This window comes from Strongylocentrotus purpuratus, unplaced genomic scaffold, assembly GCF_000002235.5.
Source record: "Strongylocentrotus purpuratus isolate Spur 01 unplaced genomic scaffold, Spur_5.0 spur5_scaffold_2, whole genome shotgun sequence".
Taxonomy (NCBI): Eukaryota; Metazoa; Echinodermata; class Echinoidea; order Camarodonta; family Strongylocentrotidae; genus Strongylocentrotus; species Strongylocentrotus purpuratus.
In genome coordinates, this window is record NW_022145605.1 from 34,469,201 (window position 1) to 34,591,158 (window position 121,958).

At 36.5% G+C, this 121,958-nt stretch overlaps 5 protein-coding genes across 5 annotated transcripts; 2 read left to right on the forward strand and 3 right to left on the reverse strand.

Moving 5' to 3' along the window:
* Nucleotides 1-8,931: 8,931 nt before the first annotated feature.
* Nucleotides 8,932-24,932, reverse strand: LOC100888055. The gene is made up of 16 exons (XM_030992276.1): nt 24,696-24,932; nt 22,265-22,403; nt 21,480-21,678; nt 21,007-21,077; nt 20,334-20,468; nt 19,130-19,407; nt 18,530-18,635; nt 17,936-18,004; nt 16,947-17,086; nt 16,022-16,090; nt 15,104-15,182; nt 14,438-14,540; nt 13,648-13,801; nt 12,509-12,592; nt 11,887-11,983; nt 8,932-10,753 (listed from the first exon to the last, which is right to left on the reverse strand). Exons 1-16 carry the CDS (start codon nt 24,768-24,770, stop codon nt 10,722-10,724), a joined length of 1,830 nt encoding a protein of 609 aa, XP_030848136.1. The 5' UTR covers nt 24,771-24,932; the 3' UTR covers nt 8,932-10,721.
* A 254-nt stretch (nt 24,933-25,186) lies between these two features.
* On the forward strand, nt 25,187-41,225 carry LOC575710 (beta-1,3-glucosyltransferase). The gene is made up of 14 exons (XM_030992277.1): nt 25,187-25,324; nt 27,085-27,137; nt 28,536-28,661; nt 29,405-29,487; nt 30,815-30,923; nt 31,868-32,004; nt 33,108-33,171; nt 33,864-34,064; nt 35,112-35,181; nt 35,705-35,818; nt 36,936-37,038; nt 37,585-37,707; nt 39,618-39,762; nt 40,754-41,225. The coding sequence occupies exons 1-14, from the start codon at nt 25,285-25,287 to the stop codon at nt 40,904-40,906; spliced, it is 1,521 nt and encodes a 506-aa protein (XP_030848137.1). The 5' UTR covers nt 25,187-25,284; the 3' UTR covers nt 40,907-41,225.
* Nucleotides 41,226-43,720: 2,495 nt separating this feature from the next.
* On the reverse strand, nt 43,721-64,938 carry LOC586687 (histone-lysine N-methyltransferase SETD1B-A). Its single transcript, XM_030992278.1, has 16 exons — nt 64,639-64,938; nt 63,714-63,869; nt 62,718-62,819; nt 61,263-61,533; nt 58,518-60,973; nt 57,182-58,054; nt 56,316-56,465; nt 55,539-55,668; nt 54,248-54,658; nt 53,503-53,641; nt 52,725-53,064; nt 51,635-52,115; nt 49,937-50,121; nt 49,259-49,384; nt 47,763-48,020; nt 43,721-47,108 (listed from the first exon to the last, which is right to left on the reverse strand). The coding sequence occupies exons 2-16, from the start codon at nt 63,852-63,854 to the stop codon at nt 46,935-46,937; spliced, it is 6,237 nt and encodes a 2,078-aa protein (XP_030848138.1). The 5' UTR covers nt 63,855-63,869; nt 64,639-64,938; the 3' UTR covers nt 43,721-46,934.
* Nucleotides 64,939-65,210: 272 nt separating this feature from the next.
* LOC764650 (dentin sialophosphoprotein) lies at nt 65,211-83,270 on the forward strand. The gene is made up of 14 exons (XM_030992279.1): nt 65,211-65,250; nt 66,335-66,429; nt 67,689-67,812; nt 68,382-68,521; nt 69,150-69,361; nt 69,908-70,011; nt 70,762-70,812; nt 72,230-72,314; nt 72,690-72,775; nt 75,171-75,323; nt 75,887-76,013; nt 76,693-76,851; nt 77,939-78,055; nt 78,912-83,270. The coding sequence occupies exons 2-14, from the start codon at nt 66,336-66,338 to the stop codon at nt 81,732-81,734; spliced, it is 4,275 nt and encodes a 1,424-aa protein (XP_030848139.1). The 5' UTR covers nt 65,211-65,250; nt 66,335; the 3' UTR covers nt 81,735-83,270.
* A 7,183-nt stretch (nt 83,271-90,453) lies between these two features.
* Nucleotides 90,454-116,247, reverse strand: LOC594665 (NADPH--cytochrome P450 reductase). The gene is made up of 15 exons (XM_030992281.1): nt 116,050-116,247; nt 114,209-114,408; nt 110,087-110,147; nt 108,608-108,736; nt 107,616-107,765; nt 106,559-106,683; nt 105,949-106,038; nt 100,781-100,879; nt 99,511-99,627; nt 98,150-98,268; nt 96,586-96,767; nt 95,691-95,840; nt 94,193-94,466; nt 93,277-93,505; nt 90,454-91,714 (listed from the first exon to the last, which is right to left on the reverse strand). The coding sequence occupies exons 2-15, from the start codon at nt 114,391-114,393 to the stop codon at nt 91,570-91,572; spliced, it is 2,055 nt and encodes a 684-aa protein (XP_030848141.1). The 5' UTR covers nt 114,394-114,408; nt 116,050-116,247; the 3' UTR covers nt 90,454-91,569.
* Between the last annotated feature and the right edge of the window lie 5,711 nt (nt 116,248-121,958).

The following is a 121,958-nucleotide window of genomic DNA, read 5'->3' on the forward strand; positions in this document are numbered from 1 at the left end:
AACGAGCTGTCAATTAATGTTTAAATTAATCGTTCCTGCACAAAGAATGAAAGCCATCCCTGCTAAAGCTCTCATGGGTATGGGTTTAAAAGAAGCCTTAAAGTTGTTCTACTTGCAAGTACCAGATTTCATAGTGTACTGTAGCCTCTATTCCATCATGTGGATACTGTGAGTTCGTTAAGACTGGTTTTAGTGTACCGTTAAATCAGAAACTTGCAAAATGTAGATGATCTTGTCAAAAGTTTCATGCCGCAAGATCATCAAATCACAACCAACATATCACTGAATTTTGCGATTCATAAAAATTTGTATCGTTCCCTATAAATTGCTGCCATATACAAAATCGCAAAAGTCTTGAGTCGCACAAGTTTCTGGTTTTTACACTATTATGTCGTATCTGTTAACTTAGTGTTATTACACCTGCAAGGGCTTCTCCTATCTTAACATAGGCATATTATCATCAGTCTTGAGTTTCACAGTGATTCACAAGCAGTTTCTGAAGAAATCGAATGCTACCCTACAGCACCATCCTCCTGTTATCTCTTTCTAAGTTATCACTTTACCATTGCAATACCGTAAGGCTCTTATTACCATAGCTAACTTTTATTCAAGTGGTGTCCAGCAGGTATAGATAACAACAGGTGGGAGGCCCATGACCATTTGAATAATGTATTCCTCACTCCCTTGTTCAGGAGCACTTGTACTTACAGTTTGTTCCATCGGCACCAAATTAACAGATGGAAGAAAGAGAATTTTGTATTCTGATGCATATCAGTAACATGACGCTTCTGAAATATCAAGATGGTTTGGGCACTTTCTTTCCCTTTAATTTGGTAAATTGCAATATATTCTTTTCTAGGCGTGTTCATATTCCTGTCTGAATATCAGATGAGTATTTTGTAATCAAATCTTGTTGATTTAATTGGTACATTTAATTTCTATTCAATAGCAAACCCCAGTTTATGGTATTCTCCATCCCGTACTGTTTTCTTACTTTCAAACTAGTATTTATCTTTCGTTCCATTGCTTTCATCAACTCTGTTCTTTTGAAGATGTAGTCATGCTTCTTGTGCCTTGTAAAGGCAGGTAGAAATCATACAACTTGCTTGAAAAAATTGTGTGGCTTATCTGGAAATAAAACTCCTACATTTTTGTATGTGAAATATCAATGACTGCATTATGACATATATGAATTAGCTTCACTGTGTGATAATTACAACTCAAGCAAAGCTGTTTTATCAATGAAATGTCTCTACTTCAACCATTTGATGTAATTTAGAAGAAAAAAAAAGTGATATCATTTCTGGTCACTGGTTTATGAAACCATTTGTATAATGTGTACTGAATAAAATAAATAAACAAAAAAGGGAGAAGGAACTTAAAAGTTGTAAAGTTTAAGTCTTGAAAATCTTTGATCCACATGCAGCATTGTGTGAGATAATTGTCGAATTAAAAGCAGCATTTATGCTCATGATAAATAGTCCAGTATTGGTTCTCTAACCATACTGTACATTTACCGGTATCCCCCCCCCCCCTTGATTTTGTTTTGTTACTTCATGTGAAGTTTTCTTTTAAAATTAATTATATTTTGGGTTTTAATTGGCTATTATAGTGATGTCAATCTTACAGTAAAAGTCAATGTTTAGAGAAGGATTACAAACTTGGTAGAGAGAATTACATTTTTGTTTTACTACGCCAACAGATTTCATATTTATTTATAAAGTTTGGGCATTTGTAGCTATGTCTTGAGAATTGACGGTATTGACAACTGAGATTGCAATGTCTTTTTCAACTCTATGGCCGCATTCTACTGATTTTACCTGATCCTGGTTCTAAGATTTACTATGGAAGAAAAAAAACCTTAGACATCGGTCTAATTACCTTCATTAAACTCAACTTTAAACAAAGGTTTAAGCCAATCGTTGGATTTAGTTAAGTAGAACGTGAGCCCATTTGTTTGAGCTATTGCATTATAATGGTTGACATAGTATTCTCATAGCTGTAACCCATTAACTATTACCCCTTATCCCAGGGGGTCTTTAGAAATATTAAAATATTACAATATTTCTGCAGAGTATAAGAAATTCTCCCAAAGAAATTCAAATGAGTGAGCCATTACCTATTTATCAAAGCAGTGCATTTGTAATCCACACAGTCCAAGAACAAAAATGTAAAATGTGTATTACCTTTCTAAACATTATTTGTATTTTTCACTTGGAGCTAATAATGGGATCAAAGATTGATGAAATTCATGCCAGATTGGTCAGATGATGTATTGATATTCAAGGTTGGTCTGTGTAAGAGGAATCATGTAAAGTAAGGTGTATTTTACATGCATAAAGTGGGTGCTTATTTAGATTTAAATCACCATTCTGGTATATGCAAGTGAATCTCAATCGTTGTGCAGCAATTCAAATTTCCATATGGTGGTGTTATTGTATTGTATGTCTTACATATCTTCCTATATGGGAGTGTCTTTGACAAAAAAGAGATTTGTCTGAAAATATCTACATCTAAAGAGGCTTGCCTTGACAAAATTAAGATAAGAGGATTTAGGGGTTTGCTTTTTGTGCAACACTGTTAGCCTGCTCACTGTCCACAAGACGACCATTGCAGCCATCCATTGTCATAAAGCAGTAGCTGCCTTATTATGGGCAAATGAAAAGCTTAATGTGTTAATATGTGATATTCAATGTCTACAGCAGGGTTTTTCTCGATGCGCAAGGGGGCTGAGCAGAAGATGATGCTCAATGAAAGCTTTTTACCAGCGTTATCACAAACTGACTATTGTGCATTTCCCCTTTTCTCTATTTCCACCTAGGGTGTTTTAAAAAAATGTAAAGAACTTGCCTTCTGCTTCCATATGTGTCACTGCTTTGCTCAATGTTGCCAATCTTTTTAAGCTATTTCTGTGCCATAACCACCATAAAAGTCTGTGTAAAATGAACGAAGAGTCTATATGCCATGGATGATGTACAGTGAGGGTTGAAACAGTAGTGAATGTGTAGTACAGAGGGAGAACACGTTCACCACTCCTTAACTGTCCAATTTGTCAGTAATATGGAATCGTGTTGTACACGCTCACCTCGGCGTGCAAAGTATTTTGAATGATGGTGTCTAAATGAAGCTTCACCGAGAGTTTCGAGGGTCTACTTTTGTCAAATATTGCTACTGAACATATCAAGTGGAGTTCGGACATCGACGTGACCAACTGTGTATACCTGGGACCCGTTTCACAAAGCCTTTTTTCAATGACAAATTACTAAAATCAGTGACAAATCTGCTGATAACCAATCAGAAGCAAGGATTTCAGTAGCTTATAACAAAACCTGTCATTTGTCACTGAGGACAAGTTTTGTGAAACGCCCCCCTGTTTGATGTAAATATTAAGTGCACTTTACATGCAAAGAGTAAACTGAACTATGTTGAATTTGCACACTAGGGTAATACTATCACATGTTGTTGGAGTCCTTTTTTTTCTTTTTCTTGTGACTTCAAAACAATCAGGGATGTAACAAATTTGAAGAGAGGAGAAATATCTATAAGAGCAACAACAAAAGAGCCGAGGAGGCAAATATCACAAAACAATATGTATTCCATCTCTGTACGAGATTGTATCTTGATCATTAATGTCCTTTTGAGAATCACTGATTGTATGTTGGATGTACAAAGTGATCCGTATTTTACAAAATGAGCATCGAGGAAGGAGGGAGTGTAGGGAGACGATAGATCGTTTGTATTATTCCCTGCAAGTATCGTGTTAAAGGCGACATATCTAACTCAGAAAATGCACTATTTTTGACACGTAAATTAACGAAGAGAGAGAACATAATTATAAAATAATGTGATTGTATTATATTGTACACTAAGAATGGAGTCTACGAAAGAAAAACAGCACATTATTGTAGAGAGGAGAAGAGATCTATGAATAATATATTTTGCTTTCATTTTGGCATTTTTTAAACTGAAACTGTGAGGAGCTATTGATTTGGATTTTTTTTTAAAGTGGAAAAAAGCCAAATTGTATTTAATCGTGAATTTTGTATGATAAATACATTGAAACCACACCTTTCTGTATTAATATTATTATACTACGAGTATTGTAAATTATGAATATACAAACTGTAAATACTGAATCATTATTTTGTGTCTGTGTCATATGTGTATTATTATTGGAGACAAATCTACAAATACAAAAAAGGAGGACATTTTATTATCAACTGTTTTGACGGGAACTATCATTCAGTCAATATTTTTTCATTTTGCTCTTGAGATAAATTCTTTGAGACAAAAACGATTGATGTATATTTGATGTAGCCATTGTCCTTTTTATCATCGGAATAATTGACATCCAGAAACTGACTTTGGTTCATTGGAAAATAATGTTTTGCAAAGGGCAGACATCCTCCCCCTGTTTTCATGAATTGTCTTCAATCAAGGAGTGAAGCAGGAGAGTAGCTCCCTTGTGTCAGTCCCTTGTATTTTTAATTTTCATTTTGTGAATCTGTCAAAAAAGTAAGAAATTAAACAAAGAAATGAAGAAGAAATTAAAAATGTTCTTTCACATTGGGATATAGAAAGACAGATGATTTATATATATACTTTTCCACGTGATTTGTAGAATAAAGTAAGTTATTCGTCTAGCCATACAAAAGACAAGATGTATTTATGTTCCATTTTTTTCCTTGTGACAATGATACAAGATGTTCAAAGATGACGATAAAGAAAGTGATGATGATGGAATTGTGAGTAAGTGTAAGTGTCCATGAGGAGGATGTAAGTGTCGATTAGGAGGATGTAAGTGTCGATGAGGAGGATGTAAGTGTCGATGAGGAGAATGTAAGTTTCGATGAGGAGGATAATGTTAGTGTAGATGATGTTGTAAGTTTCGATGAGGACGATGTTAGTGTAGATGATGTTAGTGTAGATGATGATGTAAGTGTCGAGGAGGAATAGGATGTGTTGATGAGGAGGAAGAGGATGTTAGTGTCGATGAGCAGGAGGATGATGAGGATGATGATGTTAGTGTAGATGATGTTGTAAGTTTCGATGAGGATGTTAGTGAAGATGATGATGCAAATGTCGATGAGGAGGAGTAGGATGTGTTGATGAGGATGTAAGTGTCGATGAGCAGGAGGATGATGAGGAGGATGATGTTAGTGTTGATGATGTAAGTGTCGATGAGCAGGAGGATGATGAGGATGATGATGTTAGTGTAGACGATGTAAGTGTCGATGAGGAGGAAGAGGATGTAAGTGTCGATGAGCAGGATGGTGATATAAATGTTGATGAGGATGATGGTGATAATTTAAATGATGTAAAGAAGAGAGGTCACGTTAAGTTTTAAGATATAGATGAGGGTGCTGATATTGACGACAGCTGAGTCGAAAATGATTATGAGGACCATGATGGCGGTATTGATGAATATGATAGCAGTGTTGGGGAGGAATGATAAGGATGATGGAATTAATTGACGATGAGGAATAGAATGATTAAATCATGTAAATGAGAATTATGAGGTAGATAGCGATGGGAGTGATGGAACTGAGGAGGATGATTTCGAGGCTGATGGAATTGATTTGGAGATAATAGGATGATGATGATGATGTAACTTATTTGTAAACTAGATGGAATTTTGACTGCGCGCAGTCGAAAATGATGCCTCCGCCATAGAGCAATTTAAACAAGTTTGGAGTTTAAATCTCCAGTGGCTCTTGAGATATCATGATAACAATCTCAATGTATGGAATTTCATAAGTTGACCTCTGTGACCCTTGACCTTTGACCTACGTGCTCCAAAATCTAATCAGATTGTCTTCCTATGGTGATACACACTATCATTAAGTTTGAAGTTTAAATCTCCAGTGGTTCTTGAGATATTATGATATGGTGATACATACTATCATTAAGTTTGAAGTGAAAATTCTCCAGTGGTTCTTGAGATATCGCGATAACGATCTCAATGTATGGAATTTCATAAGTTGACCTCTGTGACCCTTGACCTTTGACCTACGTGCTCCAAAATCTAATCAGATTGTCTTCCTATGGTGATACACACTATCATTAAGTTTGAAGTTTAAATCTCCAGTGGTTCTTGAGATATTATGATAACAATCTCAATGTATGGAATTTCATAAGTTGACCTCTGTGACCCTTGACCTTTGACCTACGTGCTCCAAAATCTAATCAGATCGTCTTCCTATGGTGATACATACTATCCTTAAGTTTGAAGTTTTTACATCTCCAGTGGTTCTTGAGATATCATGATAACAATCTCAATGTATGGAATTTCATAAGTTGACCTCTATGACCCTTGACCTTTGACCTACGTGCTCCAAAATGTAATCAGATTTTTTTCCTATAGTGATACACACTATCACTAAGTTTGAAGTTTAAATCTCCAGTGGTTCTTGAGATATCATGATAACAATCTCAATGTATGGAATTTCATAAGTTGACCTTTGTGACCCTTGACCTTTGACATACGTGCTCCAAAATCTAATCAGATCGTCTTCCTATGGTGATACATACTATCCTTAAGTTTGAAGTTTAAATCTCAAATGGTTCTTGAGATATCGCGCTAACAAACTCAATACAAGGAATTTCATAAGTTGACCTCTGTGACCTGTGACCTTTGACCTACGTACTCCAAAATCTAATCAGATCGTCTTCCTATGGTGATAAATACTATTCCCGAGTCTTAAGTTTATATCTTAAATGGTTCTTGAGATATTGTGATAACGGTCAAACGGGACGGACGTACGGACGTACGGACGGACGTACGGACGTACGGACGTACGGACGTACGGACGGACAACCCGAAAACATGATGCCTCCGGCACCACCTTCGGTGGCGGAGGCATAAAAACCAAAGAGATACGGTACGATTATGTTGTCTTCATTCAGTGTTGAAGGTCCTCTGTGCCCCCCTTTATTTAATGCTACTATCGTGTATTTCATAGCGGTGATTTTTTTTTTTTGGGGGGGGGCAGGACTTTGTACATTTTAAAAGTACAGATGGTCCTTTATTTACATTATAAATATTTCACTTGTAGTCCAAAATAAATAAATCATACTTTAATAATCTATGCATTAGATCACTTTATTTCATAAATATATAAACACTGGATAAAACCATACATAACAGTATCTTATGTACATTGTTTGCAACACAAGAAAACAAAATAAACCAAAATGTACAGCAAGAAGTAAATTGAGCTGTATGAAATGATATTTGTGGATTTACAAAGCCACATTGGCTTATAAACAGGAGTAGAATCATTCATGAGTGATATGGAAATTTGTTAGAAATGATTTTAATAAAAAGTACACTCGTAATTTTTTCTCTTCATTATTGCAAGGGACATGGTATTGACCATATTGTCATAGCAGGCATAGGGTTTAAATAATCTATAGTATGCACAGAGGTCCAAACTCTTTTAGCATTCAAGAATGATCACTATGAAAGTGATGGAAGTGCTTTAATGATGAATAGCTTTTTGTTTCACCATTTGAAGAAAAACTATGGAACTATGGAATTCGACTGCACGCAGTCGAAAATGATGCCTCCGTCATAGAGCAATTTTACAAACCGAAACGGAAGAAATTTTTCAAATTCAAGTTCAATTGTAATCCATTAACATGTTCTCAGAATATCGTGATTACAAGCAATTTCTCATATACATATATGACCCTTTGATCTTTGACCTCATGACCCTAAAATCTACTCAGTTCATTGGCTCTGCAAGATTTCCTGAGTTAAATAGTAATCCATCTGTCAGTTCTAATGAGAATGCGTCCACAAGCTATTTTTGCATACATAATGAGCCCATGACCTTTGATCTTATGAACCATTCATTGGCTCTGCAAGATACATAAATGATCTAAGTTTGGCAGGAATCCATCAATCTGTTCTAATGATAATACGATCACAAGCTATTTTTGCATACATAATGAGCCGCATGACCTTGACCTTTACCTCATGACCCCAAAATCTAATCAGTTCATCAGCTCTGCAAGTAACATACATGACCTAAGTTTGGCAGGAATCCATCAATCGGTTCTTGAGATAAGGCGATCACAAGCTGTTTTTGCATACACAATGTGCGCTGTGACCTTTGACCTCGTGACCCCAAAATCTAATCAGTTCATTGGTATTTGCAAGATACATACATGACCAAAGTTTGGCAGGAATCCATCAATCGGTTCTTCAGATAACGCGATCACAAGCTGTTTTTGCATACATAATGAGCCCTGTGACCTTTGACCTCGTGACCCCAAAATCTAATCAGTTCATCAGCTCTGCAAGATACATACATGACCAAAGTTTGGCAGGAATCCATCAATCGGTTGTTCAGATAACGCGATCACAAGCTGTTTTTGCATACATAATGAGCCCTGTGACCTTTGACCTTTGACCTCGTGACCCAAAATGTAATCAGATTGTTTTCCTATAGTGATACACACTATCACTAAGTTTGAAGTTTAAATCTCCAGTGGTTCTTGAGATATCATGATAACAATCTCAATGTATGGAATTTCATAAGTTGACCTCTGTGACCCTTGACCTTTGACATACGTGCTCCAAAATCTATTCAGATCGTCTTCCTATGGTGATACATACTATCCTTAAGTTTGAAGTTTAAATCTCAAATGGTTCTTGAGATATCGCGCTAACAAACTCAATACAAGGAATTTCATAAGTTGACCTCTGTGACCTGTGACCTTTGACCTACGTAATCCAAAATCTAATCAGATCGTCTTCCTATGGTGAAAGATACTATTCCCGAGTCTTAAGTTTAAATCTTAAATGGTTCTTGAGATATTGTGATAACGGTCAAAAGGGACGGACGGACGTACGGACGGACAACCCGAAAACATGATGCCTCCGGCACCACCTTCGGTGGCGGAGGCATAAAAATACTTTAATCAGTATGCCATGGAATGCAGTATTGGTGCATAAATGAAAATAAAAATTACAACAAAACTTTAAAACAAAGCTTGATGAGCATGTATCCAGTACTTGGTCTTAAATTCTAAAATTTGGTATAAATAACCCTTTTTCTTCTCACGTGTAGCTTGCACCTAAGAACGGGCTTATGCAACGTTATATTGAAGGTCTATTGACATGTTTAACATCATGATTAAAAAATATGTAATAATGGTAATATGTACTTCATGAAAAGCATTCTATGCTTTTTTTAAGTTGGTCCCTTGTCTTGGGAGAATTATGAAAGGATATAAGGGGTATAAAAGAAATTAAAATGCTTCAAACTATACAAGCATACTACCAACGATAGATGCCTTTTATCAGAATCTCACCACAAAGAGGAAACAACATTCCTCCTTTTTTGTCAATTTGAAAACTTAATTCTTGTATTTCAGAACATTATCTTATTCACAATAATTTCAGATAACTATTTTCAAATGTGATGATACAAAATATAGCTGCATTACGGACTGAGATTTAGCACACACAAATCTTTTACAAATATAAGTTGTAGAGTATAACCTAAACCAAAGCTATGTCACTAAGAAGAATTATACCCTGGAGAGTGCTGATTAAAGACCCTGTCAAAAAACTTAAATAGATGAACTATATATCAACAGAAAGCTTATAACCCATAGTATACAAATAGTTAATGGCCAAGATTGTGCACGAGGTGAAAGATAAGAGACGTTATATTCAACGAGGCCCAGCCGAGTTGAATAGAGCGTCTCATCTTTCACCGAATGCAAAATATTGTTCCATTGCACGAATAAAGACCATTCACTATTTGTTTTATACAACACCTCGGACGTTAACAGGCTTAAAACAGTTTTCCTAGGCCTAAATCTCAGCGATTTTTTGTTTGTTTTCCATTGATGAAATTGCCGATAGTGAGCGGCACTATTAAGCAGGCAGCAACCATGCGCGTACCAACCTTTATGTTTAATGTGACGCGGAGTGCAATTTCATTTGATCCTTTCGCACCATTGCACTCTGACGTCACTTAGCTCACAATATACTTTGTACATCATTAGTAACATCAGAGTGCAATGGTGCGAAAGGATCAAACGGAATTGCACGGCTGGAGAATGATGTCGTTCCATGGTACTTTTAGCCCATGTCATATGTGATCAAGAATTGACCAATGAGGTTGCAAGAATCTTAGTAGGCGTTGTATAAATTACAATAATACCAATTTTATGCTATTTATGTCTGTCAGAGGAGTAAAAGCTCTCTGAAAACTAGAAATCTAAAGCTTTGAATATCGGAAGCTGTCGACCTTAACACTAGCCATCGACATGCCATCATCTTATATGGAGTATGCATATTCACAATGACTTTGCATTAATTAAGCAAGGCTCATTGCCTCGGCTAACTGCGGCAAATTTGACCCGCTGTTGACCCGTAATTTGGAGGGGTGTCAGGGGAATGAGGTCTTAATTTGCTTTTGTGCAATACTGAAAGGCAAAATATTTGTTTATTCCTTTATAGTTGTAGTCTACATTCATTCAGCTTTCCATAAATTTCATCGGATAGCGTCTTTAAGAATTTTGTACACCAACAGAAGAAATTTACACGCCATTCTCTGGTGTATAGATAACTTTCCATAGTTCAAGTCGGAGAGGGTTTGTATGAGTTTCCATAGGTACAGAGAATACGATATGATCTGCCAAGGTGTGTAGATGCTCTTGAACGTTTCGTCCTGATGTGTCCTGTATCTAGAGGCTGTTTCCTATCTCCCATCGTTGCTGCTACCATCCGCCACTGTTATATAAAAAATATGTCATAATCACAAATTTAAGAACTATAAACGTGTCTGAACGGAAAGTACAGAAGCAGCAAAGTTGTCTGACATTTGTATGAATAACAATTATTTGTAAAAATTTAAAGACGTTGTCACTTTGAATTTTTACACAACTTTTCTTAGATATTTAAGTCTGTTAAATTGCAATGGAATCAAATTTGGATACTTCAAATGGACAAAAATACTTCTAAAAATGTTCAATAGGCCAATTTCGTAATGTAAACAAATTTAATGCACAAAACTTTGTTATTAAAATGACTTGTTACATATTACTTCAGTCACCTGTATTTCAAAAAGTCATAATTGTATTTTAATAGTCAGAATGGCATACATTCAGTGTTGTTGGGTAGCTAGACAAGCAATAACGTTTGTCCTAACTATCTAGCAACAATTAATTTGCATTCTGACTATCAAAATATAATTATTTATAACAGGTGAGTGAAATCATTTGTAACGAGGCACTTAACAAAGATTTGTGCATTCAATTTGATTACATGTACATTCAACAATGATGTGTAATCGTCCATGACCTATATCGTTTAGCCATTCATGAATGAACCTGCATTCAATCAGAAGATGTACATGTACGAGATTTATTGTATTATTACCAACGCTCCTTCTCTCCCCTTTCCTTTTCTTCTCTGCAAGTCAGTCTTTTCTATTTTTATGTGTTATTGTTGTTGTATCTAAGTTGAGGGCTGCGGGCACGTCAAGCTACTTTGCTTATTTCTGTAGCCCTCCTGCATCTAATGTATGTTAAATATGCATTCAATATATTTATTTAAATTTGTTTATTATCTGTATACAATTATATACACTTAAAATATTGTATCAAACCATATTATGTTCATGAAAATGTATGATGAAAAAAGAAAAAAGATGCAGAAACCAATAAATCAAATCAAATCAAAAATCACCAAAATGGTCTATTGGATTGCAATATACACAAAATGTGTATTTCCTCTTTCATAAATTCAACGACAAAGTCATTGTGATGGAAGCCAACTTCACTACTTCAATTTTATTATCGGTGTGATTGAAATATCTATTACTGAGCAACAGTTTGGAAATAAAAGATTTTGTTACCACTTACATGTATTTGCTCCTTTCATAACACCCTTCAGTAGATCTCTGCCTACTCTCGATGGACATAGAGGCACAGTGCTTGGTCCCGGTTTTGAACCCTGACCCTGCAATACAAGCAAATTGAACAGTGTATCAATACATCAATACATGTAGGTACATAAGTACTTTGTTTCTGTGTTTTAGTTTTGTTCTTATGTTATTTTGTATTTTGCAATCTCATTTATACTTACATGGAGGAAGGTTGATTTAAAGCAGATTTTTATATTCTTTTAGTTGGATCAAGTCAGGATAACATTACGTCCCTCACAGTAGTTGTACCCTGGGTACTAATATAACCACTAGGCCACTTTTGATTAGTGGCACTGACACAATGAACTAAAATTCAATGAATGCTTGGTATAATAATTGGTTCTTTTCCATTACAAATCTGTTAATACTGTATTCATAAATGAGGATAGAATCTAGATGTTGATATTAAGTGTAAAAGTGAATGATAATAATAATATATTTTTTTACAAGAATACACCCCCCCCCCCTTCCCCCGAATAGACTTGTTATGGAATTGTATAAGTCATAACTGTATTTTCATTCTTTATTTAGTATTATATTCTATTATTTCTATTATTTACCTTTCTGAGTTTCTCAATCTCCTTGGCTAGTTTGTCAATTTCTCTCTCAGCTCTCTTAGAGGCTTCTACTCGCTTCTTCTTTTCCTAAAAAAGATGGAAAAAAGGTAGGAAATACAATGTAGATAAATAATGCAATAAAATCAGGTTAAGACAATAAAATTATTGGTAAGTGTTTGAACAGAAAAAACACAAACCTTATTCATAGATCTCACTAGATGTATAGACCTTTGCATGAACCATAGAATATGTTTAACACCAAATTCAGCATTTATATGAATAGATTTCAAACCAAGCAACGCAATTAAAGTTTTAAAAGGCCTGTGGCAAAAATGATACTTCTATTTCACTAGCATATAATACAGTCTTAAAAAATCATCATTCAGAAAAATGAGCAAGCAAGTTGGATTCCTTTACTAAAGTAGAGGGTTGGTAAAATAGCAAAAAAAGTTGTATTCTTAATGCAAGTATGAGAAGTTGGGGAATATACTCAGAGTATTGAGAGGGTATAAGGAAGAGAGGAGGGTGGTGAACAAAATAGGAAGACATGAATCGATGCAACAGCCATTAATTGATAATTGCTACTGCCAATTCCACAACAAAAAACATTGCGTTGTCCAAATTCAGGGGATCATATTTCATTTTTTCTTTTCTGATGATGAATGAATTAATGCATACTTGATCATCATAAGAACTGAATAATGATGGATGGTATCTGGATGACAGATTAGTAGAAAGAGAGAGAGAGAGAGAGGGAGAGAGAGAGAGAGATGGAGAAAGAGAGAGAGAGATGGAGAGAGACAGAGAGAGAGAGAGAGATGGAGAGAGAGAGATGGAGAGAGAGAGAGAGAGAGATGGAGAAAGAGAGAGATAGAGAGAGATGGAGAGAGAGAGTAAGAGAGAGAGAGAGAGAGAGACTAAGAGAGAGAGAGAGAGAGAGAGAGTAAGAGAGAGAGTAAGAGAGAGAGAGAGAGTAAGAGAGAGAGAGAGAGAGAGTAAGAGAGAGAGTAAGAGAGAGAGAGATGGAGAGAGAGAGATGGAGAGAAAGATGGAGAGAGAGAGAGATCGACAGAGTAAGAGGGAGAGAGAAAGAGAAAGAGAGAGAGAGAGAGAGAGAGAGAGAAGAATGATCGATTACTCACTTCTTCCAATAGCTTGATGAGCTCGACCTCTCTGGATGAGTAGGCCTTCTCAGCGTCAGTCAGCTGCTGCTGCCAACGGACTCTAGCTTGTTGCTTCCTCAGGTCTTCATCAAGTAGTCTCTGATCATGAAGTTCCTTCTTCAGATTCATCTCTCTATATCCAGATTCATATCAAGCAAAGCTTTACCATAAAATCTTTACTAATTGTGTTTTTCTAGTACTTGTACAAATTGCCCCAAATGAAAATTAGCGTGATGGTAAGTCTCAGTATATATTTTATTCTCTTGCAAATGATTGTGATGAAATACAGAAAGATTTACCAGAAAACTGGAAGGCTTAAGTTTGGTCATTGGCCTGTATGAATGACGTAACAAAAAGTTGGAACAATGAAATATAGAGTAGAATCTTGTATAATACAGTGAAAGAAGACTGCTCAAAAGAGACAAGAAAAACAGTCCTTATGGGCAGGTGGTCTTTATATGTACAGGTTGCCTCAGTTGATTGGAAACCCTGTGTAAGTCAATGAAATAAGTGGTCTTTCTAAAAATGGATGCTAAAGGAGGTTAGACTACATTTTAATGCAAAACCAGAAACTTTCTCAAACTGTTGAAGACTGCCATTTTTATTGCAAGAAACATTCGCGGTTTGCAAAAATGTAGTGCTGCATCAATTGCAATTCGGTTGTATTGTGGTGCACCAAAAAGTACCTGGTGATACAATGTAAATATTGTGTTTTGTCTCAAAATGTCTCACACTTCAATGACTTTGAAAGAATCTATTTCTTGCTGACCTTAGTTCTTCTTCTCTTCTTCGCTGTCTTGAGATCTGTCTGTCTTCAGCTCTGATGACAGGAGGCAGGTCATCTCTGTGCCAATCTTGCCATGGCATGGGCACTGTCAGGAATAAAACCAAACATATGATACTACTAATACTACTAACAATACCAATACTACTACTACTACTACTTCTAAAGATAATAATAATAACAATGATAATAATAATAATAATAATAATACTACTGCTACTGCTACTTATCACAATAATAATAATCATCATCATAATAATTATATTATTTATAATAAATTTAATAATAAAAGATCAATATTTTGATAAAAACCTTCATGCAAGATGTTTCGAAACAATAATAGTTCTTAAAAGAGTCATTTGATTTCTTGAACATTCATTTCTATACTATAAACAGGTTATTATAATCATGAATTTACAAAGAACAAAGAAAAGAATCATTGGTTTACACAATGTAAATTGCTCAATCTTGCTAATAAGAATGTCATTGCTTGCCTTGCTGATTACATCCATACCTCTCCCCAAACACAGGAGCTACACAAAATCTCTATTCCCACTTAGAAAAAATGGGCGAGAATAGACAAAAGAAATCCTACATGTGTTGTGCATCTGATCTAAAAAAAAAAAGAAGACTTTTAAAGGTTAGACTTACTTTGTGTTGGGTCTAGGACCGGCATCCCGGAATCTTTAATCAGCAAACTATACAACTCCTTGTGAAAGAGTTTATTGATCTGAGAGTGAGAGATATACAATAACAAAACATGAATCATAGAGATCAATCAATCAACTAGTCCAATTGACAAACATTATCATGACTGCCTTTTGATATAGTCTTTGAATCTGTTCTTATAAAAAAAGGGAAAACTAGCTATGTTCTAATGGGACACTTGAAATTGAAATTCCTGATTCAAAATTTCTTTAAATGACATTTTTGCAATTGAAAATTTAACCATATACTTTTTTAATACTACATATCAGTATATATCTATTCTCATTTAGCGGTCAAAATAAGTTGATTGACAAACATTATCCTGACTGCCTCTTGATATTGACTTTGAACTTTTTATCATCAAAAAAGGGAAAACTTTGATCTAATGGGACACTTGAAACTTCTTGATTTTAAAGTTTTAGAATAACATTTTTTATGATTGATAATTCAATCAATTACTTTTTAATAATATACATCATGTATCAGTGCATCTCAGTTCTGATTTTAAAAATCAAACTCTAAAATAAGCGGAATCAGGTTTTACCATCTCATTTTCTAGGCACTGCATGGGTCGAAAGAGTAGTCTAATGATCGGAAATGATGATAAATATCTTAAATTTTCACAATATATTTTTAATTTATAAAAATGCATCCACTATATTCCTGGACTAAGCAAAAGAGTCCTAAACTCTGATCCTCTGCTCCAAGTACAGATGTACTACTGGTTAGATAATTTGCTATACATCAAAGTGTTTATTTGTTGCATCAATATGCATGAATATGTATGCTTGAAAATATGATATGTAAATTAATAATTCAAATCAAATCACTTAATGTAAATAATTAGAGATATGTGCTTACCCCGTGCATAAATTGTTCTCTCTTAAGTTTGACAGCCTCTGATTTCAATATGGCTGATACTTCAGATACCTGTAAGTGGAATAACACAACTTTAGAATGGATACTTGTCTTTTAAAGTTTAAAAAAAAGAAGACAATGCAAATGCTAGATGATAGAGCAGAATTATAAGCATGGTAGATATACGGTATACAAAAATCTATACACCAATGATAATTTGCTCAAATATTATGCAAGATTATATGTCACCATTTGACTGTTCTAAGGTGGCAAAACTATCTGCTTGCCATGGGGCATACAACATGTTGATCAAACCGCTAGTCAATCTAAGATCTTATTTCTTAAATTGTGCAATGTAATTCATTTTCTAAGCTTTAACAAAATACATTTGAGCAACTGGTATTGTGTATAATTAGTACCACTAAATGTATAGAAATTGAAAATGATATATCCATGTAGTGCTTAGTTACTATACCCTATCATCTTTTACTCACTCAAAAGTATTTTAACACTGTCTATATATATACCAAAGACAGAATACAGTGGAACCTCAATATTAAAAGACCTCTGATATAACATGATTTCTTTTAAGAAGGTGATTTTGCTGGTCCTGGCTCTATATATTCCTTTGTGTTTTACCCTGATATAACAAGATTCCTGAAGTTTAATATGCTTACTGCCAAAAAGAAACTCCTATGCAATTTAAAGAAATCATCATTCAAGTAATTTCCATGGCCCCAAGAACCTCTTCATTATAACAATGATGTCTATAAGAGCTATTGGTAATAATGTGAGGGTTGAAACTACAAGTAATTCATTGGTATCTCCTTATTTTGATATATATTGACAGAGTCCACAAAAATATAACAAATTACAAGTCCTCTCTAGCTAGCTTGGAAAGTTTTTAAGAGCTCAGCAAGTGTCATACCGTGTTGCAAGACATGAGTTGCTTCTTGAGATAGATGAAGATGAGAACAGTAATGGCTGGTGTAATGTCAAACTCAGGAGCATCCAATCCGATCATATGCTGGTCCCATACATACATAATGGTGTCCAGGGAGAGATAACCTATGGGAGACGTACAGTATATGATAGTAAGTATTTACGGCTCATGAAAAGATGAGTACAGCTAGTACTGATGGTTTGTATGATGTCAAACTCAGGAGCTTATACATGTACATAATGGTGTCCTGGAACCTGTTTCACAAAGTCTTTTTTCTATGACAAATGACAAAAATCAGTAACAAATCTCCTGATAACTAATCAGAAGCAAGGATTTCATTTGTCACTGATGACAAGTTTTGTGAAATGGGGCCCAAGGAGAGATAACCTACGAGAGATACACGTATCACCAGCAGATGACTATAGGTAAAGAGCAAGTTGGTTTAGTGATCAAGTAAGTAAAGTAGGAAGTAGACTTTATACCTACACCATTTTAAAGTGCTTTTCTACAAAATATAAATATTAGTGACAACAAATATCAGCTCATTGCTTATAGAAAAGTAGATTTTCAAACATATAACCTACAATAATTCAGTAACCCATGCAAACCCATATCTCTGTGTGCGTGGTAATTAAGTAAGCCTACTAAACTTGGGGTTTAAATGTCAGAGAACGTGACACAATTAAGCAATCTTGAAATGAATTACTATATATGCACTCTCTTTAAGGCTATTTGTACAACTATTGTACAAAGCTGTCAGGCTTCGTACTATAGATGCTAACAAATTTAACTAATTGAATGCCGATAGATCCTACAATGAACTTTAATATTCCTATTTATCATTTGTATACTATCACTATGAACACTCAAGGTCTTCAAACTTCCCACTTTGATGTTACATTTAATCTGGATCTTATAAATGATTGACAAATAACTAAGAAATGTGCATAGAATGTCTTAGAGATGTAGCTTACCAACAAACATGGCTCTGATCATTGGTCTGGTGACCTGCTTTATGCTCTCTGAAAGAGGGAGTTTCTTGGCTGGAAGCAGAAAAAGAGATATATACAGTTAAATATTACAATTATTCATACCCTTATCAAGTTTTGTAATTTTTAAGTGTGTAAATGATTGATTTGTCCTGATTTATGTTTCTTGAGGAGGTGACGTATTAAAGCTTACATCTAAAAGTATTCATCAAAGGCCCCTATTCAACCAATCCACCTTTCTTTCATGAGTTACAACAACAAAAAAAGCATCAAATTTACAAGGGAGATACACTTTAATAAACAAATGTCTTTGTCTTAAAATAGAGACGTCTTAAGAGTGATTGAGAATCATATATTCTAGGCAATATGAATATTGGAAAAGCTAGCTGAAACAGAAAGGAGACAGCTAGGGCTTTAAATCATGAAAAAGCTCCTAAACTGAGATTGTGAATAACAATTACAGAAAAATGAGATAGATAAAAAAAAAGTACCTGCTCAATCAAGAAAAAAAAACTCTCCTCGATAATAATGAAGTCTGTGTATTAGAGATGAGATTAAAAAATGGATGGATTAATATACCTTCTTTATTGAGTGCTTTACGAAGATGGTCAGCTAATCCACTATCTAATACTTCCAAGGTACCAGATACCTTGGCCAAACACTGCCTCAGGCCTTCCTTGAAATCCTAGGAAAAGGAGGAGAAAATTGAATAATGGGATGATGAAGAGAAGAAAGTGTAAGGAAGAAAAAAGTGAAGAAAATAACACGTTTAATTTGAGACAAAAAATGACATATAGTTCTGTCCCTCTTGTTGTATAATCATAATAAGAGAAAAGAAGGCAAGAGAGAGAGAGAGAGGGGAAGAGAAAAGAGAATAAGAGAAAAGAGAGGGCAAGAGAGAGAGAGGGGGGGGGAAGAGAAAAGAGAATAAGAGAAAAGAGAAGGCAAGAGAGAAAAAGAGAGAAAGTAAGAAAGAGAGAGAGAGAGAAAGAGGGGGATGGCAGAAAGAGAGACAGATAGAACATATAGTTCAATACGTAGCATCCCTGCATTTGTTGTAAATATCATCTAAAGTTGCATAAAACAACCGAAGTTCCTCATGCTCACTGCTATTCATGTTTTTACAATTCCCTTAGGAAGCAAAAATATAGTTTTTCCACCTTCAAATAGCATACTGACCTGATTATAGGACTCCTTCATGTAGGCAGGCCTAGCCGCCATCAGGGTAGAATACTGTTCCACCAGCGTCCCTAGACTCTCCCTGGAGATGAGATGATCGGTTCCTGGTCCAGTGAGGGTTCCAGACTCTCCGGGGATCCTGTGACCCTGTCCCTGGACCATCAAGGCGTTGACCAGGAACGGTACGACCAGGAGGTAGTCAGTGTCCAGGAGAGGAGTCCTGGTCTGCTTACACGCATGGTGGTAGGACAGGACTGCCTTCATCGCGTGCAGGATGTCTGGGATGGAGAAAGATGTAGTAGCATTTGGCAATCGTGATATTGCCTGATACCCGATTTAAATCGGTTTCCTGAATTATTTATTTTCTTCATGATTTTACGCCTATATTCCTCATTTTTCCCTTATTTTCCCTATTTTTTCCCAATTTTTTGTACTCAAACGGCGGGGAATGTTGTTAGATACCATTGTTTTGAAATCTTTTTTTTTTTTTTTACTCAAGGGGGGGGGGGGGGGGGGGGGGGAGGTCGGTTGAGGAAAAAGTGCTCACTATCACCCCTGCTGGTACCATATTAAATTTGTGTTTTTAATATTAAAATAGGATTGACTTTTGTTGTTATGTCACTTAATTTTACTTCAAGTGAAGCGCTGCCATGCACTCTCACATAACTTTAACTATGTTTAATACCTGAAATCATTTAGAAATAAAATAGCTTCGATCTCCTGTTCCAGTAAAATGTATAGATTATCTTCTTTTCCTACCTTCTCCCCCCCCCCCCCCAGCTTTATCTTTATCTATCTGACCTTAGCTATCTCTTTATCTATCTACCTCTTCATATTCCCCTAATTATATCTCTCCATTTCTTCATCTAAAAGTCTATATGCCCTCCCCCTCTCTCTCTCTCTCTCTTAATCTATCTATCTATCTACCTACCTAGAAATCTCTCTTACCAACTATCTCTAACTATATATCTATCTCTTTACCTCTCTAATCTATTATCTATCAACCTAACTATATTTTATCCACACTGGTATGCATGTTTAAGATAAGACCTAGATGATCATGCAAACTTGCTGAAGGACTGTAGTTGGTTATAAAGCCAATTGCAATAAAAGAAACCAAGTGAGGTTCAGTTCTTCCTTTAAATAACATGATCATCCCGAAGAGAATCATACTGTAAATCAAGGAGTGCTTCTGGATACGAACCTGTATTAAAAGCCAGTAGTTTAAAGGTTGGTTCAGACTGCAGGAGGGCTTCACATTTCTTGACCACGTCCAGGTCCAGGACTGACATGGTACTCTGTGGATCCCTTTCTAGTCTAGTCAGGTATCTAGACCTCACTGAACAAATCAAAAACAGATATTCAACTGTTAGTCTGTTATAAATCTACAATATCACACACATCTAGACTTCTTGGGATAAAGTAGAAAAATAAGTTAGACTCATTAATGTCTTTTTTTTTAATTAATCAATAACATGACAGAAAAATATATAATAAGAAAAGTTTTGAAATGGAAAATTGAAAGTGCAAGCTAATATCTAATGATCAAATTATCAATTAATCATTATTTCTTAAAGCATGAAGGAACATGAACTCAGGCAAAACTCTTAAAACTACCACTCTATTTCCTAATCACTATGTACAAACGTAAATGCAATCAAACTAAAAGGGCTTTGTTATATGAGACTGGAATCAAATGTAAACTATACAAAAATGTATATTCACGATGAAATTATATCTAATGATGAAATAATGGGATATACAAAATGTATCACATTTCTAAAGTAATAAAAAAATATATACTTAAGGATCCTGATCTTTTCAGACTTGTTTATAAGATAAAGAATCCAAAGATCATTTACATACTATGAATTTACCTGTAGGGTTTGAGAGATATAACTTCCATGTGAGCTGTCTTAGACCAGATGGTAGCACCTTGTTGAAACATCTGTAACAAAAATAAAGAAAGAGAAAGAAATAAAGAAAACAAATATATAACAATAATAATAATAATAACAAGAAAAAAAAAATTAATTAATTAATAATAACAATAATAATAACAAGAAAAAAGAAGAAGAAGAATAAGAAGAAGAAGAAGAAGAAGAAGAAGAAGAAGAAGAAGAAGAAGAAGAAGAAGAAGAAGAATATGAAGAGGAGGAAGAAGAAGAAGAAGAAGAAGAAGAAGAAGAAGAAGAAGAAGAAGAAGAAGAAGAATATGAAGAGGAGGAAGAAGAAGAAGATGAAGAAGAAGATGAAGAGGAAGAAGATAAGAACAATAATAATTATGTTGCAATATTCCTGCCCCCCTCCCCCCTTCAATCCTGCCTAATAGTCAGTTAAAGCCCCCTACCTGTGTAGTTTGGTCTTGAGCTCTGGCCATCTTGCCAGCAGTGCCATAGAAGCTTCATTAGACTGGTCTAAGATCAGATCTGATTTGGTTGCTACGGGCTTAAACCCACTCTTATCCAGCAGCTGATGTGCTACATGTGAATTGACGTGCTTGTTGATGGATTGGTTGAGGGTGTCATTGAACTTTCCACACTGATCTCCTGGATATCAATAAACAAGGGAAGGAATGGTTAGATCAATAGATGAATGAATGAGGGAGGGAAGGTAGGAGGAAAAAAAGATAGAAAGAAAGATATAAACAGATGGATGAATGAAAGATTTAAATATTGAATGATTGAATGAATTATTCAATGAATAAACAAACAAACAAATAGATTAATAAATGTATCAAGTGATACAAAATAAATAAATATATAAACGTAAATGAATGAATGAATGAAGGCATAAATGGAGAGATGAATCAATGAATGGTTAAATGATGAATAAATCATGATAGAAATCAAAGGAGACGTACAGTATCAAACAACAGTAAAAACAGAAAAAATCCCCTAAAAAATAAATGGTCAAATTTAGTCTATAACAAGAAGAGAAATAGAAATAAGAAGGAAAAAACAGATAAAATCAAAGACCTAGAACTGAATTGTTAAAAAAATGGGTTGAAAAAAAGATGAACAGTAGAAAGATAAAGACGAAAAGAGGACAAAAAAATTGTGAGAATTACTGTTCCAAGACGAAGACAGAAAATGGCGAAAAGTATGAAGCAATAAGGAATGAAAGTGAACATACCATTTTTCACTGCTCTCAGAGCCCTTTCTAAAAACATCTTTCTCTCGGCAATAGATAGATTGGCAAACTGATCGACATGACTCTCAGTCAGCTGCTGCTCAATCGCGGATTCCAACTCTTCTCTTAGATCCTGCCATTCCTGTTGATTTAAAAATAGTTTTAAAAAGGATCTACTGCAGATAAATGTGTAGACTACACAAATATATCATTAAATTTCAACATTTGTCTTATGAGATCTAGCCACAACCTAGATTAGAGTCTATATTTACTAGATAGACCTAATATCCAAATAATCCAAGTTTTGAAATAACATACAAGTTTATAACAGTAAAAAGAAATATGATTTAGAATTGTATTAAGAGCCAAGACATTGGATAATTTTTCTGAAGTAGAGTCTAGGATCTACTGAACTGATCTGCTTTACAAAATCTGCTTTACAAAATAACATTGAAATTTGTAATAAATTATCCTTTTCTGAAATAAAGAGTATTATTACCAGCAAGTATATACAACTCTGGCAAGACAGATGGAATAATTCTGAAAGTTTTCTTAGACAGATACTGCCTACAGTAAATCAACCATATGAATGTAAGTTGAACAGATTTGAAGAAAGTATTCTCCATAGATTAAGAATAGGAGTGATAGGTTTGAACTTAGATCTCTTCAGATTGAATATACACTCAACAGGCCATTGCAATAACTGCATAGGACGTACTGAAACTGTAAACCACTTTCTCTTTGAATGCCCAAAGTACATCACAGAAAGAGCTATGTTACTCGTAGAAACTGATTTATCACATCCACAGGAAATCATGTCACTACTTAAAATTTCAGAACTAATTAAACAAAAAGCAATAGTTTGCTTCGTTTTAAGAACAAAGCGGCTGTATCAAAACCATTAAATTGAATTTTTTTTCTTCTTAAATCTTCTCTTTTTCTTTTTCTTGCATCAATAAGCCCACAATACTTGTAACTAATTTGACCATTTAGTTTTTCTAACAATTCGGTGATCGCCTCCAACATCACATGCCAGCTGGGACCCCCTCACCTATGCCGGAGTGACCTAGGTTAAAACCAAAAGTCTGCGAAAGGTACCTCAAAGACTGGCAAGATGGCATTTTGAAAAGGGTGGGGGTGAGTGCGAAGTACACATGTGCATACAGAGGTTGTATGTGAACGCACACATACGTGCGCATAAACTACGTACAACTTGCTAGGCTAGGCCATCTCTTTCCAAATTTATTATTTTATTGAATTTTCTCTAAAAAAAAAAGAAAAAAAAAGAATATAGATTCTAGACTAGATCTATAGGTCTAGACCTGGGGTCTAAAAAGAAAATAAGCGGAAGGAAAGGGGATAGAAAGAGAAAGAATCCTAAAAATAGTCATTTATGACACGAAATTGTACATAGACCTATATAAATAATTCATAAAATAGTGTGTGGCAAAAATAGTCAACTGTGACTGATTGCCAAACAAAATCAAATCAAGACAAGAAGAAGAAGATCTCAATAAAACAACATAAAAACAGAAAAAAATCCCCTGAAAGATAAATAGTTATGCACAGGACAATGCAAAGGACAATGCAAGTAACTATACAATTTACAAAAGAATTGTAAGTCACAGTCATCAAAAATAAGCACGTCATAATAAAGCAGGTGTTTTATTCATTCACTATATTCTAGACCTACGTAGATCTAGTCGCGCTCTATACAAAACAATCAGCAGCCAATTTGCATTGACATTGCACTGTAACTGTACCCTCTCTGTTGTTGTCCCTCCGCTTTTCGGAGATCAGCGAATATAACGCATTCGAAGTAGTAGGCTGCTGTAAATATGTTATAAAATCCTTAGTTGGAGGGTATGGAGTGCAGGCGATGGGCATGAATTTTGTAAAGATAGTGAAGTGTCATCTTTAAAATAGAATCATTGACAGTGGAGGGAAGGTATGGATCATATGGCAAGAGAATAGCGCAAGTCAGATGGGAAGGGTCCTGGGTGTTGAGCAGTGGTGTATTTGGTGCAGAGTCGAGGACATTATGCAGGAGTCTACTGGCTCTGTCGATAAGGTCTTCCAGAAGGTTGACAGTAGTCGAGCAGGAAGCCACAACGTGAACTACGGTATCCTCCTCAAGATTGCAGAGAGGACACTTTGTGTTGGTTGCTTTCTTAATCTTGGTAAGACGGGTTCGGGTGAGGTAGGTTGATGTGAGAAGCTGTGCTCTTATGGTCAGTGCCTGTCTGATTATTGTTGATGGTGGGTCCTTGGGGTAGAGGTTCCTTGGGTTGATGGATTTGCCATGCCAGAATGCGAGGGACGACTTGGTGGCAGCTCCTTCCTGTGTAGCATCCTCGACTGCAGCAGAGATTGAGTTCTTAACTCTGCGCTTCCAGGAGACATAGGGAATAGGATTTGTAATGCATTGATTTACCTGCGAGTGTGAGAGTTCACTTTTACAATCTGACAACCACTTTGGATAAGATTCTGCCGCCGAAGTTGACATCATGATTCTCCTAACCGTACTTGACCATTAAAGTCAACAAACTTGTCCACAGTATTCATACATTTTAACTGTTTACAGTTAACACTGGTTAATCCCCCGTTTATCCCCTAATTTTGCTGTGAAATTAGGGTCTGCATCTTGCTTGAACTTGAAGGCGTTCGTAGTTACGAAAAACTACCAAAGACTTGTGTATGGAAAGCAAATTAACGGATTGAAGAGAGTAAAATATCCTGGCTTTGCAATTATTTTATCTCCATGATTTACAGCATGAAGAAGAAGCCAAAGAGCTACCTTAGCAATTAAATAAATCTGCAATATATTAAAAATTAGATTAAAGTAAGAATATTCAAAATATTTAATCAAAAATCACAAAGACACAATTAAGGCGCTTTACAGTTAGCATTCCGTAGACTATACAAGTGAATGGCCGTGATTTGCGATGTCGAACTCTCGAAGTGGCTCCTAAAGTTGTGAACTCGAATTATCTTTTATCGTTATTTCAGCATCAAGTTCCAGTATGCCTAGATTCACAATAATATTTGCTATGTTGATGATAGGTATGTTAAATTTATCTTTATGACACCACTTATTAACTGTCTTAATGAGAAATTCATTTTTTAACAGCCTGCAGCCGTCACTTTCTTTTCAGCTACGACTCTTGGCTGGTAAGGTCAGGTCGAACGGGGCAAGATCGTCTATGCTCCCCCTCGCTGTCGGGGCTGGCTAGAGACGGTCGAGTGTCGGAAGAATCCAATATCCGCTTCGCAGATCGCAGCGCTCGGGAGTAGGCGATAGACACACATAGGTGCATTACTATCCTGGCTGTGTATTAAAAGCTGTGCTATTGATTCTCAACATTTCAAACACCACTGTACAAAACTCAACTGATTTTACTCAAAATCGTTACTTTAATTTGTGACGATTGATGACACCTAACTAGCAGCAGTAAAATACATTTTTTTCAACTTTCTGATGTTAGAAAGAATAATTTAAAATTCAAATTGTGAGTCCACTTTCAAACTTGCCGATCAGCCGCATCGGCATGATTGTGTGCATCTGTGTGTTATGAGTGTATTGACTATTCATGTATTCAAATGCTGTCTGATATGGGTCATTTCTTTAATAAAACTGACATTTGTTGACATTCCCCATATACAGATGGTACACCAGAGATCTCGTACCATGGGGGTAATCTATAGCAATTTCGGACATCTTTTTGTAATGTGGGCTCCCGACATTTTCTCCCCCGATTTTCTTTATTTAGATCTAATTTTCTGATATCTTAATCAGATATAAAATAGGTTGGTATATATTTTGTTCAAATTACAGTTATCAAAATTTGATAACCTATTCTAAAATGCGAAATTTACGGACTTATATGATTTATCCAATTTGTATCTCAGAACCATGAAACAGTACGTTCATGCATTCGAACAATGACCCGGCGGCCGATATATTTCCGGGTCAACCTACCAAAACATAGCCAATGGCCAATCAGAGCACTCGTTTCATGGGTCAAGCCGGGCTGACTCGTACGCAGCTATGGTAGCTATTGGACGTTCGAAAAGAAAAAATGAATAAATAAAAGATGGCTGGCAACGAATCAATGTCGACTATGAGACTTTCTCGGATTAATCATTAATTTAGGATCTAAATGAGCAAGCTATCGTGAGTCAAATAAGCTATATATTTGTTATTTTTAATAGACTCTTATTATTGTAATATTGCAGCATTTATGAGGATGTAAAGAGTGAAAATCTTGTTGCATATATCTCATTCATCGCGGTCCTGCCGAACCGAACCATTTGTTCCGTACAGTCCCCATAGGACAAACTTAAGTCTCTATAATCGGAGGTCTAGTGGAGCCAGACGTAGTCTCAGTGGAACAACCGACGATATAGAGAGACTGAAGCTTTTGGTCTGGTAGTGCAGTGCTAGAGGTCAATACGCATTAGCATTGACTCTATGCTTTGCTGGAGGGGCGATAGGCAGTAGACCCTATATGGCGGTTATTTTTGTCTATGACTCTATAATGCTTTGTTGGAGTGGCAATAGGCAGTATATGGCTCTAGATCTATCTATTTGTTTTTATTCTGTTGTTCTAGTTTTAGTGTTTGTGTAATTGGGTTTTTACAGACTTTTATCAATCAGATATAAATATTGACTTTGCAATAATGTCTGATTATCTATGTCCTCAGCCTTGAACAATTTGTTATATCATTTATTTTCTAGCCTATTCATTTTTCAATGAGTTAATTCTTCACATTCAGCAATAGTTGTTTAAAAAGAAAATTTGTTATTTTCCATATATTTTTAGGAACATATGCTGTAGCATTCAACCCATACCAAGATGTATCAGAAAGATTGAAGGTGAGCAATGTCAACATGCATATGATAATGTATTTTTTTTTTGGTTATACTTAAAAAAAACATTTATGATTTAAGATAAATCCAAAGGCGTCGGAGCTCCAGACCAGGAAGTAAATTCCGGCAAAATTTGTACTGGCACTTTGTATATATACACCTTTCACCTGCACACCTGGGCATCAGGGAAAAAATTAATACAACAAATTTGGGGGCTATTTTTCAGGCTTGCTAGCATGAAAATAACACTCTTTAATTTGTTTTTCATTGAACTCAATGCAAATTTTGGGGGCTCTTTTTTTACTTTCGGGGGCTCTTTTGGGCATTTAGGGTGCTAATTCGCCCCAAGCCCCCGTGTATTTTTTTCCCTGCTGGGCATCCCTATGTCGCCACACACATGCACTCTCACACATCTGCAAGAATCTTCAGCAGTGAAGGAGGCAGATTATCTTGAAGAAGAAGAAAGAAGAAGAGAAGAATCCTGAAACATGAATCAAACAGCGGGTTGTGGCAACATTTTTTCCAAAATGTGAAACGGTAGTAATTACAAATTTTGACTTACAGTGTTTTCGACTGCTCTGGGCATCCCAAGGCACACTTGTAATTATAATTTGAAGAAGTCTTTGATGGGAAAAGGGGTGATTCCTCGTCCTAAACCGAGTTATCCATGTTGTATAGTCGATTCAACATGGCGAAGAGAAAGTATGCATGGGCGGTAGTGGCAAAGCAAATATTCATACTATAAAGCGCCATTGCTCGAAAATGAAGGGCCGAGGGACCTTCGAGTTGTGCATATTCAGCATTTTTGAGCGAACAGCGCTCTACGCATGATTATTCACATTTGTATGATATTGCGTGCATGAGATTTCACAAAATCTTTTATGAACTTTGAAGAATTTATACTATTTTCTGAATATTGTATATTCATCATAAAAATTAATTTTTATGTAAATAGGTTGTCAAAATTTACATATTTTATGATGTAACTGGAAAAAAAATTACTCTTATAATGTGCACCCACACAAAAAGACATTACTATCAATATAACTTGGATGCTGGTGTGAAGAAATAAGACTTTTAGGGGGGAAATTGGAAATTTGTATTATCAATATAAAGAAAATAATTAGTGGATAGTGAAGCAATGATGTCACAGACTCGTGTGTGAGTTGCAAATTTGTCTTGTGATTTTCAAAGTTTTTCATGTCATTAAGAATTCATAACTTTCTTATTAGTTATGCGATTTTGCTCAAACTTTTTCTGATTGGTTTGTCTGATTTTTCTGCTTCTATTGAAAGCAACTTATATTTTTTTGAGTGGACTTGCCCTTTAAGTATCCTGACACACAACCCACTGTCATACTTTATCAAATGTGTGATCATATGTTTGGTTCTATAATTTATTCAGGGGGCCCATGAAGTAGGTCTAGAAGATGTAGTCTTTGTGATCAGAAGTCAGGCTCCATCACCCCACGTAGAGAGGGCTAGGCGCATCAAAGATGACATTGCTCAGCAGTGCAGACTACACAATCTGGTTAGTACATGTCGCCTCATTAAAGACCCTACCCGATGAAAGTACAACTTTGTATCAATGGAAAGCTGAATGAATGTAGAATACAAATACAACAAAATAAAACATATTTTCCCTTTCAGTATTGCACAAAAGCAAAATAAAACCTCATTTTCCGCACCCCTCCAAATTCTGGGTCAACAGGGGTCAAATTTGCAGCAGTTACGGTGAGGACATAACATTCCGACCCGATCAGCTATATAGCTGAGGTGATGAGCCTTGCTTAATGAATGCAAAGTCATTGTGAATATGCATACTCTGCATAAGATGATTTCATCAACTTCTGATTGTCAAAGCTCTAGATTTTGAGTTTCAGAGAGCCGTTATTCCTCTGCCAGATACTAAAATAGCATTTAATTGGTATTATTGTAATCCATAACTTATAAGCTTTAGGTTGATTCATAATTGACCTATTTCATTTTTCACTTCAGACAGGGTCAGGGTCTTTTATAAAACATTCACCTATGATGTCTAAGTTCTATTTCATGAATGATAACAAAAGTAATATGCAACCATCCTTATTTTATGCCTCACAGCCTCCTCATATCACTAGTTTTAACTTATATTTAAATTTCTCCCTTCACACAAAAGAAGGGATAGGGGCAGGCAACAGATATGTATCCTTTTTATCTCACTTTTTTTCAAACAATATGAACAGAGGTATTTATAAATTATTTTTGTAATGCTTTTCTGCTTTGTTTTTCCAGGATCATCCAGATGTTGTGTTATTACATGAGAGATATGGAGGACCTTACTCTGGTCATTGGACTTTATTACCTGCTCTTCCAAAGTAAGTTATCATTGAATTCTCGCTACCGCAACTATGGTATTTGTCCATAGAGGGCAGCACCAGCCAGGGTTTTTTTTTGCGAAGGCACCTCGACTTTCATACACATACAATGGGTTGAGAACTGGAAAGTCTGTTAGAAATTATAGTTTCGGTAGAAATACATTATAAGTAACATATTATGATGTTTGCCTACATCTCATCAAGTCATCGGGAGAGATCATGGAACCGGAACAACAGTGTAGCAAAATATGGAATTAGTTGACTCTGCTGTATATTCTCTGTGGAAGCTGGAACAAACCTTGTCTTACCGTCTTCCCCATTATGGTATCTGTGCTTTTGCTGACCTGCGCAGTGTCGGAGGAAGGAAGGTCGCCACCTACTTTCAAATATTGTCCATGTATTTGCGGTAGGGTCAATGACCTTCCTCCATGTGATGATTTCATCTGTCATGCACAGGCACATGTACTTCAGTGATAACTATAATATATGTGAGGGACAACAATTAAAATACTCTTTGATATGAGGGTTTTTATCTGGGGTTGCATGCTCTCTGTATTTAAAGGTAATACAAAGTGTTGGTATGGGGTCATGGTTTTGGTTCAAATGGAAATATTGGAAGCATATGCAATCCTACAATATTAAGTGAACGTTGTTGCGATCGAAATCCAGTCTAAAGTTATGAAATTGTAAATAATAAACTCTTTATGTTGTATAGCTCCCTCTCAAGGTCAAGATATTAATTAAGCTATAAAACAATGTTTTTTGACTAAAATCGACCGATTAGCTATTCCCGTTTGAAAATAATATATCACAACTACATATTCTGAGATTTTCATGGTCGCAGCTACCATTGTACAGCCGTAGGCGCTATTTGAAATTTATCAAAATTTACCGGGAGCACCGGTAAATTTTTAGATTCAATTTTTCTCGAAAGCAGAAGTGTTTTAGGGGCTAAATTTTCTAGTGCTTATAATACATACACAGGGGCATCAAAATATATCAAAATTGTAAAGAATCACTATCCACCCAATTTTCAAAATTTACCAAAACTTTGTATTACCATTAATGTGCCACGTCAAGTTATTTTAATATTGGTAGACAGACTAATCAAGTGTTTGATTTAAATATTACTCCAAGTAATTTATGTAGTATCAGGGATTTGTTTGACATTAAACTATAAAAAGAATATCATATTTCATACTTGATCGTGACATTTTATATCTCAACTCTTTGTCTTGTGGAAGTGTGCCAGCAATATGAAGACTAAAAGCATGAAATTTTGTAATAAACGTATATGAATTTTTCTTATTGTGACTATTTCTTCCAGGATATATAACGAATTTGAGCAGAAGAAATGGTTCTTTTTCTGTGAGGAGGACACAAGGGTGAATGTGCAAGGTCTAATAGCATTGCTGAGTAGATTCAGCTCAGGGGAGGTATGTATTAATGAAATAGATCATCTGAACTCACCAGGCTTATCACTACAAATGTCAAGTAAAGTAGTACAAATGTAGATAATCATCATTCTTTTACAACAAGAATTGAATATCTATATATTGCATCTCACCATACTGTTAAAAATTTGAACAGAAACAGATAAATGTACATCATGTATGAATCAGTTGAACATTTAATTTTCTTCACCATCTCGAAGTTCTTTATCTTTTATTCCTTTTATTCATGAAATTAATTTGTGTGAAAAGTAAAATTAATTACAGAATATGTAAGAGCGTGGTATGGTGACCAAAGGATAAATCATGCTCGCTCTTTATTAGAAAATTGCACGTCTTTTTAGAAGTGTAATACGCTCAAAGCTCACGTGATAGCATTCTTCTTCTTCAAGATAATCTGCCTCCTTCAATACTGAAGATTCTTGCAGATGCCGTATACTCGGCCTGGTTGGGGTATGCATGTGGACCATTACACCGGGGTTTCCCCCTACTCTTATACGAATCGTGCAATGGGTTTTTAACGAGCAAGGGTTGTTACTCTCCTGTACACGGGGCCTCCATTTAACGTCCTATCCGAGGGACGGAGTGTTTTCCACTTGACATAACCTGCATCTATGAACAAGGGAAGGGGCACGTTAACACACAACGCAGACTTCAGTCATCCACCTGGGTAGGAGTCGAACCCGGGATCTTTGGTTCGACAGGCAGACGCTTTACCGACTGAGCCAACTCGCCTCGCCATTACCCCTTCAAGTCAAGGCCTTGTACTGTTCAATTATGCTTTAGATCTGTAACATAGATTTTAGAAATAGAAATTAATATAGTTGTGCTTGGTTTAATGGTTGGTTTTTTAAAGTGATGAATCTGGGAGCTTCTTGTTAAACTTCTACCAGTTGATTTCATTTCCAACTTCTGAATGTCGTTAACAGGACTGGTTTCTGGGTAAGAGCTTATTTGACCAGGAGGCTACGATAATTCATCATTTCCGTTTCCATGACTCGCTCTCTGAATTCATCTTCCCTGACTTTGATGCGGGTTGGATCCTAAGTGAAGCAGTCATGAAAAGGTAAACAATTCAGGCCTGATAAAAACCCGATTTAAATCGTTTTTTCAGATTTTTTTTTATTTTTCCTGATTTTTTCCCAATTTTTTTCTTCTTCTTCTTCCATATTTTATCCTTATTTTCCCGATTTCCCTCTTATTTTCTCTATTCTTCCCTATTTTGCCCTATTTTTTTCACAATTTTCCCAATTTTGTCCCAATTTTCTTAATTGAATGGGGGAATGTTGTTAGATGCCATTTTTTCCCCGCGAATCCTCTTCTTTCTTTTTTTACTCGAGGGGGCGTGGTTGAGGGGAAAACAAAAAAACTTTTTTTTTTTTTAGTGCTCACTATCACCCCTGACAATTACAAAAGACAACCATATTGAATACACCTCTTCACAGTTAAGGCGGCCATTTTAATTTGCGACTAAACATTGCGTCATCGATGTTTTTCAGATGCGCATGTATTGTTGCGTCACTGCTTGCACTGCCGCTCAAATCATATTGACATGGGCGCCATTTTACTGTGAAAGCTAGGTGTTTCATAAACCATCAAACAAATTTCATGCACAAATAGCATTATGCTCCTTGGAGTCTCGAAATCAAATGCTAAGGTTGAAGTCATCATACTTCTCTACATGCCACTTCTGCTATAGCAACCACCTGTATATAAGGACCCCCCTGCATATAGCAACCACCTGCATATAAGGACCACCTGTATATAAAGACCACCTGCATTGTTTCCCATTTAAATATGCATTACAGGAAGTTGTACATATACAGATACTCTGTCTGTAAAGACCTCTTTTTTCTACTGACTGATGTTTGTATATAATTTCAATGTGTTCATTGAAATAGTGTAAGAGTTGACCATTACATGTACATCATTTTCAACAGTTTGCTTTAAATTCATGTGGCTGTACATTTAGAATTTCAATGACTATATTAATAGCTTAGTGTTTGATGAAGCAATTACCCAGTCCCCTACCAAGTTTCACACCATTCATAGCCATTTCTTGAGTGGATAAACAAAAGAACATCTCCTAGACTCCTATACATGATATCATACAGACTAGGCTTAGTTGAGTTGGAATGGATTTATTTTCTTTTCTTTCTACCTTTACAGCATGGTTTCAAGGTTAGATAAAGAGAAACCCAAGATTGATTTCAGCATCGATGTCAAACATGAGGTAAGGCACCAAGGATGATACTCCTTATTTGCTTTTATTCCAAATGTATTTTATATTTTGATTTCCAGAACCTGTTCGGATGTTTGGAACCTTGTTTGCATTGAATAAAGATGATTTTGTGAAATTGATGAACTATATATACATGTACCCTTTTATATTTAGTACGGAAGAGGGTTGTGTCCCAAAATATAATAATAATAATAATAATAATGTAACTTATATCGCGCCAAATCCACTCTGTGGAGTGCTCAAGGCGCGTGTAAACAGGAAAAAAGATCAAGACTTGAAAAGAAATGTTTTGAGATGAGTTTTGAAAGAAACATTATTATCATATAATAATGTGATCGGTATCAGCATCTCTTCTCCATGCTTTCAGCCAAAACTTCTTGATCTATTTTTAGGTTAAGGCTAAGTGCGAAGTGCCTCTGCCTGGGGAGTGGATTCTTTGTAATGTGAATGGTATTTGCATTTCGTGTGCAGTTCAAAACATATTACAATAGAATGGTGGGAAATATATCGGACAACATTTGTTTAAGTCACGATCTAGGATTCATACCTTGGAATAAATGCATTGAGCAAATACAATATTCTGTGGCAGCTTTGTATTTCATAATCGTAATAATTTATGATTGCATTTTTAAAATTTCTCCTTCTCTTAATATGATAATTTATATAAATATTTGTAATTGCAGCTTGCTCATTACATCTGGAATGAAGAAAGTGGATTACACATGACAGGCTTACCTCAGCTGTGTGCAGGTAACATTGACCCCAGTGACCTTTCACCCTTGACCGATGAACAGGCAATGCAGAAGATACAGTCTAGCAAGGCCAATCCTACCAAATCTGGATCCATCTGTGTCACGGCTTCTCCCAAGGCACTCCCAGAATGCGTAAGAAAAATGCTTTTTGTTTAAGGATATGATTTTAATTTGATGTTGAAGTTATTCTCCTCAGACTCCGGCCCACGCTATTGTAAGCTTAGTATTCAACTGGTTAATAATTATCCAAAATGTTTAACATTCTGTTACGTTCAGTAGATATTTTTGTTTGAATATCTGTTGCTGTTAATATGTCAGTGGGCCCATTGTGTCTTTTGTGATTGAACAAAAATATGTTCAAATATAATATGTTGTCAGATACACTGGAGAAAATGTTGATTGTGAATTGTGGAATTAGAGTTGAAAATGTTGTGTATTGTTTTAAATAACTGATAAAAATGATGTAATGAATAATAACTATTGAACAATAGGTATCTCAGTTTTGTTAAATCAGCCTGCAAATAATTTTTGTTAGAAAGCAGTTTCACTATATACACATGAACATCTCCCTTTGACTACCGTAATTAACGGTGTATAAACTGCCCTTGTATAGTAACCGCACCCCTCTTTTTCGCCCTAAAAAAAAGCCTTTCATTTAACTGCGAGGTGCAGCTAAATGTGTAAGATCATTAATGTAAATTAAAAAACAGTAGAGGACCTAGGATAGAACCTTGTGGTACGCCATGTAGTAGAAGAAAAATTGGAGGAATTATTATTATAAACTACATATTGGGATCTATCAGAAAGATTACTTTCGAACCAAGATGACAGACAAATTTAAGTGTTGTTCTAGTTTCCGAGTGGTGAGTCAACACACCGATTACTGAGCTGGGAGACATTGCCAGGCATAGCGCCAGGTGGAGGGGCATAAATCTAATTTTTTTTTTTTTTTTTTTGTGTACCGTGTATAAGACGCACCCACGACTTTGTTGTTTTTTTTACGGCAAAAGAGTGCGGTTAATACACCGTTAATTATGGTACTAAGAATGCCTCTTGCTATTAAACATGCCTCTTGCTATTAAACATGCCCCTTACTGAACACATGACAATATTATCTTTTAAATTGTCTCATTGTCTTGTCATATGCATTACTCTTTGTAACTGTACCACTGTTTGCAGGGCCCACCAGTGCCAGGAAAGAATGTATTCTTCGCAGTTAAGACATGTGAAAAATTCCATAGTGAAAGAGGTAAGACAAAACAATTTTATCCATAGGAATGTTTTTTTGTTTTTGTTTGTTTGTAATGTTTTAGCTACAAAGACCCTTTTTTCCTTTCAACACAATGTCATTAAAATTTAGATGGAATCATTATAATTGTATCAAATTTTCTTGTACAAACAATAAAGTAACATTGTTTGATTACCATAAATCATCATGAAAGTTTGAGGATATTTTTCCCCAATTCCTCCAATGACCCTGTATGAATATAGAGCATAAAACAGTTAGTACAGTAATATACATAGGATTTCTAATATATAAGTATAGATTTTATAGGTATGATACCGGTATAATATTTCTGTAATTAGGAATTCATGTTATTATTGATGAGTATATTATTTCTTTGAAGAAAGATATTCCAGTAATTTCATGAAAAGTCACATTTTGTGATCAGATTTATACCCATGTGAATATCAAAGAAACGTTTCAGTTTTATGTTTAATGCATTCTCACTGTTAAAAATACTATGGCATTTTTATTTTTTCCTTTACAGTGCCGGTAGTGCAGCGAACGTGGGGAAGATTTGCAGAGCACATGGTGTACTTCAGTAACAAGGCAGATATATCTATACCTACTGTGGATCTTGGTGTTCCCAACACTGAAAGAGGTACCGTTATTCATTCATGAATTTTTTTGGTATAAACTCTTATCCTATTTATCGCTTTTCCTGCAGGGAAATGAATACAATGTACTCTTTCAAGAACAGCTTCAATTCCGGTAATGATAGAAAATAAATTCCCACAGAAGCGGCCAACAAAACTTCTGCTAAATTTTAAAGATTACAAATAAATGACATGTGCCAAATGATTTTGATATAAAATGTATATGGGTAATGAGCATAGAAAGATAAGTAAATCAAGACAAGTAGGCCAGACACTATAAACAGGTCACTATGTGCAAATGAGAGTTGCGGTTATTATTGAAGATGATTTCCAGCAAATTTTTGTGAGTTTGTTTTTATTTTACTGGTTAAAAAATCAATCTACTGCAGGATAAACAATCCAGAATGAATTATATCAATGTTCTCTTGACATACGTTTCCCATATTAATACTAGTCTCAAGACTATCTTTAATTGTTGAATATGATTGAATGTTGATGTAACAAATATTAGACGCTAGCACAATATATCTTGGTCACCATCAACATGTTATTAAATTATATTTGCTTATATAGCGCCTAACACTTACTTTATCAGAAGTGTCTATAAAGCACTCTACAATAATGCAGCATAATTACCGTAACTATAGCGGTGCAGCTGTCACGCGCGCTGCGTTTCAAGGAACAAATTCCTACCAGGTACCCATTTACTTCACCTAGATGGAGTGTATTTATTGTAGGTATGTCATACAGTTAATATAGCCTGTCTGGAGCCAGAAGGGCATTAGCATATATACTTTAACACAGAGTGAACAGCTTTCTGGCTCTGAATATACAATATCATACATGTAGTTTCTAGGAAGTGAAGGAGATCTTTGCATATTGCATTTAACTATTGCTTCAATTGTTGATTTTTCATGTATTTTGGATGATTTGTGTCAGTCGTGGACAAAATTTGGGTAACAGGATCATAGTGGACATAAAACAATCATTATTTAGGAAAAATTTCTGTTTTCAAGTTTTGCTAATTTCCTAATAGCTTTGATAAATTTAGAAATGAGCCTGTAGTGATGTTGTATTTCTTCTTTAACATGTGTTTGATCTGAATGCATGATTTATTTACAGGGCACTGTGGAAAAACATTTGCAATATTTGATCAGTTCCTCAACAATCCAGAATATAGGACGTTCCCATGGCTAGCAATAACAGATGATGACACTATCATTAGGTATGAAGTCTCTCTCTCTCTTTCTCTCACAGTCTCTCTTTCTTTCTCTGTTTGTCTTTCTCTCTATTCCTCTCTTTTTTCTCACTCTGTAATGTTTTTTTTCCTTTTCTTTGTTGGGAGGGGGGGGGGGGGTAATTTTGGTGTATATTGTGAGAACATGTGAGGTAGGTAAAACCAGTTTATAATTATGTTAAGCTGTGAATTATTGGCCATTTAAAGAAGAAAAAAAACTAACTCTACAATATAAACATTGACATCTGTAACCCTAACTGAAGTGACCTAGATATAGAATTTGTTTATTGCATCCAAATTAATTGATATTTCTTCTATACATAGAGTGACCAGATATTTTATTCAGCTATTGCAAACTCTTGTATTCTTTGTTTCACAACACTTATTATGTGTTAATCAACTTTTATTTTTTGATGGATTATAAATCTGATGTCTGGTTCCTTCAGTATGCGTATTACATTTTATGTATAGACTCTCCTATTCATGTTGATTCTCTTTACACTCAATTAACCCCACACTTTCCACGTATGACAGCGTTTCAAGATTACAGCGTCTTTTATCGTGTTACGATGCCACCAAACCAGTCATGCTTGGTGAACGCTATGGTTACGGGCAGGTCAAAGGTCTTGGGTATGACTACATCACTGGAGGAGGAGGGTAAGTACATGTAGTAGTAATAACAACGCATAATTATATATCCAAATCAGGCGCAGTGAATGTTTCAATTATAGTAAACGCTTTTCACTGTGCTATTCAGTATCATTCAAGAAGTTATTCAAGAAGTTATCTGCTTTTAAGGACTGTTATAAACACTCTCTATATCCTAGGACATTCCCCGAATGGAACTTTCTCTCGACCCATGTTAGAAATACCCCCACCCTTGGAGCCTTTAAAGATAACTTACAAAAGCTCAACATGGGTGAAATAATTGCTAGATCCCACTTTAGAAATTAAGTGCTCTGCTCAGCCGACTGCGCCTGCATGTTATATCCCAGCTGAGGAGTTTATGCAGTAGCCCACCAGAACTCTTCTAGTAGCATTGGAACTGTCTTGAAGCAATAGAAATGAAGCTTTTGCAAAATATTGGAAAAAGCATTGATCCAAACAAAGAGAATAATGTTACAAATAAAATGTTATCCTTGCTAGTGTTCCATTTGGTCTGCATTTTATAATTCACCATGTATTCTACTCCCTCATCCATGACAATTACAATGCTCCCCCCCCCCCCCACACACACACACAATTATTGCAGCCTACCCATAGATAATTACTTGAATTACTTTAATGTTATCCTCAGGGAAGCATTTCACAAACTGTCATTAGTAGATTCCATTGAAACTCTTGTTAAAATCAACATGCAGGCAAACTTGTAATTACATGTATGACAGTTTCATGCCCTGGTAATCTACTTAGGAGATAAATTGTCCTATGGAGGCTTTTTGTCCAAGGAGTTGTAACATTGATGGTAGCCCAGAAATTAGTTGTGCTAGAATCAAGGAAATGATATATTGATGATAGTTCATCTTTTTTGACAATGCATGCCAATGGAAATTATTAACCAAGTCATGACAAGCTATTGTGCTATGAATGGACTGCCTTTCATTAAAGCGATTGTGTAACTTTGTCTCAGATTCTGAAACGAAATCCTGGATTTAGCTCATGCTGCAATGATAATTATAAACCTTTTGGTCAGTCAGGAACCCCATGACTTTTACAAGCCGATCACCTGTCTGATTATCGAAATATTCATGATTGGAAATCAAAATTTTAAAATTCATTTTTCCAATGGTTTTTATAACACTACAGTCTATTGGGGAAATGAGTACTGTAAATCTCCGTGTATAAGGCGCACCCCTATTTTGGAGGGGGAAAAAAAAAGAAAAAAAAATTGTTTTTTTGTTTGTTTTTTGTTTTTGTTGCCATAGACACACGCAGGGAAGGACCTTCATTTTACATCGAGGTGCAGTTGAAGGCGCTGATTTGTGCTTGTGAACTTTACACAAATAATAGTAACAATGTTGTTTTTAGAAAAATGTGTAATATCATTACCATTAAAAACAATAGAGTACCTAGGATAGAGCCTTGTGGTACACCATTTGTTATAGAAAAAAAAATTGAGGAATTATTACTATAAACTACATATTGAGATCTATTAGAAAGATTACTTTCAAACCAAGATGGCAGACAAATTTGAGTGTTGTTGTAGTTTCCGAGTGGTGAGTCAACACACTGATTACTGAGCTGGGACACATTGCCAGGCATAGCATCATAAATCAAAACAAACAAAAATTCTGTACCTGTGTATAAGACGCACCCCCGACTTTCAATTTTTTTCGGCAGCTAAAAAGTGCGCCTTATACACAGAGATTTACGGGGTATGGTAAAACCGGTCACTCAAAGATTTTTACTCTTTTGAGGCACTTCTTGATCATTTTGAAGCGCAATTTTTTTAGGGCTTTAATATTCCACCGTATCACAGACACTGATAACACATAGGGCCGTGCATGTCAGATTTAACATTGTTAAACGATGCCTTTAATGATACTCCTATGTGCTCTTTGTCTTAGAATGATCTTTAGCCGCCCTGCTGTCGATGATATCATCTCCAATGGGTGCCGATGCAGCAAGAACGATGATCCAGATGATATGATCATTGGGATGTGTGCCAAGCGATATAGAATACCTCTAGCCAACTCACCTTTATTTCATCAGGTATGTTAGACAGTCATTGTAGTAGTGATAGTGGTAGTGGTTGGGATGGTTGTGGTAGTGATGGTTGTAGCAATGGTAGTTGTGGTAGTGATAGTGGTAGTAGTAGCAGATGAAAGGGTAGTGGTGGTAGTGATGTTAATGGTAGTGAGTAGTGGTACAGATAGCAATGGTAGGGGTGGTAGTAGCAGTGGTAGTGGTGGTAGTGATAGTGGTAGTAGTAGCAGATGAAAGGGTAGTGGTGGTAGTGATGTTAATGGTAGTGAGTAGTGGTAGTGGGAGCAATGGTAGGGGTTGGTAGTAGCAATGCTAGTGGTGGTTGTGATAGTGGTAGTAGTGGTAGCAGTTGAAAGGGTAGTGGTGGTAGTGATGTTAATGGTAGTGAGTAGTGGTAGTGGTAGCAATGGTAGGGTTGGTAGTAGCAGTGGTAGTGGTGGTAGCGATAGTTGTAGAAATGGTGGTAGTTGTAGCAGTTGTAGTGTTGGTGGTAGTTGTGGTGGTAGCAATGGTAGTGGTGGAGGTAATGGTGGTAGTGATAGTGGTAGCAGTTGTACTCAAAGGGGTAGGGGTAGTGATGGTAGTGGTAGCAATGGTAGTGGTAGTGGTAGTGGTGATGGTGGTATTGGAAGTGAAGTGAATAATAGAATCTGAAAGAGAAAGGAGACGATGGAAAAATTGAAAAGAACGAGAAAATTACAAAAGAGATATCATTCTTTTCCAATCTTGAAAATGGTATGGGGGGGGGGGAATGTAGTAAAGTGGTTCCAGAAACTACAGTTGTAGTTCAAAAAACTTTTGATGAGTGCCAAGGTTTGACAATACACATTAATTCACTTCATGTAAGTTGCAACTCAAGACTAATATGAAACTGTGCATCCATTTCTGTCACAATCGATCCCAGTGTTACATCTTAAAAATAAAGTGAATTTAATTGTACCGGTACTGAACTTAATGGACAGTACTTTTCTTTTCTTTGCTCACTCTGCCTTGTCAGGCAAGGCCATCGGACTATGCCAAAGGTCTCCTGGCTCATCAGACACCCGTCTCCTTCCACAAGCACTGGAATGTCAACCCCGATCAGGTTTATAGCGACTGGTTTCTAAAAGCTGATGAAGATCTGAAGAATGCATCTCATGATGAACTATGATAGGGTATATGAAGACAAGGATGTACACGTGTTTCCTAAAGACTTATAAAATATGTGTTCTTGGGATTAATGTAAAACTAGATTCTTTCGCAACATGAAACTGTCGCAAATTAGAAAATTGGAGGTTGTGTCAGCTGCGCTCCAGTTATTCCGCGGCATGAAACTCAAATCTCAACCACTCACCAAATTCAAATATTTTTCATGCACTCAAAAGTTTCCGTGTTCACTGTAATACCTCGTTCATTATGCATATTGCCTGCTCTTCATGTATGTACTTACTAGATCCAACCAAAATTGCCATTTTTGATTTCTCAAAAATGTTTAGTTTGATTTAATTATATTTATATTGTGTAGGCATTGTACTCGATGCATGTTAGTTTGGTCTTTGTAAACGGTGCTAGTATTTTAATGGAATTTTATCTTGTCACTCCGACCTTGTGATGTTTACTCAACATTGAAATAATCCTAATTTTATGCATGGTTGTTCTTAAACTAATATTTTATATTTCTCTTTAATATTTCTATCAAAGCTTGTCTTTTAAAAAATAGGAGTAGGACCAGGGGGGCGTTTCATGAAACAACTAGTCGGTGATTTTCACCGACTATTATCATGTTCACCGACAATTTAGTCAGCACTGACTAAATTTGACCAATCACAGTCCTGGAAAATAGTCGGTGACAAAAGAATTGTCGGTGAAAATGATATTAGTCGGTGAAAACCACAGACTAATGTTTGATGAAACGCCCCCCAGATTTCAACTTGTTCTACCCCAGTCATGCCAATGTGATAGTTATAGTCAAGTGGTTTTAAGCATTATTACTGCAAAAGCAAAGGTCGTGGGTTCAAACCTCGGCCTGGCGCTACATGCAGTGTCCTATAGTAAGACATTGATTTGTATTTGCCACTCTCAACCCAGGTGTTAAATTGGTATCAGAAAGAAGGAATTCCTTGAATGCTATGAGCGGCAAAGTCAGTAGCCTAGCCAGAGCTGAGGGATTATTGGAGACCTTTGATCACCTTGCAGATGAGCTCTAGAAAAGTATTCAATAAATTATTATTACACATGGTCGACAATTGATTGAATTTAAAAAAAAAAAAAAATTAATGATAAAGACTTTATTACTTAGCGATCATTTAGAGGTCGGTCTGACCACGTGGCTGGGTATAATCAGTGTTCTTCTTCTTCTTCAAGAAAATCTGCCTCCTTCAATACTGAAGTTTCTTGCAGATGCTGTATATACTCTGCCCGATGGGGTGTGCAGGTAGACCACTACACTGGGGTTTCCCCCTACTCTTATGAGAATAGTGCAGTGGGTTCTTAACATGCAAGGGTGGTGACTCTCCTGTACACGGGGCCTCCATTTAACGTCCTATCTGAAGGACGGTGTTGTGTAACTGTGCCCTGATATATTGTGACTTGCCATTACATTTGTATACTGGAACTAGGCAATGCAGTAATCCTGCCATTATGTACTGGTCAGTTATAGTGTAATTCTACAATGTTCTTTCAGTCTGATCCAAATACTGGTGTACAATTGAATTTGAATAGTAGTAGATAAATATTTAACACAAAATTGTCATTTAGTTTAACTTACTCTTAGAAATTAGATAGTTCTACCTATGCATATATATAGAGAGGTGTTGTGGTCTGGTAGATAAGTCGCCGGACTGTAGAAAACAAGGTAAGGGGTTCAAATCTTAATCCGATGACAGGGGTTATAATTTATCTGTACAGCGCTCTATAGAGACATCGTCGATGAATCAAGCGCTATATAAACGTGGAATATTTTATATATATTATACTGTATTAGACAGTAAATAGAGGCTGAAATAGTGGCAGTGCATCTATGCAATAATTGGAAGTATTCATGTTTAGTGTTTGAAAAAAAAAAATATATAGCCTTCATCTATTTTCCTGAAATCGCTATATTTCCAGAAACCTTGTACACATGTTTTACTCATAGAGGTAGTCTATTTACATGTACCAGTTCAACATAGTCGTCTATTTTTGTGAACGAGTACTGTGGCGATCATGTATTTCTATGGCAATAAAAGGAGTTGTGAATGTACATATATGTATCATCTGGGTATATTGTGTATGCACTGTATGTCCTATGGTGGTTATTTATGGAGTGTTATAAGATGATGACATGGATCCTAATCAAATGATTGGTTGCGAGCGTACACCTTACCAGGCATTTATTTTGCCCAACACGTCATTTTACTAATGACCGGTCATTAGAAAATACTAATGACTGGCCATTAGTAAAATCATGTTATAAAACACCACTTTATAAAAGATCATCTTCGACACCCTCGACAAACTCGTCCGTCTCTCTCTTTGTCTGTCTGTTCGTCTCCATCTCTCTCTCTGCTTGTCTGACACAAGCCCTTGCTCACTCTGCTGGCTGTGGCCTTCCTTTTCTTCTCTAGGACTATACAGGCATGTTCACATATGACCCGTTATTAAACCATAGCATTTTTTAAAAAAATTTTAATTTTTTTTTTTTTGGGGGGAGGGGGTCTCATTGACATAAGCGTAATGAGGGTCAGATTTCTTCATCTTACAACTACAACTAGATATTAAAGCAAGTATGCATTGGGCCTTGGACAAAGACGGTCGCTTGCAGCTACCTTTTTCACCCACTCTTGCCATTCAGTGACACATAAAAAAGTAGTGCATTTCCAGCTGCATTTGTGAATACATCTACTGGTATACAGTGCAATTACCCATTCCCATCACTCACTACATTCCCACTCATTCACTTTCATGTAAGGTAATAAACAGGAACCACAAGAAAACAGGATCAAAATGAGATACAAACATTTTGCATTTTATATTCTGTACATTCTCAAGTTTGATTTCAAAGGGAAAATGTAAGCTATATTTCTGTGTATTTACAATACAAATTGAAAACAGAGTACATGTACATACACACATCAGCAAAACTTTGTACTTTTATCACGCATCATTAGAACAAGAACCTACATGAACCTTTATACAAAATGAAATCAATAAAATAATACAGAAAAAATGTACACATGAATAGAGTAGAAATAAGCAATTATTGTTTGTGCGCCTCATATTTCAATTAGTCCTGTTGGGACTAGAAAATAACTTTCAGGGACAACCCTGCAAGAAGTTGATCCTCATTAATCTATTCTCCAAAAACAGCTCAAACATGATCAAATTGTTCTATATATATACATGCCAATGATAATTGAACTCTTAAACAAAATATAATACACATACATTTAACTACCTCGCTTGGTGCAGCAAAGTTTTTTGTAGCTGCAAAAAATCCAAGTACAACATACTGAATGAATTTAAAAACCAGATGCATGCCTTTCACATACAAGATATATGCAACTTAACATATAGCTGCACACACATCATTAGCATACACATTTCATGTAAACCGACAACATATAAACGACACGAGATACATTATCCCGTAAAATGTCTTTATGGGTCACATGTGATTGCAAAAATATGCAAAAATGTCCAGATGGAACTCAAGTTGGGAGTTTCAAGTATACCATTCAAGATACATGATAATGTATTGATTGAAAATTTTGTAATTAATTTTTTCCGGAAGCTCAATCCAGGACGAAACCAAGAAATAACATTCAGAGGAATACAATGTTATCTCAACAATGCTGTATTTAAAAAACAAGTAATAAACATCAATTGGAAATGGACATCAATGTCAAATTTCCAAACTTCAAGCCCTGTCGACTGTGTAGCAACTAGCAAGTGGACAATGTTGAACATATCCCCTACACTCACTCCAGGAGAAAGTTGCTCATGCGCTGGTATATAGAGGGCAGCACATGGACAGGAGCGTAATACCTGTTGACTCAGTGTTATGTAGTGATCGCCAAGTTGCCTACTTGACGAACGACTATATACCCACACATGAACATCTTTGTTCAAGTCAAAGTTTGCATACATCAAGCTAGGCCTCTGATTATTTTGTGACCACAAGTCACAAGCTAAGAGCGTGCACATCACAACGCTACTTTGAAGCTAAAGGGTGTACCAAAAAATTTCTACCCAAGAACAATGATGCAGAGTCATAACTCTTGCAAAAATCACAATACCTCCACTCCACTAAGTGGAAACCTCCTATTTCAGTCAAATAGTGAACAATACTGAAGGACTTACTTTAGTTTAATACTGAAAAAATAACACAACTTACAAAGTATTGTAACAGAGAACTCTTCAGAAAAGTTTGTGAATAATTGAAATGCAAATTATAAACTACAGTTTGAATTACAAGCAAGTCTTCAGACAATGAAAATATAACGTACTGCGCATAACAAAATATACTGCAAAATGTTTAAACTAGACAACAAATAAACAACCAAAATAAGAATATAATTTTGGAAGAATTGTGGACAGGACTTCATTTATTCAACTCTGTACTAATTGTAAAATCTATTTGAACTAGCCTCGAGCACAAACTTCATTTTGTACACAAGGTTATTTCTAGATGTGTATTTCTATGCTTTACAAAGAATGGACTTACATTGTTGGCACACCAAAAATAAAAGACAGATTCACAAAGGTTGTACAACCAAACATGACGATGAGAAGACACGTTAACCAGTTCCCTCCAATATTTTGTAATTCAAGAACATCTCCCGATGCTGTAAAAAAAAAAAAATGCCGATCACATTTCAAATTAATTGATTTCCACATTACACAGGTCTATGCATTTCCTCAAATAGGAGTTCTAGTCTAGTCTTGTGCTCAATAAAACCTAGCACTGCTTTCCCCAACATCTATGAATACATTTAGCAGTGGGAACATGCTGCATAACTGAGACTGAGAAACACATTACAGAGGCCATGCCTGCATGGTATCTGCCTAGGTGTGTTCTCACTCATATTCATGGTTACATAATTCAATCCGAAACTACTTGAATCTCAATTCCCAAATGCAAGTACACTTCTAATGCAAAACAGATTTGCGGCATGCCACAATCTTTTTTGTAATGAAAATCTATAAAAGCCAAATGATCTATCAACGATTCTTATTCAACTATACAGCTACAGCCTTCACATGACTATACTCCATTCAAAACTATTTAGAGCTCATTTAGAAACACAGGTACACTGCTATGCAAAGCAAACTCTTTTGTTGATGTGCTGTCATTTTGTAACCACTCAATAAAAGCCAAATGCTGTAACAACTGCACCACTGCAAATGTGCTTCACAGAAATATTGATTATTGACCGATTGAAAGTGAATTAGAGATTCACATTGCAAGCTCAACATCATTATTTCAAGTAACCGCGCCACTGCAAGTATTTGAATACTGTTAAGTGCAATTTGACAACGTTCACATGCAGCTGTAAGAAACAAAAGATATAATGGAAAACATTTGACATATCTCCCAGCAGAACTCTAATTATAAGAAACCATTCCGTCTGTTTGGAAACACAATGGTGAATGGAAAATGATATGAGTTAACACCCTTCTGGCTCCAAACGGGCAATTAGATGATATTGCATGCTTCCTGTGTTGGTGTCTAATGTGGATGGAGTTGAAACACCAAATATACACTTAACCAGTTATACAAATTGGAGGTACATGTATCAAATACTTGTGAGGTTGGTATTAGCCAAGTGTTCCATGACACCTGGGCAGCACCAAAGAGACAAGACTATTCTTGTAATCATGGGTCATGTAGAGGTGTCCAGTGTTTGCCAAGTTCTGGTGTTAATAGAGTGTTTTATAACGCTGGACAGCATCTCAAAGAAAAAAGAATCATCTTGTTATCATATGTTATCTGGAGGTATCTGGTGCTTGCTGAACTCTGGTGTGAGTTGAGTGTCACACAACACTGGATAGCAGCACGCAGGCAAAGAGTGTTATCTTAATCACAGGCAACATGGGTGTTGAGTGCTTGCTGGGCCAGTGCTAATTGAGTGTTCCACGACACTGGATCGCAGCACCCAGTCAAAGAATATCATCTTAACCACAGGCAATGTAGGTGTTGAGTGCTTGCTGGGCCAGTGTTAATTGAGTGTTCCACGACACTGGGCAGCACCACAAAGACAAGAAATCTTTTCATCTTCAATAGGGAACTTATAATCGTATGTGATCTCGTCTCCTACGTTGATGGTCTGCTTGGAATAGATGACAATCTTCTTCTCTGATTCCACCGTGATGATCTTGGCGTAGCAGTTGGGCTGAGACGGAAAGAGTCAGAGATGGAAAGGTTTATTTTACATTAACTTCAAATAGAAACATGTAGTTATGAACACCTTTATAAAGATTTTTGAGTACAATGCAATACACAATAGAAATACATTTATAAGAGAGTTTAAAGCAGGACTGCACTACTAGTAGCTACTTGCGCCTTCTATAAAGCAAACAATATCTACGCGGTACCAGTTAGACCCCATGGTCCCCTTTTTCTTATGTTAATTGAGAGCTGATTTGATGAGATAACCACCTGTCAGAGTGTCAGTGACCACGCAGGGAGGTCCAATCCCTACTGGCCAAACTAGTGCAGAAGGCTTTAAGGTCCTTACGTCTCATACATAATTAAACAAATCATCTTAAGCATACAAAACATTTCGGACCAAGTACAAGTGTGCATATTGATAATGGACAACTGCCTGTAGAAGCACATAACTCAAGAGCAATGAATCAACATCAAATCTGGATACACTCACCAAAACTAGACTTATGAACGTTCACAATAAATGAATGAAACTGAAGAAAGAAAGGAATACAGTAGCTATTGCTAAACAACTGTAGCTCTTTTCTCTGGTTTACCATGACAAGTTTTTTGGGGATAAAAGAAATTAATGACGTACTTGGTGTAAAAAAATACTTACATTGCAGCTATGGTTGATGAATCTTGCCAGGTTACCAGACTTGGTTGCATCGATGATCGTGACGGCATCGATTCTGAAGAGATAGCTGCTGCCGATGCCCATACGCTCATAGGCTTTCTCCCTGCTGTCCGCGATGCTCTGACGGACGGATTCGCCGACGTACTCGATCACCATCTCATCGGCAGCGATGGGTTCCATGGCATACAGACCCCAGCCATGAATGGAACTCTTGCAGAACTTGATGTCCTTCTTACGGAACTGCCGGGTGAAAGGTTAAGATTGTTTGGTTAATAATGACGTATTCCTTAGGTTGTACTCGAATGCAATGGAATGCTTTTAGTGCACAGTTATTATCCTCCTAGGCCCCGTATTACAAAGAGTTGATATCAATCACAAATTGTTTGCGATTGATATCAATCGCAACCATGAACATAAGAGATAGGAGACTGCACACTTGCGATTGATTGGAGGACTTGCGATTGATTTGGATCAATCGTAACTCTTTGTAAGACGGGGCCCAGCTGGAATCTAAAACAATATTGTAATTTACTTTGACTAATATCATCAACAAAACATTTGTGATTTTCACCATATTTCAGTAGAAACTATGGTGAACAGACAGGATTAGCAAGTGGGCTGTGCTTTTAGTTTTCTGTCCTTTTAAAGAGATTTAAATACAAATATTGAATTTGAAAAAGGTTGTCAGGAAGATGTATGATTCAAACTAGTCTTTTTATGTCCCAACCACATCCATTGCGTCATAAATTTGGTCATGACTGAAATAAATAGAATGGGTAATTTTAATGATTCTAACCTAGAGAGGAAATACAGAAAGCAGTAATGAGCAAAATACTTTTGTTTCTCTCAAGGTTTCTATTTCTATTTCTTCATTAACAAATACTTTCTTAATTCATCAGAATGCGAAGGACAACAATAACCAAACATACTGAACACTACCTCAATACAGGTCATGCGGGTTGACCAAACATTTGCTCCAAAGACAATTGCTGTAGGCTGTATTTCATCAAAGTTAAAGGGTTGGGGACTGGTCTGCAGTTGGGTTTTAAGGTTAAGTTTAGGTAAAGTGTTGCCTGGGGTTGGAGTCTGAAATTCTCTAGGTGTAGGATATGGACTGCAAAGCAATAGGCCACTTCATAATGAAACCAAAATTATTTTTAAGTGCCCTGATAAAAACAATTTCATTCACCTATTACAATTTATACGTACTTCAATTACACGTATTTCATAGCCAGAATGCAAATTGCATATATATTATATGTTGTTAGGTAGGGCAAGCCATATTGTCTAAGCTTCCTACCAACAACTGATGTATATAATTTGAATCCTGAATATTGACATACATTTATTTCAAACAAGTGAATTAAATAATTAGCATCAAGCCGCTTCAAAAGGCAAATGCATGAATTTAAAATTACGAAGAGGGCCTATTGTTGCTGAAGTATGTGTTGTCGAACAATTATGCAAAGAACACCTACCTGTAGCTGGTTAAACTTGAACAGATTGGACACTTGTTCTTCTTGTTGTTGGAGGACAGCGATGAACCGACGTTGGTCAGATCGAGCATCCCTCGACACCTCTATTCTCTTCTTGGTTGTGGATTCCTGCAGAATAAAAGCAATGACATTATTGCATTATCTAAATTAAGCACAATGTTCATTTCACGTTTCTAGTTGATGCTTATTACATATCTAGATTAAACATTATTTTCATTTAATTTGTTTTGTAAGCACTTAGAAACTGTATGTGTATACCAGCGCTATATAAATCTTAAATATCATTATTATTATCAATGAATTTGTTTATTTAATTACTCGTCATTCCCAAGGGGTCCACAATTGTACAAGCATTGCTTTTTAGTGGACCCCTCTGTTTCCGATATGTATTCCTTAATTGTTGTAAATGATTTTTTTACTTTTTTTTTTATTGATTTGTAATGTTTTGTTGGAAACAGAAATAAAATTGAATTGAACTGAATTTGAATTTGAGTTTACATTTGAATTGAATTGAATCATATTGAATCATATTGACCACCTAAAACATGTGTAATTCGGGTCTTTTGAGTTCACACCATTTTTTTTTTTAAATCAGGAAACTGATTTCAATCAGGGAATTATCATGCCTGTGACATGAGGGGTAAGAAAATCTTGACTTACATCCAAGGCGCTGCTGTCCGTCACGCTCTCCTGGACGTAGGTCCGAGCCTTGGTCAGGTACTTGACCTTCTCCTTGTTGGAGATCTTGTAGTAGCCTTCCGTCCTGGATGACCCTGAGAGGTGCACCCTGCTCTCTTCATCAAGCTTCTTCCTCTTGGGTTGCGGCGGGTCTGGACATGCCGTCAGTATGGATGGAGTTAAGGAAAGGTCAGAGCGATATGTGAAAGGGTCATGAAACACCGGGGATCGGGGCGTTGTGGCGTGCGCCTGTAATCCAGCTTACAATGGAAATTACAAACTGATTCAGCCGAAGACGCAGGTACGAAACTGAGTCACGTCTTTTGGATGGTGGCGTTAAAGGTCGGTCCCCAGACGTAAAAAATCATATCTGATTGATACACGTCTGTAAAAAACCCATTACACAAACACACACTCACTCAAGGCTTGTTTGGGTTTGATGCAAGTAAACCATAGCAGTTTATTTTTCTGTGAAACTAGGCTGATTTTGCCCAGGCGGTTTATCGAGGTATATGTGAAGGAGGCTTCAACCAGAATGCAAATCAAATAATTGCTCCTCTTATATACTGCTTCAATTGGCCTAATATTTCATAGGTACTTCATAAACTGCTGATCCTAAAGAGAATTTGATTTTACACATGGACCCTAAATACAATTATTGTAAATATTTTTCTATACGTCCCCTGTATGAAGAAATCTATTTTGTCATCAATAACTAAGAAAATAACATTTAATTTTTGTACCAGTCAATTGGAGAGGGCCTCGCAAGATACGACGCAGTGTTTCCAATTTGTGTTTCACTGACGATAACTTTAACATTTCATAACTTTCTTATTTTCGACCCGATTCTACTCAAACTTCCACTGACTTGTTTCAGACCTGCCAACCTCTGGAGTTCAAAAACTGTATTCTTTAATACCAAAAGTTGTATTTTGCTGACAAAAGTTGTATTCTTAAAAATAAACACGGACTGTTACGCGGATCAATGCCTCTTACAGTTCCTACATACAGGAAGAATTTTTTTTATGGATCATTGGTTGAATATATGCATGATTTTGTCACGACTGGTGTGTTCGATGAACCAATGAACATCCCCAAATTGCCGATGTGAGATGCTTTATAGGACAGAATGGGCATTTTGCCATTGAAAATGGCACACACAAAATACCAACAACAACAACAAATTTTTTTTTTTTTTTTTAATTATAAAAAAAAAATTAAAAAAAAAAAATCGTTTTTTTTTTGTTGTTGAAAATCGTATTTTATTGAGGAAAATCGTATTTGCTTCTAAAAATCGTACTAAATACGACTAAATCGTACTGGTTGGCAGGTCTGTTGTTCCTCTCATTGTTCTGCTTCTATCAAAACCAACTTATATCAGGGTGGGCTTCCCCTTTTAAGTATTTTTTGACAACTCCTGATATTTTTTTTAAGCAAAAGGGACACAATGACTTCAAAGAAACCCATTAAGAATCTACTCTTCAGGGCAGGTTTGTAAAACCTGGTACCCGTTTCACAAAGCTTTTTTTCAATGACAAATGACAAATATCAGTAACAAATCTGTTGATAACCAATCAGAAGCAAGGATTTCAGTAGCTTATAACAACAACTGTCATTTTTCACTGATGACAAGTTTTGTGAAACTGTACAATGATATCAAGGTAAAATTGTAAAGGATATGTGGATGTGCCATCCAATGGGTGTAGCTTAGCCAGGGGAAGTTGCCAGCTTCCAGGAGGGTCTCATAACTCTTCCTGATCAAGTATGCATCCTCGTGAGTGATACCACTCCTGAGGAACTCATAGAGCAGCGTCCACTCCTCGTAGTAGTTCCTGAGCTTGAACTCCTTCACCTTCGGCTCCGGGACGATGACGATCTCTTCCTCCAGGATCTTAGCCAGCTCGTTCTTCCGCTTCCGCGCCTTCTTCTTCTCGGCCTTCTCCACCTTCTGCCTCTGCTTCTCCTCCTTGTCCTTCTCTTTGTCGAGGGTCACGTATTTGACCTCCGGGATGAGGTTGTTGATCTTCTCGGTGAGGACCTCCTGTTTCTTGAGTTCTTCGGCGGCAGGAGCAGGCTCTACCTTGTCGGGGGACGGTGTAGGCTTCTGGCAGTAGGTGTGGTCAACGATGGCCAAAGGCTCCAGGACAATCTTGAGTTGTTTCTGTGTAAGGTAAGCATCATACCACATGCAATTATCATCATCAAATACTTCTGGGCAACTCCCTTCCTCTTCAGTTTTCAGATAACATTATCATCAGGAAAAATTTCTTGTAACCAATGAGAAGCTAGTAGGCACCAGGAGAAAAGCCTACCATTTTTTCAGCTTTAATACATCACATACTAGATAAAAGAGACGAAACACGGTCACTGATAATGGATAGAGGGTATGAACATTCCTATCTATACTTAAACCCTTTCATCATATAGAACTTTATATCAACGTAATTATCACTATGTCTGTTTCCCTAAGTTGAATTAATTTTTTTCTCTACCGAACTACGAAAAACACGTCTTATTTTGAATAAGCCAGATGATTTATTGTGGTCCCAACAGATTCAACTTGGGCAAAGTTAATTGTACTACCAAATAAATCATCAATCACATATCCATCTTTGCAAACATTTGAGTGACTCACCTTTCATACTACCATAAAGCATGAAAGCCTCCCAAAAGACATGAATATTCATGGCAAGTACAATATGTATACACTTACAACTCTGTTACTTCCGGGACTTTCCCTATCATGACAAACAACACAAGCACAACTCACCGTCAGAAGTGTCTTGTAATCTCCTACATCCACGTCTCCTTCCGATCCTGACATGGTCTTCTCTGAGGAGTCGTCCATGGTGGCGGAAGTATCTCCAATGAAGGCCGACATCTCGCCGACCTCCGAGGTCTCGCTGGCATGGCGAAGGGCCGTGAGAGACTGGGCCGCTTGGATGTCCGACATCTCCATGTCCACATCACCAAGGACACCCTTGTCAGTGTCCGATGACGACTGGTCAAGCTTGTCCTTGGCCTTGGTGGCCATCTCCACAAGGATCTCAAAGGCACCAAGCCGATCCTCCTTGTCTTCTGCAGCGCTCTCCTTGGTGGATGGTGCTTTCCTGTAAAATGCAATAAGATATTTGATTTCAACTAAGAGTGGTACTAAATCTACAGACGCAAAGAGTGTTTTGGGCAGAGATGATTTCCTGTAAAATACATGGAATATTGGATAACTATAAAATTGGTAATGCATCTATACAATCTGCGTGACTGTCACTCTTTACAGTACCTCACCACACTTGGTAAGAGTTAAACACCCAAATCAGCTAATGATGCAAATGTCAGATAATGACTTTACCATAAGGGAAAATGACAGAGCATGACATAAAGCCTGTTGGTCATAAAACTGAAGGCTAATCCTGGTGATTGGGTAAACACCCAAACGGTGTCAAATTCCCCATGAGAGCCCACTTCTAAATGCTTTAACACTTCTCTGCTGAGAATCCAGAGTATAGTTACAAGTACACAGAAAAGACAAACTTTTTGATCTAGCTCACCCTTCTACGTCGTCTTCATCTGAATCAGACGATTCAGAGTCCGATTCGGAACTGGAGGATTCCGTCTCAGAGCTGGAGCTACTCTCGGTCCAATCCTCGTCAGATTCGATATCAGATGCATCAGAGAGGCTTGGCTTGTCTACAACACGAGAAGATAATCAAGAGTCGTTACATGAAGATAGAACAGAACCAGGTACTTTCATTTATTCTAATCACAGTTTGTCTATCACTTATATTCATGAACCTGACAAATTTAAATTACATTGGCCAATAAATAAGAATGAAATGCTGCCGAAGTTGAGTATATTTCTCTGGTGACTCTGTAATCACAGTATATGCAGCATATCTCTTCATATGATATCACATTAACCCCTTGGATTTGACTGGCATGTAACTCAATCCTCAATGAGTTTCATTCTGGTTTATCCTGGGTTTATTATCAAACAGGTTAATTTTCTTTTCATTCACGAATATACTGCAGGATGTGCTAAATCATGTGAGATTAAAGTTTACACCATTACTATCTTTCGTCTGAATTTTGCGTATATGCACTAGTTTGGCCGGGAGGGATTAGACCTCCCTGCATGGTCACTGACAGGTGGTTATCTCACCAAATCAACTCTTAATAAACATAAGCAAAAGGGGACCATGGAGGACCAACGGTCACCGATTAGGCATTGTTTGCTATATAGAGGGCGCAAGTAGCTATAAGTAGTGCAGTGGGGCTTTAAACCATGAGACGTACCTAGAGTTACTTTGCTTGGTGTCTCGGACTCCTGTGTGTCCTGACTCTCCTCTTCTTTGTCCAAATCATCGGCCGTAACTTCGTCCTTCCGTGATGGAGCCTTCTCCAGCTTCTTCTTGGCCACCTCCTTCATAATGACCTCCAACTCTTCATCTTCTTCCTCTTCATCTTCATCTTCTTCCTCATCCTCTTCTTCCTCGTCATCATCCTCTTCCTCCTCATCCTCGTCCTCATCTTCCTCCTCCAGTTCTTTCTCCAGCTCTGCATCTTCTTTGTCGTCATCCTCTTCGTCGTCGTCGCTACTGGATGAGTAGATGAATTCCCTGGCTCTCTTTGCCCGTTCCCGCCGGTCCAGGACCTGGGGTTCCGAAGTCTGGCTGGAGATTTCGGTGATTTCGTCTTGCTCCGTGTCTGGATTCGTAGCAAAAGCGTAAATGGTGAAACAACATCATAAATACAATGCATGATGATAATCTGAGTTTCATAGCATAACATAAATGGAATATAAGTATTTGAATTTATCACAATAAAACACAGCTGCAAATAGGACTATGATAATTGATAGACAAAGAAGTTTGCTTTATCTTCTTAAAGGTAATATAAAGTTTTGGAAAATTTTGAAAATTGGGTGGATAGTGATTCTTTCAAATTTTGATATATTTGGATGCCTCTGTGGATGTATTATAAGCACTAGAAAATTTAGCCCCTAAAACACTTCTGCTTTTGAGAAAAATAGAATATACAAATTTACCGGTGCTCCTGGTAAATTTTGATACATTTCAATTAGCGCCTACGGCCGTACAATGGTAGCTGCGACCATGAAAATCTCAGAATATGTAGTTGTGATATCTAATTTCCAAACGGGAATAGCTAATTGGTCGATTTAAGTCAAGAAACATTATTATTATTATTATTATTAACATCATAACTTTAGACTCGATTTCAACCACGACAAAGATCAATGAATATTGTACGATCGCATATGCTTCCAATATGTTCATTTGAACCAAATTCATGACCCGATACCAAAACTTTGTATTACCTTTAATTCATTGGTCTTAAGTATATTTTCCATTGATTGATTATTGTGCAGTGGCACATAATGAATAAATACATGGAGACTTTCTCATACAGCTGGTAAAATTTGATTGATTTACCAAATTTAATCAACTTTACGTGCTCTTTCCTTTTTCTCTTCTTTCTTTCTCTTTCTCACTCTCACTCTCTCTCTCTCTCTTATTTACAATGCTTTCTCTAATATTACAAGATGCATCGTCATCAAAGGTCTTACCTGACATATCATCAGAATCCTCATCGATGACAGGAGGAGTGAAGGGTCTCTTCTTATCCACTGCTTTGACATCATCATCTACATCATCAACCTCATCGTTAGGGGATGGTGATGCTGCTTTCCTCTTGACCTAGGTGCACCACAATGACATTGTATAGATAAGAATTTGTTAGCAATAGTCAAAATAAGCAAATTTATCAAAAATTCGAGAAAAAAATATACATACATGACTACATGTAGAATATTGAAAAGGGAATGTTTCTGATAATATGGCTGATATTGAAGCATATTATTAAAATTCTGCTTGTTTTTTTTCTTCAAAATTCTTTAGAAAACAAAATTCCAAAATATTATTTTAAGTATTGTTTGACATAATCAGACTTTTTAATAATTTTTTGCTTCTCACTTCCTCTCTTCATTTTGTGATTACCGTTTTACACTTTAAATAATTTGTATTCTTGCAAAACAATAATGCCAAATTATATATTCTAATTCACCCAATAATAATAATATTAAGTTTTTATATAGCGCTTAATACAAATGTCTCTAAGAGCTTTCTTCTTTCCTATGTAAAAACTATTGCACTCATTCTATCTCTCTCTCTCTATCTATATCTGAACTGGTAATCAACATTGGTGAACAAATAAAATAAAATCATCATCATCCTAGACGCTTTCAGCACATCCAAAAATTAAAAAATAAATAAATTACAAGACAATAAGCTTTTAACAGACTATGTTTGATGAAGCAACTATAAGCAAAGAATTGTGCCTATACCTTGAACGAGGGCATCCTTGGCATATTTGCTCGGAGTCCTAGCCCTAAGCCTTCCATACCAAATGCTGAGAAGGATGATTCTAGCATGCTGGGTATGGCAGGGGGTGGTTTCTTAGGTACCTTCTCCTCCTCCTTGGGCTTCATCATTTGCTTTAAAAAGATGAAAAAGAAGAAGTGTTATAAGTATACATCATATAAGTTAGAAAAAACAAAGATGTTGTCTTGCCCTTTGCAACCGACCCCAAAATCTTGAAATCTACAGTCAGCTTTTAAAAACAGTTTTTGTTTTTGTTTACCGTTTCTTAGAGAATAAAATGGATTAAAGCATTCAACACTGAGAAATACCAGCCAAAAGAGGGAGAACAAAAAAAAAGAATTTCCAAACGACCGACCCATGTTTTGCCGCTTAAAGCGCAATTCAAGATCTTTTTTTTGTTTAGTTAGAAAAATATTACAATAAACTCAACACTTCAATCCAAGTTTTCACTTACATGGAGTATTATCAATTTTCATATGGGTGTACGTACTTGTATCAGGTTATACTAGAAATTAATTCAAATAGCTAAAATCAGGTTTTTAAAAATCTTTGATCTATTATAATGATATTGTATACAGTTATGGTTTTCTTTACATCCAATTACGTGTTTTCATGAGAACTTCCATCCTCTCATAAAAAGTGAGACAAGAAGATGGGGGCAAAATAAATCGGAAAAGAGCCGAGGTATAAATAATATATTACAAGGTACAGTGACAACTTGAGGAAACTTTGTAGTTAGAAATTGGAATAGTATCTACACAGGATAAACATTGATATATATAGCATTTTGTCCTCATAAAACAAACTTCCAAACAAAAACTGGACTCACCTTTGCTTTAGCCATTATCTGACATGTATCCCACCAAGTTTCAAAGGATTTAAAGGCTTTGGACTCGACCATCTTGCGATTCAAGTCTTTCTTCATAATTATCTTCATCTCCTGAATGACAGTCTTGAGCACCTCATTGACAAGTTCTTTCTCCGGGTCACGGTGAGGTTTGTCTAAAGAGGAGGGTAGCAGGGACTCTGGGATGGGAGGCATGAATGGTGCAGCCATCCAGGGAGGTGCGCTCGCGCTGGGGAACCCGGGAGGCATGTTGAACGGCAGCATGTCCGGAGAGTTGAAGGGGTTGAGCTGCCCAGGGAAGTTGAGGTTGGCCAGCTGTTCCGGCTTGAAATCTGGCAATCCATCGGGGCCGATAGACGGCGGAGGCATGCCCAAGCTGGCCATCGTCTGCATCATCTGCATCATCTGAGCATTTGTAGGAATTTCATCAAGGCTACTTGAGGAGGACGGAGGCTGCATGCTTTCTAGGAATGCCTCCATGGATGCCTGAGGACGCATCCCGTGAAGCGACGGGGGCGGACCACGTGGGAACATCGGGTTCGGTCTGTAACCCGAAGTCTGGTTTTGACTACCCTGAAGGTTCATCTGGGCGGCATTTCCTGCGCTACTCGGAGGCATCATCTGTGCCGCCCACGCATTCACAACGTTCGTGCTACGCTGGTTCAAGTTCGTAGTCCAGGAGGCCTGAGATGTGGCATACGCCATTGAGTTCATTCCAGGAGCCTGAGGTTTCTTCTCGGGTATTGGCACATTCACAACAATCTTTGTGTCATCTCCACTGCTTAGTGAAGACAAACTCATCTTATCATCATCATCATCTGCAGCTGTGTCCATTGGTGTATACTGCATTGGTCCCTTCAAAGTGACAAATCAAAAAGACTTTGTTTACTTTATGAAACACCATTTCTGAGAAAGAGGGCACATTATAGCATAGTAAAGAAAAAAAATACAACTATCTAGTTTTAGTGAAAAATGGAATATTTCTAAAGACAAAGGCACCTTTCTTTAAAGCAGAAGAACTTTCTTGAATTGAGCAATTGTATCATTTCTGAACACTGTGCATCACTATCTCCTTGTCCTGATCAAAGTTATATTCAAATCAAATATCAAAGAGACAGTATTCAATGTTTAAATTATTCACATGGATGTTATCCAGTTATAAAATGATCACTGATTGAGAGAATTTATTAAAATATGTCTTTAATTCCACTCTTGTAACTACTCATTTGTTTGAATATTAAAAACCATAACCAAAATTTAAAAACCTCACTATACCTTAATGCTACATAAGATGAAAACGGAACATATATTTCTTTACCCTATGCATATGGTAATCTTCAATGCCAGGTGTTGATGTTTGACTTCTGTCTCTCATTACATCTGAGATGGGTGAGGTATCTCTACTTGCAGTCTGCTGGTCGTAGTTCCGTAGATTCTGTAACTGCTTGCTAATCAAGAGTTCAACTCCTTGGGACATTTTCCCTGGGGGAGGGGTGGCCGAAGCAGACTGTCTACCCGGTGGTGTTGGGGTGGAATGAGGCCGTGCAAAGGCATCATTGCCGTTAGCACTTGGTTTCAGGTGGTCCAGACGTGGATGATGGACTGGATCAGGGACGTGGGAATGGGGCAAGTGTCCAGGAGCCCACTGATGCTGCTCCACCTGATGATCAGTTCTAGGATGCTGTTCCTGTCTGTACCTACCCCACTGTTCTTCCGGTTTCATGTAATTTGTATTGGTTTCGGGATCAGATGTCCTGACAGACTCTTCACTCTGTGAGAATGTTGGTTCCTCAGTGCCAGGGGGTGGTAACGTCGTAGTAGTACTGCTATTCTTACCTGCATTGCCGGAGTCTTCAAGCTGGATTCCTGGAAAACCAGCCATGGGACCTTGGGAACTCTTCAACAATTTTTCAATCCTGGTGTCCAAGCTTAGGGCAAAACTGTCAGTGTCTTCTCCCTCAGATTGTGATACCTTGTCTGCTTCCACGCTGGGGAGAGGGGCTTCCTGAACACCGGGTGGGAATGGTTGGGATGGTAAGACCAATGGCATGGTGCCAGGAGGTGGTTCCTCACCAGGTGGACACTGCCACTCTTCAAAGGGCGAGACATCTTCAGGAGAAGTTGACGGTGGCTCTTCTCCAGGTGGATGACATTGATCAAACTTGTTTGTTTCTCTAACCGGTGCTGGAGGTAGTGACTTTCCTTTGGGGATTTCCCATTTATCAAACTTGTAGGATTCCTCTTTCGGCTTCACTTCTTGGTCTTTCAGTGTGGGACAGCGCCACTTTGCAAAATGATCCCCACTCTCTTCTTTATCAAATTCTCTGGTCTTCTTTTTGTCTCTGTGATCATCTCTGTAAGTCCTAGAATCAGAATACTTGTTATCATACCCCCTAGATTTAGAACCGGCTCTGTGACTTCGACTACTTTCATGTTCATCTTCCTCATCATCTTTCTTATGGAAAGACTTTTTATGATATGAGTCATCAAAGCGATGTCTGTCACTTGAGTCTCTCGACCGAAAGTTGCCACGTCGATGGTCTTTCTGGCGATTACTGCCCCCATCTTCATCATTCTCTTCACTGTTATCCTGACTACGATACCGTTGCCTTTCATTGCGTTTGTTTGAATGATAGTCCTGTCTATCCCTTCGATCCCACTTTTTTGATCGATCATCATATCGCTTTGAACCTCGATCATCATCATATCGCTTTGAACCTCTATCATCGTCAAATCGCTTTGATCCTCTATCATCGTCAAATCGCTTCGAACCTCTATCATCGTCAAATCGCTTCGAACCTCTGTCTTCATCATATCGCTTTGAACCAGACTGATTAGAGTGTCTCTGGCCCCTTCCTGAATGTGACTGGTACGAACGACTGTGGAAAGATTCTTGGCTTTCCTCTGAATGTGCATGATGCGACTCACCGCGTGCCATGTAGTTCTGTTTCATACTGGACTGTGCATGATCCACCTTTTGATACTGTTTTGAATTATCGACTGCACCGCTCGAGGAATATCCTGGCATTTCAGTCTGATTTTGAATTGGGAGTTCGTGGGCACTGTAACCTTGAACGTTCATAGGTTGAGTTTGGTAAGGCTGGGTGGCTTGGAAATTGACTGCAGACGGATCCTGCGAAATAGCAGGATGTTGCTGGTGTCCATAGAGCATATGTTGATCAGGCACAGGAGGAACAGAGGGTGTCTGTGGCATTGTAAACCCATCTTGTACCTGCTGCACTGGAGTTTGTTGAGCATACATCCCTGCTGCTGCTGTGGTACGTGGTATTTGTTCAACGTGTTGCTGGGCATAACCAGCCTGCTGTGCCTGTTGTGCGGCGAGCTGGGCGGCTTGCTGGGCAGCGTATACATTCTGCATGTGTTCGTATCCTTGCAACGTTACAGAATTCATGCTGTGCATAAGTATGTCCTGTTGGGAAGGTTGTTCGGGCATCTGGAACTGCGGATCGTTCGGGGCTGGCATTCCTTGGAACTGTTGCACAGGTTGTTCCGCAAAAGCAGGAAAGCTCCCTTGGCTTTCTGGAGGCATGAATCCCGGAGTCGAAGATGAAATGGATGAAGCTGGTGTGTCCGTTACTACAGAAGATTGTTTCTCCAGAGACAAGCGCCTTGGATCATTATTTTTTTGAGGAGTGTCTGGACCAGACAGCGGAGTCCCATTTCGAGGATCAACGCGTGGTGTAGAACCGACGCTACTTGGTGTGCTTGGCTTGTCGGCAACTAGACAGTCAAAAATTCTTTGGCATTCCTTTCCTGCAGTAATAAGACAATATGAGAAATATAACGAGAATAGCACAGCATTGCTTTCAATCTCGAATGAAAAGATACATGCTCACTATTTCACAACATTATTTTACATACCCATTCAAAGTAATTGTATCTACTGTAATTGAAAACTGAAATGTTTCTGCGTCAGTAAAATCAGATTCAAAAGGTATGATAGTTTGGTCCTACTTAAATACAGTCACTGACTTTCTTACATAGCTCTCCACATCAATTTTATTGTGATTGATATTTATTTTTTTTCATTAAAAAAACTTACCACCAGCATCAATCTGCACAATGATGATCTTCCCCATAACAGATGTACGGTTCATCTCCAATGCTGCCTGCCTGGCGAACCTGGTGCTTGTGTAGGTCACTGATGCAAGGCCCAGATGTTTGGAGGTCTTTGGATGCCTGTAGATCGTGATGTCTTCCACCTTGCCGTGCTTCTCAGCCATGCTGCGCAGGAAAGGCTCGCGAACGTTGTCATTGAGGTTGGTGAAAGTGATTTGCTTCGGAGGAAGCTCACCAACAAAGTATTCATCAAACTGGAAATAAAAAAATAAATGTGTCATAATTCTAATTATTAACCGTATCAGACATCTGAGCAGGGCAATTTTTAAATGTTATTGCCCTCAAGGTTTGATGGATAAGTCAACAAAATTACAATAAGTTAGTCCGCTCAGAAAAGTCAATGGGATTTTGTGTGTAATTTGGCGGGCAATATAGGTTATACAGTAAACCAATGCGCAAATATTTTAGCCCGCTCAGAAGAGTCAATGGGATTTGTGTGTAATTTGGCGGGCAATATAGGTTATACAGTAAACCAATGGACAAATATTTTAGCCCGCTCAGAAAAGTCAATGGCAAAATGCGTGTTAAACTAGTGAGCAATAATATAGTGCCAGTTGTAATTTACATCGCGCATCAGCTATTGTAATTTACATCGCGCATCGTGTATAAGAAAATGCGCACTTTGCGCGAACTCTATTGTGACGTAACAATCACACCCTAGGCAAACTGTTTGCAGTGTATCGAAAATCTGTCAAACACTGGATGAACAGTGCTGGTTTGACAATGTTTTTGCAACTTCTAATGCTAGGAAACCATGTGTAGCCTACATAATTTAAGAGTATAAGATAGTAAGAGTTTCTTGTTTGCTCTAGATGTCTGATGTGGTTAATAATAGTAATATTGACTGCCTAATTCAGGGCAATACGACTTGTCATATATCACCCTCACCTTCGGTTCGGGCGATATATGTCGTATTGCCCAGAAGGCAGTAAATATTACTTAAATATCAAGTAATCTCTGTAAAAAGACAATAAAGAGTGACAGAGAAAGAGAGGAAAAGAGAGAAGAGAGAGAGAGAGAGAAAAAAAAAATTGCTTGAGTCTCTCCTTTTCAAACACTAATTAAAATTACAAATTTGAAACTTCAGGAATTGCTCTTCCGGTTTTAGAAATTTGAGACACCAGACATTACTATGCCAGATTTTGATGGCAAAATTTATCTGTAACTTACTCATATGCTATATGTTTTATTCTGACACATAAACATGATCGATCGAAAAAAATGATTATTAATTCAAATAAAAGCAAATGAAATATTTCTAGAATATCTTCATTTTTGGGGAAATTTATCTGTAACTTACTTGTATGCTATATGTTTTATTCTGACATAAACATGATTACGAATTCAAATAAAAGCAAATGAAATATTTCTAGAATACCTTCATTTTTGGAATGGGCAAATCTGCAATCTCTGTGTCCCTCCATAGTCTTGTTAATCTGGAGCGAGGATCCTTCACAAACTTCACAGAAAGCGCTTGACCCTGTTAACAAAAATAGATAAAAAGATAGATAGTTTGAACATTGAAATGTACAATGTATTCATTTAAGAAAACAAAACACAACGAAGACTACAAAGTAGTGTGATTAGATTATTCTATTTATCGCATTATATAAATTAATATTCTTTATTTTATCTTATGTGGAAAATCCCCCTTATCTAGAAAAAAAAAAAAAAATTCCCGATGCTCCTGTATTCTGGTATAATTTACCTGAAATTATTAGGAATTCATTCTCAATCCTTTAATATATTCAAATCCAAACCTAAAAAGTACCTTCTACACAATTCATTTACCTCGACTGCATTGTTATCATTATTTATTAATTTGTTCCTTTCGCCTTCTTTCTCAATATAAATTATACATTTATTAATATAAGTATGGGGTTTTGCTAGAAGTCCATGACTATTTATATTCCCCCACATTGACATGAATTTGTTTGTTCTCAAATATTATTTAGTATTTCTGCTTTTTTATTGTTAGATTTGTTCTGTTTATTATATTATTAATTATTATGTATCGTGTATTATTATTTTCTTTTTATGGAGTGTGCAAATAAATCAAATCAATCAATCACTTTTCAATTGGTGATCAGTGGCAAGATGCCATCATTTTTAAAGAATTTAACCAAACAGAATTATCTCATGAAAATGTTCTCTTTCCCACAATCATATTTATAAAGCTACATTCATTCAGTCATTCTTTCATTCATGAAATAGAACATTTTTCTCAAACCTTCACTGATCTGTTCTTCTCATTTTTCTCCTTGTATTAAAAGTTTAAAACACACTTATATTATCGGGGTGGACTTCCCCTTTAAAACCATTTAGCCTCCCAGCAGAAACTATAAATTATAGTAAAAGAGGATAGATCATGTACCATTTGTCCTGGAACGATGCCATCATATCTGATTAACTTTTGGCAATTCTTCTTGATGTTTGGATCGACCAGTAGCTTGTAACTGGTGCACTTCTTCCCTGGTTGACCAAGGATGGAAGGTGTCATTCCGTTCACATCCATCGTTAACCTCTGGCTCTGTACAGGAGGGAAAAAAAAGTAGTTTATGAAAATTAGGTAACATACTTACTACATGCATAACATATACATGTATACACATGTATACCATCAGACTAGATCTCTAGCAGTTTTAATTTAACATACCTTTTGTAATTCTATTCACTAAAAAAAACCTCATAAAAAAACTGTTAGAGAATTTGCAGACTGCTCTGTCCAATTTTAAACATTTTCCTGCCTCCCTTTTCATTTTTCATTTTTTTAAAGAATCAAATGTAATCTAGATACAGACTACATGATATGTTTAATATTCTGATCTAATGAAAGCTAATTCTATGACTATGCCTAAAACTTCCCTCAAGGACAAGGTGACAATCCCTATCCAATACAAAATGTGCCAAAATACAAAGTTCAAATATACATCACCAATTTCAGTATGTGGGACTGTAGCAGGAGAATTTTTATAATTCAAAATTTGGGGTTCTTCCAATACTCCTAGGTAATATGTACCAAGAAAAGTGTTAACAAGATCAATATTTTCAAATTGTATAACACAAATTTGTCGAGTCAAGTTAAATTAGATTACATTTAACAAAAATCTAATTTCTAGGTTTCAAATTTGTGAAAACCGCTTTCACTCAATCTTGAATCAATTGAATTAAATGCATGAAATAAAGACACAAACAATGAAACTTGATGACAGTGTTAGCTTTTATTATCAACATCTCATGTACACATGTTTTTTAAGTGTTTAAATGTCCGAATCTCATAAAAAACATTGTCATTTTACCTCTACACACGCGTTTTGATGAAACAAACAATGTCAATTCAGTGTGACCGCCTCAATTTACTGCAATCCCGGGGCCCAGGCCAGCTTCAGAAACGAAAGTTGCGACCTTCGACAGAGCTTCGCGACAAAAGGACATCTGCCTTTTAAACTAGAATACACAAGATGAAGATTTACTGCAGCTTTCGGGCTGCGAAAGTAGAGAAACTAACTTATGAAGAGGTCTCATTTTGCCGTCATCTTCTCCGCTTGCTTGTGAACCAAAACATCGTCTCCCTTGTATTATTCGTGTACAAAACGAATGGTGAACATTAACAACCTAGCTCTTTACCCATAATGCTGTGCGCATAGTAGTAAAATTAGATTTTTACAAGGAAACTTCTTATTTACTGTTGGAATCTTTACATTTTAAAGCATAAGATGAGCAGTAAATTTCCCTGAATTAAATATTTGAATAAAAAATGATATCTTAATACTCAATTTATTACAAATTGGTAGGAACAAAAAAATTCTAAAATACTTGATAAACCTCCTTTTAATCAAGTCATCTTTAATTAGACTACAGAAAAAAGGGGAATCACATTCGCTCCCTAAGAGTTCAATCATCCTTTGCTGGTATTTTTTGTTGAGTTTATTATCTCTTTGGGCTGTAGATGGTAAATGCAACTTGTTAAATGTTAGTTCGTTTGTAATTAAAGGCAGTCGAGATCCCAGGCACACTGGACGATATTTATACACTTTCGGTCGTGGTTTCTGTGTCCTATTTTTGAGACAAAATTAATTAGTGATGCTCCATGTGCACCCCACAACAGGTGCAGGTTGTCTCCCCTTCAACCCAGGGTCGTTTGGTAGTGATAGCATTGCATACAGTAGCAGCTGGGGATTATTTAGGGCACGGCTAGAAGTAGACAGAAATATAACCGTCTGATATGGGTCATTTCTTTAATAAAACTGACATTTGTTGAGGCGGTCAGAGGAGCCAGATGCAATCTCAGCGGAACAACGATCGATATTATCAGAGACTGAAGCTTTCGGTCTAGGCTAGAAGATAAAAATCTGTAACGAATAGAGTTTTCTGAAATTGTTCACCATGTTTTGCATGACTTGACTTTGTCTTAGCAGTCGTATAGAAATTGGAATTGATGGTAATTAAATTTGTCTATCATTTCATTACGTCTCTCATTGTACAAGCAGTACTATTGGCTTATCATATTGACAATGTCGATGGCAGTGGCATCTTCTTCTTCTTCTTCAAGATAATCTGCCTCCTTCAATACTGAAGATTCTTGCAGATGCCGTATACTCGGCCTAATTGGGGTTCATGGCCTCGTGGGCTTTAATTGATCTGGCATGTAATAATTGGACTTTGGTGACATGAGTTTATTTTTTTTCTATGATGAATTGACATGATCGAGCCATTCATTTTTTTTTTTCTTTAGATTGAGGGACAAATTAATTGATAATTGTATGTGCCTTAATTGTCCTTGAACTGCATGTTGAAGTTCAATGGCGGTCTGGGGGAGAGTTGAACGGAGGAGCTATAAGCAGATAAGTGAAGTGAAGTTAGTGAACAACCTTCTTTCCACATGCATGCACGTGCACACCAGCACATTGGTCAAGATTTGTGTATGCTTCTTGCATCATCAAGATCGCATGGTTATGATTTATTGCAATTTTCTTCTTTCTTTTTTTTTGGCAGGATGCAGAGAGAAGGCATCATGCCACTGGACCGGAGGCGGAGAGCCATACACTATGTGGAGGAACTTGCAGATGAATTGTTCAAAGGAAAACATGGTAAATTGCTAGACAGCAACTATAGGCTGGACTTTAATATCCCATAGTTATAACGTCATTTATACAAGGGCCTTTTAAAATTGTGAACCTTTTCCCAATTTCCCATCTTTACTCAAAATATAGAAATACATCTTTCAGCCACTTAGTATGTATAGAACTTGTGTTTGATTTCTTTAGTTGTTTTTAATGATTTTTAATTAAAGTTACTGCAAGAATTAAGGCCCAGAATCAAATCTTATAATATTGCCTACATGTAAGCAGTCGACGATGAGACATTGTGATTGTGATTGTACTTCCTTATATTTTTAGGTGACTTGCAATTCAACTTATCCAAGGCTAATTTAATTGTTTTGAATGTTACTTGAATCAGGAGATGAAAATAATTGTAAACCCTTGATTTTTGTTATTGTCTTTATCAATTTTTGTTTCAATTAAATAATATTTTAAATAAGAAAAAATGATTTTCAAAAAAGAAAAGAGATTGTATATATATTGACAGGGCCTACACTTATAAAGTCTTACATCCATCATTATTTGTTATTAGTTATTGATATACATATATATATATATATATATATATATATATATATATCCATCCATTCATCCTCAATTTTAATTCATCACAATATCTATACAAAATGTTTTAAAAAAGGCATACTTTTGAGGTACATGTAGGTCTAGGAGCTTCAAACTATTACTCCATAGCCTACTGCTGAAGTACTGCATGTGTAGCCCCATCATAGAGAAATGAAATGCAATAAATAGATTTTGGTTTTCAGACTCATGGATTAATTTCTTTGATTAATTCTTTGAGTTATGAACTTCATAGTTGTTATGGGTGTGTATTCATAGAGAGATCTCATGAGATATTGGTAATTAGGTCAAAGGGCACATAGGTCAGTCTATTTGCAATTTATTTTTTTTTTTTTTTTTTTTTTTTTTTTTTTTAACTGTTCTAGTTGGGGGTAATTAGATCAGAGGTCAATTTGTCTGAAAATTTATCTCTTTGTGGCACGATCTTCAAACTTGATGGCATTTGGCAGATATATGTATCACTTAAAAATATATATGAACTCATTAGAGTGTAATGTAAGTAGGTCAGAGGTCAAATTGGTCTAGTTTATTGTTATATATGAACAAAGTATGAACATCTGGAAAGCGATCATTTTGAAAACTGCTATGAGGGATCCAATAGCTAATATTTCTTGAAAATTTGCAGCTTTTAAATCTTCAAAACTTTTTTCGTTTTCATTTAACAGGAGTGGTGGTTTCTGCAAAGGATCTAAAATGTCATTTCAAGAGGTCCATATATTCGATGACTCAAGGAAAATTAAGGAGAGAGTTGTGTAAATACAGTCCTTTGTACTGTAAGAGATTCAAACGGTAAGGAGTTTTTAAAATACAGGACCTTATACCGGCAGCAGTAGTTTCAAACTTGAGAAGCAAAATATGACAGTTAAGCTCAGTGCTAATGATGGAAATGTATGCTGCTTTAATATAAAGCTGTACAAAATCTCTTTATTGCATGATTGAATGTGATTATTTTTAAAGTAGAGCTATAAACAGTGTTAGTATATTTTAATATTTTAATTTTTCAATATTTAGAACAATGATTTGCTCAGCATATGTGAGTATAGCTTTATGTTGGTTGAAATTAACAAAACATTAGTTCAAGAAATGAGACAATTATGATTTTCAGTATAGTATTTGCTGCCTCTTTGACATGTAAATATTTGGAAAATAACACTACCGGTATTCATTTCATTCATTATTCATTTAAGTGACCCTTAAATCATATACATCTCAGTTGTCTGATTAAGGTATGTATGATTGATTAATCATTTTACATTGTTTAAACTTACTATGACATTACTTGAAAGATCATTATTGAAATAAAAATGAATGTTTTGCTATGATTTTCCAATGATTTTCCAATGACATTAATTTCCCAGATGCATTAATCTGAAGCAAAGGTTGGCTGCTTCTCAAGAAACGAGCATCGGTCATGATGGACGAGCTTTTCGGAACTCTGAAGATGCTCCTACTGTACCAGCTGACCAACGATCCTCTGGGATGGAAGATGGAAAACAAGGTAAAGCTGGGTGGAAGTCATGCAGTTATCACACTATTTTGGGGGGTGAGGATGGGCAAATGGATCTTTGAAAGGCTCAGTACTCTTATCTCTCACTCCCTCTCTCTCCTCCTCTCTCTCTCTCTCTCTCTCCCTCCCTCCCTCCCTACATCTCCCTCCATCCCTACCTCTCCCTCCCTACCTCTCTCTCTCTCCCTCTCTTTCTACACATATATCAATAGATCTCTCCCTCTCTCTCTTTCTTCTCTCTCTCTTTCTTCTCTCTCTCTTTCTTCTCTCTCTCTCTTCTCTATCTCTCTCTCTCTCTCCTCTTGCTCTTTCCTCTTGCGCTCTCTCTCCTCTCTCTCTTTCTCTCTCTCTCTCTCTCTCCCCCTCTTCTGACCAAGAGATGTTCTCACTACAAAGTATAGGTCATCCGTACCACTGCCATATCCAAGGGTTATCTTTTGGACACTCTAGATCTGCATATTCCTTATCTTTTACACTGTGGTGTCATTGTCAAATGAGGCTGTTCTGAAGGATGAAGAATAAGAAACACAGAATCTTGTAAAAGATTTTTGTGAGAATACCAATTTATTATTGCCAACATTTATAATTTGATGATGATTGATATTTTGTTTATGCACAGGACAAGGTAAAGCTAGAGGGATGATTCCTTTGCTGCCAGTACAACCCAAGGAGAGGCCATGCTATTCCAAGGAAATAAAAGAAGTGATACAACCCAAAGATGATCAGTTTAACAGAGCTTGTTCTCGCAAGGAGCTGTCTGTATCTAGTCATTCATCAGAATCGTTTCATTCTCGGAAGAAACCTGATTCGACAAAGTTGAAGGATACCTGTGTGAGTACAGTCTTATTGATCATCATGGTGATGTAAAATTTCAGTGCTCCAGTGGCATTTGCTCTGGGCTTTATTTTATTACAGATATATTCAAAGGTTGGGGATGCTATCGCTCCCTAGGGAGTGGAGAATGTGCATACATTGTGTATGGTTCAGCCTGAATCTGATGACCAGGGTAATAATAATTACTGCGCCTAGAAACAAGTATTAGGCGCATTATAAATGTGATCTATTATTATTATTATTATTATTATTATTGGTTTTTAGTTTAGGGTGGTTAGGAATATTGTCAGGTCATGTCTTGAAGACAGAAGTATGAGTAAGAGTCTTAAGAATTGACTGCAGGCAGAGCAATTGTTACCTCAAATATGTGGCTTGGTCTGTGACCTTTTTTTTATTACGGTATATCACATTTAGTTATATTGTAAGCATTATAAGCCTCTACTTTGATATATATGTCTATGTAGGATACCACCAGCAAATAATTCCCTCGACCAATTTTTTTCTTCTTCTAAATCGTAGTTTTCTGATTGATTTATTTTGTAGGTTAGAAATTCAAAGAATGTGAATGAGCTGAGTAGAGAGTTAACCGTCTTGTATCATCAATGTGACAATGCCTCCCTAACCAAGAGGATGAACCATGCTGTAAGGTAAGAACCTTCCCTTTATTAACCTCATATGATCCTTCCTACTCTTTTTGTTCACCTCTTCTGGGTTGCCGCTTGTTTGTTTTGTTTTATTTTATTTTTTCAATTCCACAATGTCTACAAGTATGTTGAAAGTCAGTTTATTTTTAGTCATTATTATGACTCAAAAACCTATTCGAGTCATGAACCTCAGACTTGCTAGTTGTGGAAGATAGTCTTATTATTTGTTTGTATTGGTTGGTCACAAGTCACTTAGGTCGAAAAACAATGTGGTAATGAGATGTTTTTTCTCAGGTTTAACATTCTTCCTTTTGCTCTTGATTGAAACTGGGAAACAAGTTGTAGCAAATTGTTCCGACAATAACTCTGAATCTAGGCAGAGATATACTGATTTTACTATCGAATTCATCTTTTTTCTTTTTTTTTCTTCTTTATTTTATTATTATTTTTTGGTTTGGTCTATATCTATTTCATCTTCCTATGTTCTAAAATCATGTTTCATCCTACTAAATTATCACATGTGATGTGCGAGGCTTTCTGTATCAAGAATTAATACCCTACACAACAAGTTCATAATCCCTGCAATGTAGGCTTACGATGTAATCAAACTTTGAAAAGATGCATAGTCATGAAATATTGAATATTTTTCTTATTCTCATGTCACAGGATATTTATAGATTGCCTGACACAATTAAGGGCTCTGTTTGAATTTACTTGAACAAATATTTCCACGCTGTCTTTCATTCCATTTAGGCTTTTCTCTCTAGAAGTGGCTGATACTGTCAAGTCAAAGAACGCTACAAGGTAATTGCAAACGTTTTATTTGACATTTTAATTTTCTCAATCAGATAATATACTGATATCTTTTAAATAAGAGAATCATTTCATCAGCTTTGTTTCTAACCAAGTCGCATAATTTGTCACCAACTTTTGTTCATGAGTAAGCATTAGTCAATATTTTAAGATTTATGATTTGTATGGGTAGACCTGTCACCTATAGATGTGAGTGCCAGCACTGGGTTTTTGAAAAACAATGTCTTTAGAATTTTCATGATGTACAATGTTGCATGCATGCATCCTTTCATTACCCCAAATTCTATCAGCATGTAACAAATGTTAAAACTAACCCTTTTTTGTCTCTCTCTATCTTCCTCTTTCTCTGAAATATCAATAATAATATATTTTTTATTCATCTTTTCTTCTTTTAGACTTCTCTCTTTCTCTTTCTCTCTCTCTCTCATCTTCTTTCTCTTTCTCCGAAATATCAATAAAAATAGATATTTTATTCATCTCTTCTTCTTTTAGACCTCTCTCTCTCTCTCTCTCTCTATCTCACACACACACACACTTTCTTTCTCTGAATCATCAATCAAAATAGATCTTTTATTTATCTCTTCTTCTTTTAGACCTCTCTCTCTCTCTCTCTCTCTCGCTCTCTTGGTTTCTCCTTACTGTGCAGTATCTTTTTTTTTTTTTTTTTTTTTTTTTTTTGCAAGGGCAGCTTGTTTTTCTTTTTTGCAATATGATATTCAAGATCTTTATGATAGTCAATGTAAGTTCTGAAACCCTGAAAATTGGGTATTTTACTTTGAAATTTGCATAAATAAATGTAGTATTTAAGCATAAGAAATAAATATGTCAAAAACATATCCTTTTCATAGCCAAACATTCTTTCAAATATTGAAAAATTCACTACTTTATTAATCTTCTGATTAATAATTTTAATGGTATCATCCCAAATGGGTTTTACAGTCTGACATTCGATGAAAAGATGTAGGTAAGTCTCGGGTTTATTTTCGCAAGATGAACAATTAGGAGAATTCTTTCATTTAATTTTGAACAGAAAGTTATTTAGTGCTATGGCTTTATGAAAGAGTTTGAAATAAAATGAACGAATGCGAGTGCTTATAGTTCATTTGAAATTATCAATATGAATCTTGTCCCAATTAACAGGGTTAGGGTCAGAAAGTTCTTTCCAGAATGTTAATTTCTTTTCGGGAACATGTGGCTCTAGAATGACATTATAAGAATATTTGGGAAGCTTCCTAGCTTGCACAAGTTTATTGAGAAAGGCATCAAAGATTACTGTGCAGTATCTTACTAGCCTCCACCACTTTCACTCTCCATTGCAGTTTCCATCATTTCCCCTAATTTTCATTTATTCTCTCTTTGCAATCAGCTGAGCAATTTCTGTAACCTTTTCTTCCCATCCTTTTCACAGAGCTTCTGATGTTCAAAGCCGCTTGCATAGTGTGATGTTGTATTTCCACTTCAAGTGTGACATTTTACATACTGATAAAAAGAAGGTAAAATTTCTTACCAGTGTCATTCTTTAATTCTTAGAAAATGTAAAGATGTAATTTATTCATTACGTCAGTTATAACTCAATTCCTTTTCCGTGAGATTAGCATTGACATTTTGAATGTGAATATACATAATATATATATAACATAATATGAATATTATACATATTACTATAGCAGTATATTATGTAAAGATATTCTTTCTTTTAAAAATCTAGTCAGTCTTTCAATAATATGGTTGCATTTTGATTCTTAACGTTGTAATGCTTGGTAGTCTTAATCAAATTATCTTGTTTCAGAATAATTTCTTTTGGTATAAAATATATGCAGAGAGGTTATTTTAATGAGGATTACGTTTCAATATATTTTGTGTTTCAGGTACCCTTATGTAAGGAATCTGCCTACAAACGGCTTATGACTTCTATGTTATCTCTTTACTCCAGTCTTGATATGCTCATTACAAGGTAATTCACCAAACCTGGTCGTGAAGATAATATGTAGATTAGTTCAATGGTGAATCAATTTATGAAGAAGGTGTAGTCATAATGTGAGCTATAGTTTTATGAGATTGTATTGTTGTTTGATATTATACTTTCAGTATAAGAGTGTATACGTACACTATGTAACTGTGAAGGGTTCTCACAGGTGCTGTATCACACCATTGGTGCCTATATCAAGCTTAGTGCTCGGCATCAAGGGTATATTCTCCCAGAGGGAAGGCGTGGACAGAGATATTAGATATTCCAATGCAACCTGCAAAAATAGGTGACCTGGCAGCAATTTTTCCGCATTTATGTTGTCAAAACATTAGGTTAGGGTTTGGTAAAATGTTTCTTCCGGGGTTGAAATTGAGAATGTGGTTAGTGTATAAAATGGACCCTGGAGCCATTTTCACAGAAGAACATGTCGTACAATCATGTATGAGCAGAGTAGAAAATCTGACGCGGTATCTAAACTTCTAAAGACCCACTTTACTACTTGTAGCTACTTGCTCCCTCTATATAGAAAACAATGCCTAATCGGTGACCATTGATCCCCCATGATCCTCTTTTTCTTGTGTTGATTGAGAGCAGAGTTAATGAGATAGCCACCTGTCAGTGACCTTCCTGGGTGGTCTAATCCCTCCTAGCCAAACTAGTACAGACAGCCTTTAATGTTGCTGTTAGAGGCACCAGTCATATCGATGGCGTGCAGCCTTTTCTCACACAGCTAAAATTCTATAAACATGATTAGTTTAAAGGGCTTTAAAGGTAAAGACCAGTAATGGCCATGCGATTGCATTGTGAAAGAAACGTTGTGGAATCGATCAGAAAAGGTTGATCATCTAGCATCTAGCATCTGCAAGGTTCTGGAATCATCAAAATGATAAGAAATTTGGCCCATTCTTCGTAAAGTTACAAGCACTATACACAGAAAGATGTATATGGGACTACCCTATCTCTCTCACCAGACCATGAGAGAGATAAATTTACCAAATATATGAATTAGTAGGCAGTTTCCCGGCAAATTTTTTATCATCATGTATTAGTCAAAACATATTCTTTCACATGATTGGTAATGAGAGCTTCCATTTCATTTTTTGAAATTGGGGCGTTGCCAATACTGGTCTTTACCTTTAAACTAATCAGCTGTACATACGACATCATTCACACACAGAAATTTTGGTGCGATCGTTAATCGTTTCGTGATTAACTACTGCTCTTAAAATGCGCAGTAGTGCCATTGCGCATTGAAGGTCAGGTCATATCAAACAAAGCACACGCTCCATCCAGTTTAAACACGTTTAAACCGTTCACACACAAAATGTCAAGCTCTCTAGATACAAACTTTGTATCTGCAGCCTGCTTTGAGGGGCGTATGAATCGCGACTTCATATCTATCTGAACATCGTATAAACAATGTTCACACTGGGAAAATTTTCTTTAAAGGTGTTTAAAACTGTTGAGTTAAACATGTTTATACTAATCAAATCTAGGTACGATGAATTTTAGCTGTGTGTGAAAAGGCTGCAGGACACATATCCCACCGCTGCCATCCAAAAGTCAGGAAAGATTTGAAACATAGGATTAAGCTGCGAAGTGATCAATTCTGTTGGTGGCCCGACATTTCTTCCAGTGGCATAAAGTCCAGGCTTTATTCCACCAAAGATTGGGGTCAGGGCTAGAGATAGAACTGGATTTTAGGTTTAGTTCAGGATTACGATCAGTTCAGGATTAGGATTCTGTCCAGGGATTGGTTTTGGATTGAAGTTGGTGTAAGATATTGACTGTCAAGCAATGATTGGCACCAAAGCATTGTATTGTAGAACTTTTATTTGTTGAAATCCAAGCTGATGATGAGCAACCAAAGACTATTACATTTTATAAGATGATGACGTGGATCCTGATCAAATGATTGGTTAAGAGCGTACACGTGACCAGGCACTCATTTTGCCTAACACATAATTTTGATAATGACCGTTCATTATCAAGTGCTAATGACCGGTCCGAGTAAAATCATGTTATAAAAACATCATTTTATAAAACAAATAAAACATCATCTTATAAAACAAACAATACACCTCATTGTGTTCGGGCATTAGTAAAATTACCCACACTCGTTACCTTTGAGACAGTCCAAACACCCTCGGCTATCGCCTCAGGCGTGTTAGACTGTTCCAAAGGTACCTTGTGTGGGTAATTCTTACTAATGCCCTCACTGTTGTGTATTATTTGTATACTCTTCCACTGGAGGGTGGCTAACCACAATACACTGTTAGGTGAATAGACATGAAATTCCATTATGTTTGCAAATTTATTTATAAATATGTGAACTTTAAAACAAATATGAATATTGGAACCTTAATTTTTGATTTGCCAGGTCTGATTCGGGAAGAAGTCCTCGCTTGGCTCAGCATACCCTGTTCAAGGCTTGTCTTTTGCTGAACAATAAGGAGCTCCTGATGGATGTTATACTTCAGCTTTCAGTGAAACCAGAACCTATCGATGCTCCCTATCTCTATCCTACACTCATGTAAGTATGAATTAAACTATAAGTCTTGGTGGTGGGCTGGTGGTGTACCTTGTGCGGTCCTGAGATAAACACTTTTCTATAAAATACAGCATCATTGAATGAAGCTCTTACTATTAAAGTGTTACCTTCAGAACATAGGGGCTGGCTTCCTGCACAATTACAATTACATCAACAGTAATATTTCAAACTTGACTAATATAGTGACAGATCATCACAAAATTGTTTGTGTGCTTGTTTTACATTTGACCTTCTATTTTTATGTTTCCTATGGTTAGCATTCATTTGAAGTATACAGGTTAGCGGTGCAAGGTCATATATGACATTGTTACAATGTATTGCTTGTTAATTGACCAGTTTCATTTTGTTATTGACTTCTCACAAAAGTGATGGAGAATGTGTACTGAGAATATGACTTTACTACAGCTCAATAAACATGGGACCAATATCCTACCCAATGTTTTTAAAGTCATCCTCTTCAAATGCACATCCCTCTACCGGTATACACTTTTATGCCTGTTGCCGTTACATTTTACTACTATTTTCTTTTTCTGTGCTGTATGTAGGCATGTGTTGAAACATCCTCCATACCCATTCACCCCTCCTTCGTACATCAAACATATCCTTGTATGTCGGTTGGCCAGATACATCTTACCGCAGTACCTGTATCCAGAAATAACAGAACAACTTAAGGTTTGTAAACCTGCCAATGCTCTGTCAAGTGTGTTTGCATTCGACAGTATCAGACAGTATTATACTGAATTATCTTTATGAAAGTTTTGTTTCATAGTTTCCTTAGAAAAATGAGAAAGTCCTCTTTTCAGCCTTGATGTGTATTCTAAGAGATAATACCTAAAAATTATCAGGTTAACATTGAAATAATTGTAATTTCTTTATCTGCATGAATCCCATGTCAAGAATCTGTTTGAGTGTATGATGTATAACAACCCGTAAAACTGATTTCATAAGCAGAAAAAACAGTATTGTAGTTTTAAAGTTTTTAGAAGAAAAAACTTTTCCATTCCCTCAAATGATCATGTTTTTTTTAATTTTTATAAGTAAGGCCTAATATTGACGGCATTGCAAAAAGAGAAAAAAAGAGAAATGATATGGTTCATGAATGACAAGTGGAAAGTGTATTTTAATATTAATGGTGATGTTTTCTTGTGATGTAAGATATTTTAGGATAAGTACTACGTATCATCACTTTGTAGGTTATGAGGTTTCTAATTTGTTTTCCATTGACATTTTCTGCATTTCTCTTGGATTGCATAGTAGGATTGCACTGGTTTGTGCCTTAAATACAAAGTACTTACAAGTACTTTCATACTTAGATTACACCATTCTTCTTTTCTTTAATCTGATGATGCAGTCCAGCCTGAGTCTCATGCCTCCTCATGGCCTAACTACCTGGTTAGCTGACCACTGCCCTCATCTGACCTCTGAACTATCGACATATGCTAACGATCATAAGATGACCAGTTATTTCCTCCAGATAGCCTCCTTTGACCTCTGCAATGAACTTCAACAGGTTAGTCTGTCTTTCTGTAAAGATAGTTCAATACTCTCTGTTCTAACTATCTCATTGGTGTCCCCACAAAGTATTTTCCTTGATGAAAAGTCATCCCCTCCATTGTGTTGCTACAAATTATTTACCTTTTGTCACGCTGTCTTCCCAAATTTTGGATTTTAATGATACAGTCAAACCTGTCTATAGTGGCGCCCAAGGGAAACACAAAAAGTGGTCTTTGTAGACGGGTTCCTTTAGTACATGTTTCAGTGAGAAACCATTTACAAGGGAAACAAAAAATGTGGTCTTTGTACACAGGAGGGGGTATCACTATGAATATGACTGACAAAGAAAGCGGACAAAGTATACAGTTCCTCAGGTAGACAAAGGAACATCCCTTCACTGCTATTATGTAAAAATGGGTAGAACAGGTGTCACATGCATATTCACCTTTTTACATAATAGCAGTGAAGGGATGTCCTTTGTCTACCTGAGGAACTGTATAGTTTGTCCGCTTATTTTGTCCGCTTTCTTTGTCCGTCATATTCATAGTGTATATTCCAGCTTGTTGAACTGTCATATATCGGAGTATGCATATTTCGCTAATACAGAAGTTCTGATATCACTGATACACATATAATAGTTTTTAATTGTAAAAGGCTGTGCTTCTTATGAGACTTATAGCCAAGCAAGATTTTTCTATAACAAGCTGAATTTCCACCTTTGCAACAAAAAGAAAATTCTGGTAAAGCAAGCAAAGCTCGTTTGCAACTTGGAAACATATCCAGAACATATTGCATATATGGATAAAGTTCAAAACACTTTCATCAATTTTCCATAGGATTGTCCCCTATAGGTCTGGGGAGTGTTTCATGCCATGGTTGCTCTCACCATTGGTCTCTTAATTATGATCTTTAGACTTTTCCTTCAATAACGAATTCTAAAAAATGTCAATTCTGCAGATTTGTGACCATGACTTGTACGTCCCTTGAGAGACCAATACCAGTAAATGGTGAGAGCAAGCAGTGGCATGAACTGCCTGCCATAGTTAAATCCAACTTAAATTCGATCTTAATCTTTGTGAAACACTTCCAATTTTCTCCTGCAGACTTTGTATGGCCGACCAGGATCAGTTAGTCTGGAAAGAGGAGTGGATGATGTAGCAGGGAGTGCTGACTTCAGTGGTGTAATCGATACAGCTGGGGATTCCGCAGCCATTCTAGAGGTACACAGAGGTATTATTATCTAGGATTGTTTCTTGATAATTCTAGAGTTCCAATTCTCGCTACCGCAACTATGATATTTTGCAATAGAGGGCAGCACCAGCCATGGGTATATTGGCAAAGACACTTCCCATTCCCATACACATACAAAGGGTTGAGACCTGGAAAGTCCAACAGAATTGTAGTTTCGGAACCAATGATCTATGTAACAGATTATGATGGTGCCTTCATAGATCTCATCAAATCATCAGGGAGGTTCATGAAACCTGAACATTAGTTTAGTCAAATAAGGAAGTAGTTGACACTGCTGTATGGAAGCCGTAAGAAACCTTGTTTTATCGTCTTCCCCAGTATTGTATCTGCCCATGTGCTTTAATACCTGTGCAATGTTGGCTGGAAAAGGGGTGGCCATCTTTTGTTGAACATCATATTCGCGGTACAGTCAATTATAATTTTTTCCATATGTTGAGACATCAGTTTGTCAGGGAACCAGATGTTTATATAGGAAACTTTAAAAGTTTGAAATGTAGAGATGTTAGAAAAGCTAAGTCAGAAACCCAAAACCATGGAAAGGAGATCTGTAGATTTTATCTCTTTGTAGATTTGTCTTTTTTTAACCAATTATCTTTACTTTTTTAAAGCTTAATGTCTCCTGCTGTTAGATATCGCATGGACTTTGATAACTTCTATTGATATTTATTTTATTATTGCTATTCAACTTCTACAGTATGTCCATTCATGTATACTACTTTGATTACGTTCCACACGTAAGCATAGAATGTTGCTTTCATCCTTATAAAATAATGATTATTTACTTTATTTATATATCTTACACTTGTCATTCCCTTTATATTTCAGCCTCATGAGGTCGATGTGGAAGAAGTGTCGGGAAATCACTCCAAAAAGAGCAGCTTCTGTAGCGTTCATCAAGATGATAGCACAGACTCGAGCAAGCCAACTGAACGGTCTGTGTATGAAATCTGCGAAGATGTAACTGATCACGCCCAGTCAGAGAATGCAATGTCATTGAATGAACCATGTCAAATGGATACGATTTCAGATATATCAGATGTTAGGAAGAAAGCAAGGAAGAACTCTAAAACAAAAGCCAAGACAGTAAAGGCACTACCTCAGGCAGGTGATGAAGGAGAACGTGTGGAAGAAGTCTTGGTACTTTCTCAAGAAAACGAGTTGAGTGATAAAGGATTCAATGGTACCACTTCACATGTGCCAGTTGTCAGCAAGAAAGCAAAGAAGTCTAAAAAGAAAGACAAAAAGAAAGATTCCTCTCCAGACACTAAAAAGAAGGCCAAGGCAGTAAGCACTCTACCTCAGACAAGTAATGAAAGAAAAGGAGGAGAAGAAGTTTTGGTCATTGTTCAAGAAAATGAGTCGGATGAGAAACACTTTGAAAGTACCTCTTCGGATGAACCAGTTGTGAGCAAGAAGGCAGAGAGGAAGTCTAAAAAGAAGTCCAAGACACCCAAGACACTTCCCAGGGCAGGAAAGCTAGAAGAATTTGCAGAAGAAGTCTCTGTAACTGTGCAAGAGAACGGGTGTGAAGAGAAACAGTTGGAATGTAGAGGAATGGATACTAGCACAGATTCGAGTTTGATCAAACGTTGTGAGCAGGATTTACTGCGAGTCGATGTCACTATTATCCCTCCAAGCTTAAACAAGAATGAGAAGAAACAGAGAGCTGACTGCCATACATCTGTAAATAAGAACAGTGAATGTCCAACAATCAACGAACCTGCAGAAGACTGTGTCGTTGTCTCTGACTCTTGCAGTGAGGAGACGGCCAGTGTTGATATCATATATGAGACGGACACCGAACGTTCAGATCATCTCCAACAAAGGATGGCTCTGAGAAAGGCCAGACATTTTAAAAATTTGCTTCCTTCTGCTGATTCATCTAAATCAGTCACAGGATCTAACAGTTCTTGTGTCATGACAAGAAGCAGGTACAGGAAATCTATGTCTGATGCTAGCACTGTGCAATTATCAAGGGAAAAACCACAAGGAAAGCATGAGAGCACGGCAAAGAGAACTTGTGGTTTTCGAGCAGTATCGCCAGTCTTTGAAGGGATAAAAGTTAGGCTTGATCACATTGACCGAAACAGAGGTTCTATTGGCGTAGCAGAGGAAGTAGAGACTGGAAAAGAAAAATCTCCTGCCCTCACAGAAGCTACCCAAATGAGAAGATCACCAAATAGGCTAGATCCCTTAAAAAAGTGGGACAGCAAGAGATATCTAATGAGAGAGGAAGTGATAAAGGCTCCAAAGTCTACGGTTTCAATAGATTCTGCAAAAGATGGTTTGGATACAAGTATTGAAGCACATGTAGATTTAAGCCCTAGAAGCCCACCAAGAGTGTTGAATCACAGAAAGAAATCTGAAAGTACAAGCTCACCAAAGAAATTCATGGGAGAACACATAGTAGACTGTCAACCTTCTGTTATGTCTGTGGATTCTGCAGAAAACGGTTTGTATGCAAGTGCTGGAGCAGTGTCAAGACCGAGAAGATCACCTAGGAAACACAATTACCAAGATGAGTCAGAGGATGTTGTCAAGGAAGATCTGTCAGCTGATAGACACAAATCAGTAATCTCTAGCCCTGCCAAAGGGGTTCAAAGGTCAGGTACTGAAGATCTGACACGCCTCAGAAGGTCACCAAGAAAAGGCAATTCGAAAGACAATCTAGAATCAAGGATCAAAGAATTCATGACAGATCAATCAGTTGATCCATACGAGTTCATTGATTCTTCACATTCTGCAGTAGATTATTCAAAGAAAAGCCCAACGTTTGCTTCAAGTCTTCAGAGATCTAGGAGGGGAGATCTTAAAGACAAATTACAGTCTTCTGCAGATCAAGCATTTCCAGAGAGTAGATCTTCCTGTAGAGAAAAAATAAGACAGCCAGTGAGAAGTGTAGCACAAGGATGTCATTCTTTTAAAAGGGATGTTGATCAAGGAGTCACAACAAGACAGCAAGGACAATTTGTGTCGACTAAAAATGATTCTTCCTTTGTTGGTCTTAAGGCACAGACAGCTTCTTCAGGGAAGTGTCCACCTTCATCTGAGTCTTCCCTTTCTCAGTTCAGGTCACTCAGAAAAAGATCCTTCTCTGATAGCTTAGTTGACCAATCTTCTTCCTCATCCAAAGTCTTTGCTTCCATGCCGGGTTTCTCTGCAGAGCATGCAGTGTTACGGAGCAGAGTTTCCTTGAAGCAGATTGGCGTTGTTCCTCCATACACCCAGGAGTGTGACCCCAGACTGCCACAGGGCGGGCCATCTGATAGGTCGATGACTTCATTGGGTGTTAGAAGTTTAGGCAGCAGAACAGCAGATGGCAAAGGCAGTCCTAGAAGATTGAGAGTCAGGACATCAATGGATGGTAGTAATTCAGTTAGTAAAACAACAGATGGCAAGGGTCATCCTCAGAGGTCAGAAGTCAAGATGTCTTTGGATGGTAGCAGTTCTGGAAGCAGAACGACAGACAGTAAGGACAATTCTCAAAGTTCTGGGGTCCCAACATCATCAACTGGTGAGAATTCTAGCAGAAGAACATCAGACACCAAGGATAGTCCAAGAAGTTCCAAAGTCAACTTGAGACAAGGATTTGGACTACGCTCCTCTCCAAGAGTACGCCTCATAAGAAAAGCTTTGAAGTTTGAGTAAAGGATCACAGATTAGCATGTCAAATGTACATGTATATGATGTTAAGAGTAGAAAACGTTTGTTGTTATGCACTCATGCAGTCTCATATCATTAACACATTTTCTCCTTGTCTAATAAGATAGGATTTTTGCAACAGGACTGTTTGGATTTTTTGTTTGACAAAACCCATATGTAGTTTCTTGTATAGAAACTCAGCAAGAAGATACTTATTCTTGCATATACCATACAGATTTTCACATGCATGTCGTTGAAATACAGCAGTTTTCCCTTTCATTTCCTCCCACAATACAAAAGAAATCAGAGGAACATTCTCAATTGTAAAGAAAAAAAATTGTTTAGTACCTTATCAGATTTATTCAGTTCTGCCTACAAATAGCTTCAAAATATTAGGACGTTGAAATTTGCATAACACAATTTCGTTTTGTATCTGTGTTTGTTGTGTTTTTGTTATTCTGTGCATGTAGGCCAAGTGTGTTTGTTCTTTATTGGAGGCTCTATACTACAGTACAAAGTTTCTTTATGCACAGCAATTTGTGACAGATTTTTGTGTCTAGAACTCTAGATATTGCTGTTAACTTGCCAGTCATTCTTTTGATTAAGTGACTTCAGTTTTTGTAAGGAAAACAATATGTTGATTATGAAAACCAAAGAAAAAGCTCCTTTATACAAATATAATAAAGGCAAAAAATATTTTGATTTTTAAAACCAAAGAAAAAAGCTCCTTAAATACATGTATAATAAAGGAAAAAAACATTTTGAATTTGAAAACCAAAGAAAATGTTCCTATTGAAAATACATGTGTTATAAGCCCTGAATAATGAATCCACCCACTCACTAACCAAAAATGCACTGTGGGTACAGTTTTCATCCAAAACTTTTGCAGAAACCTCGCAGTACTTTGGAAACTCAGTTCTAGATTTTTTTTTAAGTAACCATAGTATGCCTTCCTTGGACATTTCAAAGGGTGATCATGAAAAAGAAAGTTTCGATGTAAGGAAATAAAAAAAATTTCCACTGTTTAGTTTAGTTGATGTAACTGTTGCATTTTTAATTATATATTTTGATGTGCAATTGGTGAACAGTTTGGAGAACAAAAATTCTTAATCAAAACAAACAAAAATGATTAAACTGTGCTGTACCGGTAATTGGTTGTGTGCTTCATTCAGTATTTTTCAAATTTACATATACATGTAAATTGCAGATTGTTATTTAAAGTTTTTATTGAAGGTATTTTAGTACATCTACTTTTTTGGTTGGTTATATTTGTATATATACCTTTCTTTAAGTACTTGGATTTTTGTACATTTAGTTTGTTTCAAAAAGTTGACGATGTGTCTGAAATTGAGGGGTCAGTGACACATAGACGTAACTCCATTGGCCATTTTGAGAAACAGTGGTTTATGTGTCACTGAGCACTTGGTTCTTAAGGAGTTACGTCTATGTTTCACGAGCCATGACTTCAAAGGGGTGTTGGGTGGAATTCAGTCTTTGTGTTTCCTGGAAAGCCCACATTTTTCTGAACATTTTGATATCAAATACTCATTTTGGCAAAATATGGAGTTACGTCTTTGTGTCACTGAACCCTCAAACTAGTAAGGCTCAATATTGCTGGCAAGCCCAACTATGTGTGCGCATATAAAGTAGGAAAATGATGCTCTTGAAAATGCCGTTGTAAATGGGCCTTGAGTAAGTCAGGATTTTTAATATTAACTATGGATGGTGGTAAAGAATTCCAGTCTGTAAGTGCCAATTATATAAAGTAAGTGAATTAGAAACCAGTGATAACTAATTTTAACCAAGATGTCTGATATTTTTTTAAACGCAGTCAAAAATCAAGGAATTATGGTTGAACAAGATTGTGTCTGATTTATGTTCAATACCCAGAACAAAAATCAAGTACATGTAGAATATGTTTAAAGAAAAACCATCTTAATGTGTCTCATCTTTATGTATTGAGGGATTTAATATCTCTGTTAACTCTCATATTTATGGTTAATCGTAACTTGTTGTAAGGTCAATTTGTGTGGATTTTGACTGATGTGTTAACCAAAATCCAGCTTGTTTCATACAAAAGTTTATTTTGGAATGTCAATTGGCAATTTTGTTTGGTGATTGTGATGTAATCAAAACTGTGCTCTCCCATTTTACTTTTCTCCAAAAATATTTATGTACAAATTTGCTAGCATTTTTTTTTAAATATATAAACTTTTTTTCTTCTTTCATTATTCAACAGTAGGAGATACTGTATTTTGATTTGAGGGATCATGGTAATGTACAAGTACTTTTGTTTGGACCAAAGACAGATAGTCATATTGCTGTACACACAAACTGACAAAAGTACCATGGGTAGCATGCTCTGTACTTATCTATACACGCCTTTAACTTTAAAATGTCTTTTCTCCCACTGACTATTAGTCTTGCAACTCGTTATCTTTTTTACAATCTGTCTTGGATGTAAGAACAGTGGAAAGGAAATTACCTTGTTATCAGGGAGGTGGGAGGACCCACCTCCCTGGTTATATCAGGAATCTTGTCATATCGGGGTAAAAAAAACATAAGAATGTAAAGAGATGGGACCAGCAAAATCACCTTGTTATATAGCAGATACCTCGTTATAATCAGAGCTCATTATACCAAGGTTCCACTGTATATTTTTCTAAAGTCAATTTGCTTTGCTTGAAAACAACTTATTTCTAAGGCTAAAAGCGCTTCTGCAGACGTAGTACAATAATGGTAATGGCAAATTGTTTATAATAATTTTTTTAAAACACCCTTTCTTTGTGCTATATTCATACAGGTTCATATAGAAAAAAGGCAATAGGAAAAATAATTGAGTGAAATGAAAATGATTGATGATTTTATTCAATCACATATTCTATCATTTCTGTTTATTTATTTGTATTTTAATGTGTACTAGATGACTTTTTGTTGCTTTGATCTAGCAAACTTACATTTGGTCTATTACTGATTTTTGTTCTCCATATGTTTTTAATTTCTTGTCATCTTCCTCTTTCATTCCTCCATCTACTGGGTAGTTTTATGTCGGAGGATATTCTGATGATCAAAATACTTCATGTTTATATATTCCTATGATACAGTCAAAATGAACTACAGTGGAAACTCGTTATAACAAGGTCCTTGGGAACCAGGAAATTACCTTGTATCAGGAATCTTGTTATATCGGGGTAAAAAAGAAAAAAAAAACATACAGGTAAAGAGCTGAGACCAGCAAAATCACCTTGTTATAACAGATACCTCATTATATCGAGGTTCCACTGTACATTATTCAGGATAACGAGGTATGAAGTAAAACTCTATGACAGGATGTTTACTTTTAAATTTGATTTTATTTATATCAAAAATTCTGTTTTACATTCATTTTATTTATATCAAAGCATGTTTCTAATAAAAACTTGCTGCTGAGCATAAACTATTAATTTACATATACGGGTACACATGTAGTTGTTATTTTGTGATTGCTTCTTATATATAAGTAATTCCCTCTTCATATGGCACATATAACCAGAAAATGATGCATCCAAAATGCAAATATCTGAATTGCTGTGGTTGCTCAGATTTGAAAAAACTTTAAGCAACAATGTTTCACAACAATGAATTTTTGAAATGTACAGAAGTTACTTGCCACAATAAGGGAGTTTACAGATAGCACATGGTACAAATATCCACAGATCTTTTACACATGGAGAAGTTCCACTTCGAGCATCTTAGAATAATAACTGCCAAAGTCATGCATAGATGTGCTTCATGAATACCTTTTGTTTGCCCTCTTGAAAAGAATACTTTCACCTACGTATCTTAGAATGTACCGTTGGTGCATGAATGAATAATGTTACATACCTCATTTTTATGAGCGCATATCCAGTATTCATCTCTGTGGGTTTTACCATTTTGGTACAAATGACCTTCATCTGCCCATGCGCAGATTGTATCTGTAAACTGGCTTACAACAGCAAATGTTTCAATTTCACAAAAGTTCCATGTTGTAAATACTCTCTGGTTTTACAAATGATATTCACACATCTGTTCATTTCATTTACATATTAAATACAGTCCACTATATGTTTATTTTATCTATTTAATGATGATACAAATAGTAGAACATGGATTCTCGTTACAGATGACATACCATAAAAGTGTTTAAAACACTCATGTGCCGACTACAAAGATATGTTTGCTTATCTTTACGATCTAGAATATTTTACAGTACAAGTAACACCATGTCAAATGTCAAATTAACACAGAAGGCTTTCACTTGCATTTTCATGTGGGTTGCTTAAATGATTAAAGACCCTAGCTGTCAGAAGTGAAAAATTAAATAGAATAATCGGAAGTTGTCGACCTACAAACTAGCCATCAACTTGATAACATCATATATGGAGTACGCATATTCTCAATGACTGCATCAATTAAGCAAGGCTCTTTGCCTCGGCTATAATTATAGGCAAGCCGATCGGGTCCACATGTTATGTGGTCACCATAACTGCAGCAAATTTGACCCGTAATTTGGAGGGGTACAAAAAATGAGGTATTCATCTGCTCTTGTGCCATAATGAAATAAAAAATATTTCTAACTCCTTTATATTGTATACGTTATACGTTCATTCGGCTTTCCACAATTCATTTTTTCATCGGATAGGGTCTTTAACTTGTGGGTTTGGAGCCAAAAGGGCTGTAAAGATGAAGTTGAGTTCTGGTCATGCGATTGCATTGTGAAAGAAACGGTGTGGAATCGTCCAGAAAAGGTTGATCATCTAGCATATAAGAATTTGTGTGTATTGCAAGGTTCTGGAATCCTCAAAATGATAAGAAATTGGCAAAGTCTTGGTAAAGTTATACAAACACTGTACACAGAGAGATGTATAATATGGGACTACACGAGCATGTGGCGTAAAAAACCTACCCCCCGAGTTTTACGATGTACATGACATATTTAGAATATGAAGGCATTTGAAGAGCCATGCTTTTCAGGGAACATGTACGTCTCATCTGATGTTCTTCCACACTTGCATAATAAGAATGATATAACACTCACAAATTATTTTTCACCTCTTCCCAGAACTCAACCTTCTCTTTAAGGTCTATCATTTTACAGTCCTCGAGTTAAAGCCATTCTGGCTCCAAACAGACAAACTCATGCTGATCATATCAGGGAATTACATAACATTAACACAAATTCATACATGTGTAAATAACTTTGTGAGATTTGTTAGTAATTGCAATTGGGAGCCGAGAGGTAGGAATTTTTAAGTTGTCCCAAGAAGGCTACATGTGGTCGACATGTGGAAAAGCATTGAAGTTCTGATGCACTATTCTAACAAACGTGTACATGTAGTTGTGCTTTCATGAATATCTTTGATAAACAGATTAAAATTGTAAAAACATCTCTAAAGAGCATCATCAAGAAACATTCACTCTTCAAAACTTGTCATCGTTTTATATTTTATTTCCAAATGCTCCTGTCTTGTGTGAAGTACACATAACCAGTTTTCTAATGTCATACATGTACCAGACTTCATTCCAGAATCCTCACGTAACTACTACAAATGTTTAAAATAACCAACAAAATAAAAGGATAGACATTTGGGCAGCTGCGGTGAATGACATTTTTTTTAAAGCAATATACAACTAATCTGCCCTGCTATTCCCCATTTATCAACCATCTCACAGAATATAATCCTGTCTGTCACATCGAGTATTATACTAGCAAGACTGAATACTGATTCTTCCCAATATACATGTAAATAGAAACACACATACATAAATGAAGGATAACATGTATTTCCACAAGGATACATACTGGGCACTAAAGCTTCCATTCATTTACATAATGGTCTATGTACATGTTTCTTTGGCCTGTATATTTTTATTTTAAAAAAAAAATTAAAGCTAGTTTTCCAAAATGTATATACTTCTCAAACAGCAAACCTAAAGCAGTAAAGCACTTTGTTCAATCATGGAGATGGTTCAATGTGTAATGTCACGAATCAGGTGCTACAAATATTGTATAAGTATCTACTTGATTCTATTCATCCCCTAATACATGTACAAGTCTGATATTAAAGGTAGTTTCAGTCATAGACATGTATATAAATCCTCCACCGGTATATCAAATTTTCTAATCAAAATCCTTCGAGAGCATTTGCTTAAAAATGGTAATCTAAAGGCAATATTTGTCTGGGTCAATTTATAGCAGAACATAAAATGCATGTCAGGGGAAACAATTAAAAAATATCTTGGTTGCCACCTCTCGATAGAGTTCACTTGCCTACAGTGGTTGCTTATATCGTATTGCTTTAAAAGAAAACTATGTTGCAGAACCTGTCTATAGTGGCCATTTTTCACAGATTTTCTTTGGTGGCCTTTGTAGACAAATTTCACTGCATATGATCTTTGCTATTCACATACCTCTCTGAAATTACCCTTTTGAGACCATTATTTCACATTTTGTGGTTTTACTCAATAATATTTGATTCAGAGCCCCAACTAATGAGTAGAAAGGATTTTTTTTTTTTAATGCCAGTATTTTCAAAAGGAATATAATAATAAATTTTAATGCCAGTATTTTCAAAAGGAATATAATAATAATAATAATAATAGCCTAATAGTCCACTCCAAATTTTATTAAACCGAAACGGAAATTCTTTTTGCCCAATTGATCGTGAGCCCGGCAGCCACTGAGCAGCGCCAGATCGACGTTGCTCTATCCCTTATTGTTGAACGCCAAACAAGGTAGCAACAACTCCCATCTTTTAAGCTTTGAAATCCATGAACTCCACCAATTCAAACAAACTTTTGTACTTGTAGGAAATATTTTCACTCTAGGTTTTGCGGATACATTCTTGCCTACAAACAATTTAGTACTCATAATGGCTCATAGCCCCTTTCGTGTGTCTCTCATGATCTGTATCTCGATCGTCACATACATGGGTACCGGGTAGTCAATTTAGAGGGTACTGAACAACAAAAACAGATATCACGTTGGTAATCAAGTTGATAGTATTTACTCATAAAATTAATCACAAAACTAAAAAATGGAATGCAATATAATCTAAAACATATAAACTGCATTCATGAATGGACTAATGAGAGCTTTTACATTCACTTTATGCAATTCATGTTCATTTGTTACAAGTAGATAGATTTAATTCATGAATTCAGTTCATTTCATGACATATACAGTAGGTATACCCTTAACATATAATCTAAAATACTGATTATTTCCATACTAATTTCAGAAATGTCAATTCTGTACATGATTCATAAGTATGCAAAATAAAAGGTAACAAAATGGTACTGCTTGTTCATCTATATAAAAAGAACACTTTCCTAATCACACAGAGAGCAATGCAATTTATAATTTCTTACCAAGAAAAAGCTTCTTCAAAAATCTCAAATCCTTGTGATAATATGTGGATTTGCCTGGAATTTATTTAAAACATGGGTGATTGGAAAAGTTTGAATACTAATGTCTAGTTTACTAGGTACCTTACAAGTCACACACATACTCTATGTCTGCATCGAACATATCATTTAGGAGGAATGTTTCATTCCAAAAATAAAACACAACAGGGGGGTGTTTTATAAAGCTGTTACGCATGACTTTACGAACGACTTGTATATGAAAAGCCAAATGGGATGCTCAATCATTCTTGATTATTATTTATTAAGTTGAACTGTGCAGATGTAGATTAACGTTCGTATTATAACAAACATTTTTAATGCAAAGTATATTTTTTGCCATAATTTAATTGAGGTTATTGGAAATAACAGAAAAAACTTTGGGCATCATCTCTGGCACTTCATATACAAGTCGTTCGTAAAGTCATGCGTAACTTTACAAACTCTTTATGAAACACCCCCCAGGGATAGAAAACAAGAAAAGAAAGACACACAAGTATGTAATTAAAATCATTCATAGATCATTAAAATCTAAATAATTTAATAAAAAATGCAAACTATATATCAGTTCATTGATTCTTTTTAAAGGTGAAACCGTAATATGCTTAATCAAATCAATCAGCGCATGATGAAGTCCGCATCATACTCCAATACTTTGAATTCTAAATTTATTTTTCTTGAAGGAAAATACTATGACGTAATAAGAATCTAGACTACACAAAATATACACTGACTCGAAATGGCACATAATAAAAAGCATGATTTGGGACAGGTCGAATAGCTGTGGTAATTTGTTTACTCTAGTCTGACCCGTAAATATAGGTACCAAGAAAAATATACACATCAAAGCTTACAATCAATGTTTAATGCCCAGTCTCATGCAAACTCGTTTCTTGTCCACCAAGTTTAGAATTATCCAAACATTTCGATTCAGTATAGATAGATTAGATGTACTGCCGTTAATTCTCTCATTGTAGTTTTACCAAACAAAATGGCAGACCGCTATCTCTCCTACCACTAGAACATTAACACACTACTTTTTTAAAGAAAATATTTTTGTGTACAGATATATTTTTGCAAATTTCATCCCCAGAGAACGTTTCACAAGTCGTTTATTTCGCGAATGATCCTCGGGCTACTCTTGTACCATTTACAAATGAAAATTAATATCTTGCCAGAGGACATTAGCTTCCATAATATTTTTTATTCGAAATAGGAAATTCTCAGATTTCATTCCGTAAAGCTGGCAAATGTCCCTTGCATTTACAATCCACTGTAGCATCCTATTAAATTTATCTGATTTTTTTTTAAAGTTCTACTATAAATACAATAATTTTCTCAATAATTCTTAAAAGTCAAAGTACTTAATAATCCAAACACCCTGTGCTATAACTAACTTCTTTATATTAATCATAAACTCTATCTTTATGATTATTACTCTAATTTCAGTTGATACCATTACCAGTGAACAACTCCTTAGAGAAGACTGATAGTAGGTTCGAGAACCGAACTAGTGTCTGTCACACTTAGGGCTGCCCATGATACCGGTACGCGATTCAATCCCTTCTTCAGAATTCTTCAAATATATTTCTTTTTTAATAAATCATCATAATCATTTTCAATGGTTTCAATTCTATGGGGGATAAGAATTTGCTACTTAGGTTTCATTCACACGCGATGCAGAAAACCTCCTCAGACATACTGCTGCCGCAAAAAAAGTGGAGGTGAGTAACTGCTCTCAACATACAGCATAATTCTGTAAGCTACCCAGAGAGTAATGGTGTGCTATATTCAGAATGGATCTGGTAAGTAACAGAAGTATCAGAATATCTTTTTCTAGAGAAGTGCAGTTAACAGATTTAGCAGACTTTATGGGATACACCAGGGACCTGTTTCACAAAGCTTTTTTTTCATGACAAATGACAAAAATCAGTGACAAATCTGCTGATAACCAATCAGTAGCAAGGAGTTCACTAGCTTAGAACAAAAATTGTCATTTGTCACTGATGAAAAGTTTTGTGAAACGCCCCCCTGGTGTCTCAAGGTGGGCAATGCATGTAGAAATGCATTGTGTCATGCGACATCAAACAAGCATATCCCGAAAATACTATCTCTCATGATGGGTACGCGATTCCATAGCATTATAATCCGATAATGGTGTGTTTCTACAAAAGCGGGTACCAGGAAAAGTCTTGAAAAGTCTTGTAATTAATGGTATTTGAAATCCTGTAGAACACTGATGAGGTATAGAACATCATATATTTCCCCTACACCTTTTTTTAAGGCTGTAAATTATATCATATGTGAACAGAGCTAAGCATGATTCCAACACGAGAGCAACATATCAAATGCAAAGCTGGGTATGGGGATATAAAATAATTAATATTACGAAAGTAGATTTGGAGACAGTTAAAGACTAGCTCCAGACATCACAGGAATAGCGTCCCTTTGATTGCATCTTCTTGATGTAATCCTCCGCCTCTGTCTGCGTCTTGCCTCCTTCTTGACAGATGATCTCACGGATGGTACGCTGGACGTCGGGTGCCATGAAACGAGCATCACTGTAAAGAAAGAAAGAAAATGTATCAGGATATACGAAGCATCGGTGCGATGTGGGATTACCCACACAAGAGGCATAGCAACAAGCTCAGGACAGATCAGAATGGAGAATGATTTCTCGTAGGGGAGCTAGGGGACACACCGTCCTATGCACCCAAGTCAGTAAATCAAAATAATAATAATAATAATATTCATTTGTAAAGCGCAATAACTATGTGGATATATTCTATTGCGCTGCAAGAGCTCGTAAATGCTGTGCTATACATACTATATGAACAAGTGAGTTTTCAGTTTTGATTTAAAATTATCTAGTGATGGGGCTTTCCTTATTTCTAGTGGTAATTTATTCCATAATCTAGGGGCAGCACAGAGAAATGACCGGTCCCCGAGGGTTACTTTGGTTTTATATGGGGGTATTTGCAACATAAATGTGTCTTGTGTACTACGAAGGTTACGACCATGGGTTTGAGACTTGATGTGCAACAATTCAGTAACGTAACTAGGAGTTTGACCATTTAGAGCTTTGTAGACTATCATTAATATTTTAAATGTAATTCTCTGGCGAATTGGCAACCAATGTAGTTCCTTTAGAAGTGGGGTTATTCGAGAGAATTTTGGGAGGCTGCAAATTAGTCGTGCACATGTATTTTGAACCCGCTGCAACTTGGAAATTTGTGAGTCTGGCAATCCATACAATAAACTATTACAGTAATCTAGTTTACTAGTAACACATGCATGCATGATAGTTTTCATGCTGTCCTGATCAAAGTATTTTCGAATGCGTCTCAAATTATAAATCATGAAATAGGCTGATTTGCATATTTTAGTGATATGTGAATCCATATTCAGGTGGGTATCAAAAGACACACCCAAGTTTCTAACAGTATCAGATGGGGTTATGGTTGAGTCACCAACTGATACACTACGCGACCTAAATTTAGAAACCTGGCGTGGAGTACCAATGACCAAAAGTTCTGTTTTGTTATCATTTAACATCAACTTGTTTTGCAACATCCAAATCTTAATATAAACAACACATGATTCTAATTCAGAAATACAATGATCTTCAGCCGGTGTGTTAGGACAGAAAGATAGGTATAGTTGGGTGTCGTCTGCGTAGCAGTGACAACTAATACTAGGAAACTCTGTATGGATATTTGTAAGGAGTCTGCTTGTATACAAGGTAAACAACAGAGGGCCTAATCGCGACCCTTGAGGAACGCCAAAAGGCACATTGAATACATCAGAGACAACGTTATCAATTTCAATTTTCTGTTTTCTATCTGACAAATCTGACAAATCAAACAAAGTATTGTGTACACCTTCCGTGACTAGTCCGAACTTGCCTTGCAGTAGCGATGAGTAAGGAAATTTGTTGTGATTTCTAGGTAAATATCAGCTTTTAAATGAAGCATGAGGTATTTTGAACAAAAGAAAATATTATATTTGTCAATAAAAAATAATTTAATTGGTATATTATGACGAAGACATTTTTAGAAAGTTGAAGCATGAATCAAAATGGTGGCCTGCATGTTCCCTTTCTATTTTTACCACAGTTACTTACCCACAGACATAGATATGACTGCCTTTCTCCAGCATGCCCCAGATCTGCTTCTGACACCTCTTCATCAGGTGCTGCACGTAGAGCTTCTCTTCGGTCTCTCGGGAAAAGGCCACATGGACATTCGTCAAGGTTCCGTTCTTGAGGTACTCGTCCAGTTCGTCCTTGTAGATGTAGTCTTCGGTGCTCTTGCGACAGCCAAAGAACAGGATGCTGTCACCGACCTTCTTGGCTGGAGTGGGAAATTTTCGAGAAGGTATAATAAATAATATTTGTACATTGCCTAATAACAATAATAATTTACATTCAATAAAGGTTTTATTCACATGACGTTCTGGCAGCCGAAGCTGAATTGCAGGTCATTTACAAGGTATGATGGTTAAAATACAACATAGTACATGTAAACATGAAATAAAATTAATGACATATAAAAGGATAAATATACTAGATACATTCAAACGTATAATAGACAGCATCATTAAACATAAAAATATGCAGAATGCATGAAGCTTACTTTTTTAAATAATAATCATTTATAGAGCACAGAAACCATCCAACATTAAGTATATATTCTACTCCGCTACAAGAGCTCCTGATATGCTTAGATTTACAGCTAATTGAAAAGATGTGCTTTCAGTTTTGATTTAAAGATATTCACAGATGGTGATTTCCTGCCTTCAAATGGTAAGTTATCCCAGAGTTTTGGGGCTGCACAAGCAAATGCTTGATCACCTAGCGTTATTTTTTTATATTTTTTTAAAAATAATAATAATAATAATAATAATATACATTTATAAAGCGCAGACAAAGTGCAAATATATTCTATGCTGCAAGAGCTCCTGATATGCTTCTACAACATAAGGTTAAATGAAAAGATGTGCTTCTAGTTTTCACATTTAAAACATTTCTTGCAACTCACTCTCATCCTTCCTGTAGAAGTCCCTCTCTTGGATGAAGCCCCTGAATGGAGCCAGACCGGTCCCAGGTCCAACCATGATGACAGGCGTGGTGGTCTTGAAGGGCAGCCTGAACTGAGACTTGCGCACGTAGATGGGTACCCTGAAGGGGGTGGTCTCGGGCCCGTTAGGGATCTTATCTTTGAGCCAGTTGGTGGCCACGCCCTTCCCTATCCTTCCGGTGGGTGTGGTGTAGCGGATGAGGACAGCAGTGATGGATATCCTGTCGGGGCTCACCTATGAGATTGGATTACGGATAAATTTATTAAGTATGACAGCTCTGAACATAATTCAAGGTTAAGATATTCTTTTGCCACAACTAGGCCTTAAAAAAATATGTTGTATTGCTCTTAAAGATACTATGTCCCTTTTGCAGCCAACCTCAAATTCTATAGAACTTTGCAGGAATTATGAATATGTCGTCCTATCTGTAAAATTTAAACATTAGCAGTGTCCTAATCTTCAAATTATGCAAGGAAACCAGTTTACTTGCTAGACTTCACTGTCCCTCCCTCTTTTGGCTGCTAATTCTTTAATATTTTTTTCTCTAAAAAACGGTAAAAATAAATAAATAAATAAAACGCCGACCGTTGATTTCAAGATTTTTGGGTCGGTCGCAAAGGGTAATACAACATTTTTTTTTTTAGGCATTATTCTTCACTTGGTTTTGATATATGGTAGACTTTGTTCATGTTCATTCATGTTTGGATTACATAACATAATGAACCAATGAAAGAGGGAACCGGGACAACAATTTCTACTAAACTCATACAACTTATGTTTGAACTATCTATATCATTATAACAGTCACTGCACAATTTTTATTTTTTTAAATTGATAGTGAATCTTATCATAAACAAGATGATATAAATTATACTAGTTTTCATCCTAGGCCATGCATTAAGACATGCATTAATTTGTAAAAATTGAATTGTATAATTCCAAATGTTTCTACAATTCTAAGGAATCACATCAACTGAAAAGTGCCTGCAACAAAGAATCCACCCATCCATGTGCATTTAACATAAGTAGACCCATTTTTTAACAAGACCGAAACACCACACATTCAACAACAATATTCATCAAGTGGTCCCACACATACAAAATCAAGTTTGATCCATACATGCTTAGAATAAATGCTAGGGGGGTGTTTCACAAAGATTCTAAGTTAGACTTAAAACTTATGGAGAGCCATTTGTAGCATTAATCAAAAGCAAAAATTCAAGTATTTTAGACTTTTTATAAATTCCATATCAAGAACATGAAATCACTGTTGGTAATAGAAAATATTAATGATTTGAATCAACATTTTATGCCTTTTAAAAAACTTTTACTAAATATTTTCGTAGATGCCAACGGCTTTCCATAATTGCTAAGTCCAACTTAGAGATAAGTTCATCTTAGGATCTTTGTGAAACACCCTCCAGATCCCATATTGAACTGAGAATGTGCCTTAGTTACCTTTGGAGACGATGAGATGGAGTAGTATCTAGCGTGGAGACGAGGAAGCAGTTCACACAGATGGTCCAAAGGAACCTTGACAGAAGGAAGGTCTTCCAAGATGGCCACGATGTTCCGATGGCATTTGGTCACCCAGTCGCTGTATTCTTTCTGTGAAGGGCATTGACAGATAAAGACATGATTAAAATGGTGATCGTAATCAAACAGTCAAGAAAAAACTGAAAATCTTTCTATCTCACATTCAAGTGACATATAAAAAAACTATGTCCTCTGCTGAAAGCCGAAAGGGCATCAACTGTAGGATATGTAGCACAAATTACTACACTTCTTGCTCTCAACAGACAATGTCTTATCAATTACGTTGCAGGTTGCAATATAGGCACGTGTGTTCATTGCCCAATGTTTTTGGCCCTCAACCAATGCATAGTTGTAATTGATACCCATGGTTAAACATAGGAAGGCCTGAATAGTAGCAACTGATGTTTTGTGTTTGACACTGCAGAAATTAGTAAGTAAGAGTTTACAAAATAAGATCCCAGGCTTTTGCTGTTGAACTCTTCTTACACAACAGATTTCCTGCATCCAAATATCAACAGACCATGATTATCTTTTAATTAAAGTGACTTTTGGCATTACTGTACCTAGTTCTAATGAAACTGTCAAACCCTATCTTACTATACAAGCTGTTATTTTTGTGTGATTAATTTTCCACGCTGAACGACCCCAAAACATATTTGCTGGTTCTTAAATTCGCGTTGCACACAATTTAGCCCATTCAAAACATGCATAAGAAGTCCTGCTTATATTTTTGCGAGTTCTAAAATTCACGCTTGCCGATCTTAGCGCAAAATCCGTGAAAATTAATGTACCATGAATATTTCTACTTTTACAGTACCTTGCCCTCTGGCGTAGCTGAACTCATGAGGAGGAGCTTCTCCTTGTCTGCAGGATCGGTGGCATACTCTGAGATCTCCTTCAGGACGTTGGCTCTAGGGCATGAGGTGATGTCCAGGTAATGAGAAAAGGCAGTCTGGTAGCTGGTAGGGCAGGGGAACGGATGCTTCTTACTGGCCTCCTCTGTCAAGGAAAAAGATCAGCGTATGTTACGATGCCTAGTTAACTCTTACAGGACTGCAGACTGACTTAAGGACATTAGTATTAAGGTATCGATTGGGGCAAAGGAATGGGTGCTTCTTACTGGCTTCCTCTAAAGAATGAGATGAGAAGAGCAGTATTACCGGTAAACCAATAGCTCAAGGACATTGGTCCTGGGGCACGATGTGATGTCCAGGTAAATGGGAGAAAGCTGTTTGATAGCTGGTCAGACGAGGGAACAGTTACTTCTTACTGGCCTCCTCTGTTCGTTGGGGCTTCTAAGGCCCCCCCCCCCTCCCCCCCCCCCCCCCCCCAAAAAAAAAAAAATTGCATGCATGTCAAGTTAAGTGTATAGAATACTATGGTAATTTTAATTTTTTTGAAAAATTCACTCATTTGCATATTTATGGTAATTTATGCAAATATGGTAATAACACTCACATTTTTATATATTTTCATATATTCTTCATATTTAAACATTAATTTTCACTACATATATTATTTAGACCATTTGGGATAATAATACAGCCAAAAAAATTGGAAGAGCCAAGTTCTTCCTAATGTTATCTACTGTTTTGATAATTTCTTATGTATTTCTTTGTTTTTTTAACTTATGTATTTTATTGTTTTTGTTGTTTTATTTCATTTTCAACTATAATTCAACTATTTTGACTCCAAAATAAACACCTAAACTATAAACAAGACCGAATAACCAATGTTTTATCTCTTAATTTGAAAAATGAGATTTCCATATGTTTTGTACACAAATCACAAAAATGAGCGATTTTCGGGCTGACATGCAAAGACAAAAGGACATGTGACTTTGTAATGGTAGGTCCGATTTTCGAAAAAATTTCTTTCAAAAGATGCGCAAGACTCGAAAGAAAAAAGTCACAAAATTTCAGTGTAAGATTTTCTTGCGTTAAAAAATTATCGCGAATAATGTCGAGAGGGGGGGGGGGCTTCTAAAGCCTGAAACTTGTATGAATCTGAACCATACGTGAAATTCATGAACAATCCAAGCACACAAAACTTTCTGATTTTGCAGTTTGGGCTTCTAAAGCCCCCCCCCCCCCCCCCCTCCCCCGGGCTAGATAGGGTTAAACTAGTCGTATTGTAAATTCAAAAATTGTAGTTTGAATTAAATTCATGAAACTGTTACAAATTGTTATGGCTGCTGTTTTCATTGAAAGAAACTTTCCAGAAATGCAGTGTCAAATGTGATTTAATTATTGAACAGCATGAAACTTGTATGAATCTGAACCATACGTGAAATTCATGAACAATCCAAGCACACAAAACTTTCTGATTTTGCAGTTTGTCATGTTTTAATGCCTTTGAATGTGGAGAACGAAGTTTCTTACCATCAACATTGGTCAGGGTGAAGACTGTATCCAGATCAGCATCCAGGATTTTACCGATGGCAGCAACCAATTCAGGATCATTAGTGGGATATACAGCAACATGATCACCACTCTCATACCTAAGGTTAAAGGTCAGTCACATTCTATTAGCATGATTATAATTCAGTGTATTCACAATATGATGTGCCACCTATTGGATGCCACAGTTTTTAAGTTTGGAATAGCATTATGATGCTTCACAGATAAAAACTGGCAAGATAGCGGAGTGAGAATTAAACAAAAAATTGTCAAAATATCGCAAGAAAATATGTGTCATGAATTTTTTTACATTAAATGTAGCCCGGGACTTCCCACTCCTCGCTTCTATAAATTTTCATATACCGCCTTTCCACTGGATACAAAGTGCATTGAGATGCCATCCCTGAGTCATTTTAGAATTCAAATTTATACAAGATAACAAGCAGTGAGGAGTGTGAGTTCAATGAGTGCATATGGTTTCAGAAAAGATATGTCATCAAACTCTCTTTAAATTGTTCGACTGTTGATGATAATTTCAATTGAAGAGGGAGCCTGAGACCCGTTTTTACAAAGCCTTTTTTCAACAACAAATGACAAAATTCAGTGACAAATCTGCTGATAACCAATCAGAAGCAAGGATTTCAGTAGATTATAACAAAAACTGTCATTTGTCACAGATGACAATTTTTGTGAAACGCCCCCATGTTCCAGAGTTTGGAAGCAGTAGAGGAGAAAGCTCCAGTTGGTTGAATGGTTGAGTGGTCAAATGAAGGTCACTGGCAAGAGGTTTCATGCCAATTTCCTTGTTGATACAATAACTATAAACTACAGTGAAACCTGTCTATGAAGACCACCCAAGGGAGACAAGAAAAGTGGTCTTTATAGGCAGGTGGTCTTTATGTACATGTTCCTTTAGTACATGATTCAACAGGTGGTTGTTAAAGTGACTCGGTAATATTGCCTCAGATCCTGAAATCATGCTGCAATCATAATTACTGTATAAACCTTTAGGTCAGTCAGAAATCTCATGACTTTTACAAGCCAATCACCTGTCTGGTTATCAAGATATTCATGATTGGAAATCAAAATCATTTTTTGTTTTCCTAATAGTTTTTATAACACTACAGTCTATTGGGGAAAATGAGTATTGTAAAACCGGTCACTCAAAGATTTTTACTTTTTTGAGGCACTTCATGATCATTTTGAAGCCAATTCTTTTAGGGCTTCAATATTACACCATATCAAAGACCCTGATAACAAGTAGGGCCATGCATATCAGATTTAACATTGTTAAACGATGTCTTTAAAGCAGGTTTGACTGTATCATCTAGGATCTTACATACCTGATTCTTGATCCTGAGATGTCAAACTCAATGTGCATACAGGACCTGTCACCACCTTGATGAAGCTCACGATTGACTGTGATTGCTGACAGGTATGGGTTCTTGGCATCGTATGGTCTGTAATAAAATGAACACAAAGATACAATGGTTTAGTCTGGGTGGATTGTTTGTTGTACCTGACTGTTAAGAAAGCATGTGTATGCTTGTAAGTAAGCAACCAGGGGACCGATGGCTGTAAGGCCTCTCCAGGGGACTTGGTAATGAGGATTAATGCCTTACCAAAGGGCACTAGGGCATCAAATTGGTTTCGAACCTGGGACCTCCTGTTTACGACACCACTGCTCTACCACTGAGCCATCGCGCCTCGCTTGGTATAGGAGTATTTGTGATTATCAACTAGACCAGAGTCAATTTAGTTTGTAAACCAGGCCCCTGCCATGACCATCAGACACTGGATTAATTTCCTCCCATACCATACACCAATCTCTACATGTGGGACAAGAGTAAAGATTTTGGATTCAATCTGCACATTCAGTACCTCAAACTTGGCTTGTGCAGGTTAGAAAGATGGCTAGAATCTCACTATTAACACCAGGTTAACTATCATGTCACCATTCATACTCCAATAAAAGATATTAGTTTTCTTTCATTGAGGACCATCTATTTTTGGCTAACTACATGTATCTGAAGACCTGTATCTGAAGACTGCTTGGAGACAAGACAAGTAATCCATGTTTGAATGAGAAATTGCTTTCAAGGAAAACAAAAAAATGTGGTGTTTATAAACAGTTGGTCTTACTATACATGTGGTCAGTAAAGCAGGTTTGATTGTAATTTAAAAGTCTATTTTTCTTTCAAAATAGAGTTATTCTATGATTGTTTTTCTTCTCAAACATGTAGGATTAAGTGTGATCATATTCACAATTGCAATCATGAATTTGTGGGCCTAATGTTTGACCCAAGGTGTCAACAAGGGAATTTGTACTTGACGACAGCACTACTTTCCACCTCGTTATTTCAAGACAAATCTTTGTATAGACATAGAAAACATGGTGTCACTGTAACGTGACCACACATGATGTCATGAACTAAACTTATAGCCATGGACATGGTACAAACTGTATTGCTGAGCTGGCTCTTTGCCCCCCCCCCCCCCCTCCCCCTCCCCCCCCCCCCCCCAAAAAAAAAGAATAACAACGTGGCGCACACTGTGCGGGACAGTGCGGGACCAATATTTGTAGAAGGGTCAGGGTGCCTAATGCATACTTACGGTTTTTGGTTCTTGAATGCATTAAGCCTGGCCACTTCACCACTGAACACCTTCTCAGGGACATCTTCGGTGTGTTCTGTCACGGCATATTGACGTATGCTGCACAACAAACAAATCATACATAATGTGTGTTAGTGGTACCAGACACGATTAGCATTTAATGCTATTTTCTGGTCCCATTTATCCTTTCAATGTTAAATATTCACATTTGATTGTTATATTGATATACCGGTACTTTTTGTTTCGATAATAAACTTCAAACTTCAATAATAACAATAAATCATCACCACTGGTTTCATCATTCTGTAGGCTATCAGTGGAAATCGTATTCTATAGCACCCAAAGTCTAGGAAATCAAATCTGAATGAAGAAACGAATGAACAAACGTACAAATTAACAAACGAATGAACAAACGTACAAATTAACAAACGAATGAACAAACGTACAAATTAACAAACGAATGAACAAACGTACAAATTAACAAACAAATTAACAAACGAATGAACAAACGTACAAATTAACAAACGAATGAACAAACGTACAAATTAACAAACATATAAATAAATATGCTTCACCTTTCCAATCTTATAACACAGAGCTACAATGTAAGTTAATAGGTGTAGGACCTTTGTTGCGCAGTAACCATTCATTTATACATTTTGCATGGTTTATTGTATCATTTCTGAACGAGTCTTTAGTGTAATCAGGTAAATCAGGTAAATCAGGTAAAGCAATATTCAGCAACTACATAAAGTTTACAATCTTAATAATAATAAAATTATTTATTTTAAAGCACATTGTTAAACATTTACATCATCTTGCAACTGTACCTTCACCTCAAAACACATAATAGACAAAATGTTAATTTAGGTACTACATGTACATTGTATTTTATGTACATACCAATTGATATCAGTCCCAACTATGTACATTAGAGACAGGGGACTGTAAATGTTCAGAAAAGGGTGATTAGGTTTCTACTTATAATAATTATAATAAGTCCTTATTCATTATTTCCCATACTTCTAAGAGGGAGAAATCTTCCCAATGCAAACAAGAAAGTATTTACAATGTATGGTTTCATGAAAGAGCAGCTGGTCCACGGAACATACACAACAAAAACTTCAATTTTAAAATTGCGGTTTGCCCATTTCATTGCCTTCAAATTGGATCTCATTCAAATTCACACAAAAGGTCAGCAGGGGGGGGGGGTAATACTGCAAAGCAGTGTGTGGTTTAGCTCTGAAAAGCTGTAAGAGAGCTCTGACAAAAACATAAAATATATGTGTAACGTTTTCCCCAAGAAATCTCATTTTTGTTATATTAGAAAACCTAAACGTGCCCCCTTAAACAAGTAGGGAGTTGTTATACTGCACTCGACTACACATAATAATAATAATAGTGGGTTCTTGTATAGCGCTCATGTCAGTCAGATTTGACCCTCTTGGCGCTCCTGATTATTACCTTGGCTTTAGCACGGCTACCATACGGCGCTCTAGCAATTCAAGGAATAAATTCCTACCAGGTACCCATTTACTTCACCTGGGTGGAGTGTGGCAAATTAGATATCTTACTATGCCCCAATGTCTGCGATCAGAATATGTGATTTATGCCTTCATGACATCCATATCTTACAAAATGAAACAGCATTAACTTGTGTATGTAAATAATGATTCTGCATGTAGGCATAGTCTAATGCATACATAGGGGACAATTTGACTGGAATTTCAATATTGCACCAGTACTAGGCAAGAGACTAAAACATGTGACATTTTTGGTGTCCCTGTTACATAAGGAACTCACACGTATTTGTGGCTCTGAGTAAAGACTTAAAGTGACTCGGAAACATTGCCTCAGATTCTGAAACAAAATCTACGATTTAGCTCTTGCTGCAATCATAATTATAAACCTTTAGGTCATTCAGGAATCCCATGACTTTTACAAGCCGATCGCCTGTCTAATTATCAAAATATTTATGATTGGAAATCAGTATTTCATTTTTTGTTTTCCTAACGGTTTTAATAAACTACAGTCTATTGGGGAAAACGAGTATGGTTAAACCGGTCACTCAAAGATTTTTACTTTTTGAGACACTTCATGATCATTCTGAAGCGCAATTTTGTTTAGGGCTTCAATATACACCATATCGCAGACACTGATTACACGTAGGGCCATGCCTCTCAGATTTAACATTGCTAAACGATGCCTTTGAATACTGGAGTGAGATTGTAAAGTGATTTAGCATAATATTGCATCCTTATACCTAGAATATACGTGTGGGTTCCTTACAGTGGGTCGATCCTTACAGTGGGTCCCTAATTTATGGAATCAGCCACATATGTATGTTGTCCTCTGAGGCTGAATCAATGTTTTGGAGAAAAGGCCATTATTATATCTGAGCAATCACTGGGCCTGGGGGAAGGTAGGGGTGTGATGTTCACTGCCAATATGATGATGTTATCAATGTCCTCTTTCCAAACACAGCACACCAGGGGCATATTTTAGTCTTACATTGCACAAGTCATCAATGTAATAAAAACGTTCTTGCCTTTAGAATCTGAATTGAGGTAGTGGTGCATAAACTGCTATTATTCATGCAGTATCCATATCTGGGCAATCCTTGGCCCTTGGGAGGGGGGAGGGAGGAATGTGAGTATGGAGCTAGGATTGTGATATCTACATGTATTGCACTGTGATGATGTTGATAATGTTTTTCCCCCTATTCAAAGAGAAAGTTTAATTCTGGGAAGAGGTGAACAATAATCTGTGAGCGTTATCATTGTTATTATGCAAGTGTGGAAGAACATCAGATTAAACATGTTCCCTAAAAAGCATGGCTCTTCAAATTCTTTAATATGCTAAATATGTCATGTAACAGCATAAAACTCGGGACAGATTTTTACTCCACATGTTCGTGTATCCCCATATACATCTTTCTGTGTACCATGCTTGTAACTTAACCAAGACTGGGCCAAGTTTCTTATCATTTTGATGATTCCAGAACCTTGCAGTACACACCCAATACTTATATGCTAGATGATCAACCTGTTCTGATCAATTCCACACTGTCTCTGTCACAATACAATCGCATGACCACAACTCAACTTCATCTTTAACATAACATATTCAAGGGGAAAATAAATGTGGATGCAAATCTAACATTGCACCACAAGCAAATATACCAGGTAATAAGAAATGTACTTTGCACTCTGATTCTAAGTGGAAAATAAACAGACATGAACTTATCTTGCATACAATATCCATATTTGGGTAATATGCCTTATAATTGGGTAAGGGTGGGTAGAAGGTAGGGGTATAGGTTTGCGATATTTATCTCAAGCAAATATAATTGTGTTGACATTCTGATATTTCAATTACCCATTCGCAGCAAATAATAGGGTACACAGTACTTTTAATAAGCACATGCAATTTATGTTGAGTCACTGATCTCTCAAATGCAAAACTCCCTCCCGCCCTCCTTCTCTCTTCTCTTTGAATGCATCAATAATCATTACCACATTTCTGACAATGAAGGCTTTTTACAACATTTCAAGAAATATTCATCACTTTAAAGCGGGGTAAAGGTGAATTTGAGGGTTAATTTCACCCCTCAATGAATCACAATAAAGGGAAGGTACCGGTACATTTGATTTCATACAGAAGTGTACTGTTGTTTGAAAAAGAGTGTTGGAAATGTCAGTTGGATCACTTGGATTGAATTATACAATCTCAACTTCACTTTCCTATATAGGCTCGTTCACGCTTGATGAGGTAAATCGCAGTGGTACAAAATATTATACAATGTAAACGATTGGCAAGTTAGGAAGAGGAAAAAAGTAACTGCATGTAACAAAGACCCCTATGCCCGCTGATTTATTTGTGTGTCACAGGATACAGCAATATAAGGCCCATTTCTACACTGTCTTACTTCATTTTGCTGCAGTATTTTTTTCTTCTTTTTGATGTCATTTACAGTATCATATTAAAATGAGGCTTTATGCATGCAGTGTAGCTCCTACCACATATTAAAGTCTATCTGCACTAGATGGCCAGGAGGGATTAGACCTCCCTGCATGGTCACTGAAAGGGGGTTATCTCATAAAATTGGCTCTCAATTAGCATAAGAAAAAGGGGATTATATATATATATATATATATATATATATATATATATATATATATATAGGGCGCATGTAGCTACAAGTAGTGCATTCCCGCTTTAAGACCTCTATAATCAATGTACTCGTTCAACATACACATAATAGGATTCATGGATGGCTGCATAGCTCCACTATTAGACTCATAGAGTCATATTATACCTCAAATACTCAAAGATAAAGCTCATGGATTACTCATGATAAGACTTGGAATAGCTTTGTCTACGCACATGTAGTTGCAAAACTTCAATACAAACATGGTGATAGATTATTGACATTGGAAGTAGGTCATTCCAAAGGTCATTGGTGATTTGGTATGTCCAGTACATGTGTGTGTGTGTGTAATACAGATTGTTCAAAGGCACATGCTTTAAGTCTCATTCATATGCCAGTATACCATAGCAGCTTTAAACCATAGTTAGTCTCACTCTTGTTGTATCTTATATCACACAGACAAGTGTCGCAGTTTTGAAATAACATAACGTAAATCTCCGTGTATATATAAGGCGCACTTTTTTTCTGTTGGGAAAAATCGAAAGTCGGGGGTGTGCCTTATACACAGGTACAGGATATTTTGAGTCCTCAAAATGCTTCTTTTTAGTGGTTTCCGAAAATCTCTGTGTCTCAACATGAATGACATAATGCAAATAAAGAATAGGATCTACTATTTGAAGTTAAACAACGTTCCTAATTTGAAGGGAAGAGAGTTTTTTTTTTTTTTTTTTTCAGTCTCGATAAATTATGCCCCTTCACAAAGCACTTTGCCGGCCGAAGCTCTCCCGTGTCTCCAGCTCACTCACCTGTATCATGCAGCTCACTTACACGGGGGATATCGAATCACAACTCAAAAACTAGCCTGTCTAAATTTGGTTTGGACTCGGGAGGAAAAAAAGCAAACCCAAAAGGATAGGGGTGCGCCTTATACACAGGTGCGCCTTATACACAGAGATTTACGGTAAGTAAACAAGCAGGATTTACTGCATTAACTGAAAAGAATTAACAATGGACTTACTTTGATTCATCACCCGTTGCTTCTAATCCATAATATTCACAGACTGCAGGCCAGAAACGATCCTTCCATGTCACAAAATCTTCCTCAATACTAAAACACAAAACATAGCAGTTTTTTTTTTTTTAATAATCATCTTGATTTTGTCCTGAACTCATACAATAGGCCTAACATTTTTGTTTGAAAAACAAGTGAGAAAAGGGGACTACTACATTGGAGACATACAAATTTGTTGAACTTCATGGCAAAATCAGAAAATGCACATAACAATTTCAATTTGAATCACATTTCTTTCATTTTTCAGAGAAAAAGATTATGGCTTTCTATAACATGCATATCTTTAAATTGAGGTTCAATGTTAAGAATAAAACTGAATGTGACAAAAATCTTTATGCTTTCAGAAATATGTATCGTCTAACTGATTTAAAATAATTCTTCTCCTTGTGTAGCAAAATAAAAAAATAAAAAATAAATAAACAAACTAGCAAACAAATATTACAAGCTATATAAACAAAAATTAAATACCTTTCTATTTGAAATTACCGGTACAGGAGAGAAGTACATGTATGTTTTCTGAAAATAAAACTATATCAAAAGTAAGAGCAATACTTACTTTTGGTCATCATCTCCCAATCCAAGTTCAAATATCCTCTCTCCGCCAAGCTCTTCTAATCGTTTGTCCAAATACTTGCCCATGGCATTATAGTGTTCATAGGTCTTGTTGCCAAGGCCAAACACCTATGGGGAACAGGTGAAAGGAAAGGATAAGATGGGAAAAGTACATTGGAGGTACATGGCAATTACACTGAACCGTTCATGGAAAAAAAAAATTTAAAGGCATTACATTTTCTAGCCATGACAGATGGTGTGCATTTGTGATTATTTACAAACTGAAATTAAAGCAGTTGCAAGCCTTCCTTACTTATATCCATTCTCGACAGTAACATTGCTCATGACTGAAACACATTCTTCCATAGGTTTCAGTCAAAGCAATCAACAGGTTCTCAATTTGTCTAAAAATTAAAATTTTATCTCAAATTAATAATTTTCTAAAAGTGAAGCAGATGTGAACAAGGGAAAGGGGTCAATGGTTCGACGATACTGCTATTACAACACATTAAAATGTTTCCTTTTTAATGACTCTTCATTATAAATTTATATTTGGTACTGTTATTTTTATATCCAAGGAGTAATTTAGTGATGAGTAGAATATTTGTTGAAAAAACAATCATCAATGTTAACCAGATCAAAACGGCAATACATGAAGGTTAAAAAGTTTAAACTACATTTTCCATCCCCAAACCACATGCAGTGAAACCTGTATATAAAGACCACTCAAGGGAGACAAGTAAAGCAGTCTTTGTGAGCAGATGGACTTCATGCTCTGGGCCCCGTATTACAAAGAGTTGCGATTGATCCAGAAAGTTCTCCAATCAATCGTAAGTTTGCAGTCTCCTATCTGTTAATCTCCTATGTACATACTTGCGATTGATATCAACTATTTGTAATACGGGCCCAAGATCCCTTCAGTGCACGTTCAATGATAAGCACTATTCACGGGAAACAGAAAATGTGGTCTTTAAGGACAGGTGGTCTTTCCATACAGGTGGTTGCTAAAGCAGGTTTGACTGCATTATTAAGTGTGTACATTTCTTGTATGAATAACTTACAGTGTACTTGACCCCTGAGAGGTCACCGTTGCCGTCCTGTAACCAATCGTAGAACTCTTGAGCATTATCTGTTGGGTCTCCTTCACCATACGTAGCCACACAGAAGATAGCAAGTGAGTTCTCTATATCAGCTAGTTGGGACAAGTCCTCCTACATACCAAATAGAATGAAGTTTATCATGCGACATATATATTTAATAGCTGCTTGATATATCTAACCATGCACCTCCTATTACTTTAATACATAACACACACAATACATATTGTACACATACGATTAGAATTATAACAATAAAACAATTTTTTTTTTTTTTAAACACGTAAAAAAGTATTTTATAACAACTAGTAAAGGTTTTAAACAATATGTTGCTGAATGACATAAACAAAGAAATTATCTCTTGGATTACCATTTATGTTACTTACTACTTTACTATACTAGCAAAAGCACTTGATATCTTAACATACAGAGGGAAATGGACATATTTTAATATTTACTTCAAATCATGGTCATATAACACATGCTCTTGTGACAATGGCTCGTCTGCCTACACTTTTTCAACATTTCTCAATCCAACCCTGAAATAAATACTTGACATTTTAACACAAAAACTGCAACCTTAATCCCAAATGTTTTATGGAATAAAGCCCAGCACATATGATGCTGAAGCATATGTTAGATTACACATCCTAAAACAGAGGCACTTAGCCTCGTTAAATTGACCTTCTCAGCTTACAGGTATAATTAAGAGTGTTTTACAGATGAAATGTTTTTTGTCTCATCTTGTGGGTTATTTATGACTCTAAAGTTAATAACATCCTCTACAATCTTGTATATCGCCCTTTTAATAATTAATGTATTTGGATATTTCTCCATTATCAAGTTTGAACTAATAAATCTCATTATTTTCAAATGGATGGCCTTAAGATACTCTTGCAGCTGTTATCAGCTCAGCTTGAGAATGAATTGATGGGACTATGGGGAGCTTTTCTTACCATCTCGTTTTCCTCGGGGTCTGCTACCATGCCCTTCAGACCGTAACGCTGGGCTTCCTTGGCCAGCCGAACTGAAAACTCTTCCCCTGTACCCGTCTGAGAACCATAGAACACTACCACGTTCCTAGACTGTAAACAAAGAGAAATTGGGTAAAGTAATTAAACATTCATTAAATGATGATGGAAACAACAGCAACAACAAGAAAATACAAGAAGGAGGAGGAGGAGGAGGAGGAGGAGGAGGAGGAAGAAGAAGAAGAAGAAGAAGAAGAAGAAGAAGAAGAAGAAGAAAGAAGAAGAAGAAGAAGAAGAAGAAGAAGAAGAAGAAGAAGAAGAAGAAGAAGAAGAAGAAGAAGAAGAAGAAGAAGAAGAAGAAAGAAGAAGAAGAAGAAGAAGAAGAAGAAGAAGAAGAAGAAGAAGAAGAAGAAGAAGAAGAAGAAGAAAGAAGAAGAAGAAGAAGAAGAAGAAAGAAGAAGAAGAAGAAGAAGAAGAAGAAGAAGAAGAAGAAGAAGAAGAAGAAGAAGAAGAAGAAGAAGAAGAAGGAGAAGAAGGAGAAGAAGGATAAGAAGAAGAAGAAGACGAAGAAGACGAAGAAGAAGGAGAAAAAGGAGAAGGAGAAGAAGGAGAAGAAGAAGAAGAAGAAGAAGAAGAAGAAGAAGAAGGGGAAGCAGAAGAAGAGAAGATAGGGCAAGAGGAGGAATAAGGGAGAAAGAAGAAGATCAACAAAAACAACAACAACAAACAAGCAACGGTAGCAGCAATATTAGGCGTATTATGCAACTTTGTTTTCCTGCATTCACAAAATCTAGAATAAAATTACATTTTTTTTGTCCATACCAGACAGCCAGATACTTTTTCTGTTTTTACCTGGGTGGAGAGTGGCAAATGTAGATGAGCATCAAAACAAGGATGTTTTAAAGTGCAGTGACAGGGATAAGAACATTGCACAATATGCTCAGGTGACTTATCAATTATAAGACAACACCACTTCGTCTAACACCACATCATTGAATAAATAAACATATTTGTACCAAAGTTCACATTCATAAAATTCATGTGTATCCCATCTTAACCTAGTAGTAATAATCTGTAAGGTGAAGGTCTATGTACTTTTTGTTTTACATCAAAGTACATATATCCTTTGAACTACTATATCAGTGAAGTCCATATCATAAAAGAATTATCAAGTGCATCACTGATATCAAAAATTATTATTCATACGAGCATGGAATCAATATTTGCTATATCGAGCTAGAACATAACACTTTAAAAGTCTAATAGGTCAATGTTATATCCTTAAATGCTCCTACATGAACATGTATGTCACATCTCATGGAAACATTACCCAAGAATGACTTCCATCCCGTGTACACTATCAAAGTTTGTTATCAATAATAATTTAAAATCATAAATCTTATCAGGTGAGAAGTCAATAAAAGTCAACATCTAATGGACTTTGATATAAAAATTACAACTTACAGATGACTTCATTTTCGTGATAAATCCTGACCCACTGTTTGAGCTCATTGTCATAGAGGAACTGAAAGATATGAAAAAAGAAAAAAGAAAACTGTCAATGACATCAATGTTATGATAAAAGTGTATTTACCTTTACATCAGTGACCTTTTCATCAGTGATCTATTCACTCTCATGTACATGTAATTCTTGAGACTCCATGTCACTTGTAAATTTCTTGTGCAGCAGTGCATCTCTCATACCTTGTAGATACTTCATGGATAAAATTCTTTATTTCACAGAACTCATATTATTTTACTTTATTAACATTTATAGGTAATGGAAGAAATTTGATTATCCTTTTGGTTTTAGGCAACATACAAAAATGTATCTACATGTAAGTGTAAATGTATGCACACCGGACACACATTTCTACTAGATCGATGACCATGACCAAAACCTGTATAACAATAAATAGATTTGTTTAGTTCTGGTCATTAAAAATATATATTTGTGGGTTTTCTCATTTATTGAATGACAGTTTGAAAGAAAAAGCAGTGAAAAAAATACACGAGGTCTCAGGGCGAAATAGCCCCTGAAATGCCCAAAAGAGCCCCCGAAAATCAGAAAAGAGCCCCCATAAATTTACATAGAGTTTAACGCAAAACAAATTTTAGAATGTTATTTTCAGGCAGGCAAGCTTGAAAAGTAGCCCCCGAAAAATAAATATTTTGTTCCCTGAGAAAAAGACTGTACTTCAAATGCCTTCATATTTAAAACATGACAAGAAATAGCTGAACAGCTTTGCACCAAGCATTTGTGTGTGGTCCCATGTACCCACGACTAAATCTATACCTTTAAATTCTGTTCATTAAAAATCCTCACAGCATACAGTCTAATAACTGAATAATTCATACTCCTCGTCAAAATGGGTTTTGGGGGTGGTGTATTTCATAACTCAAGAATCAAAGGTGGATTGGTTGAATTAGGGCCTTTGTTGAATACTTGTAGATGTAGGCTTCATTAAATATCACATTCTCAAGAAACCTAAATTGTGACAAATCTTTTTTTCAAATACTTAAAAAATTACAAAACCTGGTAAGGGTATGAACAATTTACTTGTTAAAGGTACTATGTCCCTTTTGCAGCCAACCTCAAATTCTGTAGAACTTTGCAGGAATTATGAATATGTCATGTATGTCCTATCTGTGAAATTTAAACGTTAGCAGTGTCCTCATATTCAAATTATGCAAGGAAACCCGTTTACTTGCTAGACTTCACTGTCAGACACTATTGAGTGACTGACTGGCTTTTTTCTTCTTTGGTAATAACATACATGAAAAGAGATGTAAAGGGTACATGAGCATGTGTCTACATCAATAACCCACTTCTTGTGATGGCCAAGATTAAACTGATTAAATCTTTGTGCAGCATAAAACGTATGACCATTCGGTACAATTGTCTGAAAATCAAGACTATTACTTTTGGGCTCTATAGCCCTAAAGTCGATTTGACAACTAATAGTCATTATTTTCCCACTTGAAGACATTTTCAAGCCCCACCTTTTTTAGGGAAGTTCTAAATAAGTATTATCTTTCAAATGCAGTTGGAATTTAAGTTTTTCATTTTTTTTGGCCTGCAAATGGGACATAGTACCTTTAACTGTACATGCAAAATGTACTTCAATTATTAAGTACCAGTACTGCAAAATCAACCTTCCTATTAAACTGTTCAGATAGTTTCTATCAAATGCAATTGCATGGCCAGAATTCAGCTTTATCTTTTATGAAAGTAATGTGAGTTGTCTGTCATCAGTTGGGATTCTGAATACATTTCATGACCTCTTTTCTTTTCTTCACATTCACACAGCTTGCCTAAGGTGCTGAAAGCTGATCATTCCCTGAGGTCTATGTAAATAAATATGACCTGATGAAAATACAAGGTCAACATGTACATGTACATGTATAAACAGATGTGTAGAACAATGTACTCGGTGAACAGTCAACTGAATTGTTTATCTAAAACATTTCTAATATTTCAATTCACATGTACACCTTCACCTGCATATTATCTATTATGGTATTACATGTAGGCACATTCATATTTATTTCTAAGGTTACCTACATTGTATACAGTATGTCCATGTAAACAGGTTGTCGTTATTTCAATAATTTTGAAAGCACAAATGAATGCGAGCTGGTCACAAGGAATAAATCCCAAAGGTATCTCAAACTTAATTTTGCAAACATGACATCTGAATATATGCCACAGCTTTCAAGAGGATTTGAGTTGTTTGAAATGGGTTCCATCTTTCAATTCCCAATTACACCTGTGCTGTATATGATTTGAACACTTGAATATTCTACATTGTGTGAGATGTGTTACCCCGTTGACTACTGAATTCTCGAATTCCTATAATAATAATAATAATCTTTTAAAGTCCACTCCAAATTTTATTAAACCGAAACAGAAATTCTTTTTGCCCGATTGATCGTGAGCCCGGCAGCCACTGAGCAGCGCCAGATCGACGTTGCTCTATCCCTTATTGTTGAACGCCAAACAAGGTAGCAACAACTCCCATCTTTTAACGTCTTTTGGTATGACGCGGCCAAGGTTCGAACCCACGACCTCCCGGTTGTGAGGCGGACGCTCTACTGACTGAGCCAACACTCCGGCATATAGGCATATAGGCATATTACAGGGAACACTTCAAGTTCATTCATGCCACTATTTGCTCTCACCATTATGATCTGTAGATAACATTTTTCCTTCAATATTGAATTATCAAAACGTGTAAATTCTGTAGATTTGTGACCATAATTTGTACGTCCCTTGAAAAACCAATGCCAGTAAATGGCGAGGGCAAACAGTGACATGAACGGCCTGCCATAGTTAAGTCCAACTTATAGACTTTCCTAGTCTTTGTGAAACATCCCCCTTGGTCCCATATATGCAATTGGGTAAAATCTTACATATGATGATGTCCAATTCTAAATTTACCCACAGTGTATACAAGTTTAAAAGTAGTACATAGTTTGTATTCATGGCCACTTTCATTTTCGTTTCCCCTTACCGTATATTGCTAACTAAATATTGCTAACCAAATATTGCTCCATTTGACATGCTCAGTATTCAAATATTTGTAAGTCAATGAATGATACTACCTTATCAACACTCATCACATGATTGTCACATGAACACATGTAGGCTAGTCTCAAGACACAGACTTTAATTTGACACTTTTAAAGGTATCATAAAGCCTTGAGCCTAATCTAAATCTGTCAGTCATCAGCTGTGTCTAGAGGGCTTATGGAGAGCAGTAGAGATATACAGTTCAGAGTTCAGACACTCTGAAATATGCATGACTGACGAGGAGTTGTGCCAGCAAACTACATGTATATATAAGCAAGAACGCTGCCCAACCTAAACAATAACCATACTGAAAACATAATTAATGTCATTATGTCACTAAAGTGTACAATTCACCTAAAAAATCATTTATACACGGCTAGAATGTGTCAAATAACCTTTACAAAATTTACCTTACATTCTATGGGTTAAGGAGTTAAAAGAAAATTTAAAAAAACATTTAACCTGCGCATGGGACTTGCTTTCAGTGAGGGCTTATTCTATGCATCATATGCGAACATGTAAAGTGCATCAAGTGGTCTACTTTCCAGTCCCCTCTGTGTTAATTTGTATCTAAACTTGAGCTTAGCATACATGTAGATCTCTTTATATACATGTAAGCAATATTGGAAACACATACTTTGAATACAGGTTAGCGTATAGGGCAAAATATTTTGTTAGTGATTTGTATATTTTAAAGCACCACCGCACTACTTTTAGATACTTGCGCCCCTATATAGCAAACAATGCCTTATCTGCCTTATCTTTTTCTTATGTTAATCAAGAGCTGATATGATAAGATAACCACCTGTCAGTGACCATGCAGGGATGTCTAATCCCATCTGGCCAAACTAGTGCAGACAGGCTTTAATATGTCAATCCATATCCCTACGTGGCATTAACAAGATTATTTAAGTAATATTGGATAGTCATACTTTGAATATAGTATAGTGGCATAAAAATACTTACACAATAGGGAAATGAATTAATCAATTAATATCTCACTCCTTCCATACCTTGTAATGGGATTAACGAGTCCCTCTGTCTTGTTCTCTGCCTTCTTCCTAAAGAAGAACCAGTAGACCCCCACTCCTACACTCAGACTGAGGAGAAAGATGTCCAGCGTACCAATCGCTGGTCCACCCATGGCTTCGGTTGATGTAGCTTCTATCGATTCACTAGCTTCAGCCTCAGGAAACATGATACTTCATTTATACTAGAAGATAAAGGGAAATTTGAAAAAAATATATTGGTGAAAAATACAATATTATTCTTCTTTTATTGGTATTTATTCAATTTTTTTCTTTTCTTTTGGCTAAGTTCAGCGAACTCCTTGTGTACGCCTTCTTATACTTAACAAAATCACTATCATCGTAAAGTAAGTACCAAGTTGGCAATGCAAAAACATTTTTTTTCCCTGTGTACACTGCATTTCTTTGTATTACAGCCAGGACTAACGTCGCAAACTCTAGAAAGAGGCTAAGAGTATTTATCGCTCATAATGTGAAAGTCCCTGTACAAAGTCAACGTAAAAGGCATCAAGAAAATCATCACAGAATCCGTTTTCCGCATCGCCAACGTGCCCATCAACAATATGAAACGTCTGCAAAAATGCAGACCATCCTTATTTTTTATTTCATTTATTTTCATATTTCTCATGTTTCATCTATCTACATTTCAAAATAAAGTACAAGTTATTTTTTGTGTGATAACATAACAATCAATAATACATCATAAATAACATAAAGATAAAGTGGTCAATATAGAGTACTGATTTAACTGAGAGAAATATCATGGGACTTACATGAAAGCAAGCTTGTAAAGCTGTATAAATGGAGATCGGATATAAATAGTGACCAATCCAGATGAATCAAAAAATAGAAATAAAAAGGGAAAGAATAAAGAAACATGCAGTGGTGCTGTTTATATTTTCCCTCCCTATTTTACAATGTAGACAAAAATACACATACCCGAACATGTCATTACAAATAATAATAAATGATAACATTTGTATATTAGTCTACATAACATACATAAATAGAATAACGAAGCGAGCAAGCGCTTTTTGTCAGCCGTTACACTCTCGAATATAAAAGTAAGGATGTTTTATTGTGTGTTTTTTTAGACGTATTTCCAAAAGCACGACAGCCAAACCCAACGCGCTTGCACGCAAAGGTTACATATTGACGTCGATATGCTTTAAATAGCAGTTCCTTCAGATTACATTTGAAAGGATATAAGGAAGGACTTTCAACTCTAAGGGAGGGCATTCCAGTAACTGGGTCCTGTAAACATAATTGTTTTTAGTGCAAAATCAGTTCGGGTACATGGAATTCCACATTTGGAAGGTGATTAGTCTATGTGTTGCTTGCTCTGACCAAAGACGAAAGAGATACCTCTTTGCTCTGACGTATCAGTATTTTAAGAACGCATCAGTCCGCGTTAACAAAGACGATCCTCGTTCATGCAGACGATCGTTATTCTTGGGCCAGCGCCATACTGATCAAGGTCGTCTTGAGACTTAGAATCTAATTCAACAGTTTTTCCTACACAAAAAGTTACTAACGGTAACGCCACAGAGCTGAGTAACGGCAAATGCCTCCTTGAGAATTGAGTGCCTCCAACTCAAAATCATATTAATTTCACACAAAATTCGCACAGAACAACTCAATAGGGCGGGCGCTGCTGTCTGACTGACACGGTTACACAAGTACTGCAGAGCTCAGCTAGCAGTTCAGCGCTCTCGATTCAGCTTCGCTCAGCCTCAGGCCATGGCTCAAGCGCAAGCCGCCCCTCCGATTCCGAACTTTACTCGCGCTCGCTTGATCATTCACACTGCACTGCCCCTCTAACTCACCTCTTAATTAACTCCGAAATCTCCTCAGTATATTTTCAAAGCACCCTTGATCTGTTCACATCACCTTTACGAAATAAATCGAAATTATTTCACACAAAAATCAAAAATCGGCCACAGCCAACTTTAGGAAGTTCAGCTTTTGCAATTTGCAATTATGCAATAACCCTTGACCTTACGTCTTCAGCTGATTACGGACACGTACGCACTAACACACGCCATAGAGATCCTATATAGACTCTATGACGCACGCGCACACGTACGCATCATATACAATTTACTTTAGTAAATATTTTTGGCATACTCCCTCAGGTAGTTTTTTATTTTAATTTTACTTAACACCCCCCCCCCCCCCCCCCCTTCATTTCCCATTGATGAAGATGATCTAGCAATCATAACCATAGGCAAATAAAGGGACATATGAGACAGCCGCGATTAACTTTTGAGTAAAATGAAAAGGGTAATATAGATCATAGGGTATAAAGGAAATGCATGACCTGTATATAGAGGAAAATGCATCTAGCTGTTCGCAAGTTTAGTTTTCATTATTTTCTTCAAAGGTCCAATCAATTATTACCTCTATATTTGTTATGTTGCCTCCATGGGCTATTGATATAGCCGGAACCTCGGAGGTAAGTGTTGTGATTGTGATATTCGGGGGGGTACAGGCTATGCCCCCCCTCCCCCGTCCCCCCCCCCCCTCCCCCTCTATAGGGGGGTCGAACCCCCCTCAAATTTTTGTCAAGTTGTCAAGTTGGTCCTGATGTGTATAATGCGTAGACCAGGGGTTCTCAAACTTTTTCTTTGACGGTCCAGAAGCGATTTCTATGAAAGCTGTAAGGTCCGAAATGACACTTGTATACTGAAGATAATGAGGCTTGTTTTTGGTCTATATCTGATCCAAGGAGAATTGTTACAGTTTAAAAAACAGAACCGCCAGTGCTTCCACTCGTTTAAATAGAGTTTCCTGAAAAAGAACACCCAATATCCTGGAATTTGAAAGAATTTTCTTAAAACTTTCAAAATGCCTCATACTTGGATTTCTTATTTGGATGAATCGCTATGCCTATGACGTTTTAATATAATTTATATCAATTATTGAGTGGGCTTATTTTGCTTTCTAATGGATCCATACAACATGGCAGAGCTTGAGGGGTCTGGCAGAGCCTTTTCAAGAGAGAAATTGTCTTTAGGAGAAAAAAAGAGGTTATTTCTAAAATGAAATGAAAGGGCTCTTGTCAAGTAGCCCTTTCATTTCATTTTTTTCTCTCGAAATAAACTCTCTTTCTCTCTTATAGACGATTTTATGAGATGGAATCTTCAATCTGAAGCCTTTTTGGGCTCTTTGAAAATGGCACACTGAATGGGGGCAGTCCAATTTAAATTTCAAGGGATGGATTAGAGTTTTTATTGAGAGTCAAATAGCCCTTTCATTTCATTTTAGAAATAAACTCTAATACATTCCTTGATATTTAAATTGCGCCGCCCCTATTGTGTCCTCTTTTTAAAGAGCACAACAGAGCCCTCAGATTAGGCAGCAAGTAGCAAAACAAACCCGTAACACTGGACACAACATTCAATGGGATGATGCCCATATCATTGAGTTTGAAACGCACTTCTGGTCAAGAATGGTAGAAGAAGCATCTGCATAAAAAGGATGAATCCTTCACTTAATAGGGATTCTTGCTATACACTTTTACCTTTGTGTAAATAATAAAAGGTCCACGGGCGTGGTTGTTAGAAGCTTAAACTACATAAAACTCTCTCCAATTTTGCAGGGGGAGAGCCTTTGTCGGGAGTCTTTAATAATAAAAGGGATAAATCCTTCACTGAATAGGGATTCTTGCTATATGTTACCTTTCTTCGCTCCAGTGATCTCGAGGCAGCAGACAGCAAGAAATTGTGTAAATAATTTGCTGTTGCCGAGAGTCTTGCATGGGGCGGAGCCCCAGGAAGTTCTTGAACTTTAAAAAAAATTAGGAAATTCCAAATAGTCGTCATGAGCGATAGAAATTGTAATTTCTTCCTTGAGAGTCACATAACCCCTTTCATTTCATTTTAGAATTTAACCTCTCTTTCTCTCTTAAAGACAATTTCATATAACTTCTGTTTTCGTATTGTTGTACTTTCGTCCGTAGACTACTTCAGCACATGTCGAGCCAACTCAGTCGGAAATGTAATATGTAGGCCTAAGTGTAAAGTTAAGTTTCATGTTCTTCCTTTTTTTCTTTCTTTCTTTCTTTCTCTCCCTCTCTCTGTCTCTCTCCTTTTCCTCTATCTTCTTTTTAAAAAAAAATATTCTTTCTTTTCTTCTCATTTTTCTGTGTGTGACATGCGTTACGCGTACGTCTATTAATGTCTTAATATGGTAGATTTACATTTTGATGTTTCCCTTTGTAGGTGTACCTTATATTCCAGAAAGTGCCCTATTTTGATGGTGCCCCCCCCCCCCCCATGTATTGATCTCGATAAAAAAAAAACTTTCTCATTAATTCTATTTCCAATATATCTAATACTTGCACTAATCTCCAATTTAAAAAAAAAATCGTCTACTTTCTCTCAAGACAACATTATATAAAGGATTCATTAATGCAAGGCTATCACGCGAGTAATCTCTCAATTTCTAACTTCCTGCTTTCCTCATCTCCCAGTCTCCCTTGCTTCAATATTCGTCGTTACTTCCTTCCAATTGAACTCCAACTTAATTGATGTTATACACTGTATCTTTTCTTCAACTACAGGTAGATGCAAATGTTACTCAAAATCCATTATATAAATCACACTCAGGATACAGCCAATCGACGAGAATGGCTTCAATCTATATTTTACATGTATCATTAATATATGGTTTTACAATGGCTATGGTGATGAGTTGTCTAGGTAACATGTTGATGTGTTTGTTAAATGTATTACCATGGTGCGCCTTCTTGGTTACAAAAAAAATATGTGTATGTATTAACGTAAGTTCGTGCCTTTACATATCACAGTAGAAATCAATGTTTTATATTAGATAGCTTAGACAGATACCGAGATGTGATTGGTCCAGAGCTCGTCACGTGATATCAATTGCGAGGATCCAATTGTTATATTTTCCTGGCCGGTCACTTTTCAGTGTTATATTTTACCGGCTGGTGAAATGAATATATTTTTAATCAATGCATGTCGCCCTCTTGAGGACTGTATGTCACCAACTACATACATTACACCATTATCGAGGGCCATTTTATTTTTTCATGAATTTTTTTTTTTCCCAAGAAATTTTTTTTTCCACATTTTTTTTTTCCCCAAAAAATGCTTTTTTGGGTAAATTTTTTTTTTTAATAATTTTTTTTTGTTTCCCGAAAAATGCTATTTTTTTTGCTAATGCTAATTTTTTTTTTTTTTTTTTTTTTTAACCCCAATTTTTTTTTTTTTTTTTTAAAGGTGATCTCGACAAATTATTTTTCCGTAATTTTGATTGTCTCCGAAAAAAAAAAAAAAAAAATTCGGGCTAAAAAAAATATGGACCCCCCCCCCCCCCCACAAAAAAAAAAACCCAAGGCTATCTAATATAACAGTTATTGACTGGCAGGGGGTATATAACATTCTTTGGACCTGAAGGGAGTTATATTTTCCCTCGTGACCATATTTTCCCTCAGCGCTGCGCGCTTCGGGAAAATATAACCACTTGGGAAATATAACTCCCTTCAGCGGTCCAAATAATGTTATATTACACCCCCTGCCAGTCAATAACTGTATAATATTTGATGCAGAATAATATTAATATTTGGAGATTAGAAACACAAACAGTTTCCATAACCGTTCAAGTGTTTCAAGAAAAAGTTAAGCAAAACTTTCTCCTGGATGTAAATTGGAATTTTAAGCGGTTTCATTGGAATTAATCGAGAAATTCCCCTCGCTAGCGTGTAAATAAAAATACGCCGGCCATACGTAAATGGCAGTGACGGTAACGACGAATTAGGAGGAAGGGGTGCATACGTGAACTACAAGCGTATTGGGGATGATCATACTATCATTTTAGAGTGTGCAATCTGGGTCAGAATCCAGCATAATATATTTATAAAAAAAGAGGTTCACATAAAAGCACTCATGATAAAGCCGCGCCCGGCCCCTACAACATCATTTTGGATTTTCAGATGATGGGGCGGGTGGCAGGGGTAGGGGGCAAAGTTCGCCCCACTCTTCAAGTACCCCCCCCCCAAAGGGCCACTTTTACTTTGTAAAGAAGTGCCCCTTCCCCTTTTTAACTCGGATAAGCGCACATTTCATCAACACATGTGCCCCCTTTCCTATCTGATAAGGGCTATTTAGAAAAATGAGGCCCTTCATAAATAAAAAGTGTCCCTTTTCATCTCTGGTAAATGACCATTTTCATATTATATGAAGTTAATTCGTTTCACTTCAGTGCGCTCTTCACCTCCGATAATTGCCCCTATTCGAATCTGAGAGATGCTCATTTTACCTTGAAAAGTACCCCTTCCCCTCTCTTTTCATCTATGATGGGTGCCCATTTTCACCTTTGCTAACTGCCCTTTAATTTTGAATCGTGCCCCTTTTCCTTTCTATATAGGGACCTATCCCCTTTTCATAAATGCCCCTTTTCACCTCTGATAAATCAATTTCTGATGGATGCCCCTTTTCCGTCGACAAATGCCCATTTCCCATACTCATAAGTGCCCTATCTCATTTCTGGTGAGTGCCTCCTTTCAGGTGTAAGAAGTGCCCAGTTTGAACCTTTGATAATTACTCTTTGTACCTTGACACATGCTCCTTTTCTTTTCTAATAAGTGTCTTTATCCCTTTCGATATGTGTCCCCTTAACCTCTCATCATCGGGGGGGGGGGGGCACGGGGGGCACGTGCCCCCTAACCTGCTCATCATTAGTCTTGCACCTAATTTAAAGCGACTAAGAGTAATTTCCCCTAAAGCTCGCTCGCTCGCTCGCATTTATAGATGATACAATTATATGTCACTTTAAAACAAATGTTTTTTTAGTCTTCCGTGATGCTTATAACCCCATCATGATTTTTTTCCCCTCTTTATAAGATGTAATTTTTTACTCTACGACCTCACAGATCTTACATTTTTTCTCGCTCGCTTTGCTCGCTCGCAAATGAATATTCAGACAATCGCACTTAGCCGAAAGTGTGATGCTTAAGCAATAACTTGTATGATATATAAAGAAAAACAAATATTGAAATCGTCCCTGATAATGGGATCACAATGAAAGGGTATATACCAATGTCTAAAAAAATGTATATTTTCGCTTTGAGATTTCGCTTTGTAGGTGCCCTTTTTTGTTGGTGCTTTCCACTTTGGAAATAGCTCCTCCGCCCCTGCTTACGCATTAGCGCCAGCGTTAATTTCACGCTTGCGCGCACAGGGTGTGTGTGTGTGTGTGGGGGGGGGGGTTCCTCTCTAGCTCTGAAGCTGATTTTTTTTTTATACCTAGATTCGTGCGATTCGGTTAATACTTTTAGAGGGAGTCTGATGGGTGATGTGCCCCCCTCTGAAGCTGACATTTTTTTGGATTTTTGAAACTGGATTCGTGCGTTTTGGTTAACAATTTTTTGGGGAGTCTGATTTGATTTCAAAACACCTGCACTTAATGCGTGATGGTGTTGCAGCCTCTCTTTCCCCGAAAATTAAAAATTACCAATATGCAATTGTTATATCTTATCTCGTATATTTTGGTGACAATTAACACTTTTCACAACATACATAAGCTCAAATTTCCGCTCACTCGCCAAATTATTAAACCAGGAAATAGATATTGGGGCAAGAGGCTTCAGCCCCCACTGATGGAAATGTCAAAAAAAATTGCGCGCGAGCATAACTTGAAAACGGGGAATGTTGATATCGGACAAGAGATGTGACGTGAGCATGTCCCCTTTCCAAAATAATTGTGCCCG

Bases quoted from the DNA above. Each gene is read 5' to 3' on its own strand.
- LOC100888055 (XM_030992276.1), bottom strand. From the start codon at position 24,770: ATGATGTCAACTTCGGCGGCAGAATCTTATCCAAAGTGGTTGTCAGAT. The intron at 15,183-16,021 runs GTAAGCACATAT...TCTCACTCTCAG, and splicing joins GAGAACAATTTATGCACGGG to ATCAATAAACTCTTTCACAA. The intron at 13,802-14,437 runs GTCAGCAAGAAA...ATCTGGATATAG, and splicing joins AGAAGAGAAGAAGAACTAAG to AGAGATGAATCTGAAGAAGG.
- LOC575710 (XM_030992277.1), top strand. From the start codon at position 25,285: ATGCCTAGATTCACAATAATATTTGCTATGTTGATGATAG. The intron at 32,005-33,107 runs GTAAACAATTCA...CTACCTTTACAG, and splicing joins AGTGAAGCAGTCATGAAAAG to CATGGTTTCAAGGTTAGATA. The intron at 39,763-40,753 runs GTATGTTAGACA...CTGCCTTGTCAG, and splicing joins ACTCACCTTTATTTCATCAG to GCAAGGCCATCGGACTATGC.
- LOC586687 (XM_030992278.1), bottom strand. From the start codon at position 63,854: ATGGATGTGAACGGAATGACACCTTCCATCCTTGGTCAACCAGGGAAG. The intron at 55,669-56,315 runs GTATAGGCACAA...TGGTGCACCTAG, and splicing joins CAAGGATGCCCTCGTTCAAG to GTCAAGAGGAAAGCAGCATC. The intron at 54,659-55,538 runs GTAAGACCTTTG...CTACGAATCCAG, and splicing joins GGATTCTGATGATATGTCAG to ACACGGAGCAAGACGAAATC.
- LOC764650 (XM_030992279.1), top strand. From the start codon at position 66,336: ATGCAGAGAGAAGGCATCATGCCACTGGACCGGAGGCGGAGAGCCATA. The intron at 67,813-68,381 runs GTAAGGAGTTTT...TTAATTTCCCAG, and splicing joins TACTGTAAGAGATTCAAACG to ATGCATTAATCTGAAGCAAA. The intron at 78,056-78,911 runs GTACACAGAGGT...TTTATATTTCAG, and splicing joins ATTCCGCAGCCATTCTAGAG to CCTCATGAGGTCGATGTGGA.
- LOC594665 (XM_030992281.1), bottom strand. From the start codon at position 114,393: ATGTTTCCTGAGGCTGAAGCTAGTGAATCGATAGAAGCTACATCAACC. The intron at 99,628-100,780 runs GTAAGTATGCAT...ATTTTATTACAG, and splicing joins GCATTCAAGAACCAAAAACC to ACCATACGATGCCAAGAACC. The intron at 95,841-96,585 runs GTACTGTAAAAG...TGCCCTTCACAG, and splicing joins CAGCTACGCCAGAGGGCAAG to AAAGAATACAGCGACTGGGT.